The sequence below is a fragment of the Solanum dulcamara genome, chromosome 2, assembly GCF_947179165.1.
Source record: "Solanum dulcamara chromosome 2, daSolDulc1.2, whole genome shotgun sequence".
In the NCBI taxonomy this organism is placed as follows: domain Eukaryota; kingdom Viridiplantae; phylum Streptophyta; class Magnoliopsida; order Solanales; family Solanaceae; genus Solanum; species Solanum dulcamara.
Window position 1 is genome coordinate 791,387 of NC_077238.1, and position 128,417 is coordinate 919,803.

Here is a 128,417-nt window from a genome sequence, read left to right on the forward strand (position 1 = left end):
TTGGCGACGCAATAGGAATTAGGCAATTTATCCAGTTTTTCGTGTGTTAGCCTACAGATATTTTAGGTGGCGGGGTTCCGGGTCAAATTTTCTTGGAATATTTCATAGTAACGTCTGTAACAACCTGGGGAACGACATTAGTAGCCCCGGAGGCGCTTTAGAGAGGTTTAGGAGCATTTTATTGGCAATAAAATAGGAATTAGGCAATTTTGCCAGTTTTTTGTGTGTGTTAGCCAACAGATTTTTTAGGTGCTGGGGTCCGGGTCGAATTTTCTTGGATTCTTCAATAGTAGCATCCATAACGACCTAGGGAATGACTCCAGTAGCCCCGACGGTGCTTTAGAGGGTCTAGAAGCATTTTATTAGCAATGAAATAGAAATTAAGAAATTTATCCAGTTTTTTGTGTGTTAGCCCACAGATATTTTAGGTGGCGGGGGTCCGGGTCAAATTTTCTTGGAATCTTCCATAGTAACGTCTGTAATGACCTAAGGAACGACATTAGTAGCCCTTGCGGCGCTTTAGAGGGATTTAGGAATATTTTATTTGCAACATAATCGGAATTAGGCAATTTTACCTATTTTTGTGTGTTAGCCCATAGATTTTTTTGATGCCGGGGGTCCGGGTCGAATTTTCTTGGATTCTTCCATAGTAGCATCCGTAACGACCTAGGTATAGACTGTAGTAGCCCTGACGGCGCTTTAGAATGGTATAGGAGCATTTTATTAGCGACGCAATAAGAATTAGGTGATTTTGCTAGTTTTTCGTGTGTGTTAGCGCACAGAATTTTTAGCTGCCGGAGGTTCGGGCCAAATTTTCCTGGATTCTTCCATAGTAGCATCCGTAATGATCTAGGGAACGACTATAGTAGCCCCGGCGGTGCTTTAGAATGGATTAGGAGCATTTTATTGGCGACGCAATAGAAATTAGGCAATTTTTCAAGTTTTTCATGTGTGTTAACCCACAGATTTTTTATGTGTCGGAGGTCCTAGTCAAAATTTTCTTGGATTCTTCCATAGTAGCATTTGAAACGGCTTAGGTAACTACTTCAGTAGCCTCGGCGGCGCTTTAGAGGGGTTTAAGAGCATTTTATTGGCGACGCAATAGGAATTAGGCAATTTTGCCAGTTTTTCGTGTGTGTTAGCCCACGAATTTTTTAGGTGCCGGGGGTCCGGGTCGAATTTTCTTGAATTCTTCCATTGTAGCATCCGTAACGACCTAGGAAATAACTCAAGTAGACCCGGCGGTGCGTTAGAGCAGTTTAGAAGCATTTTATTGGCAATACAATAGGAATTAGGCGATTTTGCTAGTTTTTCGTGTGTGTTAGCCCACGGATTTTTTAGGTGCCGGGGGTACGGGTTAATTTTTTTTGGATTCCTCCATAGTAACGTCTGTAACTACTTAGGGAATGACTTCAGTAGCCCCAGCGATGCTTTATAGGGATTTAGAAGTATTTTATTGTCGACGCAATAGGAATTAGGCAATTTTGCCAATTTTTCGTGTGTGTTAGCCAACGAAATTTTTGTGTGTCGGGGATCCGAGTTGAATTTTCTTGGATTCTTCCATTGTAGCATCTGTACCGATTTAGGGAAAGATTCCAGTAGCCCTGGCGGTGCTTTAGAGCGGTTTAGGAGCATTTTATTAGCGATGCAATAGGAATTAGGCGATGTTGCCAGTTTTTCGTGTGTGTTAACCCATAAATTTTTTAGGTGCCGCTGGTCTGAGTAAACTTTTCTTGGATTCCTCCATAGTAGTGTCCGTAACGACCTAAGGAATGACTTTAATATTTCCGGTGGCGCTTTAGAGGGGTTTAAGAGCATTTTATTGGCGACGCAATAGAAATTAGGCAATTTTTCCAATTTTTCGTGTGTGTTAGCCCAAAGATTTTTTAGGTGCTCGAGGTCTGGGTCAAAATTTTCTTGGATTCTTTAATAGTTGTGTCCTTAACAACCTGGGAAACGACTCTAGTAGCCCCGAAGGAGCTTTAAAGGGATTTAGGAGCATATTATTGGCAATGAAATAGGAATTAGGCAATTTTGCCAGTTTTTTGTATATGTTAGCCCACAGATTTTTTAGGTCTCGGGGGTCCGGGTCGAATTTTCTTGGAATCTTCAATAGTAGCATCCGTAACGACCTAGGGAACGACTCCAGTAGCCCCGGCGGCGCTTTTGAGGGTTTAGGAACATTTTATTGGCAACACAATAAGAATTAGGCAATTTTGCCAGTTTTTCGTGTGTGTTAACCCACGGATTTTTTAGGTGTCGGCGGTCTTGATCGAATTTTCTTGTATTCTTCTATAGTAGCGTCCGTAACAACCTAGGAAATGACTCCAGCATCCTCGGCGGTGCTTTAGGTAGGTTTAGGAGCATTTTATTAGCGACGCAATAGGAATTAGGCGATTTTGCCAGTTTTTCGTGCGTGTTAGCCCACAGATATTTTAGGTGCCAGGGGTCCGGGTTGATTTTTCTTGGATTCTTCCATAGTAGAGTCCGTAACGACCTGGGGAATAACTCTAGTAGCCCCAGAGGCGCTTTAGAGGGGTTTAGGAGCATTTTATTGACAAAGCAATAGGAATTAGGAGATTTTGCTAGTTTTTCGTGTGTGTTAACCCACAGATTTTTTAGTTGCCGGGGGTCCGGGTTGAATTTTCTTGGATTCTTCGATAGTAACGTCCGCAATGACCTAGGGATTGACTCTTGTAGCCCCGGTGACACTTTAAAGGGGTTTAGGAATATTTTATTGGCGACCCAATAGGAATTAGGCAATTTTTGCCAGTTTTTCGTGTGTGTTAGCAATGGATTTTTTAGGTGACGGGGGTTCAAATCAAATTTTCTTGGATTCTTCCAAAGGAGAATCCGTAACGACCTGGAGAACGACTTCAGTAGCCCCGACGGCGCTTTAGAAGGGATTAGGAGCATTTTATTGGCGATGCAATAGAAATTAAGAATTTTTTTCCAGTTTTTCATGTGTATTAGCCCACAGATTTTTGAGGTGTCGGGGGTCCAGGTCGAATTTTCTTGGATTCTTCTATAATAAAGTCTGTAACGACCTAGGGAACGACTTATGTAGCCCCTGCGGTGCTTTAAAGGGGTTTATAAGCATTTTATTAGCGACGCAATAGGAATTAGGAAATTTTGCTAGTTTTTCATGTATGTTAGCCCATAGATTTTTATTATGCCGGGGTTCCGAGTCGAAATTTTCTTGGATTCTTCCATAGTTATATCCGTAATGACCTAGGGAACGACTTCAGTAGCCCCGGTGGTGCTTTAGAGAGGTTTAAGAGAATTTTATTGGCGACGTAATAGAAATTAGGCAATCTTTCCAGTTTTTCGTGTGTTTTTAGCCCACAGATTTTTTAGGTGCCGGAGGTCCGGGTCGAATTTTCTTAGATTCTTCCATAGTAACGTCCGTAACGACTTAGGGAATGGCTACAGTAGCTCCGTAGGTGCTTTAGAAGGGATTAGGAGCATTTTATTGGCGATGCAATAGGAATTAGGTGATTTTGCCAGTTTTTCGTGTGTGTTAACCCACAAATTTTTTAGGTGCCGGGGGTCCGGGTCAAATTTTCTTGGATTCTTCCATAGTTGCATCCATAACGACCTAGGGAACAACTCCAGTAGCCCCGGTGGTGCTTTAGCGGGGTTAAGAGCATTTTATTGGCGATGCAATAGGAATTAGGTAATTTTGTCATTTTTCGTGTGTGTTAGCCCACGGACTTTGTAGGTGCCGGGGGTACGGGTCGAATTTTCTTTGATTCTTACATAGTAGCATCCGTAAGGATCTAGGGAACGACCTCAGTAGCCCCGGTGGCACTTTAGAAGGGTTTAGGAGCATTTTATTGGAAATGTAATAGGGATTAGGCGATTTTGCTAATTTTTCGTGTGTGTTAGCCTACAGATTTTTTAGGTGTCGGGGGTTTGGGTCAAAATTTCTTGGATTCTTCCATAGTAGCATCAGTAACGACCTGGGATTGACTCTAACAGCCCCGGAGGTGATTTAGAGGGGTCTAGGAGCATTTTATTGGCAATGAAATAGGAATTAGGCGATTTTGCCAGTTTTTCATGTGTGCTAGCCTACGGATTTTTTAGGTGTCGGGGGTCCGGGTTGAATTTTCTTGGATTCTTCCATAGTTGCATCAGTAACGACCTAGGGATTGACTCCAGTAGACCTGACGGTGCTTTACAATGGTTTAGGAGCATTTTATTAGCAACGCAATTAGAATTAGGCGATTTTGCTAATTTTTTGCATTTGTTAGCCCACCGATTTTTTAGGTGCCGGGGTCCGAGTTAAATTTTCTTGGATTCTTCAATAATAATGTCCGTAATGATCTGGGAATGACTCTATTAGCCACGGAGGCGCTTTAGAGCGTCTAGGAGCATTTTATTGGCAATAAAATAAGAATTAGGCAATTTTGTCAGTTTTTCGTGTGTGCTAGCCCACAGATTTTTTAGGTGCCGAGGGTCTGGGTCAAATTTTCTTGGATTCTTCAATAGTAGCATCCGTAACGACTTAGGAATTGACTCCAGTAGACCCGACAACGCTTTAGAATGGTTTAGGAGTATTTTATTAGCGACGCAATAAAAATTAAACAATTTTGCCAGTTTTTTGTGTGTGTTAGACACAGATTTTTTAGGTGCCGGAGGTCCGAGTTAAATTTTCTTGGATTCTTCCCTAGTAGCATCCGTAATGATCTAGGGAATGACTCCAGTAGCCCCGACGGTGCTTTAGAGAGGTTTAGGAGCATTTTATTGGTGACACAATAGAAATTATGTGATTTTGCCAGTTTTTCGTGTGTGTTAACCCACAGATGTTTTCGGTGCTGGGTGTCCGGGTCGAAAATTTCTTGAATTCTTCCATAGTAGCGTCCGTAACGACCTAGGGAATGCCTTCAGTATCCCGATGGCACTTTAGAGGGGTTTAAGAGCATTTTATTGGCGACGTAATAGGAATTAGGCAATTTTTCTAGTTTTTCGTGTGTGTTAGCCCACAGATTTTTTAGTTGCCGGTGGTCCGGGTCGAATTTTTTTGGATTCTTCCATAGTAACGTCCGTAACGACCTAGGGAACGACTCCAGTAGCCCCGGCGGTGCTTTAGAAGGGATTAGGAGCATTTTATTGGCGATGTAATAGGAATTAAGAAATTTTTCCAGTTTTTCATGTGTGTTAGCCCACATATTTTTTAGGTGGCGGGGGTCCGGATTGAATTTTCTTGGATTCTTCCATAGTAACGTCCGTACCGATCTAGGGAATGACTTCAGTAGCTCCGCGGCGCTTTAGAGGGGTTTAGGAGAATTTTATTGGCGACGTAATAGGAATTAGGCAATTTTGCCAGTTTTTCATTCGTGTTAGCCCACAGATTTTTTAGGTGCCGAGGGTCTGGGTCGAATTTTCTTGGATTTTTCCATAGTAACATCTATAACAACCTAGGGAACAAGTACAGTAGCCCCAGCAGCGCTTTAGAAGGGATTAGGAGCATTTTATTGGCGACGCAATAGAAATTAGGCGATTTTACCAGTTTTTCGTGTGTTAGCCCACAGATTTTTTAGGTGCCGGGGGTATTGGTTTAATTTTCTTGGATTATTCAATAGTAGCGTCCGTAACGACTTGGGGAATGACTCTAGTAGCCCCGGAGGCACTTTAGATGGGATTAGGAGCATTTTATTGGCAATGAAATAGAAATTAGGCAATTTTGCTAGTTTTTCGTGTGTGTTAGCCCACAGATTTTTTAGATGCCGGGGTACTTGGTTGAATTTTCTTGGATTATTTCATAGTAGCGTCCGTAACAACCTAGGGAACGACTTCAGTAGCCCCGGCGATACTTTTTTTTTATTTATGGGAACAGACCCTACACAAGGCTCCCACCTCTCGTGCACAGTTAGGGGTTGAGCATCACCCCCAAGCCTTAACATAAATAAATAAAGTAAAAATACAAGGAGGGGGACATAAACCTTACCTCCGATCCTATGGTGGTTCATAAGTCGGCTAACCTATTAAGGTCGGCTAACTCATCCCCGATTTTTTTTTTATTTTATTTAAAAATTTGGACCATTTCTCGATTTATGCGTGTCATCCTTGCGCAGGGGCCACGCTAATCTTCTCTGTATCGTTCCAATTTTATCGGATGTCCCCGAAGGGACCCGGCGATACTTTAGAAGGGTTTAGGAGTATTTTATTGGCGACGCAATAGGAATTATGCGATTTTGCCAGTTTTTCCTGTGTGTTAGCCCATAGATTTTTTAGGTGCCGGGGGTCCGGGTTGACTTTTTTTTATTCTTTCATAATAACGTCCGTAACGACCTAGTGAACGACTTCAGTAGCCCCTGCGGTGCTTTAGAGGGGTTTATAAGCATTTTATTGGCGACGCAATAGCAATTAGGCGATTTTGCCAGTTTTTCATGTGTGTTAACCCATTGAATTTTTAGGTGCCGGGGGTCTGGGTCAAAGTTTCTTGGATTCTTACATAGTAGCGTCCGTAACGACCTAGGGAACGACTTCAGTAGCCCCGGCGGTGCTTTAGAGGGGTTTAAGAGCATTTTATTGGCAACGCAATAGGATTTAGGCAATTTTGCCATTTTTCGTGTGTGTTAGCCCACGGAATTTTTAGGTGCCGGGGGTCCGGGTCAAATTTTCTTGGCTTCTTCCATAGTAGCATCCGTAAGGAGGTAGAGAATGACCTCAGTAGCCCCGGCGACGCTTTAGAAGGGTTTAGGAGCATTTTATTGGCAATGCAATAGGGATTAGGCGATTTTGCCAATTTTTCGTGTGTGTTAGCCTACAGATTTTTTAGGTGCTGGGGGTTCGGGTCGAATTTTCTTGGATTCTTCCATAATAGCGTCCGTAAAGACCTGGGAATGACTCTAGTAGCCCCGGAGGCTCTTTAGAGGGGTCTAAGAGCATTTTATTGTCAATGAAATAGGAATTAGGCAATTTTGTCAGTTTTTCGTCTGTGCTAACCCACAGATTTTTTAGGTGCCGAGGGTCCGGGCTGATATTTTTTGGATTCTTCCATAATTGCGTCCGTAACGATCTAGGGATTGACTCCAGTAACCCTGACGGGCCTTTACAATGGTTTAGTAGCATTTTATTAGAGACGCAATAAGAATTAGGCGATTTTGCCAGTTTTTCGTGTGTGTTAGCCCTCGGATTTTTTAGGTGCTGGAGGTTCGGATCGAATTTTCTTGGATTCTTACGTAGTAGCATCCATAACAACCTACGAAATGACTTCAGTAGCCCCAGCGGCGCTTTAGAAGGGTTTAGGAGCATTTTATTGGCGACGCAATAGAAATTAGGCAATTTTGTCAATTTTTCGTGTTTGTTAGCCCATAGATTTTTTAGGTGTCGGGGGTCCGGGTTGAATTTTCTTGGATTCTTCCATAATAGCATCCGTAACGGCTTAGAGAATGACTCCAGTAGCCTCGGCGGCGCTTTAGAGGGGTTTAGGATCATTATATTGGAAACGCAATAGAAATTCGATGATTTTGCCAGTTTTTCATGTGTGTTAACCAATGGATTTTTTAGGTTTCGAGGGTTTGGGTTGAATTTTCTTGGATTGTTTCATAGTAACATCCGTAATGACCTGGAATAACTCTAGTAGCCCCGGAGGCGCTTTAGAGGAGTCTAGGACCATTTTATTGGCAATGAAATATGAATTAGGCGATTTTGCCAATTTTTCATGTGTGCTAGCCCATAGAATTTTTAGGTGCCGGGGGTTCGGGTCGAATTTTATTGGATACTTCCATAGTAGCGTCCGTAACGACCTAGGGATTGACTCTAGTAGACTCGACAGGGCTTTAGAATGGTTTAGAAGTATTTTATTAGCGACACAATAAAAATTAGACGATTTTGATAGTTTTTCGTGTGTGTTAGCCTAAAGATTTTTTAGGTGCCGGAGGTCCGAGTTGAATTTTCTTGGATTCTTCCCTAGTAGCATCCGTAATGACCTAGGGAACGACTCCAGTAGCCCCGGCAGTGCTTTAGAGGGGCTTATAAGCATTTTATTGGTGACGCAATAGAAATTATGCGATTTTGCCAGTTTTTCGTGTATGTTAACCCACAGATTTTTAATGTGTCGGGGGTCCGGGTCGAAATTTTCTTAGATTATTCCATAGTAGCGTCTGTAACGACCTAGGGAACGACTTCAGTATCCCCGGTGGCAGTTTAGATGGGTCTAGTTTTTCGTGTTTGTTAGCCCACAGTTTTTTAGGTGCCGGGGGTCCAGGTCGAATTTTCTTGGATTCTTCAATAGTAACATCCGTAACGACCTAGGAAATGACTTTAGTAGCCTCGGAGGCGCTTTAAAAGGGTTTTAGGAGCATTTTATTGGCGACGCAATAGGAATTAGGCAATTTTGTCAGTTTTTCGTATGTTTTAGCCTACGGATTTTTTAGATGCCGGGGGTCCAAATTGAATTTTCTTGGATTCTTCCATAGTAGCATATGTTACGACCTAGGGAACAACCTCAGTAGCCCCGGTGGTGCTTTAGAGGGGTTTAAGAGCATTTTATTGGCGACGCAATAGAAATTAGGCAATTTTGCTAGTTTTTCGTGTGTGTTAGCCCATAGATTTGTTAGGTGCCGGGGTCCGAGTTAAATTTTCTTGGATTCTTCCATAGTAGCATCCGTAACGACCTAGGGAACGACTCCAATCGACCCGGCAGCGCCTTAGAAGGGTTTAGGAACATTTTATTGGCGATGCAATAGTAATTAGGCAATTTTGCTCGTTTTTCATGTGTGTTAGCCCACAGATTTTTAGGTGCCGAGGGTCCGGGCCGAATTTTTTGGATTCTTCCATAGTAGCGTCCGTAACAACCTCGAAAAAGAATCCAGTAGCCCGTGAGGCTCTTTAGAGGGGTTTAGGAGCATTTTATTGGCAATAAAATAGGAATTAGGCAATTTTGTCAGTTTTTCATGTGTGTTAACCCACAGATTTTTTATGTGCTGGAGGTTCGGGTCGAATTTTCTTGGATTCTTCCATAGTAGCGTCCGTAACGACCTAGGAAACGACTCTAGTAGCCCTGACGGCTTTTAGAAGGGTTTAGGAGCATTTTATTGGCGATTCAATAGGAATTAGGCAATTTTGTTAGTTTTTCGTGTGTTAGCGCACAGAATTTTTAGGTTCCGGGGGTTCGGATCGAATTTTCTTGGACTCTTCCATAGTAGCATCTGTAACGACCTAGGAAACGACTCCAGTAGCCCCGGCGGCACTTTAGAGGGGTATAGGAGCATTTTATTGGCAACGCAATAGGAATTAGGCGATTTTGCCAGTTTTTCATGTGTGTTAGCCCACGAATTTTTTAGGAGCCGGGGGTCCGGGTCAAATTTTCTTGGATTCTTCAATAGTATCATCCGTAACGATCTAGGGAACGACTTCAGTAGCCCCAACAACGCTTTAGAGGGGTTTAGGAACATTTTATTGGCGACGCAATAGGAATTAGGCAATTTTGCCAATTTTTCGTATGTGTTTGCCCACAGATTTTTTAGGTGCTGGAGGTTTGGGTCGAATTTTCTTGGATTCTTCCATATTAGTATACGTAATGACCTAGGGAATGACTTTCGTAGCCCCGGTGGCGCTTTAGAGGGATTTAGGAGCATTTTATTGGCGACGCAATAGAAATTAGGCAATTTTGCCAGTTTTTCGTGTGTTAGCCTACATATTTTTTAGGTGACGGGGATCCGGGTCAAATTTTCTTAGAATCTTCAATAGTAGCATCGTAACAACCTAGGGAATGACTCCAGTGCCCCGAAAATGCTTTAGAAGGGCTTAGGAATATTTTATTGGCAACGCAATAGGAATTAGGCGATTTTGTCAGTTTTTCGTGTGCGTTAGCATACAGATTTTTTAGGTGCCGGGGGTCCAGGTTGAATTGTCTTAGATTCTTCCATTGTAGCATCCGTAAAGACTTAGGAAACGACTCCAGTAGCCCCGGTGGCGCTTTAGATCGGTTTAGGAGCATTTTATTGGCGACACAATAGGAATTAGGCAATTTTGCTAGTTTTTCGTGTATGTTAACCCACAGATTTTTTAAGGTGTCGGGGGTCCAGGTCGAATTTTCTTGGATTCTTTCATAGTAGCATCCGTAATGACCTAGGAAATGATTTCAGTAGACCCGGTGGAGCTTTAGATGGGTTTAGGAGCATTTTATTGGCGACGCAATAACAATTAGGATATTTTGCCAGTTTTTCGTGTGTGTTAGCCCTCAGATTTTTTTGGTGTTGGAGGTCCGGGTCGATTTTCTTGGATTCTCTCATAGTAGCATCCGTAACGACCTTGGAAACGACTTTAGTAGCCCCAGTGGCGCTTTAGAAGGGTTTAGGAGCATTTTATTGGCGATGTAATAGGAATTAGGAAATTTTGCCAGTTTTTCGTGTGTGTTAGCCCAAAGATTTTTTAGGTGCCGGGGTCCAGGTCGAATTTTCTAGCAATCTTCCATAGTAGCATCCGTAACGACCTAGGGAACGACTCTAGTAGCCCCGACAGCGCTTTAAAAGTGTTTAGGAACATTTTATTGGTGATGCAATAGGATTTATGCGATTTTGCAAATATTTTGTGTCTTTTAGCCCACAGATTTTTTAGGTACCGGGGTCCGGGTCGAATTTTCTTGGATTCTTCCATAGTAGCATCCGTAATGACCTAGAGAATGAATCTAGTAGCCCTAGAAGCGCTTTTGAAGGGTTTAGGAGCATTTTATTGGCAATAAAATAGGAATTAGGCAATTTTGCCAGTTTTTCATGTGTTAGCCCACAGAATTTTTAGGTGTCGGGGGTCCGGCATGAATTTTCTTGGATTCGTCCATAGTAGCGTCTGTAACGACCTAGGAAACAACTTCAATAGCCTCGTCAACTCTTTAGAAGGGTTAAGGAGCATTCTATTAGAGACGCAATAGGAATTAGGCGATTTTTGCCAATTTTTCGTGTGTTAACCCACGGATTTTTTAGGTGCCGGGGGTCTGGGTCAAATTTTGTTCGATTCTTCCATAGTAATGTCCGTACTGACCTAGAAAATGACTTCAGTAGTCCCGGCGGTGCTTTAGAGGGGTTTAGGATAATTTTATTAGCGACGCAGTAGAAATTAGGCAATTTTGCCAATTTTTCGTGTGTGTTAGCCCACAGATTTTTTAGGTGCCTGGGGTCTGGATCGAATTTTCTTAAATTTTTCCATAGAAGCATCCGTAACAACCTAGGGAACGACTACAGTAGCCCCAGCAACGCTTTAGAATGGATTAGGAGCATTTTATTGGAGACATAATAGGAATTAGGTGATTTTAGCTAATTTTTCGTGTGTTAGCCCACATATTTTTTAGGTGGCGGGGGTCTGGGTCGAATTTTCTTGGATTCTTCTATAGTAGAATCCGTAACGACCTAGGGAATGATTTCAATAGCCCCGATGGCGCTTTAGAGGGGTTTAAGAGCATTTTATTGGTGACGCAATAAGAATTAGGCAATTTTTCCAGTTTTTCGTGTGTTAGCCCACAGATTTTTTTTCTAGGGCGTTACGGACTCTACTATGGAAGAATCCAAAAAAATTCGACCCGGACCCCCGGCACCTAAAAATATGTGGGCTTACACACACAAAAAACTGGCAAAATCGTCTAATTCCTATTTCATTGCCAATAAAATGCTCATAGACCCCTCTAAAGTGCCTCCGGGACTACTGGAGTCGTTCCCAGGTCGTTACAGACGCTACTATGGAAGAATCCAAGAAATTTCGACCCGGACCCCTGGCACCTAAAAAATCCATTGACTAACACACGAAAAACTAGAAAAGTTGCCTAATTCCTATTGCGTTGCCAAAAAAATGCTCTTAAACCCCTCGAAAGCGTCGCTGGAGCTACTAGAGTCGTTCGCCAGATCGTTACGGATGCTACTATGGAAGAATCGAAAGAAAATTCGTGGGCTAACACATGAAAAACTGAAAAAATTGTCTAATTCCTATTGCGTCGCCAATAAAATGTTCTTACACCTCTCTAAAGCAATAGTAAACCTTTGCTAGGATAAATAAATTCATACATAGTCTGCTCTGTAGATTTTACATTGGCCTCTACTTCAAACTGGAAAACTCCATGTTAAAACAAGAATGCCTAAACTTACCTTAAAAAAGATAAAAAAAAATGTAAACAGCGAGAAAAGAAAACTTGATCTGAAGAATTACAACACTTGCTTCTTCAATTTCTATAAGCAATTCCCTCAGGGACAGTGATAATAAATGCAAATGCAAGGAGAGGGCAAGAAAGAACAGTCCAGTGGACATTACTGATCATGCTGCTGCCTTCTTCCTAACGAAACGTTCTAAAGATTTTGGAAGCTGAGTTTCCTCGGTCAGTTTCCTCTTATTCGTGTGATGCTCCAAGAAAGGTTTCTTAGCTTTTTCAACAGCTTCTTGCTTCTTCTTTGCAATCTTACTCGGCTTGCTTCTACCTTTTGTTTTCTTTTTCATAGGAATATTTTTAGCTTCCTCGATAGCAGCTTCCATTTCTGCTTCTCTATCCTCCTTTGTTGGCTTTTCCTTCTTCCTTTCTGGTCTCACTGAACCAATCTTTGTCGGATCCAACATGATAGTCTCTGGAGGGAGCTTATCAAGAAGAGAGCGGATTTCCTTCTCTCTTCTTTGTTTAGATGTTTCAAACGGATTTGCCACCCAAGAATCGAAGTTGGGTTCTCCGGATCCTGGAATTAAGATAGAAGACCAACCCATCGAGTTTCCTATGCCTAGAACATCTTCGTATGGTCTGAATGCCACCTTCTTTACTTGGTATCCTTTCGCAACAGTATGGGTCATATAACGGCTATAATTCTGAGATCCAGAAAGATCTCCATAAACTTGTACAAAAGATCCGGTTGCAGTAGCTAGTAAACCTTTTTGACTAAAATCCAAGGCCTTGCAATGACCTGGTAATGTTTGTAGAACCTCAAACTTTCTCAAATCCCAAATCTTTATTTTCCTCTCCATACCAGCAGTTGCCATTAGATGTCCATTAGGATGGAATGCCAGAGCCGTGACTGGTCCAGGATGACAGAGCATCTTCACTAGGGGAGCAGCACTTGTAGGCTTCCACATACTGACCGTACCACCAGAATGCCCCACAGCAACCACACCGTTGAAGGGATTTACTTGCATGACATCAGTACGACCCAAGCCAGTTCGAACATTAGCTACCATCTGGCCAGTGGTAACATCCTGATAATGCAGCTGACCAAATTTGTTTATAGAAGCCAAAAGGAAGTGATTCCTTAAATATTGAAGCTTTAGCACAGCACCATGTTCCTGGAATTTAAGAAAGATCATACGTTAAAAACCTAAGCAATAGGGAAATGTAAACGACAAGCATGCATTTGTTTTCGACAACAGCATCCTGAAATAACAATAGACCACATGGAGTCCATACAAATTTTTCCAAGGCAGTAAACTATAAAAGGTAAATTTTTTTGTTAAAAAGGTAGCATTACTATAAAGAACAATTCCCTTATCTTTGAAGCAAAAAGACAGCAAGAAAAGCAAGGTTTCTAGCAACTCCCCAAAGGAACAGAAGACACGAACTGTGAAGAGTTTTATTTTTAAGAAGAAGAAGAAGAGTTTAGAAGAACAAGAAACGAGTACTAAGTAAACACAAAGTAGCTGACACTTGGCCCTTCCAACCATTACCATAGTAAAAAAAATATGTAAAATAATCCACCAGCTAAAATACTCATGGAAAATTGGAGGTATTAGAAGGGCACACATACTATAGAACACAAGTTGTAACAATGAAACATGTAATGATCAAACTGCCCAGACAACAGAATGCACACGGCATTAACAGGTCAAACTAACCTTCAGGCAGTGGAGCTCCGTGCCTTCTCTATTGTATATATACGGGTACCTGTAACATGCCAGATATTTAGGTTCACCAAACAAAATCTGCCAAATTTGTGATGGACATTAATTAAAAGATGAATTCTATGGAATGAATAGAATGTTGGAACATGGAATATATGCACAAAATTGCTGACGAAATTATTGAGCTTTGCAGAGTATCCAGCAGGTAAAATTCATGTGGACACAGAGAGAGAAATGCTAGAACAAGTTCATTTGAAAGTCATTTTTTTCATATAGCAGATTCAAACCCACTCTGAGATCCATGTGAACATTTAAGAAGAGTGTAGGAACTTATACAATCTCTACACCCTGTGAAACATAACCAAAGGAATAGAGTGCCTTTGAAACCCATCTTATAACACATTACAATCAAGAAATTTGGACATAAAATGAGTCTTACTTCTTCTGAGCAGCAGCGAAAAACAGTTCATTATGTAAGAATACTACATCACGCACTGTTTCCCTGACCTGCAATAGAAACATAAGTTGTAAGCAAACCTGAGCCTCAGAAACTGGTGAGGAACCACATAATGCAAATGAACAAGACTTCATTTTAACGATGTTGTGTTATAGGATACAATGATGCTGACACTTCTTCATTCGATAAAGTAAGTTTGGTATGTGATTATGAAATTAATGATACTAAATTGTCTGACTGCAAGCTAAGAATACCCCATGTTAAACGATTATTATGTGTGACAGACATCCTTGAAACCTCTCAAAGTAAGATCCTTGACCCCTTTATAAAGTATAACAATAAAATCGATATGCTTGTTTTATATAATCTTTTTTGAGAATAAATCAAACAACAATAAGTACCTGCAGTTCTTTAATGGCTTTCATGTTTTTCATATCTACAATAGCAATGTGACCCTTGCGTCCAGCTGCAGCCATGTAGCGACCGCTAGGGGTGAATTCAAGAGTGTAAGGACCAAAATCTGCAAAATACAAGTGAGCAACTGATGTGAAACAGTGAAACTACATTAAACCATAGTCTATGGAAGCATAAAAAGGAAATGACAGACAGGAAACGCAGAAAGAACTTTACTTGAAAGATGGAAATTTTTAAAATCTCCCGCAGCATGTTATGAATCTCACCCCCACACAGTTCCCATTGCCAAAGACTATTAAGGACTGTTTATCAACAACCTGTACATAAGTCCATGCATATTGCCCCCACAAGCAAAGCAAGGTTTGATGACAAAACCTAGGCATCATATTCAACCATCTAAGTGAAGTTTGTATTGAGAAGACAAATGCATCACTTTATCATAAAAAGTTAATAAGATGGATGATGCAGACACATCATCGAATATCCGTACTGGTTAAATATCAAGCACAAAGAAAAATGAGGGTAAGATTCAAAGCTAGGGAAAGCTGAGTATAAAATGAAGTATATAGCATGAATACTTCAGACCAAACATTTCACAACTATTTCAAAATTCTTTGATAAAGCAAAATAACTAAGGTTTTCATCTTCATCGGCTTCCATTAGTGGCTTTCACTAAGATTCAATAATTGTCTGAGAAAATCTCAGATATAATGATGAGATGAGTAATGACTAAAAGCTGTTACAGTTGCTAGGTGAAGCATAGAACGTTTCACTATTCCCCTTGCAAGTTTAAAGGGATAAACATGCAGGACATGACAAAACTCTAGGATCATCAAAATGAAAATGAAATAAAGGCCAGCAACTTTGCATCTTTTTCAGTAGTTAAATATAAGCAAAATCTTCCAAAATCTTAACCTGGTAAGACAATATCAAATTGTTTCCTAGAGCTCAAAATGTCAACTTCACTGGCAATTGCATCCTGCTTTATTCTCCATGTCTTCTCAATACCATCACCCTCTAGATAACCACCCTCACTTGGCATAAGCCACTGACAAAAGCAGAAGAGTTAGAGATTCAAACAAATCTCAATGACAGGCATAAAATTTGCGCACAATTGATAAAATCAACTTCAAGTGGTTAACAGAGGCAACTTAATATATGCAATTTGACCTAGCTTTTCTGCAATGGAATTTAATGAAAACTACGACCAACAGAAAGAGAACAATCTGGTGTTGTGTGTGTGGGTAGGTGGGGGGGGGGATCCATTGGGCTGGAAGGAGGAAGCAGTTAGTACATTAGAATACATCTATTAGTTACAACTTGAGAAACAAAAACAGTGATATGCTTAACCAATATTCTGTAGATGCCTAGAAAATTAAGCTACACTATCAGAACACAGTCCAGACACCTTCTCAGCCTTGGCAGCAGCAGCTGCAGATTTTCCATACAACTCTTCTTGCACAGCAAGCTGACCCTTTAATTTTTTATCTTTCAATTCCTGCAAATTATTAGAAGTAGCTCTTTAGCATATGATCATCAAGGAAAAGAAGAACTAACCAGAATCAAAGAGTAAGTTAAAAGCCAGTTCAGAAATCTTAACAAACTTCAGTACCTTCAAATTCGCTCCTTCGCCTCTAAGATATTTCTTTTTATTCATATCCATCTCTTCAGAAATGACCTGCCGATCAATATATCGAAAAGAATCACAAGGCAGTTGACTAAGAATAAGAAAGCAAATGGTCAAGTTCTATAGCTATATAACATATGATGCTTGGTACTTCTAAACAAGAAATACTGGATCTAATAATCAATTGTAATCCTTTTGGTCCTACAACTATTTCGTTTCAAAAACACCATGTTAAGGGAAAAAAAAACATTCCCCTTTTTTCGGAACAGAATAACACCAAACCCCCACCTTATGTTTTCACTAGGAAATAGCATATGTAACATAAGCGCAAACTTTCCGACCTTGAATAACTGAACATAGGTAAAATCACCACATGCTATCCACGTGTTAGCATGGTGGACAGAGCAAACTTGTAGGGATAAATCATTAAGTTTCAACATGTCATAGCTCAAGTTTCTAACACTAAGGTCCAACAAAGTCCAGAAAATACTAAACACGCAACAAATTTCCACTTCTAAAAATAAGCTTAAAACGAACAATTCAACTATGTGTTGATAATGATCATGACTGACCACCATATGTAACCAATAGTTTAACCCAACTCAACCAAATCTAAAGAGCAAATAATAGTTTAACCAATTTTAACTACTATTACCAGTCATTCAAAATTTAATCAGCTTCCTTCAAATAATACAAATTACACACCAAACCCCTTATTGTATTAGCTGATTTATCAGCCTCGTTTATTCAATAAGAACATAATTCATGCAATGCAACTATTAATAGAACAAAAGATGCAGAAATTCTAATTGTAAGTGGGCAAGAACAATTTTTTCTCAATACTTGATTCAAAAAAAGCAACTTTCTCAACTACCCTTTACGCCATTTTGTCTGTAAATTTGAAAAGTAACATTAAAACTCACCTCATCTGTAGCAGGAATACTTTCCATTGGAGTTATTTTCTCCATCTTCGCGGTTGAAAATTTCTTCCGAAGCTTTGTGAAGAACCAATATCTGGGAAGTTTACGGTGGAGTTCCGCCGTCGAAGGAGCACCGGAAATTGACGACGGCAAGGGTTTAGGTAGGGTTTTAGGTTTTGGGGAGTAATGGGGGAGGAAACGTACTAGTAATAAAACAGGAAATAAAATAATATAAACCAAACAAGCCCTTAACTTTCTTCACATAACACGTTTGCCCTTAAACTTCTAAACTATAGCTCTTAACCATCCTTTTCTTCTTTGTTTTTTTTTACCAAGTTCTATCGGACTATACTGTATAATTTTTATTCACGAACAATGCTTTTTATACTGTTGATGTGGCAAATTTTCGAAACTACGCTCCTGTGAGTCCTAGGATTCACAGGAGCTTGAGCAAATAGAATATACCATGTAATCTCGTCTTGTATATTGATTGATATAGATTCTTGAGGTAATTAGTGTATGATTATGAAAAATAATTATTACTAATGTGTGTTAACACCTTTATAAATAACATTTTGGACTTGACCACTGTAAACTATTGGGTATTTGACCTTTAAAATAGTACTAGTATAATTACACTATCATGTTAACTTCTACAAAAATACAACCCACCCATTATGATGGCCCATAGATGAATAGGTTGGTCCATTACATATTTGATTAACAGTTAGTGCATCACCTGGGCTGATCTTGCAAATTTTGCTTTCAATAATTGAGTTACATTCAATTCAATGTCAATTTGTATAAACCAGTAAAACATTAGTAGAAACTATATTAGATTATAATAAATATCATCTAATAATCGGTTTGGTTAAGTAGATAAATTTAATGAAATAAAGTAGTCTTTGGATTCATTGGAAGAAGAGGCATTATTGTGGTGCCTGGAGCATTTCGTCGATTTTTCTCATCTCTAAATGCCTTGCTATTAGGTTGTCATAAAAATTCAGTTGCACGTAATAACAAAAATGTCGACATGCAACTAAAAGATCACAAATTCAATCGTAAAACAACTTCTTATAAAAATACAAGATAAAGTTACATATAAACTCAATATGATCTGTCATTTTTCTGAATAACGCACAAAATAATAGCTTAGTATATTAAACTATCCTTTTTACTTGACCATATAAATATCATTTATACATAATATATAAAACTTAAAACACGTGACAAAATTGAGTGCATATTTTTATTTATTAGAAAAATAAAAGGAACTCCAAGCTAAGATTATTCTTATGACTTATCCAATAATTAAGCTGCTACAAATAATCTATCTTTTTCTCTAGTAAAACTTTTTCTAATAGTCAAAAACTCAAATAGCGACCTACCCATTGTATCAAAGATCTATGCAATTGAAATTCCTTTTTTGGGCTGTTTTGTTTCTTATAAATGTTTTTTTTTTCATGGGACCAGTATTTCCATCTAAACGATTGAGAAATACACCAACTAATGAAAAAGAAATATATTTCCAAAATAGGCAAATAAGTGTAGGAAAATGAAATGACATTTAGCTAAATTGGATTCCCATTTTTGAAAAGTCAAAATCATGAAACAAAATTGTAGACCACCACTTTACTTAATATATAATTTAAAGAAATGATATTAATTCTTTTAATATATTCATCTTACTCTATTTTATCTGTGTCGCTTTCGTTATTTGCTTTCTCATATCGCTTTGAACTTCTTAGCCTTATCTGACCTCTTTTTATGCTTCTTTTGAGCAGAGGGTCTCTCGAAAACAGTCGTTCTACCTTGATAGAAGTAAGATCTGCGTACACTTTATCCTTCTCAAACCCCATATTGTGGGATTTCACTGGATCGTTGTTATTGTTTTATTCATTTTACTCATTATTATCTATATAGTGAAAAGAATTCCCTTCTACTCTTTTCCAATTAAATTAAGGATAAGGTTCTCACACAATTAATTTCTTGGACGGAATCATTAGATTTAGAGGATAAAATTCATCCTTCTATAAAGTTCTAAAGAGCACTCCAAAGAAATCCACTATAACTTTATATTTGTTATAAAGCATTTAGTCAACAAGTCAAATGATTGCCACAAATTGGACAACTTTTACTTTTGTCTAAGAATGTTTAAACTCAATTTGGATTTTATTTTATATTCTTACAAAAAATTAAATAAATAGGAATTAGCCATAAACGATTTAGTACAAAGGAAAATACTGGTAAATAATATTTTAAAATAAAATAAAAATACTTCTCTAATAAAAATAAAAACAAATTTCATAATAAACTAAATCGTTATCTCCTCCCTATCCACCTAACACACCCAACCCGTAACCCTTGACCGTCCATCCCCACCACCATGAACTCCTACTCCCTACCCCATAATGTTTTGCAACATATAAATTTTAATAATATATTATTATTCATTTATTAAACATTAGATAATAAGTAAGGAAATATTTTTCTAGGAAACCATCCCATCGCAGCAAAGACACCCCAATCCCCATATGTTGTTGAATATTTATTGTTATGTCACTTATATATTAGTATTTATTTCTAAAATTTTTTTGCCTTTCTCTTATATATATTTATTCTTCCTTTAAATAAATGTACTTTAAATATTGGCTCTAATAACTGTAGGTGGGTCTAAAAAGTCATTTGATTTGCAAATCTTAGATACACCTAAAAAGAGTTATTGAAATGAGAAATTATAAATACCCTAATTATAATACACCCACATGGGAATTATATTTGACCAAACAAGATAACTAGCCCATGCTTAACAAAATAAAAGTAACTTTATGTATAGGTAGAGAAAATGGAAAAAGGTTGAAAAGTAAAGAAAAAGAAATAAATGTTGAAAATATATATATTCAAAAGGACTAGTATTAATTAGGATGAATTGGTTATATTAAATAAATAAGTTCACAGAATCAATTTCTATATATTATTAAATTAATGTGATTAGGTAGAATGCATATATTTATGGGTTGTGGAGGGCGTGTGACTATGGTAAAGGCTATTTGAGGACATTAAAAAGAATAAATGTACTTTAATAGGACCCATTTGTAAACCTAAATTGACAAAACATACTCCATCTATTCTCTTTTACTTGTCAAGAATTTTTTAATTTGATTTTCTTTTTTACTTATCAAATTTGACAAATCAAGAAAGTATAATTTTTATTTATTTATTATATCTTCAATTTATTGAGAGAGTTAATATCTTTGGTATCAAAATATTTTGAAATTTGGATTATGACTTTAGTGATTAATAAGGGTGAAATAGTAAACTCATCATATCAATAATTAATTTTTTAATAGGTGTGTCAAGTCAAAAATTGACAAGTAAAAGAAAACGGAGGAAGTATCATATTAACTTGTAGAAAAAAAAAGGGGGGTCATGGACTCCCCTCAAAGTTACACAAAATATCAATATCCTCCACATGGTGATGAGTGATGAAATGATCATGAAGATAGAGAATTTATTTTTGCACTAATTTAGTGTTCAAAGAATGTGGAGTTTCATGGGGCAGCGGGGAATCTACTCTTATCCTTTTTAAAAAAAAAATATTTGTTGTCGTATTAAAGATTAGTTTTAGTTTGTATTTATTTTAATTAATTTTAAAAAGAAATTTATAATAATTGTGTTGAATTTTACTTGCATGTACTTTAATTATTCTAGTGAATACCTATTAAGTATTATCTTTTAGTATAGTCTCAGTCAGCGTGTATGAACCTCAACTGTATACTACCAAATATTTCTATCTATCAAGAATATTTGTTATCTCTTAACAAATATATATATTAGTAACTTAACGATTTTTTAAATCAACTTCTATACGGTTTGATTATTCTATCAGTTATCTATTTCTCACCAATAAATATATTGAATATGAGATGTCATAAAAAATCATCTAATATTTTATGTATATTAGAATTTGAACCCCAACTTCTAAAGATTTACCCTCACTTTATTGACCAAAGACCACTTTGCCAAAAATCTACTCTTATCCTTCTGTTTCCTTAGTTGTAAATGACATGAAATGTTGAAGAAATGATGTGTAACCTTTTTGGGTTTGTATAATAGAACTTTTGGTGGGGTGCTCCCCTTAGCTTACACCTAACCTCCTAGAATCCTAAGCAATATATTTGATTTTATACTTCCCAACTCAAATCCCAACAAAAAGTAGGGAACAAATTGACAACTTCCAAGTTATTTTGTGAAAGAAAAAAAAGAAGAGAGAAAAAAATTGCAGAAAGGGGATGGAATCCCACAAGTTATGTCACTCAAACAAATATTGTAAAAATAAGTGAATCGAGAATTATGATATTTCAATTTTAAGTTAGTTATAGCGGATACAAAAAAAATATTTTACTCAAATTTTGATTAATAGATAGAGTTATCTGATATTTATATTGATGATGGGTTATAAATACACGATAGTTAAGGTACACTCAAACTGATTCGAACACACGATTACACAAAAATAAAGTTGTGAAATTAAGGAATTTAAAGTTGTGAAATTAAGGAATTTTTATGAATTATTAATCAAGAAACTTCCAAGAGGAAAAAGGAGTAGAATAAAAGGTGCAAGAAATTAATAGAAGAATTTATTTTTTTAGGAAAAGGACAGACACATACATAAAAAGAAATTTGGAAGTGAGCACACATAACTTGACAGTTGACACAGAAATGTCTTCTCACCAAACCGAAAGCCTAAGTTAAAAGCTAATCCTAAAAGACATCAAAACTTTCTTATGTTCCACCCTACCTCCCCCTAACCCCCACCCTCTTGGTTTAAATGGACCATATAAATATATCTCAACATATATGATTTGATTTAGTAAATTGTAAGATATAATAAATCATGACCGATCGATATGATTTTTATGTTTGTACATAATGTGAATGTCATAATCGAATACATAAATCATACTGATGGATTGTCACGATTTTGAAGTCACAAATGAACAAGAGGAAAACAAATATATGTCAGAATGATGAGATGTAAGTCGTGACAAATCGATCGTTGAAACGTTATATTATATTCAAGGGAAAAAACTCAAATATGTCATCGAACTTTGAGAAAAGGCTCATATATGCCATCTGTTAAAAGTTTGGCTCATTTATGCCATTTTCATTTGAAAAAAGGCTCATCCATGCCATTATTTGTTAACTGAGATGGCATAGATGAGCAAAACTTTTAACGGATGACATAAATGAATTTTTTCTCAAAGTTCAATGGTATATTTGAACCTTTTCTATTTGAAATAATATTTTAGTTAATAACGTGGTCGAATCATAATTGACCACATGTACAAAATAGTCTTGCAAAACAGAAAATATTTGTAGTTTACAAATAATGATATGGATGAGCTTTTTTTCAGACGAAAATGACATAAACGAGCTAAATTTTTAACGAATGACATAGATAATTTTTTTCTCAAAGTTCAATCACATATTTCAGCATTTTCTTTCCCCTCTATATTCAATGAATTAAATCGGTAAAACTTCATTAGTTGTCTTTCTTAGAAAACCACAAATGGAGTACCAACCTCGTCATTTTAATTTTTTTTTTTAAAAAACATCAGTTTAAATTTAATTAATTTTCTTTGCCTTTTATATATTTGTCAACCAATACCAATATATCATACATGTTATATATTCCACATTCATATGTAATAAAATAAAATAAGAAAAGTGCCCCAAATAAATCTCAAAAGGTGGATAAATATATAAATTACGAACTAACCTTGCATGGATAATATACATATAGGTTATCAAACATTATGGTAAGATAGATGGACAAAAACAAATATTTTTCTTCAAAAAATAATTGCATGGATTATATATAAAAATATAAGTGAGGTACATTTTTTTAAAAAAAAGTCCTTTCCTGAACATGTTTTTTATATAAATAAATAAGAATTATACGTAATGTTTTTGTTGCACTCACTGAAACATGAGAGTTGATGAGATGGACAACAAAATTTTGGATCTAGGTACAAGTTAATTTGTTACTGTATTATTGGACATTAGGTAGACAAGAAAAATATTTTTTTTTCCAAAAATAATTAACTCAAAAGATAAGATATATCTGATTTTAATTAATTAATATAAATACGTACACCCACTCTATATTTTAAATAGGTTCGTTTAGAAAAATGTCAACTTGGACATGAACCGTCATCCACATAAAGAGATTAATGAAAAAGTATAGTAAGTAATATATAATTCTGGATATTTATGAAGATAAAGTATATATCTTTTAGTAGTAAATAAAATTTCTTAACATAATGGAGATATTTCCAAACACGTCCCAACTTATTTTTTAAAATTTTACTTTTATTCTATCAATTTGTACGTAGACCATTGTCCATTTATATGTAGGAAGACAATGAATAAGTGTTAGTAATACATGGAGTATATAAAAGAATAATATTGAAAACAAATTTCTACGTTCGTTAACTTGTAATCCACAATACTCTATTTTTCTTGTTATTATTTTCATTTTCGTATAATATTTCAAATTGCTTTGAGATGTGTTTTCTGGAGTCAAGGGTTTATTAGAAACAATATTTCAATCTATTTTTACAAGTTAGATCTATAGGAGAAAGGTTTACATACACTTTATCCTCTTCAGACTCAACTTGTAAAATTACAATAAATATATTATTGTTGTTGATGACTTGAAATCCACCGAGAATATATTAAAATAAGAAAAAAAATATGAAAATCACATATCATGTTAATCATATATATATTTCCTTTCACTTTCCATATGATTGTCTGATCATCCACACCTAACTATTGTTCAAGAAATGGTGAGGAATATGCTATAATTTGAACAATTTTGTAAGAAATAAAGTCTTATGGAATAGGATAATGAACCCAATTCTTATATATTAAACAATATCAACTTTTTTTTTTGGGTCCAATATTTAATTTTTAATCAACGTTTAATATATAGTAGAAAATCAATCAAGCCTTAGAGTCCGTTTGGATTGGTTTAAAAGTTGGTCAAATCTACTTTAAGTTAGTTTTTTATTTTTGAAAATGTTTGATAAATATAAATAACTTAAAATAAGTTAAAAATGATTTAAAATAAGTTAAAAATCAAAAGTAGGCCTTCCCTAGTTTTTATTTTTTGACTTAAAAATGACCTTTTATTTTTGACTTAAAAACTACTTTTTAAAAACTAATCGGACTCTTAGTTACAAAGATCTTTTTAACTTGATCTTCTATATTTATGGAGACATTGATTAATCTTCTTCAAATTATAATTTTTTTTTTATTTGATTCATCTCTACGTCATTATCTCGTAAGATAAAATTAATTTAAATAAAGTGGATTTTATACTTTTTTTCTCGTGAAGCAAGACCCTAAAAATAAGAAAAAAATCAGCATCTATTTCTTTCATATAATAGATATGAATTCAACTCTTATTCTTTTTTCTTCGCGATCAACTTCTTGATCTCACTCTATAAAATATTTTTATTTATAATAAGAGTAGTTGCACATTGAAAATTACTACAACTTGCTATAATAGAAAATAGACTAAGATAACTAGACAAAGCACATATAATAAATAAATAAAATACAAATCTTTCACTGTCTTAATACTTTCTCTGACTCTGCTGCCAAAATACTTCATTCCATGCGCTGTTGCTGACCAATAGTAGCTCAAGAACTTGAATACTCTTCAAAGAAAAGATTCAAAAGGAAAAATATAAATAATAATTCAACCTTTCCACTTATTTTATTGCTGAGAATTTGATCATACCTCTTTCATTTCTCCTTTTCCGACCCCCTAAAAAATGACTATTACCTCATAACTATGAACCAAACAAGTAAATTTCTCGATACAAATATAACCTTTTGGCTAGAATTATTAATCCCTAGATAGAACTGTTACTCCATCGGATCAAAATAAGAATTAAATATATATAAAAAAAATGTGAAAATTAAAAGCTTTCCTGTTCATAAGATAAAGTGCATAGTGATATAGAAAAGTAAAGTTAGAGAGAGAAAAAGGAAAAAGAAAAATGGATAAATACATGAACTAATGTTGTAAGTAGGAAAAACAAATTGTTTTAAGAAGAAGAAGAGAAAGGGGTTCTGTGTAAAATGAATCTTCAATTTATATGTATGTAAAGATGATTTTTTTAATGTTAAGTTGAGAAAATGAAAGCAGCAAAAGCAATGCCGGAAAAAATGGAAAGGAGAGAGAAATTAATGTTTTTGGTGAAGAAACAGATGAATGTTATGTTCGTGGAGATACGAGCTATTACCATTTTTTCTTCTTCTTCTACATCATCAGTACTCTTCCTTTTCCTCCTTTTCATTCTTATTCTCTTTGTTCTTTAATTCATCAGCTCACATAAATATTTCACTCTGTTAAGAAAATATTCAATTTTTCATCACCTAAAGTCTTTATACTTGTGTTTCTTGATCTGGGGGTCTCTTATTTTACACTGAAGTTCAAAAAGTTTCAATTTTCACTACCTTAAGGCTTTATACTTGTGTTTCTTGATCTGGGGTTCTCTTATTTTAAGTCAAAAAAGATTCAATTTTCATTACCTAAAGTCTTTATACTTGTGTTTCTTGATCTGGGGTTCTCTTATTTAACACTGAAGTTCAAAAAGTTTCTTGCTTTTTTAGGTGGGTTGTTTATTTATCTCTAGATATTGCTAATCTGGGGTTTTGACAGGTTTAGCTGTTTTGATTTAAGAGGAGTTAGTTTCAGAATCTGACAAGTAACAAGAGTGTTTTTCAGTTGTTGTTTGGTTCTAAGCTCTGGATCTGATCTTGATTGTTATGAAAAATTTGATCTTGGGATCAAATCTTGATGATTCTGGGATTGGTTGAGTTGGGTTTCTTAGGTTTTTGAGTCAACAGATTGGTCAAAAAGTTTCAGTCTTTCTGTTGTCACAGATTTCAAGCTATTTTTTGGTTGTATATATATCAAATTCAGCTTGAAGTAAATTGTTGTAATCTGTTCTCCCCTTCTAGATATTTAGTGATTTCTGAGGGGAAGTCTTACTGTTTTTTGTTTCTCTTGTTCTTTATGAGGAACCTTACTCATTTTTAAAGAAAAAAAACATTAAATATAACTTTGAATCCACCATTTTTATTGTGGGTTATAGTTTTGATAGAGTTTCTTCTTTTTAACACCAAGGAATCAGATTATACAAACTTTAGATTAGGAGAAGAATTAAGAGTTGTTGACTTATATAGTCGAGGCAAAACTTGGTGGTTTGACTGCTGGTCTATGGGAGTACCAGATAGTTCTCTACTGGATTTGATAGAGAAAGTTAGGGCTTGGATAACCTGGGGTAAAAGTGATCAAACTCTATTGGCTGGTGGACGCGATATGGATGTTGAAAGTTGCAAAATCTGTTATGAATGCAAGATGAAGTTCACTGATTCTTGCCTCAAGTTCCACTGCTTAAGTTGTAGTCGAGTGTTCTGCAGGGATTGTGTTGTGCACATTTTTGGATCTTCGGATGTTGTTGCATCCGGATCTGGAGAATCCGAAAACATGGTGAGGTCCGTGGTTGATATCAAGAGTTGCAAATTTTGTTCTGATCTAAGCAATTGTCATAAAAGCACAAGGAAGTTTTGTGACAAAGTTTATCCTTCTGAATCTCCAAGGGAAAGCCCAGAACCGCCGTCACCAAATTTCAGTAGTGACATGTTTGATGGTTTTTCTACTCATGATGCAAGTAAGAGTAGTTTTACAGCCTTTTCAAGTCATCCATCTCCGGTGTCTCTGCGTCACTCGCCTAGCAGGTAACGAACTGATATAATTTTGTAGAATTTCTTTCTTTGTAATTATTCCAGTTTGAAGTCTTGTGTTTTCCATATATGTTAATATATTAAACAGAAACATCTAATATGACAGGATCATTATGTTAACTAATTATTAGTTTAGTTGTTTTAATTTCAGGAATGGTTTTACTTTGTTTTCTTATTTTTAAGTCAAAAGATCACCTCGTTATACCAAGGTGGTGCGGAAAACTTCAAATTTGTGTTGTCTCATTAAAATTCTAACAAAACTGTATTGCTTTTTAAACACAATTGCTCTTTTTCTCCTTTAAACCAAAGGTACAAGTGAAACACTAAAGAGCTCCTAATTCTGGACATGGGCTTCTAGACTCCTCGGGAAAAATGTTCTATGCTGTTTCCACATCATCCCGAATGTAGCAATGGTGTGACTGTGATATTCCACATATCCCTTCTTCCATTCCATTTTTCTGTTGGTTTTAACTACCTGATGTTAAACAGAAGCCACACTGGTTTTATTAGATTGCAAAGTTATATGAACATGTGTTTTTAAAGCTGTTTTCGGAACTAAGAAATCTTGCCTTTCTTTTTATAATTTTAGGAGTGATGAAGATGAAGGAGGGGACTTCACAAATCAATCTGTCAGCCCATCAAGTGATTATTTTCATGATACTTCTGATTTTGAATCAAGTAGTTTTAGTGCTAGACATAAATTTTACCATCTCAGATCATTTGGATGTAGTCCATCAAACAGCCCCTCTAGGATTCATTTTACTTCCAATAGAGTTGGGCATTCTGTTCAGGACCAACAAGAGACTCCAAGGTCTCAGAATGATGGTCCTTTTGATCAAGAAACCTTGGTTGTTTTAGGAAGGCTTGAGAAAGGGAATGAGGAACCAGAGACTGCTGATGACTCTGACAATTTGTCTGTTTACCGAGACCAGTTAGAGATGCAGCAAAAGCCATTGGATTTTGAAAACAATGGTCATATATGGTTTCCTCCTCCACCTGATGATGAAGATGATGAGGCACAAAATAATTTCTTCACATATGATGATGAAGATGATGAAATTGGAGAGACAGGTGCAATATTCTCTCCAAGTGGAAGCCTTTCCAGCATTTTCCCTGCAAAGGATAAACAACAATCGGATCATAAGGAACCATTAAGAGCTGTTGTACATGGTCATTTCAGGGCTCTTGTCTTGCAGCTATTGCAAGGTGAAAATATACATTCTGGGAAAGAAAGCGCTGCTGATGACTGGATTGACATAGTTACATCACTAGCATGGCAAGCCGCAAATTATGTGAAGCCTGATACTAGTAAAGGAGGCAGTATGGATCCAGTTGATTATATAAAGTTTAAGTGCATAGCTTCAGGAACCCGAAGTGAAAGGTAAAAAAATTCTCTTTACCACATGAACATTGAGATTTTACTTTTTTTTATCACGTGAAAACATGGGGGTTTAGGCTTGTTTAGTTAGAATCATGATTCAATTTTGGTTCAATGCAGCACCCTAGTTAAAGGAGTAGTTTGCACTAAGAATATCAAACACAAGCGCATGACTTCACAGTACAAAAATGCCCGATTACTTATCCTAGGAGGAGCACTTGAGTACCAAAGAGCTGCCAATCAGTTGGCATCTTTTGACACCTTATTGCAACAGGTTTTTAGTTGATATTTTAATCTGTTAGTGATGATATAAGAGCAAATAGAAACACCTTTACAATGTTCTATTATCCTAACAGGAAAAGGAGCACCTCAAGATGATCGTTTCAAGAATAGAGGCCCATCATCCTAATGTTCTACTTGTGGAGAAAAGTGTGTCTTCATATGCTCAGGAGCTTCTATTGGCAAAAGAGATCTCTTTGGTGTTAAATGTTAAGGCGCCACTGCTAGAGCGAATAGCCAGGTGCACTGGTGCTCTTATAACCCCATCCATTGATAACATAGCCACAACAAGATTGGGACATTGTGAACTCTTCCACTTAGAAAAGGTCTTTGAAGAGCATGAACATGCCAGCCAGTTGAATAAGAAGCCATCAAAAACTCTGATGTTTTTTGATGGTTGTCCCAGGCGTTTAGGTTGCACGGTAATTTCCCCTACTCTTAGAATCCATCATTTGTTTATTGCAACTCTAATCTTTTGATGTTCTAAGTATGATTTATTTCATTCATACTGGTTGGTCTACTTGTATTCTACTTCCTTCAGTGTGCAATGTTCCTTTAAAGTACTGCTTTTACGATGCATTCCATTTAACTTGACCGCGCTGCTCTAGATACAATGTATAATCAGTGGATTTTTCCCATATAGATATGTTTATACTATGACATTTATGATAATTTCTTTTGTATCATTTGTACTATTGCTTTTTAGTTACTAATTTTGAAGTAGATATTTGAATTGTCATCTTTACATCTGATTAATTTTGAAGTAGATATTTGAATTGTCATCTTTACATCTGATTAAGTTATTTAAATTGGTTTATGAACTTCATTAAAAGGGGTTTCACTTTATATATTTGACTTAATTGCCCTTCTTTATTCAATTTCTATGTCCATGCAAAATTTGTGTGCGCTTATAGTTATAATTTCTTGCATTACATACGCAAAAACCACGTACTTTAGTTACACTTTGAGCTTTAAACTCAGGAAACAATTGATGATTTTATAGGCATTTCACTTTTGATAACATTGCGAACATTGGTTGAAATGTAATGTGAAACTTCAATGGGGTTCCCTCATCACTCAGTGTGTTCTTTTCATGGTTTTTTATTTTTGCTTATAAGGGTTGTGAGTTTTCACTAGGGCTATAATGCAAATTGACAAGGAACTGCTCTTTTACCTTGATCAAGAGGCTGAAGTTGGAATTAGGGGGTTACTTATCCTCCTTTCATTTGACAATTTGCAGGTCTTGCTGAGGGGCTCATGTCGTGAAGAGCTCAAGAAGCTGAAGAAGGTAGTTCAGTATGCTGTATTTGCTGCATATCATCTTTCTCTTGAGACATCGTTCCTTGCTGATGAGGGTGCTAGTCTACCTAAAGAGTCTGCAGCAACCCCAATTGCTATACCAGAGAGGACATCTGCTGATAATGCTATCTCAGTGATTTCTCATTCTGCTGTGCCTGTAAGAGCGCAGACAGTTGCTAATGACCCAAATGTTCAGATAGGATCCAACTTCAATGTGGAGGCAGTTTTACCAGATTCATTGTCGGAGCATCATTACCCTCAATGTGGTGACCAATCTAACCTAGATGACTCTGGAGCAGGAGATGTTCTCACCATTGCAGATCATGAAAATCTAGCACTGTTTTTGGATCATGATACAAGACGTGTTGGCTCTGTTGAAATTGAAGATCAAACAAATGAACTATCGCTAGTAACTTCAGGTCAAGAAAGGAGTCAACCCAGAGAACTAGGCGAGCTATCAAAGCTTGAAACATCAGATGAAATTAAAGTCTCCGATGAATTCTATTCAGCTGCTGACAGTCGTCAAAGCATATTAGTGTCCTTCTCTAGTCGATGTGTTCTAAATGGAACAGTATGCGTACGTTCTCGGCTCCTTCGCATCAAGTTTTATGGCTCCTTTGATAAGCCACTTGGGCGATATATTCAGGATGATCTTTTTGGTCAGGTAGCAATCATCCTTTATCTCTTACTTTAACAATACATTACATTTCATTATCACAAATAATTTCATGCTACTTTTGTATTGTTCTTCATGATGATCAGATGTCTTCCTGTCAATCGTGCAAGGAGCCAGCCGAGGCTCATGTCATCTGCTATACACACCAGCAGGCGAATCTTACCATAAACGTTAGACGCCTTCCCTTGGTGAATTCTCTTCCTGGTGAACGGGACAAAAAGATTTGGATGTGGCATCGATGCCTTAAGTGCGCACAAATAGAGGGAGTTCCACCAGCGACTCGCAGAGTAATAATGTCAGATGCTGCTTGGGGACTCTCGTTTGGGAAGTTCTTGGAACTTAGTTTTTCAAATCATGCAACTGCTAACCGTGTTGCTAGCTGTGGTCATTCTCTGCAAAGAGACTGCCTCCGATACTATGGGTGCGTACTGCATGGTATTCCTTAAGAATTGGGTTGGCATCTGCCAGAGTTCGAAATCACTGTGATAATTCAGTCATTGCTTCACCATCACTATTTAGTAACAGACTTTGCTTTTTCAGGTGTGGAAGTATGGTTGCATTCTTCCGCTATTCTCCTATTGATATTCTGTCAGTTCGTCTGCCCCCATTAACTCTTGAATTTAATGGCTACACAGAACAGGAGTGGTTAAGGAAAGAAGCAGCTAAGGTGACAGAAATATTAATACTTTTCCTGTTATCTTGTAATGATTCTAAGTATTTGCGATGTCTTTGATACTTTTTTATGCTTATATTAGCTCGATGTGATATATCTTGCAGTTACTGTGTAAAGCCAAGGCTTTGTATGCAGAAATATCAAGTTCGTTCCGCAGGATTGAAGAGAAAAGTTACTCTTTAAAATGTGAACCATCATCAGATACAACTCAATTGCATGACTGCATTGTGGAGTTAAAGGACCTGCTTATGAAGGAAAAGAACGATTACCATGTAAGAAACTACGGGACATCAATCTTTAATACCTGTACAGTTTCCTCTCATGACATTAATAATGTAAATTGGTTGCAGACTTTGTAGTTTAGCATGTATGACAAGTGCTGCATTTCTCCTTACTTCTTGGGTTTCTGTTTGCTTGTGCAATAGGACTTGCTTCAGCTGGATGATGATGAAACTTTCGACCCAAGACAAGGAGCAATAGACATTCTTGAGCTAAATCGCTTGAGGCATTCCCTCGTGATTGCTTCACATGTTTGGGATCGCCGGCTTTTGTCCATGAAGTCCTTCCTCCAAAAGAGTTCTGGTTCAGTGGGTTCAGAGGATTGTGGATCTTGTAATGAGCTGATAGATTGGAGAAGGGACATGTTTCTAAAGAATGACTCTCTTGAACATGTTTATGAAGAGTCTGTGCCCGAGTTCTCAGACTCAGAGGAATATCCCGAGAAAGCTTTGCAGTCCGAACAGGAGGGAACTGGTGTATCACCTTATGGTTCTAGTGAGCTAGAAAGCTCCATGTTAACCTCATCTGAATGTGAGAGGATGCAGGAAATTCAGATGGAAGGAGAGAATGCATTTAATAAGACATCCTTGGAACGAGCTCCTTCAGCTGCATCAGTCCTTTCTGATCAGATAGACTTTGCTTGGTCTGGCACAGATCATTCTCCCAAAAAAACACAGTTGCTACAAGGAGATGGAACTGAAGCTGCTCCTCTCAGACAACCAAGTCAACTTGATTTACCTCCTTTTAGGAGGATACGGTTACCTGCAAGAGTTCACTCGTTTGACTCTGCTATGAGACTTCAAGACAGAATTAGGAAGGGGCTGCCACCTTCTTCATTACATCTATCATCAATTAGATCTTTTCATGCTTCTGGAGACTATAAGAATATGATCCGAGATCCTGTTTCCAGTGTTCAGAGAACTTATTCTCAGATGTCACCCAGTGAGGCTCATAAGTTTAATCTCCTAATGGGTTCTTCGCCTTCGTTTATTTCTTATGCATCTCTTATACCTGATGGAGCTAGGTTGATGGTTCCACTCAATGGTTCGAGAGATGTTGTCCTAGCTGTCTATGACAATGAACCTACTAGCATTATATCTTATGCACTTTGTACGAAAGTGTATAATGACTGGGTCACTGATAAGCCCCGTGTGTCTGAACGGGGTTGGAACACGAGTGACATCAGCAAGGAGGCTGGAGTGGCTTCTAGCCTTTCAGCATGGCAGTCTTTTGGCTCTCTAGACATGGATTATATCCATTATGGGAGCCATGGTTCTGAAGATGCTTCCAGTACAATTTCTTCCCTCTTTACAGATTCAAAAACGTCTCCTCACCTAAGGATCTCTTTCGATGACGAATCTTCAAGTAGTGGAGGAAAGGTGAAATTTTCAGTTACTTGTTACTTTGCAAAGCAATTTGATGCTCTTAGGAGGAAGTGCTGTCCTGATGAACTGAATTTTGTACGTTCTTTAAGCCGTTGTAAAAGATGGAGTGCTCAAGGGGGAAAGAGCAATGTTTACTTTGCCAAGTCATTGGATGAAAGATTCATAATAAAACAAGTTCAGAAAACTGAGTTGGACTCTTTCGAAGAATTTGCGCCAGAGTACTTCAAATATTTAACAAATTCTATTAACTCACGGAGTCCAACTTGCCTTGCAAAAGTTCTTGGAATATTCCAGGTGAAAAATGATGTGCCTTTAATTTTCAAACAAGTTTTTAGTTGTTGCAGTAGTCTTATTCCTATTCGTGTCCAATGTTTTAGGTTTCAGTCAAGCATTTGAAGGGAGGCAGGGAAACAAAAATGGACTTAATTGTGATGGAGAATCTCTTTTTCGAAAGAAAGATCTCTAGGGTCTATGATCTCAAGGGTTCTCTACGATCCCGCTACAATGCAGATACAACTGGAGCAAATAAAGTGTTGCTGGATATGAATCTTTTAGAAACATTGCATACCAAACCTATATTTCTTGGAAGCAAGGCAAAAAGAAGCCTCGAGCGAGCTGTTTGGAATGATACATCCTTTTTGGCTGTAAGCTACTTTGTCTTCCTATCATTCTCTGGTTTGTGATACAGATCCTTAAGTTGGAAATGAAATTTTGCTACTCCCTCCGTTTCACTTTATTTGTCTTACTTTCATTTTTAGTCCGTTTAAAAAAGAATGCCTCTTTCCTTTATTGGAAACTCTTTAATTCTAACTTTCCGCATGACATGTTTAAGACTACAAGGTGAAAGAGCATTTTTGTACATTATACATATCTTTAGTTTAAGATCATGAGTCAAAACTGGACAAACAAATTGAAACGGAGGGAGTATTTGATGGGGAGAAATATCTGGTATATCTAGTTTTAATCTGTTGCATTCTTATATCCTGTTATAAGATGTCCACTGAGTCAATCTGCTATTAGAGAGAAGTAGCAAAGGAGAAATTATCTCTGATCAAAATAAGGGATCAAGTAGAAATTAGTCACTCTACTGAATTCACCTATAAACTGTCGGGTGGTAGGAGAAATTTGCGCTAAATTCCTAAATGCTTGGAACAATGTTAAAGTTGAGTGGTAGGAGAATTTTGCACTTAATTCCTAAATGCTTGGAACAATGTTAAAGTTGATTACATAATTGTATATGTCCGTTTATTAGTGCTGATCAAGTAATGAACAACTTGAAGGAGCATCCTCTTTCTTTAGCGTCTACATTTCAACGTTGACCAATAAACGTTCTGTTTTGACAGTCTGTTGATGTGATGGACTACTCTTTGCTGGTCGGGGTGGATGAAGAGCGAAAAGAACTTGTCTTGGGAATCATAGACTTCATGAGGCAATATACTTGGGACAAGCACTTAGAGACATGGGTGAAGGCATCAGGCATACTTGGAGGACCAAGGAATGCGTCCCCAACTATTGTTTCTCCGAAACAATACAAGAAAAGATTCAGAAAAGCGATGACAACATATTTTCTCACGGTACCAGATCAGTGGTCATCTTGAATTTAATTATTCATTCTTAGAGCCTTCTGCCAATAAGCAAACCTTCCTAATTGCACAAAATTGCAGATGAAGGAAAGGTTAGAAATCTGGCAAAGTGTACATTTTGACCATCTGTACATTTATACAAAAAGTTTCATTTGAGTATATGAAATCAAATGTGTCTTATTGCAAACCAGTTTGCATTAGATTTTCCCATCCCTATCTGCATAATTAATTCCTCATAAGTTTTTTATGTATCTTTTCTATCGCGACAGCTCTTATTCCCTACCATTTAGCGTCGTAGGGCTCTACTATCGCCACAACCCCGTCCAGTGGTTGCTTCTATAATATGATGGGGACATTGGGTCAAAATTGGAGGTCTAAGACTGCTTTTGTGCCATTTTAAAGGATTTAAGTTACATATATCGACAAGGTAATTCTTTTACATTGCATTGTTCATACAACATGTGGGACTTGACAGGGTATTTTGTTGTACGACATGTGATAGCAGGTTAATTACCTTCTTTACCACATGTTAACAGTTATATCACAGAGATTCGTGTGTAGATTACCTTAAAATGACCTGATTGTGTATACGTCTTTTATATTGTCGGTGCATATCCATGGATGTGGCCTATTGTGGTCAATGAAATGAGAGAACCATGAGGTATCAGGTTTGGAGGTCGTCTAAACATTAGGTGATTTCTTTTTATTTGTTTAAACCTTGGTGGATAAATAAAAAAATAGTAGGTAGCTCATGAAATTAGTTGAGGTCGCAAGCTAACTCGAACATGGGGATTATTGAAAAAAAAATGATTGTGTTCTTAAAAGAGCTGGCCATTTTCTTCCCATTCCTTTTGGATCTTTGGAAAGTAAAGTAGGACATGTTCCACTTTTGTTAACATCAAGCAAATCTTGGAAGAAACTTTCTTATCTTTGAAGAAAGAGTTGGACACTACTTTATTCCTATCACTTCTCTTCATGTATGGAGAAAAGTGAAATTCTTTAAGGAAAAAAAAAAGATAAATGGACCCTTATGGAAACATAATATATTGACTTTATGACTTTTATGATACCATATTTTTATGGAGCTTTTGTCTGCCATGTGAAAAAGATTAAGAACAACCCTCCAACATTGTTATACACAATATTATATGATATGTTTCACATTCTCTTGTATGGTACATGTGATTCATGATTCATCCAAATACAAAGTTAACAATAAGCAAACCAAATAATCTTGAAATTTGATTTATTTTTTTAATTGTCTGAGCATGTTTCAAATTAATTAACAAGTATTCTTGCCCTCTGAATTGCCCACTTCCCTATCCTTTGGTACAAATATATGTAAAACAAGTTGGATGTAATTATTATTCGACATAGTAATTTGTCAAGGGAGGATAGTTTACTATGTTTAATTCTATGTATTCCTCTATCCGGAGAATACATTAATGGTTCGTAAATGGCCATAAAAGAGTTTCTCTTATTTGTATTAACAACTATTCAAGGGGGATATTTTTTTATGTGATGCTAACTATTTAATAACTATTATTACCTTTGCTATTAAAAAGAAGAAGTCGAATTTCATCTTTGACCGTTAGCGTCGTTCCAATTTGAGGGTAATTTCACATATTCACGTTGAATCTCCGTTAATAACAGGAGCAAATACCAGATGCATTTGCTAACATTACTAATTTGAAAAAATGAACCAAAAATTTAATAGAGAAGTTGTGCAATTTCGAATAATAATACACTGACAATTTTGAATATAAATCTACTTTGAAATAGCATTAGAGTCTTGTTTCTTCACTGACACAAATAAAAATAAATCAAGGGAAGGAAAAAGAAACAATAAAAAGTGGAAAGTTGGATACAAATGTAATATATCATAAGCAGTTTCTCACATAATTCACCTCTAATTTTCAGCTTCTTAATTTTTACTATACAGAAAATGACTAAAACCTGATTTTAAAAAAGAAGAGGAGGATAGCCGATGTACAAAACACCTCGCATTAATAGCAGAGTCCGAAAAAAATCGCACTTCAAAAGGTATGATGTAGACAATCTAACTACCTTAACGTCAGCATTAGTGATTGCTCGGACCTGTGACCTATATAGTACTAATTATAAATAGCTGAAAAATTATGCGAGTCAATTCGGAGAGGACTTGTACATACACTACACAAAACTATATAATATAATAAAATGGATTTATTTATTTTTTCTCTCTTTGTTATGAAGCTGTCATAGCTAATTGAATCTCCCCTTCTGTAATTGGCAAGAACCCTACACGTTTCTGCAATCAATTGAACAAAAAGAATTAAAACTTTAACAAATGTAGAATATTATAGTGCATAATTAAAAATTGTATAATTACTCGAATGGACATAAGAAAACATTATTATTTTTTTGGATATGTTAGTGGTGTGCAACCAAACTTGACATCATAGTTAGTTATCATGAATTAATCAATATAATTATAATAATGTGAAGAGGTGTGCAATTTTTTTGATTTTCTTTTTTTAAAACAACATTTGGGAATCTATTACGTTTGTAATAGTGAAGGCAGACTAAATTAAAACCACACACATGTTTTAGTGTTAGTACATGTTTGGTTTAGTTTGGTGTAAAACGATTATGTTTGTTACAAAAAATTAAAATAAAATGGTCTAGTGTTAAAAAATAAAATAAATAAATCTGTTTGTTACCCTCCCCATGCTACTACAAGGTCCATTAAAAGTGAAAAACGTTCCCTGTCAATATTTTTTTATATTCAGATTTGATAGGATAATATTTATCTCATCGCAACTTTTAATAGTACCTCTTAGTGATATTCTCTTTTGAAAATTTAAAGGTTAAAGTTAAAAATTTAATCAACTACTAGAAACATTCGATAAAAACCATCAAAATTGTACTTGTGAAAACAAATTTCAAAGATTTTTCAATAAGAAATTTCAGATTATTGATGATGTTTCGATGAAAATGTCTATAAAAAATTCACATGATTTTAATAATGATCGAATCTTTTAGTATGACCTATTCTCGATAACATCCCTAACACCTTCAAAATCTTATAGATAGTTGACAAGAAAATAAATGAATTTTTAAAAACTATTTTTGGTAGCCGTTAGGTAACAAATTAGTTGATAAGGCACTATTTCACACTTCAACTTCAATCTCTTTCATTTAATTTCTTTTAATTTGGTGTTAAGAATATAATTTTTTTTCTATCATTACATGCACGTATACTTTATTTTATAACGTACTACGGAAATAAAACTTTCCTTTTCCATAACCAGTTTCTTATTTTTTTTTATAGGTAGATACCTAAACTTTATATTTAATCTCTATATGCATAAAAAAAAAACTAATCTAAAGAAGAAAACGTTGAAGTCATCAAAGTTTGACTTTGGAAAGCTTCAATTGAGTTAAATTGTTAAAACAATTTAAATAATATTGTTAGAATCAGTCGATAGTTGAAGTAGAATTAGAATTTAAAGAATATTGAAGCAGTCATTCTTGAAATTAAATTCCATTAAGGGAAAGTTTTCACACTTGAGTAGGAGGATTACATTTTTCTAGAAAACATTTCTCTTTCATACATGTCGGTCCTTAATATAAAAAAAGGCATTTCAATGTTACAGCTTTTACTATATATGATATTTGAGAAATGATCGGATCATAAGAATTTATTGTTTGTAATTTTATTTTATATATTTTTTTAAAAAAATAATTTTACTATTTTCTGATCACATGACAATAAATTTACATACACACCTTAATGTAGTTTGACAAAAAATTATATTGACCATGCAGCTTTTGACTTCTTAGATATTTCTATTGTCCTTGTACATTTCTAAAAATTGTAAAATATATTATTCCAAAAAAGTTTCAAGTATTATTATTATTTTTACTAAATTATATGATGAAAGAATAAAAGAATAATTTTACAATAAACTTACCCTAACGAAGTGGATGCTCCAAATTAATCATGCTAAATATGTCATATTTAAGAATTTGTGTGTATATATATTAACTATAATTAAATGATAAGTAAAATTTATGCAAAAGAGGCAAGCAATTTACTTATTTGTTTGATATGTTCTTCCATTATCAGATCGATCACATTTTACTTGTTCTATCTTATAAAATTTACTTTATTTTCTAAATTATAGATCTCATAAAAAGTATTATCTATAAATAATTAAATATCTTTTGGATATGTAACTTGATAACTTAAAATTTTTGTACTTATCGCATATATACGACTTGATCATATCAAGATGAAAGAGCGCTAATCTATAGGATAATGTAATATTATACTATATATATGATACCCATTGAGGTAATCTTTTAGCTTAAAAATGTAAATTATATTAACTCAAAATACTTTTTACTTTACACTAATTATGCATTTTATTTTTATACTTTTTTGTTTAGAATCATGGCACGAACATGAATTAAAATAATAAACTTTAAATAAGCAATGTAACATGAAAAGTGGATCTATGTCCATAATGAAGAGAACATTACCTCTCGAGATCGGATTCCCTTCTTAACCAATATTCCTCCATTATTATTTTTCTTCCATTGACTTTCTTCTTCCATCAACGGTCCACTTTTACTCTGAAACAAGTCGGTTCCAATACCACAGTTATCATTGTTCATGCAAAGTCTCATAATTTTCTCACCAACATCACTCCCATCTTTGCTGTGCATAATTAATTTCTCCACCTCTGATTTCGGTAACCTCAGCTTCAGCCTCATGGGTTGTTGGGCCTGAGGCCCAACCCCGTTTAATGAGCCTGAAGCATTATGATAAGACGAGTAGTCTTCGGTCATAATACTTGAAGGCTTCATTATTGACAAGTCAGACGCGGATCTCCTTGCTAGCATTAGTGTCTCGAGCCGATCCTTGGCGCTCATTTGGATCCCCGAACGGACCCTCCTCGGGTTTTTATTCTTCTCTTCGGAGTATTTGGGTAATTCAACTAGAAAATAAAGCCTTTTAGGCTTTAACTCTTGTTGAGGCTCCAACGGCTTTGCTCGAACCCCGAAATGCTTTACTTCTTCCGATTCTAATAATACCATTGATGGATAATTTTTCAGAACCTCGTTTGCATAAACTGGGGTTCTGAATTTCATCATTTCTCCATCGATTTTCATAACTTTTGCTGTTTTTTTCCTTCCTAGACTATTTCCCATATCAACTTTTTTGTTGTTTTGTTCTCTTTCTTGTTTGATTTTATGTTGAAGGGTTGTGATTTGTTTCTTCGTCTTATATATATAATGAAGAGTATATAATATTATAACAACTAAAATAAAGAAACAATATTTTTGCGGTTTATATTTTTTAAAATTATGGATATGTGTTTTCTTGGTATCCTCTTGAAATATATTGGCACGAGTTCATGAGCACAAATGGGTGTAAAATAAACACATTTAAAAGGATTATTTTAAGGAGCAATATATATGTATATATATAGTTGTTTGTTTATTTGTGTGTATGGGTCAAAGAAAGAGTACGGCAAGTTTTGACAATCAAGTTATATATATCATCGGTCTAATATTTTTATATTATATTATTTTTATCTGTTATAACGAGTTATCTTTTTTTTTATTTCAAGATTATAACTTTAATTTTTTTTATTTATCTAGATATATTTCGAATGATCCGATCCAATTATAGTAACATTGCTTTCAAGAGTGTGAACAACTTAGCTAATAATAATATATGACTAACGAGATTTGTCACTTTCCGTTTGGTTATCTAATGGATGACGTTACTTATTTTGGTAGCCAGCGAAGCTACCATGTTCCCCACATTTAACGGATTTTGCACCTCTCAGCTTTCTACATTTTGTTGCCGTCTTAATAAATAAATTTGAGTTTAACTAATTAATATCCATAGTCTATATGCCATTGTTATATGTATCCATCTTATTAAAATGTGAGTATCACGTTAAATTGGACATTCACCTTGGATAGAGCTAACAAGCTGGAGAAGTATATATATTTGAGTCATTATTTGACTAACATCATAAGTATTTTGGTACCAAAAGTATAATAGAGGTAAAACAAATATCATTTGCATAGTAGAAAATTAAATTTGACTTGACCATTTTCCTACAAAATTATGTTGAAGTTACTAATTCTAACATAAAATCTTTTAGAAGCTTCAATCATTCAAAAGGTAGGTATTCTTCTTCTTCTAGTCCGTGAATAATGGGGAAAGCTAATTAGTAGTGTGACTTAGCTTCTTTGGATTGGTTTAAAAGTTGATAAAATCTATTTTTAAGTCAGTTTTTAATTTCTAGAAGTCATGTTTGACAAATATAAAATAATTTAAAATAAGTTAAAAATGACTTAAAATAAGTTAAAAATCAAAAGTCCCTCTACATTTTATTTTTTGATTTAAAAGTCATTTAAATTTGACTTTTTATTTTTGACTTAAGAGCTACTTTTTTTTAAAGCCAATCCAAACAGACTCTTAATTTGTTGATAATTAAGTCTATGATTTAAATATTAATCTAATCTCACTAGTTAAATATAAATTAATTATAATTAAACATCATGGTGTGGATCCGTGAATTGCTGACAAAGATCCCATTTTTTTCATCATCTCATGTGCCTTTTTGACTCTCTTTATATTTCATGTTGAAATTATCAAAACTTCACCAAACATGGACTTGTTCTAATTTCAATCAATTCTTGTCCCCCATGCAAAAAGTCTGCAAATTTGTTATGGTAATCTATAAAATAATAATCTTTAGAATATATACACGTAGATATAGAGTTATCGTTATTATATAATCATACCAAGTAAAAGGTAAGTAGTGGACAGATAATTTTTGTTTCCGTTATACGACTTCAATTACTACCTAAGGTCTAATTTGATGTTCTTGAATTTGTATAAATTTCTAGATCTCCAAGAATTAGTATGTTGAATAGTAATAAATCAAATATCACTCTTAACTAGTTTCAATCACTCATTCTATCGGTTGAATTTAGTGGCAAAGCTAGGAATTTGAAGAATGGTATGTGAATTTTCTTTTGAGTTGGTTTAAGAATGTGTGAAATTCAATATACACTGACCATAATAGCTAATGTTTAATCTTTGCATACTACATTATTTTTCGATGAAGAGTGCACCAAACCACCCTCATCCTAAGATGGCTCTACCCATGAATTGATGATAAAAATGTTAAACTACTTGAGCAAACTTCACTTGACGATGGTGATTGTGGGGCGTATGGAGGAGGGGTGGTGTTGGAGGTGGCTAGTAGTCGAGGTGGAGGTGGTTGATGGCGGTGTTGTTGTGGTTGAGACTAGCGATGGAGGTGGTGGTATATCTACGCTATTGAGTCTAGTTAGATGGTTGATGGTGGTACTATTGCCGGCGAGACTAGTTGTTGAGACTAGCGATGATGGTATATTAGTACAACGTAAATCTTTAAATGAACGTCTTAATGAATTTAAGAATGATGATTATGAAAAAAAATCTTAATGAACTAATACAAGTTGAATAATTCAGCTTCAAACCTCTACTAAATGAGAAAAATAGAGCGAATTTGTAATATAATTATAAAATAGCCTCCATAAAAAGTAATAGTGGTATTAATACAAATAAAAATTTGTTTTGACTAATAAGATGACTACCGGTAGACAAATCCAAGTTTGGTAGTTGAAAACAGAAATCAACATGTTTGACTAATTAAATCCAAAAGTCAGCCTTGTTTGAAGAATTAGTTAGTGATATTGATTTTAAAAAAATATATAATTTGTACCTTTTATAGAAACACAAGGTCCTGAAAACTTTGGCTTAAATAACCGTGATTGGTGAAAAATGAATTAAATCAAATATGTTTGGCTCATATTTCTTCATGCCAACTAAAATGACTTTCATAGTTTTTTCTTTTATTTTCTACTGAAAATCAATATTATTCTAATATCCAATTACACCTAATTGTTTGAAATTTCAATGGATAGTACGTCAAATTTTCAACCTTGATTTCATGTGCTACATGGAGTCCATCCTTTAATTTCAGCAAAATCCTTTATTTTTGTTTTAGTATTTGATTCCTTTGAATTTCATTTGAAGTCGTGATCAAATCTTTTTATTAGAAAAATCTATTATATATGTTGTCTCATGTACTTGTAGTTATAGGTACGATAGATATCTATCAGATTTTCAATCAATTTATATTTTCAAGTTTGCCTTTCATGTTCACATTATTAGATTGACCTTAATGTTTTTCGAGATAAAACTATATGAGCACCCCGAAAAAAAATTCTCCTTGATCATTACTCCTTAGTTTCAAAATTGAGAATTGGTAATTTAAGTCCACTTAATATATAGGAAAATGAATATCATATATAGTGACAATTAATCTAGTGTGAACTCTTTGCCATTTGAATTATTCTTTGATCTCATTTCAAATTAATATTATATGTGTAAAGGACATTTAGTTTGAATTTCCATAACCAAGACGACAGATTTAAAGATAATTACCTAACATTTCTTCTTGGATATAGACATATTTTGTCATTACACAAAAGGAAAATAAACGACTAGTTTTGGAAATGAATTTTTATTTATTTATTTGTGAGAGATGTTCAACCTACTTTCCAAAATACCACATAAAGTCAATTTGGTACTATAACCATCACTAGAATTATATGTAGGGAAAGTATTGTGAAAGGTCTATCAAATACTAACAATTTGGAAATTGGATAGACCTAACTTTCCAATGCTATTGTAATCCTTTTGAAATGACGTTTCAAAATTTCTGTTGATCTCTTACTTCAATGGGAGTAGTATTCACTTTTCACTATTAAAATCCTACCTAAAAGATAGTGAAAGGTTATTCTTAAATCAGTCACAAAGATATAATAAAACATATTCTGTCTCCATATTAGATCATATTATATTATACTTAAAAATTGTGACATTTAATCAAAGATATCACTTTTTCGACTTAATATTGATCAGGGATGACGAAGACAAACATGATATATATGTTTTTCTAAGACAATATTGTTTTTTCGTGATATAAAAAATACGATTTGAAAAGAAAATGACCTTTTTATTGGCCAAATTAAGGCTACGCTTGAATATGTCTCACGATAAGAAAAATAGAAATTTGAGATGGAATAATTTTGATAATTTTATGATGAAATTTATCAATACGAAAGAAAATTATGACAAATTAATTAAACATGGTGATTTGTCACAACTCAGCTACAAATTTATAATGAATATGACGATCTTATTAGAATTTTTGTCTCAAAATTATACAAAAATAAAAATCCGTCCATAAATTTATAACAAATATATTCACTACATTTTATTTTTTTTGGAATTAGCAATGAACTTGGTTGCTAATCTATCACTAAATTGCTTGTACCTAATAATACTTTTTGATAATACATCACTAAATTATTCATAACTAACATAATTTTTTGATAATGGGTCGCTAATTCCTTTTTCTTAGTAGTGATTGATCAGGGGTGGAGCTAGTCCTCGAAATACGGGTTCAACCAATCAACCTAGTAAGTTTAGTTCAAACTCGATATTTGTTCTTAATATTTTATTTAATTTAATAATTAAAATTCCAAATTTATAAATTTTAAATCCTTGATCCGTTTCTGATCATGATTATTAACGACAACACTTCGATGGCTTACATTTAATACTATTGCAATCGAATTTACATGACATTACAAGAAACGTCTTATCCAAAACCCTTTTCCACCTATCTATCTTTATTATATCCAACTTTAACAGAAAGTATGGAGAAAGTTTGGGGCATGCATGCAGCTTTCAATTATTAGTCCATGGACGGCGGCTTCAACAATTTTTGGGCACGTTGCTTCATTATGCCTACAACTTGTTACTAACGACACTTCCTAGAAACACAAATGGCTGGCAATATGATATCTTTGTCCGTTCAAATTTATTTATTAATTTTATAATGATTCAAATTCACGACACATATTATCTGTTTTGGATTAGGTTCACATGGATTTGTCTTTCGAGTTTATTTATTAGCTTTGTCACGATCCAAATTAATAGCATGTATTGTTCGCTTTGCGCTAGGACCGCATGGATTTGTATTTTAGGGTTTATTTATCAGTTTCGCCACGACGATTCACATTCATTCACGTATTGTCCGTTTTGGACTAGGTCCGCACGGATATTTTGTCATTTTTATTAAATTAGGTCTTAGGTCTAACTCACACTCCAAAAACTAGCTCAAAAGGAGAAGGATTGCCTAAGCCTTATAATGAGTCCACTCATATCATTACCCACGAATATGAGACTTTTTGTCCTTCTTCAACAATTTCGGACTACGTCATATAAACCACCAAAAGAGCACGTACCGTATGAATATAAGTTATGTCTTATAAAACTATTCACTTTTCGCAACTATTTACCTAAGATATCTTGTGCAACTTATCTTAAAAATTTTGCTAGTCTAAAAGACTATCGGGTCCTACTTGATCCGCCCGGCCGCCCTCATTAGTGTATGGGGCATCACAAGCTTAGCCCATTTTGACCCGAAATGAACTAATCACCGGAAAATGAGAATATGTTTCTCTCTTTTTGTTGCTTTAATTAATTTTTATTTTTTAAGTGATCCAATCCGTGATAATGTAAAATTACGTATCAAGTACATATGTAGAACTTGTACTGTGTATCTAATTGGTTGATTATTAATCACTAAGTAATAATTAGGATTACGTACGTTAATCACGTACGGTGTGGATGAGTGGATCCATTAATCATCACGTACTTTTTGGACTGAATGATCAAAACTTACACCAACATTGACCTCCTCTAGAAGGTTTATATGCAAATTGGCTATGATCATTATATAAAATATTAATCTTTTTTTAAACACGTGAATAATTATTCGTGCACGTAAAAGAGTTGCTAGTATATAATTAATAATCTATATTATATTAAAAGCATGAAGATTCTTAAAATATTGATTGAATTTTTTGTCCTTCATTAAAGAACTCTATTTTAGACAAAATCATTTTTTTACATTTTTCTTCAATTATTATACTATTATTTTAATGATATTAAATATTGATTATAATAAACATAATAAAAATTGAATGGAGGAGATTGTCTTATATGGTTAAAGTTCTACACGAAGAATTTTTTTCCAAATAAAATAGACTTGGTAAAAGAAATAGTTAAAAAAAACTTCCAAAAAAATAGGCAAAAATATAATCAAAAAATATCCAAAAAAAAATAGGCAAAAACGATTTTTTAAAAATGTCCTAAAATGTATAGCCAAAAAAGCTCCAATCAATTAGGCAAAATTTTCTAAACAAAATTCAAAAAAATAAGCATTTTTTTGTTAGTAACACTTGAATAAAAATATTAGTCCGACTAGAATCAATGTTATATTTCAAAAAGTTTTAAAAAGAACTGTCGTATCATACTTTTTTCCAATGTTGAGATGTTATTTAATGTACTAATTAATATTATATTTATTATTTAGGTTATTACTATTTATTTATTTATAGTTATAATTGGTTTAGGAGTCCTTAATATTTCCAATTATTATTTATAAGATTAGTTTCTATGATTTCGGTGTTCTTATTTATTAATTAAAATTACTTTTGTTTTTTTTAAAAGCTTTTAATCTATTTTTATTATATTAAAAGAATATTCATAAATTATTAAATTAGTAAATGATAATATTTTGCGATACATACGTGCAACGCACGTCCGCTAAACCAGTCGTTTTAAAAGTGGATAGAGAATATTGGAACAATTTTGTTTATTGTCTTTTAAAACCAAGAAAAACATACAAAATTAAGAGGCAAAGAGAGATGCAAATATTAGAGAAAGTAGAAACACATTTTTTTTTGTTGGGGAGAATCAAAATTAATATAAATATGTAAATTGGTGTAGTTTATACTTTATAGAAAGCATATCTATTGATTAACTAAAAGTAATTAAGATTATGAATCGTATTCAAAAATTATGATCGAGAAAAGATATATAGTCAAAACATTTTAACAAATTATTCATAACACAATATATAAATAAGTTGATTTCAGAAGCTTAATCAAACAGACTATCATGTTCATCAACTTAATTATGATTTTGACCTGAATTATATATATAGTAAGTAAAACTTTGACATAAAATTTTAAAAAACTTCATGAAAAGATATTTGTGTATTGTGCTTTAAAATCAAGGTGAAAATCAATTGAATGACTCGATGAGATTTAGGTCCCTCTTCTTTTTATAAATCATTGAATTTACACCTAAACTAATTGTATTAGTTGACTTTTACTAACTTAAATAATTGTCCAGCAAAGTCAAGTGTTCATACCTTTTTTACTTTTTCGGATCTTTAGATGATCACAATTCACACCAATATTACAAAGTAGGCTGAATTTCTGTCTCTCTTAAGAAAAAAAAACTTTTCATTTTCAAGAACTATTTTTTTTTAAAATTCTATAGACAAGAAATTGTAGAGTAATGACAAAATTGCATGTCTATTCGAATTCTAAATTAAATAAATGTTTTCTCAACATGTTTCATTTAATATAAGCTAATATATGTGATGAAGAAAAGTTCACACATTAGATTAATTAAAATCACCATGATATTTATTTTTCCAAATTTGTGGATCTGTTCTCAATTTTGAAGACTGATTATAATTAATTTTCAGTGCTCCTACTGTTAATTAGTTCTTGAAAATAAAATTCACACGTTTTGTATTATCTAAAAAGTGAATAAACCAATATATATTTTTTACATTTGAATATTTTCTACGCCTCCTATTTTCAACTGATAATATTTTTTTATGTGTTAATTTCTCGCATTTTCTGAAAAGTATTTGGGTTCATATTTTTTTAATTTACAAAGCTGCATGTCTTTTAAAAAAACTTTTTTTTTTCAAAAGTGTAAGCAAATAAATTCCATTAGAGCTTAATTTTTTCTCTCTAAAAAGATGGACATTTATAGAACATGGAACACCTACACATCGAGGTTGATAGTTTGACATAATTGCCATTGATGTTTCAAAAAAAAACAAAACAATTTAGTAGAAATTATATTACATATTGACTAGAACTAGAATTACGGGGCATTTTACAAGTACAACATAAGAAAATTTACTTGAAATATTAGAGATAACATATTATTGACTAGAACTAGAATTTTGGGGCATTTTACTAGTACTATGTAAGAAAAATTATGCGTCATTAGAACTAAGGGCGGATTATAACCCTTTTTGTTGAAAAATTATATTATATAAATGAAATAAAAATTAACAAAATTATTTTTGACTTCAAATATAAAGAAAATATGATAAAGATGATCAGACACTATAAAATGTATATTAATCATCAAAGTTATTATTTTTTGATTTGTTTTTTTTTGTCGAATGTCTATATAATTGATTGTTTTCTGACTTTCTTTATTTGACATGATTAAAAACCAACAAAGTCAAATCTAACACTAGAAGACTATTGTTGAGAAATTATAACAATTGATGAAAATCATGCATTTTGTTGGAACAATTACTATTTAAGTTACTTTTTGACCTCTATTGTTACTAATTATAATTCAACTCTATTTTTTTTTTACTAAAATATCTTTCGTTTTTTTGTCAAAGGTGTAATATTTCACCGAAAACTCCCCTATGTTAAGATAGAATGAAACGTGTTATATGAGTTATTTTGTGTGTTGGTTGATTTTATAATTAAGTTCATTGTAGAAACACTGTAAAAAAAATTATAGGCCGAGCGATTAATAGAATTAAATTAGTTTAGGATTCGTAATTAAATATTGACATAATTAATTATGATTAGTTATATTATTAAGATTGAGAATGAAGAGTCTAATTCTAATCTAAATAGAAAAGAGATGGCTGTTAATGAAGTGATTGTCTTGCGTATGGGTAAGAAAAGAAACATAAAGAGTTGTATTTTTATACTCAATATTATTTTTATAATTGTCTCCAAAAAATATTAGTAGATGATTTCTTTGTATTTATCTAAATTTTAGCGAATAAAGTGATCGATAGATACTGTATCATTAAAAGATAGCAAATATTTCATAAAATTAATTAAAAAATAAGCTAATTCGAACACTATGATTAATCCCCTAAAAAAGAAAATAAGAAAGAAGACACACGGTCAAAAAAGGCCATGATGATAACGGAAGGGGAACTCTTTTACTAATTCACGGATCCACACCGTGAATTACGCACGTCTTTTTCATTAATTAAGCAATCTTAGTTCTTAATTATTTAATTAACCAATGAGTTTACGTTCATTTATTAAAATAATGTAGCCTTGCCAAATTACGTTATTAACCATATAAACGCTCCCCATAATTCACGGGGCTTGTTTTTTTTATTATTTTATTTTATATTTGTGATAGAATATGAATGAGAAGGTGAGTACAAAAAGAAGATTTGAATTATTGGTATATTTTGTGTATAAGATATATTAAAATAACTTACAAGTGATATAGATTAAACAATAATGACAATAGTTACATGTACTCCGCGTGGTGTGATACTTAAATATTGTTCTAGATATTAGGAGTATTTCTTCATTTTTAGATATCCAATTCGAGAAGCGTTGTTACATTTTACTAATTCCTATTTATTTTGGTTCTAATAGTCCAAATTAATCTGGCATAAAATTCATCAAAGGAAAAATACTTCTTGTTACTGAATTTGTTCATATACGAGGCTTCGAGAATCCTAATTGCAGTGTCATATCTAGGTCCTAATTTGAATCATAACAAACTTGATATTAGAGCGCACGGTTCAAGCGTATGAATTCGATTTGTTATTAGTTATTACACTTGCAAATATAATGTAGAAATTGAAGGGTTATAAAATCCGATTTTTGGCATTAAATATGGGACATGGTTGTTTTGTTGGCATGCAAATGAGCAACATTATCGAATAAATTAATTACAAAAACGAATATGACAAACTAAGGTATTCTTGTTATAGACTAAAAATAAATAAAAAAAGACCACAACTAACTAGGTGGCAAAGAATGAAACAAAATAGTAAAAACTTTTTTTATTATATATATTTTTCAGAATTTTGCACTCTTTGTCCCTCAAATACTAGCAAATACTAATATTACGACCCTTGAGATAATAAACTAATTAAAGTTAACCTTCATATAATTAAATACACACTTTTAGTCCTTTTGCTTATGATTTTTTAATAATATGGCAAATTATATATTAACATCATCATCTAAATGTACATGTGTTGCATTTAAATTGTAATATTACACTACATTTGAGAGTACGTAACAAAGTTCGAAGATAAAATAGTCTAAACGAAAAATTAAACATAGTTAGTTAGTATATACGATCAAACCTCTTTATAATAATAACGTTTGTCTGAATATTCTTTAACCACTATAACAAGTCACATAGAGGTCTGATTTGTATTACAAAAAGTCAAAATTTAAATTTGTTAATATCTTACGCATCAAAAAATGCTACTCCACCTTTTCTAATCTTTTTCTAGATTGTTAAAAGTCAAGATTAAGTTATACACTATGTAAATAATATATTTTACACCATTATATTATCTCTCGAAAGATATTTATTTGTAACCTTTCATAAAATATTCGATTTATAATCTTGAAAATAAGATTGAATACTTAATAAACGGGACCTAATGTTGTAAAAATACGTAGTTTACTTAACTTTATCAAAACGTTAAAATAATGTGTCCATATTTTTCAAATCTGCACTCTTTCTTTGACCCATGAACAAACAACTACTGTTTACCCCCTTGTCCTTATCTTACACCAACTTTTGCCATTTTGTTCTCTTTATTTTGCTAGCATTCTATAAAAGCCCAAAACAACTACTTTTTCATCATAAATTCTTCTATCTTATTTTTGGTTTTAAATTCAAATAAAATAAAAAAATAAAAAAATGGGGAACAGTCTGGGAGGAAAAAAAACAACAAAAGTGATGAAAATCGATGGACAAACGATGAAATTCAAAACACCAATTTATGCAAACGAGGTTCTGAAAAATTATCCATCGATGGTATTATTAGAATCGGAAGAAGTAAAGCATTTCGGGGTTCGAGCAAAGCCATTAGAGCCTCAACAAGAGTTAAAGTCCAAAAGGCTTTATTTTCTCGTTGAATTGCCTAAATTCCCCGAAGAGAATAACAGAAGCACGAGGAGGGTCCGATCCGCCATCCAAATGAGCGCCAAGGATCGGCTCGAGACGCTAATGCTAGCAAGGAGATCCGCGTCTGACTTGTCAATCATGAAGCCTGCTAGTATTGTAACTGAAGAGTGCTCGTCTTATCATAATAATAACAACAACAATAATAATAACTCCACGCTCAATAGTGGTGGGCCGTCCCAGGCCCACCCTACGAGGCTGAAGTTGAGGTTGTCGAAAGCAGAGGTGGAGAAATTGATGATGGAGAGCAAAGATGAGAATGAAGTTGCTGAGAAAATTATGAAACTTTGCATGAATAACAACAATGGTGGAAGTGGTCCTTTGATGGAACAACAAAATCATAATAATGGAGGAGTAGTAAAGAAAGGACTCAAATCTAGAGAGGTATTGTTTTCATATCATGATTTTAAAGTTACTAATTAAATTAAATACTACAGTAAATAGTTAATCGTAATTCGTAAATTAGTTTAGATATGCATAAACTAATTCAGACATCATGATTCATGAGTATAAAGCTATTGATTTACATAAATTATCACCTTTGGTTGACTAGAAAAATTAAATAAATTATAAAATTATATAGTCACATAAATATTTATAGCTTGTTCTCAAATTTAAACTACAAGTTTTAAGATTATTGCTTTTGTTTTAAATTCTCCATCAGTCAAGCACGATCATATATATAAATTGTGAGGAAGAGAGATTCCAAATTGAACTTTGCTTTTAATTTCCTCATTTGATATTAGTCAAAGGTGGCGCATAAGGAAATTACGATAGAGTTGAAAGTTTACAACATGTTTTCCCACAAACTAGAAACACGTTTAATAAACTGCATGAAGCACGTATTAATTTTCCTTTTCTCGAATTTCTATTTTCAAAAATATAATATAATGATGGTTATGTATTCTATTATCTGTTGAGATATCGTGATGAAATAGTTGAGATATATGTAAGTTGACTTGAAAATCATTATTATATAAAAAAAGTGACCTATAAGTAAAACTTTAATAACTTCAACTATATAAATATTCTTTATGTTTAATATTTATGCGTAATATCATGAAAATTATTGGTTAACTACCAGTCAGAAGGTAAACACTTTTGGTAGTGTAACAACCAGAGTTGTTTATAATTTAGAAAAATAAAATTTGTTGAAACAGATTATTCAGCCTATGATAACGTACGTAACTCATCACTATGAGGTCAACTTTGATTGTTGCAAATTATATGTTACAAAATTATTCTTGAATAAATATATTAATTGATTTTAATTTGTATAATATTCTTCTTTGGGTTAACCTTTTTTTTTCCTTCTTTTTTTATATAATGCAGAAACGAGTAGGATTCTTGCCAATAACAGAAGGGGAGATTCAATTAGCAGTGGCAGCTTCTTAAACAAAAAATAGAATTTAGAAAAGAAAAAAAAACATTTTATAGAAAATAATATAGATTGTCTGTGTAAATAACTTTTTATATAATATTCTGCTTTGTATTCTGTATGATGTAAGATTCGTGTAAGGTACTGTCATTTGTGTTCCTTATTCTGACTAACTTAATAGCCTATGTTTACAATATTTTTGTTTGTCCCCTTAGTCATGTGCGTCATGTCAAACTCTTTCATACTAAATATAGTAGCTTAGTTGCAAAACTTTTGACTGTAAATACATTATTCACAATGAATCACCAAGAAACTTGCTCAAGTATAACAAACCTAATAATTTGTATTTATTTTGAAAGAGAAACTCATCTATGCTTAAAAAGATTAACTATAGAAACAAAGAACAAGATATAAGAGCTTGTAACCAAAAAAAAACAAAAGACTTCTTGAAATTTGTGATATAAAATAAATCAAAATTTTTAGTAGTTTAATTGATTGACTATCTAAATTCTCACCTCATTGACGATGGTTTGATTCCTCGCCTTGTATTCCCTTCCCAATAGGATTTTTTAGTAATCATGGATAAAACGAAAGTTTACAATATATAGAATGTTACTACTTTCAATCTATTTTACTTGCCATATTTTCATTTTACATATCCTTTACGAAAACATGAACTAAAAATGTAATTAGACAATTCATTCTTTGATTTCAATTTATTACTACTTTATTTTTTTATCATATTAATCTCTTTCCATTTTAATTAGGTAAGATAAATATGAAAAATAATTATTAATTATTTAAATGAGAAGTAATTTTTTGAATCAGTTACTTTTACCTAAAATAAATGAGAGAAAAGACACTAAATGATATTTATCAACCGACATATATCGACCGAAATTTATTGTTCGACATAATTGGGATTGAAATTTCAAACATATTAGGTGCAATAGTACATGGTAATAAATACACATAAAAAAGCATACAAATATAGACAATTTGATTGGATTGATTTTATAAAATTCGGATGGTTTGGAATGAATATAAAAATTTTGATAAATTTTTCCAAACCATCCGAACATCCAAATCAATTTACACTACTTCCCTCCGTACCAATTTACGAGGTGGTATTTGACTGGATTAAAATGATTGTCTTAATAAACCATATATAATATTTATGTAATGATAAATTATAAAAGCATATCAAATTAGAACGGTGATAGTACTCCTTATCATCTTCCCCCCAACCCTCCTTTTTCCCTTTTTATTTTAAACTTTTAATTTTCTTATATAGAAATTTGTGATACACACTATACAAATTTAAAGGTATGCATGCATGTGAAAACTCATTTGTTAAGACGACCAAATGTGGTGTTGAAGTTTAGCCAAGGGCTATGCATGTGCATTTATTAATGTGGTAACATGGTTTGATAACTTAGATTGACTAGCATTCTAATCGATCGAGAAAAATGACATATCGTGGATATATAACTCAATTTTAAAAACTAACTTGTGAATGAATTGTTTTTAACTAAAAACACTTTTGTTTTTTCTTCCAAAAGTTGTCAAAGTAGGCCTACATTTTCGAGAACTCTTTACTTTTCTTTGACCCCTCCTCCTCAACGTCCTTGTATATCTTGCCACCCACTTACATTTAATTTGTGCTCATCTCTTACTTTGTAATTATAAATGTTACTCTTATTTTGTTGGTTGTTAGATTTGAATATATAATAGGACAAAGAAAAACAAAGGAAATTAAATATGGGGAATATTATTCTTGGAAGAAAAAAGAGTACAAAGGTAATGAAAATCGATGGAGAAACGATGAAATTCAGAACCCCAATATATGCAAACGAGGTTCTGAAAAATTATCCATCGCTGGTATTATTAGAATCAGAAGAAGTGAAGCATTTTGGGATTCGAGCAAAGCCATTAGAACCCCAACAAGAGTTAAAGCCCAAAAGGCTTTATTTTCTTGTCGAATTACCCAAATTCCCCGAAGATAACAAAAAAAGCCCGAAGAGGGCCCGTTCGGCGATCCAAATGAGTGCAAAGGAGCGGCTCGAGACGTTAATGCTAGCAAGGAGATCCGTGTCTGACTTGTCAATAATGAAGCCTACTAGTATTATGAGTACTGAGGAGCGTGCTTCAGGCACGCTCAATAGGGGTGGGCCGTCCCAGGCCCATCCTACTACTAGAGTGAAGTTGAGGTTGTCAAAAGCGGAGGTGGAAAAATTGATGATGGAGAGCAAAGATGAGAGTGAGGTTGCTGAGAAAATTATGAGACTTTGCATGAATAACAACAATGGTGGAAGTGGTCCTTTGATGGAACAACAAAGTCATAATAATGGAGGAATAGTTACGAAAGGACTCAAATCACGAGAGGTACTGTTTTCATTTTATTATGGAATGATTATATAAATTTCATAATATTAAGAGTTAATTATATCTTATTTTTAATGTTTTTAAAATTTGATAGAATCCGAATACATTCCAGAACAGACCGATACATTGCGTACAGAGTCGGTTGAAGGGGAACCCACTGAACTATTCCTCCATTATTATGACTTGAAGGCCCCAAAATATTATTTTATATGTTCTAAAAGTAATAATAAAAGACATTAGATTTTATATTGCTTTCTTAAAATTTGATAAATGTTACTATAATACTAATTCAAATTTTATGTTCTTTTCATAATTTGTATAATTTATTTCACATTACAAGTTTTTAAAAAATTGTTTTTTTAAATTTTTTTTGTATCAAATCAAATATCTTTACATGAATTAGAGAACAATAAATATTATGCCATATAAAAAAAAATGAAACCTCTTCTTCTTCTTTTTTTTTTTCTTGGGGAAGGAAGAACAGAAAGGGAATTACAAAGTGAAAATCGAATTCTCACCAAAAAGGTAAAAGTTTAGATAATCAACTAATTGAATTAATTAATATTTTTCAATGAGGTCCCTTCTACAGTTGATTATACCATTTTTTATTTCAAAATACAAAAACAACAACATATCTAGTGAAATTCCACAAAGTAGGGTCCATAGAGGGTAGAGTATATGCATCTTTAGTAACCGTCAATATATATTTCGTATACAAATATTTATTTCAATTTGAGATGATAGAGTGGATAATCAAGACAGGTACAAAATGACCGCATACCCATTTTTACAAAAAAAAAATTGGGAATTTGGTTTTAGGCCACCGATTCCTTTGAGGCGCTCCTGATCGCGTAAAGTGATGTATCCGAAAATAGGAGAAAGTAGAAATTTTTATGTTTTTTTCAAATGATAGAGAATTTTAAAAAATACGGTAAAATTCGTTGAAACAGAGTATGGTAAAATTTGTTTAAAGAATGTAACTAGTTTTGATTTTGTATAATCTTCTTTTGGTTAATATTTTTTTTTTCTAATGTAATGCAGAAACGTGTAGGGTTCTTGCCAATAACAGAAGGGGAGATTCAATTAGCAGTGGGAGCTTCTTAATTAACAAGAATGGTAATTAGAAGAAAAAAAACATATCATTATATATCTTTTGTATAGAATACCAAAATTTTCAGCTACTTATTAGTACTACCATGTATTGTTGGCAAAATTTTCAGCTATACTTATTAGTACTAATCATGTATCTTGTAAACTACTCATGCTCATTTGTCTCTTTCATTCTCATCTGAATATTAGTTATCATGTTGAGAATTAAATTATGTGAATTTTGACTAATATGTTATTCCAAAAAATACAAGTCAAGGATGTAATTTCAAAGATGCTCGATCAGACCCAAGAACCAAATAAAAGACACTCCATACTGTGATATCTCATATAAGTTCTAACTATTGACCTGAAAGAAGTCACTAACTTCTTGTTATAAAGTGTGCCTTAGCCACAATCTTGTCTCGACACAATTTTACCAAACGTAACCACCCCTAGCTAGTTCAGTAGGAAACTACACTCCTTCACTTAGTTGAGTGATCTTTATACAAATAGACTCTTGGATTCACTTTATTTTCTAGTATTGAATAATACATATATTATATATCTAGCGATTAATAGATATTAGAGCATATTATAGTTATCTCCAGACGCCATACATGCTCTTTAGTCCATTTGGTCTTTTTTTATTAGAAGCATTAGTTCCTTTAGAATAAAAAAAAAGTGTTAATTATTATTGTTATTCTTTAATTATCCTTTATGCTAATTGGGGGCCAGAAAAAGTTAATTCCAAGGACCTGTTTTGACAAGAAAAGTTTGTTTGAACTTTCTCGAAAGACAACACATAAATTCACCAAGTTTAAAGCAAAAGATTAAACAAATAATTATCTTTGTTATAGTGAAAAAAGTGGGTATATTTTTCTCTAGTAGAAAGCAAAACCATCATTGAATTCCTTCCCTCTTTTCCCCGATATCAAAAATGGATTCTAATATTAACTTTATACATTTTTTTTTTAAGAATTTGAACATAAATTATTAAATTCACAAATATCGTGAATCTGCCCGCACACTTATCCAACTTCAGCAAAAAGTTAACAAAATGTTGGCTGCATGCAGCGTTGATTAGTCAAATTAATTTTGTTTGTACATCCATGCACAAGTTTTGCAACTTGTTACTCAAATTGGTACTTGAAAAGAAAGAAGTTCATAAATTTATTCAAAGGCAATTTTGATAGGGCTTCTACTTTGGAGAAAATTCAACTAAACAAATTGTCACTAGGCATTGATTTTTATTGATTGGCAATTAATCAAGTTGCTTGAATGTACCCAAAGGAACAAAAAACAAGTTGTTTGACTCAACCTTAGCTCAATCAAAGTTTGTCGGGACTTTAATTTTATTTATCTCAATTAATATAATGAGAACCTCTATATAACATATTAATCGTAATTCTCTAAAACATCATTTTACTATTTATAAGTGATTTTCATTATATGTTATATTATATATTCTCTTTAACGACATCTCACTATGATATTCAAAAATATCTTGACAAACAACATCGTTACAAAATGTTTGACAATACGAAAACAACTCACCAGTGACATTAATGTGTACGTACAACACTAAATATTTACGTAGCCAATGGTAGTTATAGGGGATAGGGACATTTGACAATAGATCATACGATCTTATCTTGTAGATGGCACCACAATTAACTACTGGGGTCCATATCTGAGAGACTTAGCCAAATGAGTAGAAGCAATGTATTGCGTGCTTTCATGCACTAGTCAGAAGCCCCATTGGACCAGGTCAAGGCTGCTGTAAGCAGTTCTGATCTCAAGCATCTATCACTGTTTTTGAGTAGCTCTGATCCATCGAGGAATTCAATATCTATTATATATAGAGAGAATGAGGGGTCAAAAGCACACATGGAGTTCCCTTTTTTTAAGTTTTCTATCTGAACTAGGGGTGTACATGGACCGGGTTGGTTCGGATTTTTTACAAGCCAAACCAAACCATTTGTGTCGGATTATTAAATCTATAAACCAAACCAAATCAATAAAAGTCGGGTTTTTCGATATCAATTTTTCTCGGGTTTTTCGGATTTTTTCGGGTTTTTTGAGTTTTTTCGGGTTTCTCATAGTATCAAATAAAAAGCACAGAGCAGTGCTTCTTAAAAAGAGTTCTAGTACAAAATATCAATATATAAGATGGAGGCACAACACTGTTTGAAGTTTTAACTTTATAATATAACTTTATAAGATAAGTTTTTTTTGTATATTATTTAGATGGGCTACTCAAGTCCAAATCTAAATGTAAGAAAGAAAACAAAAATTATGAAAAAAATTAAAAAAATATTTATAAATTACATTTTAATAAATATTTTTATGTATAACATAATTTAAAAGTAGTATATCTATAATCGGGTCGGTTTGGGTTCGGTTTGACTTTTTTTAGTTAAAACCAAACCAACCCTATAATGGTCGGATTTTTTTTCAAACACCAAACCAAGTCAAACCAAACCACTAGTCGGTTTTTTTTTTCCGGTTTGGTTCGGTTTGTCGGTTTGGTGCGGTTTATCGGTTTGTCCTGTACAACCCTAATCTGAACTATCACCAAATGTTTAACGAAACATACCTCAACTATCAGTTGTTTCCTTTTACTACTTAAATAATGGTGATATTTCAAGTAGAAAGTGAATAACTAATAGTTAAGGTGTGTTTCAATAAACATTTAGTAATAGTTCAGTTAAGAAACTCCCACACCTGATAGTTTAGGTAGAAAATTCAAAAAAATTGAAATATTTTAGATGTGTTATTGACCCTTTTTAACTCTAAATATTTATACAATGTAATTTTTCTGTTAAGGGAGTTCAGCTTTGCGCCCCTCTAGATCTGCCCCTAGTGCTAGGCATGCTTAATAAATAATGTCAATTGCTTTCCTTGGCAACAAACTTCTGGTTCAACTTGCTTCCATTACCATAGTATAACATTCTATGCCATTACTATGGAAAAAAGAAGCTGATTTAGTCATTTGTCTCATTGACATGTTTGAAAAGAAGGGAAAATCAAGATATTTATAACCAAACTTTTTTGTTAATCAATGAAGATGCCACAAACACAGAAAGGCTATTAACAAGCAACATAAAAGTACAATTCACCATATATATATATATATCAAAATGCCCTGTTTCGTACATTAGTTTATACATCTTCATCGCCACAAATGTAATGAGCTGGTAGTTGAGTAGTTTGTTTTTTTTAAAAAAAACAGAAACCATTATACAGCACACTCGAAAACTGAGTAAATTAGATATATATAAAGCAATGAGAATGGCCGTGTTCTCATGCTTGTTTACGTCGATCACACTGTAAAAGATATCGTGTAATATTCGTGGTAAAATATGAATGAAAGGGACAAATAATGAGAAGTACCTAACTGGGCGTGCTATGTTGCTGAGACTTTCTAAGGTGCTCCAACAATGAAGTCGCCTTCCTCTTGGCCCTCTCCGTCCCACTCTTTGCGATCTCTGTAAGAGGTATAACTGCACCGAGCCTATAAAGGCAAGCAAGATTCTCGGAATCTCTCTTGCACAAGGAGAGTAAGATGGAAGCCGCGTTCTCTTTACTACGAGATAGACCCGTCCTTAGAAGATCTATCAATACTGGGATTGTGCTAGTTCTTGCTATGGCCTCCTTAGCCTCTTGGTGGTTAGCTAGGACCGAAAGAATGGTCAAAGGTTCATCAACCATGCAGTTGCTTGAATCCGTCAGCATTTTCAGCAGTGCTGGTATAATCCCTGCACGAACAGCTCGACCCTTGTTTCCTTGATATATGCACAAATTAAACAACGCTGATGTAGCGTCTTTTCTTCCTCTGGTCTTTCCTGTCAGAAGCAAATCTATGAGAGCTGGTATGGCTCCCGATGCGCCTATTAATATTTTATTCTCGTCTCCAAGCGACAAACTAAAAATGGTTGCTGCTGCATTTTCTTTTGCCTCCATGCTACCCGCTCTGAGAACTTGAACGATAGAAGGAATGGCATCAGCTAGCATTATAAGCCTTTTGTTGTCATCGAATATAGAAAGGTTAAGAACGGCGGTGACAGCATTTTCTTGGATTTGCCTGTCTTCAGATGTCAACAACTTAACTAGGACCGGAATTGCTCCGGCTTCAGCAATCAAAATTCTGTTGTCTGTGCTTCTTTTGGAAAGTGAACGGATCTCGGCTACTGCAGCCCTGCAATCCTCCACGGACCTGCTTGAAAGCTTTCGGACAATTACCTCAATAGCTCCTATTTCCCCACTAACATAGCGATATGATCCATCACTTTTCTTTATTTTCCCACTTGCAAATACGGTTGGCTTCTCTATATTGTTCTTTGCACACCAATCGCTAATTAGATTTCGCAGAGCATAATTTGGGGTAAGCGTGAGATTGTGGAGTTGTTGCTGAGTTTTTGGGCATGTTGTGTGGCCACCATCTATCCATTGTTGGATGTACGATCTCTCATAAGTCTGTAAGATTAAGAAACGAGTACATTTGATGTGTTTAGATAAATAGTTGGTGATAGTTCAGGTATGAAACTCAAAAAAAGGGAATATTTTAGGTTTGTTTTTGACACTTCACTCTAAAGTAAATGGAGTTACAAGCATATTACCTGTCCTGTGGCAGCCACAATAACGGGATCCCTCATGAGTTCAAGGGATATAGGGCAAAGAAACTCTGTAGGAGTTACAGGACAGTTGGACTTTTTACTCTCCTCATGACTCTTAAACAGAGAGTCATCTTCCTCGGAAATCCGCCGATCACCAACCTCAGACAATTTGGATGAATTTCCTATTCTTTCTGACTCCTGAACTATCTGACTGCAAGAACTTCTGTTTCGAACACTACCTCGAGGAACACGTCCAACTTTTGGCCTAACTTCATGATCAATGTAGCCAATATTTTCTATATGTAAAGTTCCAATTCCACTATTCCCTGAATGGAGTAGATCAATCTCCTTGTCCAGTGGTTGTGACGATGCTCGAGATAATAAGTTTGAATTTACAGGGCCACCATACTTTTCTGTGGCTCGTCTCAACTGTGCTCTGACCAATTCAACCTGACAAAAGTAAGAAATATCAGAGAGGGAAATACCAAGGAGACAAGCACAAACCGGAAAAACTAAAAGCCAAAGCTCCACGCAAACCTGCTCTTGTACTTCTTCTGATATATCAAAATGATCATATGGGAAGTTACCAAGGGCTTTCTCCAATTTCCATGTAACACATTGAAACAGAAAATTTATTTTCTTCACCGCGACATCCTTGAGTCAAGAAATAACACATAGTAAGAGAGGCAGACGACACTACTTTGAAGAGTAGAGCTTACACTATCACTTTGCTCATTAAATAATATAAAGACCTCAATAGGGAAATATGTTTCTTTTTCTCAAATGTCATTGTGATTAACACAAGCTATCTGTTCTATTTCTACATTTTGGAGGCACACGTTGGAAATATAACATTATAGTGAACCCAAGGGTATGGCCTAGCAACCAACGAAGCTGGAATGGATCATGGGAAACCAGCGCTCAAATCCAAATAGAAGCAAAAACAGGAGGTACGTACAAGCTGGCACGAACACCACCATTTTTTTAAAAAAAGTTTAGTAGAATCATTTCTTAGCTGCCATCAGAGAAGCTTTGGCGTAACTGGTAAAGTTGTTGTCATGTGACCAGGAGGTCATGAATTCGAGCTGTGGAAACAGTCTCTTGTAGAAATACAAGGTAAGGTTGCATACAATACACCCTTGTGGTCCAACCTTCTCCCGAACCCCGCGTATAGCTAGACTTAGTGCACCGGGCTGCCCTTTTTTTCATTTCTTAGCTACCAATGAAATTGTACAAAATTGACCTGGAGCCCGTTTGAATGGGCTTAAAAAAATAACTTTTATGTATGAAGTGCTTTTAGAACTTTAAAGTGTTGAAAGTTATTTTTATAAATAAGCAGTTGAGTGTTTGGATAAAAGTGCTTAAATGAGGAAAATGATGTGAATTTCAGGGTTAAAAGAATAAAAAGGGTAGTTTGGGAATTTAGTTAAAATATAAGGGATATAAAAGTAATTTCTATGGTCAAAGAAAATGACTTTAAGCACTTAGAAAAAAAAAGTTAGGAATCCTAACTTTTCATTTTTGACTGACTTTAAAAACTTTATGGCTTAAAGTTGGCATTAGGCAAACACGTCCAAAAGCTAAAAAGGGGCTTTAAGTTGGTTTTGATTTTGACCAACTTAAAGCCCATCCAAACGGGATCGTGAAGTCTTGACTACTGGACCAAATTGAACAGCTTCCTCATTTTCTATGGACAGACCATCCAAATTTAAAAGCTCTCATTTAGACCGCTTAAGGATTACTCTTGGATTTTGTCCAACTGACAAGCAGTGAGCAGTAAGAGCTAATGCCTCACAAGACAACTGGACTTATCAAAAGAAGAAAGAATTGAATTGAATAAGATGAATGGGAGCCTAATTTGACGGCTTAGCTGATATACAAAGTTGGTTGAATAGAACTAGAAACATTGTTGGTCCATCTCAGGAATTTCACTAGCAAAGCTTAAGTTCATGGTTGCAAAGTCAAATTATCAGTAAAACTTTTGTTACTGATAAAGGATCAGTCCCTTAAGTGCCAATGCCCACTAGTATTGCACATTTTATGCCAAATAAATCTAAAATTCCTATTTGAATCAGATGATTTCTATCCACATTACTCCAAAATATCTTTCTTGGCAGTTCAACCGTATAAATTTGTTGATCTTGATTCTTCGCATCAACGTATGCATCTTCACAACAAAGAGTAAAAATTGAAAGGACAGATCATATTTACAACAAGCACATTTCTTAAAATTTAGGAAACCAGAAAGTAATTTAACCAAAGAAAAGGAAAACCCATTTTTAGCATTAACCTCCCAAATGAAAACAATCAAATGCAAAGTAAAGTTTCAATACACACATTACATAAACCAGGGGCTGAGCTAGACTATAGCTAAAGGGTTCAGTCAAATCTAGTACCTTTAGCTCAAACTGAGTTTGTAATACGTAAAAATTATTAATTTAGAATCCAGTAACTTAAACAAACTAAAATTCCAAACCATAAGCTTCAAATCCCAGTTCCGCCTAACATAATGGGAATTAACATATAGATAAAGATAGAAACTTTACTATACCAAATGCAAAATGAATTGTCAACAAACATATGATATGATGGGAATTAACATATAGGTAAAGATTGAAACTTTACTACACCAAATGCAAAATGAATTGTCAACAAACATATGACATGATGGGAATTAACATATAGATAAAAAGATTATAACTTTACTACAACCAAATGCAAACTATGACAAGATGGAAATTAACATATAGATAAAAAGATTGAAACTTTACTACAACAAATGCAAAATATGACAAGATGGGAATTAACATATAGATAAAAAGATTAAAACTTTACTAAACTAGACACTTACAGAGGAGATCTTGGGATCAAGTTCATTAGCTGCTAAAAGTAGTTGCTTTGCAGCTTGAAGAGCAATTGAGAGATCAGAAAAGCAAGAATTGAATGAAGAAGATGAAGAATCCAAAAGGGTATTTGAGTCTTTTAACTCATCAAGCAAATGAGCCAAAAGTGCAACTCTTCTTGCTAAATCTGTACAATCTTTCTTGAATTTACCACAAAATCCAGCAATTGAGATCTGTGACACCTCATGGAGTAGCCGGAGTGGGGTGTTAATATGGTGGTCTCCGGCAGCGGCCGTGGCTTCTCCGCTGGCCATGGTGGTTGTTTTTTGGTGGGGAAGTTTCAGTACAATCACTAATGGGGACTTATGAAGCTTGAGTTAAAAAGAGTTGGAGGCTTTTTGAAATTATTTAAATATTAAAAAGGAAGGAAAAAAGTTATTAAATTATGGAGTAATTTACTCAATTTTTGTGCGTAATTGTTACTCGTCAGTCAATTTATTTGTTTTGATTTTTGTGTAAAAAAAAAAGGAAAATTATATATTATTTTTTAAATGAATTAAAAAAAAATTAAAACGGAGGTAATACTATTTATTTGAGAAAATTCCTATATCAACATTGATTTTGTCAACTATATATGAATATTTAAGAATATCACCAAAGAAAAAGCTAGCTCTATCAGCTGTCAGTTTATACTAATTCTTGATGTTTTGTTCCTTAATAAAGAACATTTTAATTAGATCATACTAGTAGAATTGATATTTGTGATTGATTATTATCTGTTATTTTTTACTATATTAGAGTTAATTTGATTAATTTTTTAAGTTAAATTTAATTAAATATTAATATTTTTAAATTAAAAATTAGATATTCAAAAATTATATTAAAAAATTATAAAGTGATTTTTTTATGTCAATGTGATAAAAAAATAATAATAAAATTATCTATCGAATTTTTTTTGTGTTACTTAATGCATGTGTGTTATGATCTACTCCCTCCCTTCCTTTTAGTTGTCATGTTTCGCTTTTTGCGAGTCAATTTGATATTTTAAAATAAAATTTTAGATATTAAAAACTATACGAAATGTATTATAAATTATAATTTTTTCATATTGAATATGATGAAAAATACATCTTAAAATATTAGTCAAAGTTTATTTTATTTGTCTCTCAAAAAAATTGGGATAACTAAAAAGGAACTTAGGAAGCATCGTTTACCGAAAGCTAAAACAAGGGGGGCATTGGGTTATATAAGGCGCTATGAAAAACGGCTTCTTTCAACATGGCATTATCCTCGAGATTTAAAAAAAATTAGAACTCACTTTGGACACAACTTTTGCAAAACAAGTATGGAAACAAAAAAAGAATAATCAAACGCCTACAAGCCACTTAAGAGGATCCCATATATGGAAAAATATTATTAGAGGCTCGAAACTCTGTAACGAGGGCATTAAGTGGGAAATTGGGAATGGAAAACAAATAAACACATAGCAAGATAATTGGGTAAATCAAGAAAAACCTCTAAGAATTATGATTTATGGCCCTCTAATGAAGCATGAATATGATTTAACTATAGCCGACATCCTTAATAATGGTTACATCAAAACTGATTTTTTTTCCTTCTAGCTCCCAACAGAAATTAAAGAAACAAATTCATAGCACATACATCAAGCAAATTAATATAGGAGAGGATAGCTATAGATGGAATACTGTAGGACACAATGTCTTCTCGACAAAGGCGGCTTACGATCTAATCTCAAAAGAAAGCAATTATAAATTCAAGAAGGAGGATTTTACTTGATTTTGAAAGATCAACACTTTAAATAAGATAAAATACTTCTTGTGGTTAGTTTGCCTTAACAGAATTTCCACAACTCACATGTTACATAAAAGAAAAATCCTCCCCAGTGATATCTACAACATTTGTCGGAATGAAAAAGAAGACATAGAGCATATGTTCTTTAGATGCACTCACTCAAGAATATTATGGGATCAAGTGAATCCAAGTCACAACTATCCTCACTACACGAATAGCCTAAAAACCATGAAATTATGGTTGAAAGAACAAATTAAGTCAAAAAAATGACTAAATGACTTTATAAATAGCCTGATTTTATACCGTTTCTCCTATGGCAAATCTGGAACAATCGAAACGGCATCATATTTCAAAAAAGTACAAAACCTCTCCTGATTAGCCAAGTTTACAATAAAGCAATGGAATACAAGATTATGACCAGTAAAAATGTCCCAAATAGAATAAAAAGTACCATCTACATCAAATGGGAACCTCCATATAAGAACGTCTTTAAGCTCAATATAGACGGAGCTTGCAAATGTAATCCGGACAAGGGAGGAATTGGAGGTGTATTTAGAGATCATAATAAGAAATGTGTCTTGGGCTTCAATATGGGAATACACTATGCCTCTAATATCTACATGGAAGCATTACCTCTACTTCACGGCTTAAAAATTGCTATACAAAACAAATTGACCTTCTTAGTAATTGAAACAGGTTGCTATGAAATTATCGGCAAGTTATCTAACAAAGATTGTTCCTATCAAAATTTAATTGATGATTGCAGGTACCTATTGCATGAAGCGGTACGTGCATCTATAAAGCATATATATAGAGAAGTTGATTGTGTAGCGGACCAATTAGCAAAACAAGGATGCGAGCTTGATACTTTTGGAAGCTTAATGTTGTACCCCAATCCCTCGCTTTTGTTATTTCTATTTTTGAAAGTGATGGAATAGGCACTATATTGCCTAGGCTAGTCTCCTTATGTAATGACTCTTAAGTTCAATTATTAATGAATAAAAATCCTTTATTACCAAAAAAAAAAAGTAATCATATTACTTTTTTCCTTGAATGAAATCAAAATCTTTTAGGACGATAAACAATACTTATATTACTAGTAACAAATTTAACCGATTTCGTAAAATAAAAGTTTTGGCAAAAGAATTGGCCAACCAAGTTGCACAAAAATAAATTTCCAACTCTTTCCCACCTCAAAGAGAATAAATAAATTTTGTTTTTCTCAATTTAATTATCTGATAGTAGTAGTTTATTGATCTGTTAATTCAAATTCGTATTAAATAACTCTTTAATCTTTATCAAGATATTTTCAATTTCAGGTGGCTCAAATTGAGATATCTAATTAATGTGGAGGAATCTCAATTATTATATAACTTGAGTCTCGAGCGATGTAAATAAATAATAATATCACAAATTCTACTAGACGCGTAGTTGAGTTGTAAAGCAAATTGATGAGATTCATGGAATCAGGGTAAATAAAATTGAAAAAATTAATTGTAGGAAAGAATGGAAACAAAAAAATACAGTGGGAAGAAGAATATTTTATCCTTTTTTTTTTAGCTCATGTGAAGCTGTAAAGATATGGAGCCCGTTTGGATAAAACCAATTTAAAGTCCTTTTTAGTTTTTGGATGTGTTTGTCTGATGCTAACTTTAAGCCATAAAATTTTTAAAGTCAGTCAAAAATGAAAAGTTAGGATTCCTAACTTTTTTTTCCAAGTGTTTAAAGTCATTTTCTTTGAACATGAAAATTACTTTTATATCTCTTATATTTTAACTAAATTCCCAAACTATCTTTTTTATTCTTTTAACCCTAAAATTCATATCATTTTCCTCATTTAAGCACTTTTATCAAAACACTCATCTGCTTATTTATAAAAATAACTTTCAGCACTTTAAAATTCTAAAAGCACTTCATACATAAAAAATATTTTTTTTAAGTCCGTCCAGACGGGCTCATGGCAGCTAATTAAATTTTACTTTTATATGTCCTTTCCAATTATTGGTGCAGTTTTAAAGATATTTTAAAATTGGGAAATGAATTATGTGGTGCAACGTTTTCATTACCAGAATGAAATGACACCGTAGTACTCCTCCTAGTCCTTTCATTTTTATTTCAAGTCATGCTCGATAGTTATATCAGATTAATTTAATTATTTTATAGTGATTAATCATAATTCGATGATAAAAATAATGTGAAAGACAAAATTTAAAAAAAAACGATAAATAAGATGGTATATATTATTGTGCAAAAAAGCTTTTAACATCAAAAATTATGTAGATGATATATTGTTATGTAGAGGAACTTTCAGCATCAGAAACATCTGCATTGAATTCTTTATTTTTTGACGAATAAAATTCGAGGTTTTTCTTATGAACATACTCATGTATACGATAATTCATTGGATCGATTCCCATTTTTGTAAGTTTTACTTTCAAATGGGAGTTCCAATAATTCTTCACTTCATTATCACTATGCTCTGACAATCTTTCTGCTATAAGTGACCATCTGAAATAGATAGAAAAAAAAAATTATTGTTACGCAATAGATAAAAAGAAATAATATATATGCATGAAAACGGTATATCTATACTAAATATGATGTATTAAGTGTATTTATTAATCGATCATGTCACATAAGTTCGAGTTGGCTTCATAAACCTGTCACCAAGGAGGGCATGAAACCTGATGATGAGATCTTCTTCTTCCTCAGAAAAATAGATAATCTCATCTTCTGTATGATAAATATTAAGAACATTACATACGAATATTAAAACAAGAAAATAATATATATAATTTGTAAATTAAACTATAAATGTACTCACCATCATCTTTAGACCAAGCTTCTTGTGTTTTATCCTTGTTATAATCACAACAAGGCTTGCTCATTTTTTCATTGATGTCTTATCTTTGGTGGATATTTTGAAAGAAATAGTGTCTCTCCATTCCATTTTATATGAGTTGTTTGATTGATTGAGTACGGAATTCAAAAAATTTTAAACGTTATTATTATATGTGTCAGATATATGTAATGTGTCAAAATTATCTTTTTAAATAAGTGGTTGCAAGAATTTCACTTGAGTTTCATTTTCTCATTCACAAAAAAAAAATCTATACTTCTTTTAGCAAGTAAGTTTCAACAAAATAAGTCATATCATTAAGAATAAAACAAAAATATTGTTAAGATTATACAATTTTCAAAAAGAGAAATGTAATATTTTCTTTAAGAAAGAGTCAAAAGAAATTTGCATCAAATATATATATTGGGTGTGTGAATAAAGTTCACATTAATAGTACAATAATGAAAAGATTGGAAAGCTACATATAATGTGTAGAAATATTCTTAATGATGTGAACTCGTCTTTTAAAAAAATCATGCGAGTTTGATCAAAATGAATAATATCACACCATATTAAAAATGCCATTAAAATTGTTAACCCCAATAATCGATATCATAACTGATTTGACGAGACAAGTGTAAAAGTAATAAGAGTGATAATATGAGAATCAGTTTACTACAATTACCATAGTAAAAGTAGTTTGGAGATGCATCCACACAAAAATGTAAGCTTAGTCGTTACTCAAGATTTAGGTGTTGCCATAAATCCTCGATAATGTGAATGACAACAACGAATCTCAAAAATTTATCCATAAAACATTTAATAGATTACATAAAATTTAATTCGAAAGAAAGATTGTAGAGGTTTACTAATATAATCTCACATTAATAGTTGAAAGATCGAAAAAATACATATAAAATTTAAAAATACATATTAATCTCTTTGAAAAATCATAGTTATATATGTGATAGAAAAGAAGATAATATCATATATTCATACCATCAAGAGATTTTTCTGGTCTATCCCAATAAAGTAAAATGGGACAAAGAGTGTAAATTTGGAGCTAACAAGAAAGGCATGTAATTGTGGCGTGGGGTGGGGTAGGTGGCATTATTTAATACTCTAGAATGTATGGTGGAATATTTTCTAATTTCTTATATTATATTAATCATGTATATTATATTTATCTATATTCGATTTTTATATCAAATCAAGTTAAATAAATATGTTTCTTAAACACCTTTATTATTTAATTATAATTATATAAAATTTATTCTAAATAAAAATTTAATTGTTAAATTTAAATTAATAATTTGGTTTGGGTAGTAAAGTTTTTACCCCCAATGATACTTCTATCGTAGACATTTTGGTGAAAAATACAATCTTGAAGCTAGTGTTGTACTCCTGTAGAGACATGATAGGGATCATGTTATTTTTTTATTCTTAATCAAAAAATTTAAAATTACGTATTGGAAAATGAAAATCTTGTTAAAACATCACCTTCAAAAATGGCCAAGCAATATGTGATTCGAATAGATCAGTTGGCATGTGGTTGTTTCTTAATTTTTTCGAAAAGAAAAAGAAAAATAATACGTATTTGGTGTGATGGAATTGAGAAGCAGAATTTTCTTCCCCATTTGATGAGTTATGTTCGCATGTATTTTTTTTGTCCTATTTAATTAATATATCCACGTGACGTGGGCCACGTAACCTCTTGTTGTACATAAGATATATGATAATTGAACAAATATTAATTCGAAGAAGGGAAAAAGCAAACAGAGAAAATTAATTATTATAATGAATTAAAAGGTGATTGAAAATCATGAATTACTAGAAAACTAATTGTAATTAGTAAAATTATATATTGCTTCATATTGCTTAACGAAGTTTCTTTTCTTGATCATTTGATTACCACCTTACGTGATAGTTATGCATGACTCCTACGTCGTATATTGATTAATCAAAAAACAAGATGCACATACAAAGGTATATGAAACCTAACCAAGTAAATAAATTCTAAGAGGATGGAAAATGCTTTTAAAAAAAAGTATGGATCATGGTGAGCCTATACTTATTATTTTTTGGATCATTACAGATAGCCTTATAAAGATTTTGGCAAAAAAATATTCAAAAGCTATATCATAAAAAAAAATTCATATACTAACATACACGAAAAATTAAGAAAATCACTTAGTTCTTATTAGTGGCCCCTAAATGTTAAAAATGGTGATGTGGATCATGGAGAGGTTATAATTATTGTTTCCTAGGTCAACACGAATGGTTTTTATAAAGGCCTTGGCAAAAAATTATCCGAAAGTCATATCACTAAAAAAATTGGAGACTAACACATACGAAAAATTGAGAAAATTGCCTAATTCTTGTTAAGTGACCCCTAAATGCTAAAAAAACTAGTGTGGATCATGGTTAGAGTATATGTATTGTTTGTCACGCTCCGGAAGGGTACCCTAGATGTGACCGGCACTCGAAAGCCATTTCTGACCTTTAAGCGAACCACCTGATTCAGTCACACTATCATTCACTCACATTCACTCAAATGAGGGTTCAATCATAACATACTATTCACAATATGGGGGCTGAAGGCCAAACACTATCAACTCAACAAAACAAATATAATAAGACTCCTCAAAATAACAGTCCAACCTCCCCACACTCTAGTCTATGAAGCCTCTATCAAAGTCTAAGAGGTGCCAATGACAAGCCCATGACTACCAACAATCAAATTAAAGGAAATGACGACAAAACTATACAAGAAAGCTCAACATCCTTCGGAAACTAGGAGGACTCACCAACTGGCTGGGAGTGTATGTAGATCTTCAATGGAGCGCCGGTTGATGATCTCTAGTACCTGTCGCTGTATCATGAAACAATGCAGGCCAAATGACATCAGTATATGGAATGTACGAGTATGTAAAATAGCCGAATGAAACAACATCAGAAGAAACCAAATCAACTCGGAATCTCAACTCAAGAGAAATAACAACTTAATCAAGTGTCCTAAGTCTAAACAAGAATATGGTTTAGACAGGACCAACCATATACCATTCAACTCAATCTGACTTAGAGTACTATTAAGACTTATATGAGAGTTTCTCTTATCCGACAACCATCACTTATGAGCCAGTGAAAGTACAACAAACCGACGTTGTTGCCGCGTTCGTTCATACTTTGCTAGGGTATGAACGAATCAACCAATCATGGATCCAATCCAACCAAGTCCTATAATGTCAGGACAATAAATTCGGGGAAGCATCCGACTTTAACGGCTCAATCCCCTCCTACATTTGGCGACGTAGTTATTGGGTTCGAGCATGGACTATACTCTTGCCCAATTCGGTGCTCGATACTCCTCCCAAGACTCAATGCTCATAAAACTCCATCCAATCAACTCAATCAAAATATATCGACAAGTCTCATTACAACATTGTCAACTCATCAACTCTATCACAATCAAACCTCTCCCAATCATACAATCCGATAAATCTCAATCATATTTTTCAAAGTAAATTTAAATGCACATTTATAGCAACATGCAAACATAACCAAACATTTCCCCTATCCATTTAATCAATCTTTGATACTCAACACAATTTTAAGGCTTTAAATCAACAATTTAAGATAAGCGATGTTATCAGGAAAATAACATTTCTTTATCAAAATCAACTTAGTTTGGAAATTAACAATATATGCTCGACACCTCATATCGGTCAACTCATAACAACATGTACCATATCACTTTCTTGACTCCACAACATCATCATAAAGGGAATTAGGATAATACATGAAAAAGGACCTATTTGGACATACATCTACTAATAAACTTCATTCTTATGGACAATAAATCAAAAGAAGATGTAGGGCACATGGGTGGACTCAACCCATATTTTGGTTAGCCTTACATACCTTAGAATAAATTCTTGAAGAGACCTTGTTGTTGGGTCTTCAATGGCAACTTGAATCTTGAAGCTCTTGGAACAACTCTTTGTTAGAAATGGAGAAAAAGAAGAGAGAGAGAGAGAGAGACTTTTAGGGCTTTTAGAGAGAGAGAGAGAGGGGTTGAAAGTTATGTTCCCAAATGCTCAAGGATGATACATATATAATTTGGGGCAAATTCACAAATTGCCCCTTCTCAAAAGTTCTGAAAAATGGGCTAAAATTCTCCTGGCGCGGTAGTGGTGCGTCGTGCCACTGCAGCGGGAAGTCGATTAGGCGTAAAAACCCTGCAACCCAATAGTGGCGCGTCGCGCCAGAGACCAAACTACTGAGGCTGTTTTGTGGCGCGATAGTGGTGCGTCGCGCCTTTACAGCGCCCAGCCAATTTTTTGGATTTTAGGAAAAATTGGCCTGAAAACCCTGCACACCTCGTAGTGGAGCGCCGCGCCAGGGACCAAACTACTGAGGCTGTCTTGTGGCGCGATAGTGGCGCATCGCGCCACTGCGGCGCCAAGCCCAGATTCCCAGTAGTTGCGATCCAAGCCTAAAATACATGTCGTGCTAGTTTGTCTTAGGATCGCCATATCTTTTGACTTCGAACTTCAAAATTTACATTCTTGGTGGCGTTGGAAAGAAGACTCAATGACCTTTAATTTAATAGGTCGTGGGCCACCCAAATTTTCGTCCTTCAAAAGATAGGGTCGTTAGAAGTCAACCCCTTATACGAACTCCTCCTCAAACTTAGCCACGACGAATCTTTTGGATTTGATTTGGTCCTAGGGGTCCTTCATGACCCACATCACCTCTAACGCTGCTCAATTTCTCAAAGACTCGTCTTAACTCATGCAAATGCTCCACAATACTCGAGTTCGACCCTACCCGAATACAAGAAGGGTCCGAATCTTAGGAAAATTTTTTGAGGGGTGTTACATTGTTCCCCAGGTCATTACATATGGTATTGTAAAGTTTTGGCAAAAAAAGGTCTGGAAGCCATATCATCAAAAAGATTATAGATCAACATATACGAAAAACTGAGAAAATTGTCTAATTACTGTTGAATGGCCCCTAAATGTTAAAAAGAGTGGCATCGTTCATGGTGAGGCTATAGACATTGTTTCCCAGGATATTACAGATGATCCTGTAAAGATTTTGGCAAAAAAAAAGAAGTCAAATAGCTATATTACAAAAAAAATCATGGATAAGAGACACGAAAAACTGAAAAAATAACCTAATTCTTGTAGAGTGGTCCATTAATGCTGAAAAAATGGTGTGCATCATGGTAAGACTATAAGTATGGTTACCAGGTCATTGAGGATGGTCCATAAAGGAATTTAGGGGGAAAATTCCCCAAAGTCGAATCACCAAAAAATTTATGGATTAACACTAATGAAAAAAATGAAAAACTGTCTAATTCCTATTTATTGGCCCCTAATTGCTAAAAAAAGTGGTGTGGATCATTGTAACGTTATAAGTACGACTTTTCAGGTCATTATGAATGGTCCTATAAAGGTTTTGGCAAAAAATGTTACGAAGCTAGTTCACTAAAATTCATTGACTAACACACACGAAAGTTATATGGGACCCTCCGTAAGTATCCGGGGGATCAGTACGTTTTGCCTCGACATAATCCACGGCGTATTCATAGTATTTAGGGACTGTACAAGCGGAATTAGGCGATTTTCTCATTTTTCGTGTGTGTTAGCCCATAAAAATTTTAGTGAACTGGCTTTTGGTCAAAATTTTTCTAAAACTTATATGGGACCCATCGTAAGTACCCGAGGATCAATATGTGTAGCCTCGACATGATCTACAACGCACTCATAGCATTTAGGGGTCGCATAAGCAGAATAAGTTGATTTTCTCAGTTTTTGTGTGTTAGCTCATAAATATTTTGGTGAACTGGCTTCCAGTCAATTGTTTTTCAGAAACATAAATGGCACCGTCCATAAGTACCTGGGGAATCAATATGTGTAGCCTCGACATGATCCACGGAGCATTTATAGCATTTTGGGGTCGCACAAGCGAAATTAGGTGATTTTCTCATTTTTCGTGTATGTTAGCCCATGAATATTTTGGTCAACTGGCTTCCGGTTAATTTTTTTAAAAAACGTATATGGGACCTTCAGTAAGTACCTAAGGGATTAGTATGTGCAGCCTCGGCACGATCCGCGACGCATTCATAGCATTTAGGGCCCGCATAAGCGGAATTAAACGATTTTCTTATTTTTCGTATGTGTTAGCCTATGGATATTTTGATGATATGAATTTCAATTAATTTTTTTGTAAAACCTTTATAGGACCATCTGTAATGATCCGGGAAAACAATACGTCTAATCTCGATATAATCCACGACATATTTCTAATATTTTGGGGTCACTCAAACGAAAATAAATTATACAAATTTCTCAGTTTTTTGTTACTTTGGATCTGCACGCATGTAGTGTACTATATGTATGAACTAATATATTGACCAATTGCTCTCACCAAGAGGCAAACTATCATTTGGCCACATATATTAAGAGAATATATCCCATCCTCTCTTAATTTTATATAAGGAAAATGCTAAACAACAAGAAAAAGTTTGTCCAAATGGGGCTGACAATAAATACCAAGACCCCATTTGGCCATAGATATTATTGCTAGCATTCTTTGGGGAAAGTATTTGGCAAAATTTGTTTTTCCATACAATTTGTCATGTTTTGGAAAAAATACATGAGATTAATAATATTGTTTCGTCTTCTCGATTATCTCATCTGAAAATATATACTCGTTGTGAAGAAATTATTCGTAGAATATGAGAAGATTATATTAAAAAATTGCTAGATTACTATCGTTGTTATTATTTATTTATTTTTACATTGATAAATCTTCGCAAGTAACTGTAATTTGATGAATTGCAACAGCATGTAATTGTGTTATTAACAGCTTTTATTAAAATATCATGTTATAATTTTGGATAATGTATTATATATCTACTTCATTATACAAATAATAATTTTGTGTCGAACATTTCATTTTCATTTCAAGCAATGTTCCCTTAAAAACATAAGTTATAGCTCTCCGAGGAGGATCTAGATAGAATATTATGAGTTCCTGCATCCAAACTCAGTATAGCGTTAGCTTAAATTCTCTTTCTCTATATATATTTATATGAATTTAAAGATTTACTAAATAATTAATGCAAATAACAGATTTTGAATCCAATAAATATTTCACTTATAACAACATTCCAAATTTGAGACCAAAATAATGTTCAGATCATGAATTCGACTCTAGGAACAATATAAAAAGATAAGGGCTATACTTAAAATTGATAAGTAAATGTGACAATAACAAAAGTATAGACCAAAACATACATGTACTTTTCTCTAAAAAGTTTATAAAAATTTAATATTGAGTTCATATTCTCAACCATGGTGAACATTAATTTATTTTATTTTTCATAATGGTGATGTCCAAATCAATCATAGTACACATTATTAGTCAGCTAATTAACTCCCGGAGGAGATAATCAAGAACGTGGTCGATATAATCTATGGAAGTGAATTGAGATCTGGTAATGAACTTGTAATTTGTTGATCATTATTAGCACAAGAACTTGCAGCATCAGATATTACTCCATAATTTTCTGATCTTGTGCTATTTTCTTGGAGAAATTCAAGTCTTTTTATATGAAGATATTGAGAAATCGTATTATTTTTTGGATCAATTCCCATTTTTATAAGTTTTCTTCTCAAATGGGAATTCCAATAGTTCTTCACTTCATTATCAGTTCTTTCCTGCAATCTTCCTGATATTAAGGACCACCTGAAAATAAATGTCAAAATATTTTAAAATAACAATACTAGCTGAAACTTTCTTGATTTGGATATATTTCACCCAAATTAACTAATTTTATTATTAATCATAGTATATATGTATATATATTATTTAACGTAACCACCTTGCGCACACAAACAAAAACTCCCCAAATTTCATTTTATATGACATTCTTTCATCGTCTTTTAGAAATATTTAACTTAAACTTCACATTTTATAGGCATAAAAATATTATCATGCATGACTTTTTTAAGATATCACAAATTCCAAAGACTTTTTTTGGGGGGGAAAGTTACCTGTTGCCAAGGAGAGCATGAAGCTTGATGATGAGATCATCTTCTTCCTCAGAAAAATTTCCTCTTTTTAGATTTGGATTAAGATAATTCATCCATCTTAGTCTGCAACTTTTGCCACAACGAAGCAGACCTATAGTCAAAGGTGAATTCAAAATTTAGAGTTAATATATAAATTCAGAACGAGTATGATCTTAATATATATATCAATTTTTTTCAAATGGAAATTAATAGGTTCAGTTGAACTTATAAAATCAACTTTTTAAAAAAAGAAAGAAAAAAATCACGCTTTCTCTCCCTCAAAACAATGCTTTGATCCTCACCAATGGGGTATAACACAATAATGAGTAAGATGCCAGTCGAGATGGAGCTGGAAGCAACCCTAGATTTTCCTGGGACTTGCCTTACCTCGATATCTAAATAAATAAATAAAGGGCCGGCATGTACTTACCAGCAGCTTTAGGTAAATTTCTCCAACAACCTTCACCATGTTTAGTGATATAATCAATGAGTTTTTGGTCTTCTTGTTTAGACCAAGCTCCTTTATGCATTTCCTCTTTGTTATCACAAGGCTTTCTCATAATTCTATATATTTGGTATTATATTCTATAGTTTAATGTTTTTTTTTTTTTTTGGATGGAGACTATGTGAAGATCAAGATATATACTAGAAAGATTTGAATGTGGAGAAAGAAAAAGAGATGGGATTGTTGTATTTTGGGAAGTGGATAGAGTGTGTTTTTATTATAAAAAAAATAAATGAAGATAGAAAATGTTGACTTGGAACATGGAAAGTTGGACTGGTGGTTTGGTCTGTGCATGCATGCAAGTTGTGATGATTCCCAACTTTCCCAATTCCAGTTAATTACTTGGAAAATACTACTAGGTTAGTGTCCATGACTTGTTAGTAGCAATGTTAGGGTTGGGTTCACTTTCTTTATTTTTAGTGATGGAGGTGTTCAAGATCAGTTTGCACGCACTTCAGCTATTTTATTAAATCTGCTACGTACCTTTTAATAGCACAGGTATGAATGGCGCAAACCACCAACTTGTGGGCATCTGTTACTTTCTACTAGCAAAGATACTAGGTGATTCAGCCTATCAATTTGTACACACTTTAATTATTTTATTGAATAACACTTCTATATATCTCTCACTAGCATGGGTACAAGTAATACGGCTCACCAAAATTTAGATAAATAAAACAAATATCTTGTATATATTTTTTTGTGACCTCATAATTCTCCCCGCATGTGTGACCACCAATATTATTCAACAAGAATTTATTTTATCATATTTTTATATGTATATGATAAAAGTTGAATAACATACCCTTAATGTTTTGTATATCTATTTCTTATTATTTTAAAATTTTCCATAATGAATATTCTAACTTCACCATAATGAGTATCATTTTTTATACCATATTGACTTTTAACTTTATCTTGATTCATGTAAATTTCAGCCTTCAGCTGGCCGAAATTATTTAACTGTCGAGAATTAAAATATGACCATTTAATATAAGACATATGGAGTAATTATACTATTGAAATAATTAATCATTAATATATAATCAGGTCTCAAATCATCTTGAAAGACCTTAATGGAATCATTGTATTCCACTTTTAACTGTCGCATTGTTAGTTGATTTCTGGTACTAATTACTATGAACGTGATATTTTATAGTATTAAATAAAATACTAAGTACTAATCATAGCATTATTTTAATTAACTTTTATAGTATATAGTATTCATAATTAATAAGCTCAATCAATATCAGAATAAGAGAGGACAAAAGATACTAAAGTGTCTTGTTTGTTTTAAATGTGGAACAAACGTTAAAAAGCCCCTTCACGTGAAGTGGCCCCTCATTGTACGAAAACTCCATATCATTCCGATTAATAGCTCGTTTTATTTTATTTATCTTAGTTTTATTTCAATATAAAATATAATAAAAAAAATTTACTAGTTCAATTATTGATTATCTGAAATTTTAATTTATTAATGAGAGTTTGATTATCATCTTGTAATTTCCTCTCCAATTATTTATTTTTTTTTAAAAAAATTATTGTCTTTTAAACTAAAAATATTATATATGTTAAACGTATTAAATACAAGTCTCTGAATTTCATAATATTTAATATGTCATGTCATTTGCCTCTATTTGATTGGACAAAAAATTCTTGTAATTCAATTTAAGGATGTTGTCACGTGCATGCCAATGAAATTTCACGTGGGATACAAGTACTCGTTAGTCGTTATGATGGGGACAACAAAGAGAAAATAATTTCTTATATAGCTATAATTTAATTTATTTTTTGTTTTATAAAATTCACGCTATACAATATTTTTATCTAATTTTATCAAAGTGAAATATATTGTATTTACATACATAATAATAATAAAATATATTATATTCACACACTCAATAAGTATACTCATGCTATACAATATCTTTGTCTAATTTTACCAATACAAATAATAAATATATATAGATATATCTACTATAAAATTTCAAATTATCACCCTATCATATTTTTTTTATATAAATATCGCTATTTTGAATAAATTTAGGACATTGACGTCACGTAATGTTTCCTAATATTAACGCATACAAAATATAAGTTGTCTAGTCGTTTTTTTTTTTTTGGTTTTAAAGCCCCTTTCACGTGAAGTGGCCCCTTATTCAGTATGAATTATCCGAATCCATCCAATTTGCTAATATATTTATCAATCTTTTCATTTTATTTGTCTTAATTTTATTGGATATAAAATTAATCAATAATTTTAATTTAAACATTGTATTTTTAAAAATAATTTCTATTTCTGAAAAATGTTAAACAAAAAGAATTATGATTTATTAAAACTCATGCATAAATTTAAAATTTTAAATCCATCTTTGATTATCTATCGTGTGTCCTTCTCGATGTTGGAGCATTTTTGGTTCTCTATATGTCGTACCTTAAATTAACCAGACCTAACATCGTACAAAAATTACTACTGGACATTTATTAAATACTTGTTTCATCTTCAAAAGCAAAATAAAGGAAGGAAAAAATGTAAATTTTAACTTCCATTAATGATTTATACATGCAATTTTTTCATGATGAATGTTGGGATATATCTGCACTCACAATCTTTTTCTTCGGTTAACTTACATTATATTATCGGTCTCAAGTTTAAATTTTTAAAAAAGAATTATAATTGGTTGTCAGCCAAAATTATGTTTCATAATATATGTATCGTTAAAATGTGAGATTAATTTTATTAAAGAAGGTGTAATATAGGAAGGTTGGGATCAATGTGTAAATAATAGAACCTAGAGACTTAGATAGCAAAAGTTCATGAGATGGTTAGAACTAATTCTGTTTATATATACATGTACTGCACATTAAAGTTAATTAATAGAGTATTTTTTTTCTAATTCATCTCCTCTCATTCATTCTAGATTCGTGATAGTGTTCAACAAGATATCTCCATTGATGATATCTAATAAATTTAAATAAGAGAGACATAATTGATGAGGATTAATATAACCATAGTAGTACCAACGTATGCAAATAATATAGTACTCCCTCTCCCTCAGTTCCTTTTTAATTGTCATGTTGCATTTTTCAAAAATCAATTTAATTAATTTTCAAAGCTAAATTAGATTACATTAGTTCAATATTTTAAAATAAAAGTTCAGATATTCAAAAACTATACGACAAGTACTATGATAACTAAAAAGGAACGCAGAAAGTAATTCTTTAAAGATATCGACATGTATGTGTATGATCCTCTCAAACAGTAGTTTTGAAGGATCTAATAAGAATGCAATAACATTTTTAGAAAGCTCGATCAACATATGGATCTCTAATATGGGGGTGGGGGGGGGGGGGAGAAAGGGTTGGTTCCATATTTGAAATATTTACCTTTTGTTTTTTTTTCTTACTTCCCTCCACCCATCTTTCATCATTTTTGAACAGTAGAAAGCGTGAAACACATTGCCCACCAATTAGTCTACCCATTTTATTAGTACAACAACAACAACCCAGTGAAATCCCACAACATGGAGTCTGGTCTGACCCATTTTATTAGTATGAAAAAAAATAAAAATATATTATATCTTTTAAGCAATGAAAAATAGGAGGAGAATGGGTAAAATTTAATTTCAATTTAATGATACAATTTTTATTATATATCTAGAAATAGAAGCAGTTCATGCTCTCCATGGTCAGAAATCAGAATTCACTATATTAACACCAATTACAATCAAATCTCTTTATAACAACATCGCCCGATCCAGATATCAACGAAATACTGTTATAGAACATATAATAAACCATAACATGAAAAACTGATTCCAGAAAAAGCTTAGTAACTAGTGTGATAAACCTCATTACTTATGAAACACAACTTGAAACATGTTATACCTGTGAAACTTACATCTGCAGAAAATTACAATACAAAAGAATTGTAATTATTTAAAACAAAAGGAACTTTACTACTTTTTTTATCTAGGAAAAAAAAAAGCATTAGGCCAAAAAAAACTCTATTTCTGAACTTGTACTAACATTATGTTTTTTCCCCCTAGGCATAGACCTATTTAGGCAATTGTAGACTAACAACTTCATGTGAAATTGATTTAATCAAACAGAACATAGAAAAACATCTTCCATTCCATCCAGCAGCACCAAATACTAACTCGATTAAAAGAAACGTTTTTTCTTCGTCTCTGCTAAAATAATGAACTTACAAGGACCTTGGCGCGAATGACCATGTTTGATATGCAAAGAACTTTGTCATTTGTACCAAGAACAGAGCTTTCTATGCTGTTTCAGCGTTGCGTAGATGCCTATCCTGTCCATTTGTATCCCAGAAACCAGAATATGTAGTTCTTCTCTTAGACTTGTAACCTTTACCTCTCTTTTTCAATCCCTTACGCCCTCTAAGCATGACGGACATGACACCTAAGAAGCCGAAGATTGAAACCGCCCACAAAACCATGATCCAAAATCTCATAGAAGTGAATGTTCCGTTTGGCGTTTCAACTTGGGAGGATTTCTTAGAATTATTTTTGGGCATTTCGTCGTGCTTCAAGGCCTGAACGTCATCAACGTTTCCAAACTTCCTTGAAGTTGTAATTTCAACAGCCATTCTAGCTTCAGCATTGGTTCTAGCTTCAGCATCGGTTCTAGCTTCAACATCGGTTCTAGTTTCAGCATCAGTTCTAGTTTCAGCATCAGTTCTAGTTTCAGCATCGGTTTTAGTTTCAGCATCGGTTCTACTTTCAGCACGGGTTCTTGTTTCAGAATTGGTTCTAGTTTCATTGACTCTGTCCTGATTTACTCTTTCACGTTTGGGCGTGGAAATAGTGTTAGGATCTGGACATTTTCTCCTCTCGTGGTGTAAACGAAGCGCTTCATTCAACGTCGTTGCACATTCTATGCTAAGCAAGTCGCGCTGTAAGGAATTGTTGTCAGTTTGATCAAGTGATGATGGATCAGGAGGATCAGGAAACTTAGCCCAACATTTGTTAACCAAGTCGGCGTGTCTCCAGTTTGCTTTGTCAAAACTCCACTTACCAACCCTATATTCCAAGCCATAGTGGAAGACTCTATAATTAACACCAGGTGTAGGAACATATCCTGGGTATATCAGAATCTTGTCGCTTATGATGTGCCGTAGATTCAACTACACAACATCAAAATTCAGATTAGACAGAATGCAGATTAGAGTACAGCACTCAGTAGCTACAGTCACACCTCGGTATAACAACATTTCATTATAAACTGATTAAGAGAACTAACTTTTGATAATAAGCCTAGAAAATTACCTCTGCAGCACCAAATGAGTAACCATACATCTCACTAATCCACCCAGCTTCATACACATCTCCTGTTATGTTCTTGGACCAATGAGATCTATCAAGTCGGACCTCCTCAGTTTTGTGCAGCCACTGCAGTGCAAATTTCCGTAGATCATCTACATGCATAACGATTACGCCCCCAACCTTGTCACAAGCTTCAGGATGGTGAGTGTGGAGCTTTGCCAGTATGTTGTCACAGCCGATAAGGTAGCTGATTCAGAATAGGAACAAAAGAAGTAGACTGGTAAAAATCTGTGCAATGTGAATTTCATGCAAGAATATAAGGCAAGAAAACTGATTCGCTGAAAAAGTTGAATATTTGTAATAAACCATGCAATCCTCCACCAGAACAAAAATGAAAATCATAAACCTGTAACTCTTACTCATAAGGAGTTGAAACAGGTCGACTGCGACCAGCATTGAATTCCCATGGTGTTATTGGTCCTCTCATGATCATGTCAGCATCAAGAATTACAATGTATTCAGCATCCGTCTTCACATGATTCATCCAATGAAGAACTGCAGCCGGTTTGTTGATTGCTGGATACCTGAAATAAGCAAAAACTAGATCCGGCTTGATGTCAAAAATTTCCACATTGACCTTAGGGCTTAGTTTTTCTTATTTAATTAAAAGGGGGAGAGATAGTTGAGGTGAGTGACAAATGTTTCATCTAATATTTATATGCACCGTCCAGTGTTATGACTGTTCTGTTTCATTTCCTTTTAAAAGATTGCCGAATGTGAAAGATGACTTTAATCAAAAGGCCATATGTATTGACAAGAAAGAAAAACTAGGAAACAATAGATTACCAATCTCCGGTTAATGGATGTCGGCTCATGGATGGTACATAGTGGGTGGGAGCTAGATCATGGCCTTTGTATTGCTTTAAATCTTCATCTGTACAGCTTAAAAGCCTTGTGATGTTCCCTGGCTGACCGCTCTTGTAAAAACTGTGGACAAGCCCCACTGTTTGCCAATCAAAGTAAGATGAGCATTCTGTAGAGAAAATGGTGTGGATTTTTGGGTGTGGCTTTTCAGGCTCATTATCAACTTCTTTATGAATTTCAACCTCCATCATCTGTCGACTTTGGGCAGTCAAACGTTTTGGCCGACTTAGTTCTGCGAACGTTTTACTCTTTAAGAAGCTTAGATACTTTGACCACTTTGGCTTAGGACATTTAAAGGCAGCATGCTGTAATAAAAGGCCCTCATTCATGGTATTAATGCACTCAATATTCAGAAACAGTGCCCTCCTTTTGTTATGATCAGGTTCCATCTGTGTTATCTGCAAGAAGAAAATAATCATAGAAATTCTAATGAACGTTACAAGAAAATAGAATGCACGTTATCTTGTAGAATGAATGATCAAAATAACTCTTAGTGACTAAATGCGGAAGGGATCATTACCAGGTATGGATGACCGCACAATGAAGTAAACTCATTAACATCACATTCTAAAGCTATTAAACTTAGATCACTAAATTTATATTTCAGAATCCCCAACACGGAAGCTTTTCAGCTGGTTAAGTGTTTCGAACTCCAACTTTTAAAACTTGTACTATTATGTCTACTCCAACTTTTAAAACTCGTACTCTTATGTCTATGATCAAGTGGTCATAGTTCACCACATTAGTGGGCCAGCATAGCATTACTGTTACTTATTGAGTTTCTAGATGGACACGTATTTGATAGAAAGAACTGATTTAAAATGCACTGCTCTAATCGTATCAGAAATCAGCAAATTTGACACACGGAAGTTTGTTCATTTTGACGAGTACAAATCAAATGAGAGAGACAAAAAAATAGGTTCAATCTGCAACAGAAATTTAGGGTATTAAACTACTGATGAATTGTTACGCCATTGCCTATTATAATACATGTTACTTTAAGACAGATTTTAAAGACAAAAGACTGATAAGAAATTTAAGACGGTAAGTATCTCAGTTTAAGAAAGATTTAACAGATAACATAGCTTATATCAGAGCTCAAGTCAGGCTAATTTACTTCATCAATCTTACTTTTTAGACATGTTGGACTAAACATAGGTGACGTGGTGGTAGAAGCATCACCCATAGAAGGCATCAAGATTAAACATACTCTATCGCTTACCCCAACCACCTGCACTTACTATACATATGAATTTCTCATTTAACAAGTTTTAGTATCAATTGACATTGAATTGTTTCCTTCAGAGCATATTCAGCTGAGTCATTCACAAAATGGAAGCCATGCTGGTAAGAAACAAAAATAAATTTATAATATGCATAGACTAAGATGATCTATTTTAATAGTGCAAGCCAAATTTTACCTCGCGGGGATAAGGAGGTTCAGGGAAGAGCCGGTTGCAATCATAGACAATGTCGTCTTCATGATGGTCTAGTTTACTGAATGACCAGTTTCCAACATTAAAAGGTAAGCCATAATGCATAAGAATAGGTTCAATACCCTCTCGTGGAGTATAGCCAGGGTATATCATCAAGTTATCATTGATCTTATGCCGGAGTCCTACCTGACAAATCAAACATCAAGGATATATAGATCATCTTAATAAAAAAATTAGAAAAGCAGCAACAGATATCTGTAAAATAAAAGATGAACCATTGAAACAACTTGCCTCGGCAGCACCAAATGAATATCCATACATCTCACTGATCCACCCTGTTCCGTAGATATCACCAGTATAGTTGGTTGGCCAGTGAGCTTTGTCTTCCCGTACTTCTTCAGTCTTTGAAAGCCATAGGGGTGCCAAAGCTCGAAGATCATCTATATGCATGGCTAATAGCCCACCAACCTTGTCACAAAGTTCAGGATGCTTTGTATGCAGCTTTGCAAGAATATTATCGCAACCAATTAAATACCTAATTATAAAATAAACTCTTTGGAATCAACAAGTCCTCAATTACGGCAAACAATCAAGCTGACAAGAAGGTTTATGTAATTAAGGATCGTGAAATTTTGATAAGGGATGCTACAGGTTGTCAAGAAAACACCAAAAATAGTCGTCATACAAACATCTTCTACGTGTGTTTTTAATTCTTTGATGTTTATGGCTTTTCTTGATTCAGGAATCTGGTTTTACGCGCCAAGTGCAATAAGAGTTGATGAGCTGATACTAATCTATAGAGGATGTGCAAGGGATTATTCCTTTTCTAGTTCACTTTGGTTATGTAGATCTTTACAGTCAATGGACAAAAATCTAAGATGTTTTCTAGACATATTTTGAGTAATATAGATGTTTTCCTGGACATATATTGTTCAAGTAGCCGTTAAGTTACATATTTGGAAGACACGATTGTAAATTATCTTTGTTTCCGTTGAGAAATTCTTTTGCTTTCACATCAAGATCTTACTAAAATAGTGAAACTAAAAATGGGTAAAATGAGAATTTTGTTTTACCCATAATACGCAGAAACAGGCTTCCCTTTCTCTGCCCCAATCTCCCATGGTACGATTGGACCTCGAATGATCATGTCTGCATCCAGTATGACAACCCAATCAACATTATCTGCCTCTTTGCTGTATTTAAGCCAGTGAACAACTCCAGCCGGTTTGTTAATTGCAGGATACCTGCAGACCAAATAAAACAGCATTATCTTCTTTGATCGGCATAACAAGCTTTTACTGTCGCCTTTAACCAATATATGTGCTTCCAAATCAGATAAGAGGAAGATTATGACAAAACAAAAAGAAACAAAGAGAATTGACAAAATATCAAGAAAAACCATAAATTTTGCATTTCTTCTATAGGAAGTTACTGGAAAAATGATTTGTGATGCCAAAGAGAACCCACCGATCATTCTTGGTGCACATAGAAGACCGATCCTATAGTTTAAGTTCAAATCAATTAATGAATTAACATTTTTATTTAGAAGAAAATGCGAGTATGGCGAGAACTCTTCAAAAGTAGAGTAGAGGAGAAGAATTGACCCGTGAAATCACTAAAGCTAGAGGAGAACAATCAAAGCAGTTAGCAAGCTGATAAAAAGAACTGAAGCAGTTACCAAGACGATAAAAAAGGACTGACACATTGAGCAAACAAAGACCAGGAGATGAAATACAAGAGCAAATTATCTCACAAAACCAAATGGAAATGCAGTTATTAAGTATTCTTCCATTCTCTTCAAAGTAAACTAAAGGAAAATTGACCAAATTTGATCTTCATCATTAATCAACACTGGAGCAGTTAACACAAAAACTTAAGGATATCAAATCAAAATTCAGAATCGGAAGGAAATCCAATCTTTCTATTATCAGAGATATCTCAATCGCCTTTGAACTTTTTATATCATTAATTTTTTGATATTTCAAAACCATCAGTGACAAATATCAACAATAATTTCGATGTACAAATGCATATCTAAAAGTAAAACGAAAACAAAGAAGGATCAATCACACGACATTTCATAAAGCTGGCACCTTTGTCGAAAATAGCATATCTTTATCTCTTCACATCTTGTCTGAAGGCATCAAAGTCACAAGAACAGAAAAACAGTTCAAATTGAATTATACACATTAACTTAATTAATAAAGGTAGCAATCACACAAACAAGTATTAAAGTCAAAACTGAAAATTGAAGGCAAAAAACAAAAAAAGGTGGCAACCACACAACACTGGGCAAAGTTGACACCTTTCTTGGGGAAAAAAGACATGACTGCATTTCTTCATACTCTTAATTGTTCAAAGCTATCAAAGTCACAAGAATCAAAAATTATGTTCAGCATTGAACCAACACATAAAATCGAAGGGCAAAACCAAATCAAGCTGACAATCATACAACAATAGACAAAGCTGATCTCATTGGAAAAACAAATTCAGCATTGAATCCATACATAGAATTGAAGATACGAACCAAATAATATTGGCAATCAAACAACAATCGACAAAGTTGATCCCCTCATTGGAAAACAACATAATTCACATGCTCGTTTACTAGATTATTAATTGCCACAAAATCCACAAGAATCAGAAAATTCAAATCAGCATGGAATCCATGCATAGAATTGAAGCAAAAACCAAATAATGGTGGCATCACACAACATTAGGCAAGGCTGACCCGCGTTGGAAAAGAAAGGCAAAAATATCATTTCCTCATCTTCTTAATTGCTCAAAGCCATCAAAGTTTCAAGAATCAAAACCAACTAAAACATTTTTATCACCACCAACACTAGGCAAAGCTGACCCCCTTAGGAAAAACAAAACAAAATATCTGCTTTCTTTTCATCTTAGTTGTTCAGGGCAATCAAAGCCACAAGAACATAAACCCAATTCAGCATTGAATTCATACATAAAAATGAATGCAAACAACAAATAATGGTGGCAATCACACAACACTTGGCAAAGCTAACCAAAATATCATTTGTTCATCTTCTCAATTGTTCAAAAACATCAAAGTTTCAAGAATCAAAAACCCAATTCAGCATTTTATCATCAACAACACATGCATCCACAAAAACTGAAAATTGTTCATCTTCTTAATTACTCAGTGTCATCAAAGTCACAAGAATCCAAAACCTAATTCAGCATTTCATCACCAACAACTCATGCATCCACAAAAAAACTAAAAAGTATCAATTTTTCATCTTCTTAATAGCTCAAAGCCATCAAAATCACAAGATTCAAAAAACCCAATTCAGCATTTTATCATCAACAACACATGCATCCACAAAAAACTGAAAACCCCCACAAGAAATAAAGATCAAGAACTCACCAATCACCAGTTTTAGGATGTTTACTCATAGAAGGAATCTCAAAAGTAGGAGCCAACTCCATCCCTCTATAACCCTTCCTCTCTTCTTCCGTACAACTCAACAATCTTGTAATAGGTCCAGGTTGCTGAGCCTTCCTGTAGCTATGCATAAGTCCAACCGTTTGCCAATCGAAGTAATTCTGACATTCTACAGAAAACAAAGTGTGGATCCTCCATGGTGCCTTTTTGGTATCAATCTTTTCTGGTTCTTCACCACTGATTAGACTCAATGTCAACAACAACAGCACCAATATTGCTTTTTTCTCCATCATAAACACCAAAACTCAAATGGGTATCTCTCTATTGATCTCAATTTCATGATTTTGTTAGAAAGTCAAAGGTTTCTTGGTTTTTTTAAAATTGTTTTCTGAATCTATTTATTTATTAAAATTAAAAATTTCGTCTTGATGCTGTATGATCTAAAAGATCGTGGAAGATTAAGGAGTATATTAATTTAAAACATAGACAAGTGTGATCTGTAATCTTTGTGAACTGAAAATGGAAATGGAAATGGAAAATAGAAAAAAAATAAAAATTAAGCTGTCTTTCATGTGTTCTTCTTGAAAGAATAGTCAGATAGAAGGTGCTATTTTGAGCCTCTATGGCTATTTTAGCCCACGTTTTTTTTAATTATAAAAATCTAATACCTAACTTTTAAAAAGGACATGAAAATTATATAAATTTGTGATTATATAAAAAATTCATCAAAAATAATTTTTAGTTTTATAAATAAGATCATTATGTTTTTTGACAATAATAATAATAGCATAGGCATTAGCCAATGTAATCTCATATGTAGAATCTAGAGAAGGCAACATAAATCTTTTATTTTTGAAACAAAATAATAAAAAAATAGGATCCCATATGATATCACGAATAGAGCAATAGATTATAGTTTTTGTCCAAAAAGGAGAAATTACTTTGAATTGAATTTTTTATTATGTGATAAGACTTAAACCTACTCCTTCAATTAAAATAGAAATGAAAACTTTTAATTTTAATTATGTCACGTATAAATTTTTAGAAGTTTATGACCTTAACCATGCAATTTTAATTGTGTGGTTATAAAAAAAAATCATTAGGGAGAAATGACGGTGTAAACTTTTAACTATTTTTCAAATTTAGAAGTGTGTTATTTTTCTAAGCAAGCTTACAATGAAAATATGCCACGTAAATTAAATTGGAATGAGTATTTAAATACAAACTTGACAAATTAAGTATCATGCCAATACGTACAATAAAATTTTAGTGTTGACTTGTCAAGTAATTTTAAAATGACAAATAATCAAATGTCACACTAAAGAGATCCTAGATCCAAATCTTGCAACTTGCATGATGAATTAAGACTCAGTATGCAAGAAGCAACTGTTCCAACATGCATGTAGATATACTGATATTTAAAAAATAAATTAAAAAAAGGACTGTTGATACATTTGATATTTTAATTATTTTCTATTTGTATATTGTTCTAAAATAAAATTGAACAGATTATGTTATAAGACAAAAGGTAAGAATGAAAATAAAGGAAGAATATAAACCATTTCCGCTATACTACAACAACTACACCTCAATCTCCAACTAGTTGGTCGTTGAGGTCTAATTTATGAATCCTCACTGACCCTGTTTCCATTTAGCCTCACCTTTTGCACTATACAAATCAAATTAGTCCTTATAATATGATGAATGTCTATAGTTTTCTGTATTCAAACAAATGATTTGGCACTTGATATAGCATGACCATTTGAAGGAACAAAAGAAGTTGGTGTAATGTTGTTGATCCTATTCCTTCTAAGAGCATTTGGATCTATTCCTGCCTTGTGAGCTGCAATTACACCTATGGCTTCCCAGTAGTTTGATACCTTCACCTGCAAAATAAAGGACAAGTCGTACGTCAATATGATAGTGTCTAGACCAACTTGCACGCACCTCCAGGTCCTATTTCTATAAGGAATGAATTTTTTATGTTGATTACGTCTTTTTTCTTCTTGTTTTGGGGAAGAGGGCTTAGTATTCATATTCCCCTTTTAGTGTCTCTTAGTCAATAACAACAACTACTACGCCTCAGTCTCAAACAAATTAGGATCGAATCGCCACTTTTTTATTTAAGTTCATTTCATATCATCAAGATTATTGAAAGTTGCAGGGTAAATAATCTCTGAGCAGTGTACATGCGACAAGCTAAAGCTCTCTACTGAATATGAAACATGCATCGACACTTGTTTTTTCCAAAGTTTCCCTCCCAATATATTATCAAATGAAAATGTATATGGCTACAAGTATTGGCAGTTCATGTTAAGTTTTTTGCTAATAGAAACTACTTACAAGATGAGAAAATAAACAAGGGATTGCAAGTAACATTTGAACTTACAGCTTCAATACCGAGTGAATCTGCTGTATCATTCAGAACTGTTTGATTCTCTTCAACAGCAATTATAAGAGGCTGCAAAATCTGAGCAAACAGGAATAATGGGACTACTGTCAAGAAAGCAGAGATGTTTGACTGGCAGTCGAAAATAGGCTCCCTCCCAAATGACTAATTTGGGCAGCACGACTAGGATTGTAGTTGCAAGCCATATTCTACTGATAGACACTTCAATTCACATGCCACGAAGAACGACGCTAGTAAACAGTTCATTTGATACTTCAACTTTCCAAATCAAACTAGCCAAAAGTGAAGAGTGATAATTAGACCAAATATGACCACATAGTTATTTGTCTCACTTATTCTTCCTCCCTGCACATAGTTCCTACATCATCTGCTAAATTTTACCCCTTCGTAGTTCCTTCATAAGCTGCTACATGGGGTCTAGGAGGGTGGTGTGTACGCAGACCTTACTCCTACCTTGGAAAGGTGAAGAGACTGCTCTCAAAAGACCCTCAGCTCAAATAAAGCAAATAATGGAAAAAACGAAAAACAAAACAGTAGCAATAGCAAATAATACAACATCAGCTGCTAAATTTTCTCTTTTATTTTCCCTTTGCATGCCTCAATCCCGACGAGTGCCTAAATCACAGGCAAAGTCATTCCTTCTAGCTTACTATATCTCCAATGAAACAAGAAAAGGAAAAAGAATACTACTTCCCTATCAAAAACGATAAAAGTATAGAACACAACTAAACCAAGAATGTCAGCAGACAATTCGTTTCCTATCTAACAATAGTAGTGTTAGAATCAGTTTCAAAAACAAATAGTAAAATTAGAAGAGGCGCTTTCTTCTTTTTTTTCCAACTGTTGGAAGGGATAGGGGAGTGGGGTGATTCCGATTTAATCAACTAGTCAGCTGTAGCAAGGGAAAGGCCTAACTCGAAGCCTGAACACTGGACTCACCCAGTTGATGTCAATAGATAAAGAGCCAATTACCTTGTTTCTTTTACGATTGGCAAAAGCAAGAGCACCATCTCCGCGACAAGCATCGATCGGTAGAATCACACTGTCAACATCACCAGCTACAATGCAATCGTCTGAAAGTTTATTGCCCTTGACCACATACTGTGGTGCAGTGCTAAGCCCAGCAAGGACACACGGCAAGAATGTAAATCCAATCTGTCAGAAGACAGATTGAGGTAGAGAAAAGGACAAAAACACAAAACAAAGAAGATGTCATGAGAATGCAAATGACGCTAAAAAGGCTGCAGTATTAGCAGTTTATACATCTTCATTGTTTTCTGAACCAAGTCATATCACCCTCTTACTCATTGTAAATGCAGAAGAAAGCATTTCAACATCATGCTTTAAAAATCTTATAAAACTATTTAAGCTCCTCTTGAGAGTGAATATCTCATGCAAGAGAACTTTTACATGGCTAAAATTATCATGTTTCCATTTTACGATGACTACATTAAAAGATCATCTATGAAGAAACTATTAAAAAGAAAAACTCTCCTGCACTATCCTCGTATAGCAAACGAAGTCGTAGAGGAGTTATGTCCTGGCTATTCCACATAAGTACCCAGTCTTTAATGAAAAACAAACTTATTCATGATTACACAGCACACATGGTGTGATCTTAACTATTGTTAGATTGACGGGACAACACTTACCTCTTCAGCAGCTGATTTCGGACATACTGAAATGTTTAATTGAGGAGGCAATACAGCAGGAGCATGTGCGCAAGGAATCTGAAAATTTTTCACCACGAGGTGACTTATAACAGCCTCCACACCTGCCAAAAGATCTATCCCCTATAGCATTAAGGGGTACAAAATATAATTGAGATCAGGAAACTACGTATTAAACAATACAATGAATTTCCTCTCTTACAAACAGTTTCAAATTGAAACAGCACAACCAGCAAGCAATCAACGGAATAAGGTAATTAAACCCGATATTTATACAAAACTTAAATATTACACATTTTATTTAGATGATTTCACACACATACGTTATGGCAAAATTATAGAGACTCAAAACTTTCTGAATAGTGGAAATAGAACGTTGTATACAATGAGCTCATGAATTGTGAACATTTGTATCTAAAATTTTCCAAGAGATACTATTGAGGACTACATATGCAATGAAATAAGAAGCTAGGCATAGAAAATATTAATACCACTCCTTGTCGATAATCATCCAAGTCTTCAGTATCATCATCTGGAAAGCGTGCCACCACTGCAACAGCATTTACATTAGACCCATTTTGCAAGTTCTCCACAGCTCTCAGTAGTGAATCTGGACGCTGTATCCTCCCTGTTGATTGGCCACTTGTTGGGTCAACCCATTTCTCCACCTTTACATACACCACGTGTTAGCTACTTGCAATCCATTAGAAATTAATTTGAAGTTAATAGTAAATAGATGTGATGATGAAACTGTCATCAAAGCCAACGAGAAAATCAGAATATTTCTGATCTACCATGAGATATGACTTTCTTTTTTATAAGTTAAAGGGAAATACTATGAGATATAACTAAATGAATTCATCAACCTTAATGTCCCCAAACTGGGAGAAACAATCTCTGTTTTAGCAACAGAGCTTTTACTTGCATGCGTATGATGATGATATTACCCATACAGTAGCAGAAAACATAGGTTTAACGTAAAATAAAACATAAGTACTTTCTACGGAGAAGGCCTCAACCGTTGATTTATCCTCTTTCTTATTCCTCTTTTCTACCCGCAATGTACTACTTTTAAAATGTCTCAGTAGCTCTTTCACTGGAGCATCTTCTTACATCTTTTACTCTGTGTCTAACTGTTGCTATGTCCCCAACCTCTTCCGAATAACTTCCAGAAACTCCCATAAATTTCCTTATTATTCCCAAAAGATTCCACACTAAGATTGAGAAACCATTTCAGCAATGAGCACTAGTAGCAATGCGAAAAAACTTGCTTCACTCAGGAAAGTTCTCAAAAAACTACAAAATACTTCCCTTCTCATATTAAATATCTCGGGACATGTTTTCACTGTGCATTACATCAAGCCTAAAGAAGTTCAACTTAGAAGATAAAAAGGCATACCAGTAGAGGTGTATCAGTTACAGTGTATCCCACTATTGGCAATCCAAGAGAAGCTCTTGTTGCATCAACTACTTGTAGATGGCGAATAAGAAGCTCTTCCTCTATCCCAGCATCAAAAACCAATCCTACCTGCTCCAAGTTACAAGTTCACAATGTGATTGAAAGCTGAACGGAGGATAAAAGCTTGGAAGCATCAGGAATGAAGCAACAACTGGAATACAGCTCAGATTTCACAGGATAAATGAGCAAAATATTTTACAGCATACCCTATTTTGATGAACTGGTTGCAGTGCCCAGAGACCTTCAGCAAATCGATCAAGTGCATAGCCTTCAACATAGAGTGCATTTGGCATGGGCCAGTACAGCATTGCTGCATTAAGAACCTGTATGACTTACAAATTTACAGAGAGCTAGGATAATGCATGTGAATCCAAACCGCAGATCGTGCTTCCTACTCTAGATTGACAGCCTAAGTTACTTCATCCACACAATTATGGCCACAAATTTTCAATCATTTTTCTTCTCCTGACCCAATGTTTAAATGTTGATTCCTTTTTTTCTTTTGATAGCCATGGTATCCGGGCCAGATAGCATGCACCTTGACTAATTCCACCGTGTATCTGCTACTTCCACCAGCGCAAGCACCGGATGACTCTGTTCACCAAAGCTTGGACAAATAGGAAAAAATCACCTAGTATTTTCGTCTCCGTTGGAATTAGAACCTGAGACTTCATGGTTCTCAAATCATCTCATTGACCAGACCACACCCTTGGGTGCAATGTTGATACCTTATTTTATTGACAATTTAAAGAACCAACTAGAACTGACGCTATTTTGGTCCTAAAGTACATGAAATATTTTTCAGTTTTTATTGTTGTGGATCTAATCCATAAAATTTCTCAATTCCTTGACTTGTCTCTCCATATTGTATTTTTCGTTCCAAGAATTTTTGTGATATTCCAAGAGTTTAAGTTCCAGTTAGTGACTCAGCTAGGAAATGCAATACTACAGAATGTAAATCCAATGTTGCAGAGACTATTAAACTAATTGAGGAAAGCATGGCTAAAAGTATTATGGATCTAAAAAATTATACCATCCATTAGAATGATCAGGAACTACTAAGTACTAACTAGGAAGTACGGAGAACTCAACTTTCAAGCTTATTATACAATTTTTACCAATTTCTTATTTTCCAATGTCCACTTCCTTTAAAATAGATTACGAACAAATTTCATTTTTGTTTGCAGTAGTCAAACATCTTGGCAGTAGTGTATGAAATTCGAATAGGATTCATTGCTTCCACAATATCCTTTGAAGCAGAGCAGAAGCGAACTCTTGAAGCTACTTTGAGTTGAGGTACACTAACTTATCCAAGCTATTTTTAATTACATATATTTTTCTATCCAGTTTCAAAAAGGCTGGACGCACAAGGTATTAGAGCTTTAGCCTTTTAGTATATTGGAAATGCATCTGCCAATATGATACTTATAGCTAGATTATGAGGCTGTACTTGACTAGAAGTTCAATTCACCACTACACTAAGTACCAAACCAATTCCTCATTCTCTTAATTGTTGTGGTTAAGAGAAATGGCTGAGAGACAAAGTCTTCTTACATGTTCCAACCAAACAAGACATCTTTCACACTCAATACACCGGTGCGACATTTGACAAGTAATGACGTATCATAAGAAGTAAAATTATAGGTACAGCGATCCTGCATCATTTTGGACAACCTACATTGAAGCCTAAGAATTTTTCTGAAAAGAATAGCTACCACCTGCATTTCAAAGTCGCAAACCAACTGTCAATAAATTTTCAGTTCAAGTTGAAGTTTCCCTAAATTAAATTCTTAATATATCTCAACTGCCGTTAACGATTCAATGTATAATGTGTAAGTGTAGACGGATAGATTAGCTCCGTGATCAGACTCTATCATAAAAATCCTTATTCAAATACTATAATAAATGGTCAGCCAATAGTTCTAAAAACATCAAGGGTGAGCACATTGTTTGGCAAATAGAGGCCTAATAATGTTTTTTTAATAATGGTGGTATCCAGTTCAGCTTGGGCGCACCTCGATTATTCTAGAGACTATCAACTACCTATTAACAACACAGGTATTGGATAACTCTGTCCACCTAGGCTTACACATATTGGAGGAAATCACCTAGTGTTTTTTCATCAAACTAGTCAGACCTAGTGGTTCTTCGCTATAGAGGCCTAAATGATTAGCAAGCGTGAGCACGTAGTTTGGCAGATTAAGGCAACATAAGGGTATACACAAAGTAAAATTCCATCAAGACAAATCCAAGGAAACAAAAACAAAACAAAAAAAAACAGATAAATGCTGCCTGATAATAAAACAAGATGAGAAAAAATCATACATTAGGATGAGAAATAAGGCAGTCAACAACAGAAGAAAGAGCTCGAGCTACAGGCAAAGCATCACCAGCATAGCCACCAATAGCTGCTCCAACACCAGTAGGCACTATCATCACACTTGTATACTCCCTCCTAAACTACTCAAATAACCATCAAAACACACACAAACAACAATTCACTCAATTGGGTACTCAGTAAATCTATTTTCTTGAAATCCCAACCCAAAAAATCAAGTCTTGGTGAATAAAAATTGTACCTTGTTATTTTGCAAGAACGAGCTGGAACATGAAATTCTGAAATTGGAAGGTGAATAGTAGGATTTCTGAAAAAGACATCGATGACCCATTGAAGGAGAATAAATATTGAGGCCTAATGTTGCCATTGTTGCTGCTAATTTTACTACTACTAAATTTCTCTGTTTGGCTTACTGTGGCATTTTTCTCAAGTAAAGAATGGAATTTGGAAAGAAGAGGATAATGGTGATATGAGGTTTATGAAAAAGGATATTTGTCAATTTCACCCCTTGTAACACTACAACATGTCATTTTACTGCTTATAATTTGAGCTATTTGCAAAACAAACCTGCATTTTTCTTCTGCTTTCAGTCAGATTTTTTCTTCTTTCTTTTTACTTCTTTAGTTGATCTTTTTTTGCTTCCTTTTACCAAATTTTAGCTCAAGAAAAATGTCTATCAATTGATCTCAACCTACTCCTAACAAGTTGTTAAATCAAAATAGTACATTATATATCTGTTCGTTGGTAGATCTATTTCTATGTTTCGATCTTTGATCTATATTTTGGGTAAAGTCTCTTATATATATTTGAAATGAATTAGCATTACCCAATGAACTCCAAAAATGCATAAGAATAAGCAAATCAGCCATGAAAAGCTACGATGAAGTAGTGAATAACGTTGTTTTCTATGTTATGACTCAAATATCTGGTTTTCTTTTCTTTTCGTGAATATTGAGTTAAAGTATCTATTGGCAATTACACTATAGCATCAACTTTTAGTAGCACCATTCTCATGAAAGCAAGTAATTGTACAATATCTTCTTTTGATCCCATGTTTTAATGTTGATTCCTTATTTTGTTGACAATCTAAAGATAAGCTCCTTCCATTATTTATTTCCTACCACACAAGATTGTCAACATATAGTTTAAAAGTTATCAAGCATAGCATATTATTTTGGAAGATTGACCACGGATATAAGTTCTTTTCATAACAGTAATGTCTGAACCAACTTGTTTGTACCTTGACTAGTTTTACGGGGTATTTTCTATCTCTCACCACACAAGTACCTGTAACTCCATCCACCGAGGTTTGGACAAGCGAGAAGAAGCCACCAAGTATTATTTTTTTTTCCAATTGAATCAAGACTTCATGATTTTCAACCCAATTCATTAACAACTAGGACACACCCCATAGGGTGCTATTATACATTATTTCCAACATAAGGGTAAACATTCCAACAAAACTAATCAAAGGAAAATTATTCACGTTGGGATGTGTAAACCAGGCCCGTAGCCATATTTTCGAGAGAATACTCATTCGGGGTGCTTCTCTAAAACTAAGATTAGAGAGTATTTTGTGAATCACGCATATTGATAATATATCGTATGAATACAAATATAAGTGCTAGAAAAATACATATATAGTTTTTCAAATACAATTAATATAAATATAAAACTCTCACTTATATTTGATTGAATATATAGATTGAATTTGTGGGGTTTGTTATGGTAAGACACGAAAAATGATCGAGTGGTATTGTCAGTGTTATCTTTACTTGCAAGAAAGAGTCAAAGAATTGCGATTATAGATCGTAGATAAAGAATTGCGAGTCGTTCAGAATTGCGAGTCGTTCTAATGGATGAAAAAGAAGAGAAAGAGTTTTTATATTAACAATTAATATTTAATGTCGTCATGAACCTTGATTCTTCAATCAAATTTCCATCTACTAGATGAATTCCACATCATTTAATAATAACAAAAATGAATTGAACTAAACTAAACCAAAAGAAGAACAAGCAAGTTAAACTGCTACTTTGTAGACAGGTGGTCAAGGGGAAAAGGGGAAGCTAGTAAATCATTTGTTTTAAGCTCTCAAATATTAAGGTCCCAAAAATAATTTTATCATTTTATTTTTATTTAAAATAATATTGAAGATTGTAAAAAAATCAAGAACAATACCTTTGAACTTGGCGCAAATTATTAATTTCTTCTCGAAATATTGACAGTCTTAAAAACACTCATCTATTTGACTAACTAAACTTAGATACACCCCCGATCTGCCACATGACATATCAAGTGGTCTTAAACTCTTGTAAGAACATGGGACTCTTAAAAAAAATCGAGAGAAGTGTTGAAAATACTCTAAATTTGGCGAGAATTTAGGAGTGTATTCCACTCATGTTGCGAGATTGGGGGTGTATTTAAGTTCAGTTAGTCAAGTAAAGGGGTGTTTTTTTTTAAAGCTGTCAATAGTTCAAGGATGAAACTAATAATTCACGCCAAATTTAGGAGTTCCAATACTTCTCTCAGAAATCAATATATATATAAACTATCTATATTTTACCTAAAATATTTTAAAGCTTTGAATTGAATAACTCATATATTTATTAATAAATAAAGCTTTTACAATAACATCCAAGTTAGTATATTAAAACACATGACTAACATCTTATTATTAACTTGAATTAATTCTTAATTTATATCACTGCGAAGTGCGAAGTTAACTAGACTCTTCATGTCATTTCAGAATCAGAAGCAAATCCAATCTTTCTATTATCAAAGATATTTGATTTTTAATATCATCAAATTCTTGATATTTCAAAACCACTAATGACAAATATCAATGCTAATTTCGATATACAAATGCATATTCAAAAGTAAAATTTACCAAATAATATTTTGATATACAAATATCATTCTTGAGTAGCTCATGAATTTACCAGTCACCAATTTTAGGATGTCTACTCATAGAAGCTCAAAATTAATTTCTTACCCTATGACAAGAAATTCGCTAACCAAAAGTTGCAAAATTAGATAATTGATAATAGCCTGAAGAAAAAGTTAAGTTTTATACATGTAACGTACAAGGCTATATCGAAAATTATAGCATTCTTTATGCATCTGAGGATTTGATCGACACCTTGTATCGGATTACATCTAACATGTCTAGTTCAACTATCCTTGTTGTGCAGATAAATGTTAATAATGAATTCGTGCAAAGTAGATAGCCACGTGATTTTCCTAATTTTCAATAAGAAGAACGAAGACGTTAAACTACTATTGAATCAAAAAACAATTAGGGGTAATGTTTTTTTAATGGATTTGTAATAAATCCAAGGATCTGAATTTTGAATGACATTCCCGCACGAATAACTCCATAGATGTTGTGATTAGCAGTTAAAAGAAGAAGAAAAAAGAAGAGAAGAAAAGGAGTTGAGAAACAAGTGGGAGAAAGGAGAGAAGAGAGATGAGTGTGAATTGTGGTTTAGCGAATCGTAACTGAATTCGCTCGACTTATATTTATTATATATAGATTAGGCCAACTGAATCTGTGCGCAACTAACAACTAAGCTGTCTAGAAAATAGGGAGATGATTGTTCACTAATTCGTTCCATTCAAATTTGATCGGAATTCAATAAATGTAGAGACGAAATTTTACAAAAAAAAATATTGAAAATTATTTCCAATAACTTTTCGTTATAGTGTCCAAATAAATATTCTTATTTTCTCTCAAACCATCATACAATTATTTGATTAGATCATCGAACCATTTATTTCTCCTTAAAAAAAATCAAAATTCAATTCTAAAGATGTCTTTTTTCATAACATACAGATCAGAAAATTGAATATTATACCCCTTGATAAATAAGGAAAGGACTAATCAATAAGAGTGGGTTCAATTCTCATTGCTTGAAATTCTATGAATTACATTACATATATGCACCATTAATATATTTGATAAAGGGTAGCCCGGTGCACTAAAGCTCCCGTTATGCGCAGAATCCGGGGAAAGGCCTGACCACAATCACTAATATATTTGATAATCATCAAAATTAAAATAAAAAAAAGGGCAATTAGTTTCCCCTTTCTCTCTTTCATCATTCTAGCCATTTTCCTATCAATTGACAAACTTTAGAGGCCTAATCATGACATTATCTTCATGATCAAGAATCTGCATTTAAGAAGAAAAAAAAAGACAAGACATGGAATCATTATATAATCAATATTTGTTGCTGAAAAGTGGATATGAACATAACACCACTACCCTCAAAGGTGATAGTAAGATGAATAAGAACGGTTCACTCTTAATTAGAGATCTCGGATTCGAGCTATCAATATGGAAAAAGTTCTAGTAGAAAACGTTTTCCCCTTTAATAGGTCTTATGCAGCGTAAATTCAAATTAATTTAATAGGTAATCCAATATGAGCACCAAAGATAGAAATGAAAATTTAGTGTGTGAAAGGTATAAAGTTGAGGAATAAGAAAAACTTACATGGCAATGATAAACATAGCCAGGCTCAGCTGTTGCATCAAAGGGATATGATTCATTTGAATGAATGAAAGAAAACTTCACAAATATTTTTGTAACATATCCAGGCAGCATTTTGTACACATTTTTCCACCCTTTCTCATGTAGAAGCACCTCAGTCCTTTTCCCATGTGAATAGTTGTTAATTTTGCACTTAATTGCATCATTCAATTTCATCATACAAGCTTTAAACTCTTCAATATTCACCAATTCACTTTGTTCCAAGACAACAAATAGACCTAAATGTATGTGCAATGGATGATTGTCCTGAGTTAGATTGATGATATTCCAAATCTCACTAGTCCCTACTCTTGGCGTCTCCGTCACGGGCGCCTCGAATGAGTTTCCGTTTATGTATAGATGCGTAGGCTCACCGATATCACTAGCATACTCGTAAAATGCAATGTACCTTGTATTCGAAGCCTTTGATATGTCCGGAGACATGTATTTTATCAATTTCTGCGGAATGTGCCCCGTTAGAACCTCGTGATGTGGGTCGATAATGAACTTCATGACCTTACTATTTTCTTCGTTGACCGGATCGCCAGACGGATAAGGATAGGCAGCATCATTGGCTAAAATCGCCGAGTTTGACTTTGACTTTGAAAAGTCAACAATCACATTAGCTATTTCGGACGGAGCTAATAGTACGTCATGGAGCTCCACGGGTCTTTCATGATAAGCTGAATCAGATGCCACGTGTATAAACGTCATGTTATTGGTGAAGAAAAATTTGAAAAACCTTGCATTACTTGCATTGATGATCCTAAATCGATATTTTCTCCGTTTCACCTTCATGTAAGGCCACGCCTTGCCATTGACTATGATTGCATCACCAAAATATTCAGGTTGCCACTGAGGATGTATAGAAGGATTGTTTCCAGTAGAATTCATGTAAATCGAACCATCTGATCTGAAACCACGATCAAAAACGAGTAATGGACGATCGTACTCTTCACCATATACTAGTCCCAACGGCCCCTCAACGCTCGATTGTTGTATAACATAGGCACCCATAAGACCAGCTAAAATGTTGACCCTAGTCAACCCCATCGCGTGATCATGGTACCACATAGTACCAGGATGTTGGAAATTGTGATAATGATACTTTTTTAATGTCCATTTTGGTCCATGATGTTGGAATCCATTAGTGAACCATGCCTCTGCATGTCCATCACTTTGTGGTTCATCAATTCCACCATGAAGGTGCACTACAGTAGGAATTCCTTTCTTTGAAGAAGGTGTAGCAGTTGGAATTGTTGGATCCCATGGAAGTATGTGCTTTGAAGGGAGGTGATTTTGCCACGTAATATAAGAGTCAACTCCATGAACGGCCTCGATTGTAGGACCAGGGACTGTTGCTGTATCCCACGATGTACCATATGCAAACACTTGACTTGCTGGAAGGTCCCTATGGAATTTCTACAAAAGAAAAAAAAATAAAAATTGAAGAGTTTAATTTCTATGCAACAAACAATATCAAATATACACGATCATCTAATTACTTATAAACGGATCTTGAAAGAGAATCGTATTCCATGAATATGATATCTATCTAGTGTGACATATATGGAATATATGATAAAAGTGAATCTAATGATCGATCATGTCATATAGACCCAAATTAGACATCTAATTATTTCGATTTAAATTATTCAGAAAATACAATATTTGATATATATCAAAAAGATGGACAATGGAACTTATTTCTTGATTCACACAAAGTGATGAATAGGGAATTGTAGCTCTAAAATGATAGCGTAACATTATTTTGTTTTTAAAAGACAGAGAATAACTTATACTATCCCACCCACAATCTATAAGAATAGATTATGAGTGATTTACTATAACAAATTAAATCCAATAAAGTTGAATTAAACAACAAAGAAAGAATGAAACTTTGTGGAGGAAAAACTTTTTTATACCGTAAAAGAATCTGATTCAATTAGTATATATCTAGTACTTCTATAGTACTAACTATATGTTATAAAATAAATACTTTTCTCCATTCTCAAGTACATAACATTCTATTCCAAAGTAATGATTAAGATAAGTGATGTAAGTGGACATATGATCTGAACTTTGGACATCCAAAATAACAAAGAAATTAATTCTTGTAGCATTTATTAAAAAATGCTAATTAAGGTTGAGGGCAACTTTAATTTTTCACACTATTGGTGGGAAAAAAACATTGGTACAAATTTAATATTAGCAAAATTTTCTTAATGGAATGTTGACAATAAGAATTTCTAGATGGAACGCTTGGGTATTTACTACTTTTCAATGTTTCATATATGCTAGATGTCTAGTTGGAGGCCACTTAACTACAATTCAAAGTTATTTTAGTCTTGAGACTTTGATATATATATCTTCTTCTTTTTCCGTTCGGTGTTCACCTTTGATATCCATTTTGGGATCAAATAATTTAAATTCATATAAGAAAGTTTCACTGTGGCGTAAAATGTGCTATCAAAGATGAATTTATTCTCAAAATTCGAACAGACATCTAATTCAATAATATATAAATTCCTATTTTTACGCTAAGAAGACTTTGGAGTCAATATATATTAATCTTGTGAGTGAGGTAGAATATATGCTTATTTTAGTTTATTTTTGTGCTAAAAAATTATTTTCGATATATCTTTCAACTCATAATTTAACAATAAATAAAAATAATACTTAAATATTTCCTCAATCATTTTCATGTTTATAGGAATTATCGTTGTTTCTCAATCACAAACTATGAACCGCGTGAACCACTAGAGTTTTGTGTCTTTGTGAGTGAAAAAAGTTAAAAAGTGCGTCACATTGGAAAGATGACAAAAACAGTGAGGATGAAAAAGGCCAAAAAAAGAAGAAGAAAAGACATACACCCTCATGACACATACAAAGGAGCAAAATTAATGGAGCGTTAAATATTCCATCATTTTTAGCCAGAAATTTAGAATTTGAATTTTAAAATAAATATATTTTTTATGGAGAACGATTTACGCTCATAATCCTCTAGATTGAGATTTTTCAACACGATATCTAAATTAGTTAAAATTTAAAGTAGATATCAAATATCAGAATAAACAAAAGTACGAAATGAAAATTACTCCAATCATTTCATTTTATACGTTAGTGTTTAACCAAACTCGACATTTTTATTTTTTTTGTAAAAAGGACTTGACACATAGTAAAAACACTCTCGTGACTTATAATTCTAAAAAAAATATAGAAATTAGTGACAGATGAATTTTGCATATGAATAACAAAAACAATCTCTAATTCTATTTAACAATAAATTATATATAAAAAAAATATATTATTAGCTACTAATAATTTAACAACGAAATACGTAATTAATTAATTGCTTACCCATTTTTTGTGGTACATGCCAATTTTGAAAGATTTGGGAACATGAACACCATTGATAACATCATAACCTTTGATTCTTGGCATGTCTGGAAGTTCATCAACAAACATTTTTAATTTTGAAAGGCTCATAAGTTGATCATTATCTTTTGCTATTGTTGAAGCCATGAAAATTCCCAAGAAATTAATTAAATACACCAAAAATAACATTTTTTCCATCTTTTTTTAAATATATTTGAGGACCAAAGTCACCAAAAACACCCCTTTTCTTCTTCTTGAAGTTTTAGAAGAAGGAGAAGGTGGGGGGGATTGGGGGGGGGGGGCGGAGATAGATAAGAAAGAAAGAGGATTTGTGTGTAGACTATATAGAGGACAAAAGTTATGGTTTTGAGTTCACAAGAAGAAAAGAAGAAGAACCATGAAAAGTATAATTTATAGTATTGAAAACTGAGAACCTTTGTGTTTTGGTTTAATGTGATAATAAGTTAATAACAAACAAAAGATCCACCATTTTATGTGTGTTCAAATATAGGATTTTTAGTCCTTTAAGCTTTGTGAATATTGGGTAATTTTAGGTTAATTAAATATTTAACAAACTCTGTCGGTTAGATTTAAAGAAAATTGTAAAAAAAAAAATATAGGAAAAACTTATATTGAAGGTGCAATTTTTATAGGTTGTGTTATATTTGATATATTTCTATATTTTAGTACAATTTATATTATTTTTTATTTATATTTGTGTGTAGGGTAATAATTGATTTCTATTTTGTATTAGTTTCTAAAATTTGATATGATATTTTTAGTATTCCGAATTAATCTTTTATTGTTGATTTTTTTTTTTCAAATCTAATCAACTTAATTCATTAAAATTTGATGAAAATTGTAAAAAAGTACTTGCTACTAATAAATTTAAAGGATCAAAAAAGTGTTTTTTTTTTTTTGCTTGATAGGATCAAAATTTTATATTTTAAAGGACTAATTTAATTTCCCCCAAAATTTAAAGGATCATTTTTCGTCACTTTCTTGAGGGAAATAGGGTGGGCTTCGATGTCTCCGAAAAGCTGAGGTTATAAAAATAGTTTTGGAATTTTTTTTTGTTCTTCTTTTTTTAGTATATGAAAATAAAATATCTATTAAAAAATAATTTCTTTTATTTTTTTGTTTTATTTGAAAGACTTTTGTTTATTGGAGGAGAAGAAAAAACCTGAGATTTAATAAGATTTTTAACTATTTTATATTTTTAAAAAAATTAATTTAAAATAATTAAAAGGATAATAATAGAAAGTAATCTTTAATTTATGTTTTAAAATATTTTTTTAAGGGTGCACCATATGTTTTGTGGACCATGATTAACCCTTACGTTTAGTGTGAACTAATTAAATTCATTGGATGATCCATTTTTCATTTGATTTTATATTACAAAGTCATATCACATGAAATTTCTTTGTTAATCAATACTTTTTCATTCATTTTTATTTGTTACAGAATTAATTTATTTAATTTCTCAAATTAAATTAAACTAGATTAATTTATTATTTTAAATTTTAAATTTAAAGATTTGAAAATTATACGAAAAATACTATAAGTTGTAATTTTTTTCAAATTGATACAATAAAAAAATACATTTTAAAATGTAGATCAAAATTCATGTAATCTAACTTTCGAAAAGTAAAATGTGATAAGTAAAAACAAATAGAGAGAATATGTGATTGTATCGAATGATAGAAAAATGTTCTTTTGGCATGTATTTTGAAGCATTAGAGGCCTTTAGAAGTTTTATTTGCAATTTTTTTTTGGAATGATACTTGAAATATGCTCTTTTTTTATAATTAATTTTATGATTTCATCACATACTATTGTTAAATCTCAAAGGATGAAGAAAAATTTAAATTCCTTATATGAATTTGGGCAAACTCTAGCTTATCATGAGTTAGCTTTGGATTGAGTTAAGATTAAGATCGATTTCTTCATATTACAAATCAGATAATTCACAAGTATAAGCTTCATGTGCTCTTACATATATTTTACTCTTATTTTTAAACGTGAACTTCGTAAACTAAAAGAAAAGCTCGTTTTTAAAACTAAACATGAACTTCATTGTACATAAAGGGGAAATGAAATTTGATAGTAGAATCATAATCCAACTCTAAAATGGAAAAATAATGGAGCCTAATAAAAATTTGACAAAAATCTCAAAATAAATTTCTTACTAAACGTCTCACCAAAGATTTTGGCTAAAGTATCAAAATCATTTTTAAAGAATTTCCTGTTTAAAAAGTCAACAATTTTTTTTATGTAATGGACAGAAAGGATTTTTATACATTCCACGTAAGTTGAACAAAAAAAATTACTTGTTCAAATGAAAGATAATAAAAAAATAAAAAATAAAAAAATCCTTTTCAACTACTTTGGATGATTTCAGATTAACTTTGTACTTGATTGTATTTTTGTTTTCGGTATAAGAGTTATATAAATTAGAATACATGAATTATAAATTTATTTTAATATTTTATGTGAAGTAGCAATCTCGTAATAGCTAATCCTAGAACAAAATAACCAAATGACTCTTTTCTAAAAGACCTTAGATATAAAATTTTATTCAAATTTATCTATTATAAAATCATATACAAATTATACTATACGCTATATATATATATATATATATATATATATATATTTCAGATTTAATTTTTAAAAATTGATGAATTTGCTTTGCTTTTAATTTGAAATACATAATAATCGAATCAAACTAAGGACATATGGAATCTGAGTGTATGGCTATTATTGGATCGAAGTTACGTTATATTAATGGCATTGGAAAGTTATACACGAATTTCTTGCAACTAGTAATGAGAACATAATTTATTCCATGGATTACAACATTTTAGTTGACTCAAACAATTATATATAACCCTCGTCTCAAATTATCAATCGTATTTCTCTTTTACATACTTCTAAAGAAACATTAATAAAAAAGACAGATTTTTTATTATTTTGTCCTTATTTATATTTTAAGATATAATTTCTCTTTGTTATATATTTACTATATCGAGGCGTCTAACGTCGTGTTCAAGCACAATTACTACTAAGGATAAAAATTGTGGGACGGAGGAAATTAAAATGAATTTTGTCTTGAACTTTTAAAATAACAAATGATTTGAAAAAAATTATTTTTAAAAATCATGACAGATAATTTGAAACGACTGAAGTATATCTATTCTCTTTTGCTTCTATATAAAATTTAATTCTCGGCCATCTAAATATAGAATAGTATTACATTCTTGAAAGTGAATTAAGGACAAATATGATAAAAGGATCATCAAAATCATAATTATTCGATCAGAAATTAATTATTTCTTAGTTACTATAAGGTTTCAACTTTCAAAAAAACAAAAAATTATCTTTATGTGCTGGCCATAAACAAAAGTTACAATTGGAGCTATATAACTATATAAGTGTATGAATCTTTTCTTTTTTAATGATAATAGCAATTTGCCAATCAATTTATACCCAACTCGTGGTAGATTAGTGAACCACCAATTGTTGGTCGTCAAGTTTCAAAATTTGATATTTTATTTATATAATATTGTTTGCACATATATATATATATATATATATATATATATATATATATATATATATATATATATATATATATATATATATATATATAACGGAACGATATCAGCTTCTTCTCCTAAAGTGGCTTTGCCCCGCAAATTCAACTCAACCTAACATTTTTTGACACAACATGTATGTACAAATATTTTTTAAATAAAAACCAAATCAAAACTATTGTACAATCATATATATTATTTTGTCATGAGGTGATTATTTCACCTTTTATGATAATTAGATGAGTCATGTGGGCTCTTTTAGTTCCACATACATATAGTTTTAGCCGAAGGGGAGTCTTGGAGTAACTGGTAAATTTGTTGTTATGTGATCAGGAGGTCACGAGTTTAAGCCTTGAAAACAGCCTCTAAGACTGCGTACAATTGATCCTTGTGGTCAGGCCCTTCTTTGGATCCTGCGCATAGCGAGAGTCTTAGTGAACCGAGCTGCCCTTTTATACATATAGTTTTAGCCAATTGAATGAGACCATTCTTTTGATTGGGACTTTTTTGATGCCTTTTGAGTTTCTTTTTCTAAGTATATATCCTCTTCCCACTCCAAACCAAAACCTAAAGACAAAAAAAGTTGTCAAATCATTCAAGAAAAAAAGGACCTCTCTTCTAGACCATTGTTGGAAATTCTAGCCCTTGTAACAGTTGTAAGAAAAGGATATGTAGTAATGGAATAAGGCGTAGTCAGGTAAAAGCAGGAGGTTTAGAAAATTATACTGTATATTTAAAATAGGATCATTGTTGGATGACCCTTTTTTTAAAGACCCAACCTCCTTGACTTTTCTATATTTGTTATATTTTAAGTTTCGTTAGTGAAAGTTCTGACTTTGCTATTAAATTTGGTGATTTTTCAAAAAGAAAAAGTTGTACACATAAAGTTAAATTGAAAAATAGTATTTGAAAATGAAAATTGTGTTCGGACGTCTGCATTTCATTTGAGAAAAAATGTAAAAGTTTCGTGAAGATTTTTTCTTTTTTACTTGAAGTGGTTATTATTTTAAAAACCCAACCTCAATTTGGAGTAAAAAAATCGAACAATATAAATCAAACAATTTTTTGATTATTTGATTATTTTTTGATGGATACCAAAATTTTAAATCTAATCTCATCATAATATTTTTACTCACTTCACTGCTCACTAAGCGAAACTCAGAAGAACCATCTAGCAACTACTTGGTGTTTAATTTGTTTACTTGATACATGGACGTTTTCTTGAGGCGGGACCTCCTATCTTGACTCAATAGATTTGGATTATGTATGTACACATGGATGAGTCAAATTGTTGGGCAATTAAGTCAGTGCTAGATATTTTTAATACTATTGATGGATATGAACATCATGAATTATCTCGTAATAAAAAATGTCTTTTCAAGATTTTTTCTTTCATAATCAGAATTGGAGAAGAATGTTACGATCCGAATCCGAGTGTGATGGCACTCATCTCAATCCATCGAGATAAGTCAGCCTAATATCCAACGAAAAGTAGATGCAGAAGAAAAAGAAAAGAATCAAAATTTAACTTAAGCGAAAACACGTAAAAGAAACTCAACATCCCCCAAGATTGGTTGTCACGTGTACAAGCTACTAATTTATTATCGAAGTACGAAAAGAAATACAGCCACAATGTATTTGTCTCTAGAATATGACTAAAAACATAAGAAAAGAGCAAAAGGTGTCCGCTAGATGAATGTAACAGCTACCTTAACACTCGGAATGAGAGCCTCGGATGTAGTAGAAAATGCTACAAGATCAAGCAGGTCCGGGCTCACAACCTACACAAGTGTGGAAGCAAGGGGTGAGTACCAAACAATACGGTACTCAGCAAGTGGATAGCTAAAACTAAGCAAAGCTTAATAGATACAAGTACTCCTGTCCTCCCAACCCAACCTCCTTAACTACAACCTACATAAAATCAGTCCAACTCTACACTTGTACAATAACAACAGTAATACAGTCCACAAATACTCATCAATAGTCTCGTCAATGAATAATACCAAGTCAAGTTCAGCACACACAGAGCAATATGGGGATAAACACAAATTCACAAATATCAACAAAATGCGATGCAATGCAATGAAATGATGCATGTCTGTCCTATCGGTACACATCCGCTGAATCACAGTCCGGAACCCATAGGGGACATTTCTGTCCATGTAACCTGCCACGGAACGTGTGGCCCATCCCCTCAACATATATATCTTGCCACGGAGCGTGTGGCCCGACCTCTTTTATTTCATAATACTTGCCACGGAGCGTGTGGCCCGACCCTTTTATTTCATATCATTTTCAGTCTCAACACAATATGTCAGAACCAATGCAATCAACTCATGTTCATATAATTCACGATAATAACATGACAATAACAATATTTTTTTCCTATCTCACATCAACATAGTCATTTCACATGTCCAAAATAAATCCACAATCACAATATATCAATTCCACCAATACATGTCATTAGATCACCATTTTATACCCCTCATCTTCATTTTTTAAGGCCAATCATATAGTCAATAATCCAGTCTAATTCTCATTACTCCCTAGTACACATAACACGGAAATACAAGCATCTACAAGCTTAAAACTAAGGTTTAAAAATTCACTTGCCTTAATTAATCAAGCAATTACTCCGGTACTTGAGCCTTCCCTTTTCGTTGGGCCTCCAAATAAGTATAATCTAATCAAACAAATAACCACAATAAGATTTCAAAACTAACAACATTCATATTATTATATGTCTCGCCTAGACCCAAAACCTACCCAAATCTATAATCAAGTTCCTAATATTGATGTCAAATAACATGTCAACTCTCATATTTTCAAATTTTAAGCCTAGGGTTAGGTTCTAATTTCCCCAATATCATAAATTTAATGGAATTCATAAAATATAATATACCTAATATTTAATTATCTATCTCAATATATCAAAATTCGAGAACTAACTCATTCTATGTCATTGAAGTCAAATCTGAAATTTTCTTTCCGATTATGTTCACTCATGATAAAATAAACTCACATGTCAAATTTCAGCTAAAACAGATCGTTATTCGACCCCCAAATCAAGATTTTATATGAAGAACTCTAGGCTCATATTTTCTTATTTCAACATTGTTTCTCCACCAATATACCCTAAAAATATGTTCATAATCACATGAAAATTTAATGAAAAGGATGGGAATAATTACCTTGACGCTTTGAAATGAAAATCCCTATTTTTCTCTTTTCCTTTATTTTTCTTTTTCCCCTTTCTTTTCTTTCATCCTCCGTATTTTTTTTTCTCTCCCAGTTTTTGTAACGTGCGTCGCTGTTCTCTCTTTTTGTGTTCGTTATATAATGCCATCAGATAATATATATATATATATATATATATATATAAAATCTTTTCTTTTATTATTTTTTTTTCTCTTCCAAACTAATTATGTATTAAAATTTAGAAACCCTACTAACCTATTTTAATAAATATAAGAAAAGTGGTATAGAATATTAAATAAATTAACACTTTAGCCCATTAATTAAATTAATTCTCTAAAATTATCCCTCAACTAATTAACCAAAATTACCGAATAGTCCAAATAACCCATTAAAATTTTACGGAAAGGGTCTCGTATGAAAGGAGGAGGACTCGTTCTCAAAATGACCTAATGGGTCATTACAACGAGATAATTAAGAAGACCTATTGAGAATGTGGTGTAATGCTACTTATATCGAACCTAACCTGCATGATTCAAGTCTACTATGATATCATTTGGATCGATTTAGCAAAATTCAAGATATAGCAATTTCACAATGTTGTTTGACTCAAACAACATCGATCTAACTATTGATGAAATCAAATTAAAGTGCCACCAAAAAAACACCTCCAACAAAATAATACCCTCTTTTTAAACTAATAATATTATTCATCATTGCATTTCATTGACAATAATTCATGAATGTATACTAAGCCCACTGCTTTTAGTTTATTCAATCAGAAATCATGACCCATTTTTCTATAGATACAACCTGAAGTTTTGAGTAATGATGAATTTGTTTAGAAGAAAATCATTGCATTTTCTGGTCTGGAAATACATATACATTAATACATTGTGGATTTCCAATGTGTTAAGCACTTGGCCTATATGAATTCTTCACCAACGTCATGTCTCTTGTGGACTTGTAGTCATTTTTGCACTTGCCAACAAAAAAAAATCATTTCTTTTACAGAAAATATTATTCCCATTTTATTGTTAGGTTGATCACAAAGGGTCGAAAGCTTTGTAGTAACGATAAAGTTATTTTCGTGTGACTTATAACTCATGAATCTGAGTCGTGGAAAAAATCACTAATATTTGCATTAGGATAGGTTGTCTACATCACACCCCGTGAGGTCCATCTCTTTTACGGACCATGTTTAAATGTAAAATACTTTTGCACAAGCCGCCTTTTTTTTTTTGGTTAGGTATACATACTTTATGTTTATGTTAAATACACTCATGATATCAAAAATGTTAGCACTATCAGATAACTTATAAGATAATTATAGATAATTTTTTATGGTAATCATTCACTAATAACATAATAAAACAGTAAATAGACTGATATATATAACATGATAAACTACAATAACATTATAAAAAGATTTTATACTGTTAATATATATAATTTAAAATTCAGATGGGTGATGAATCTAGGGACACATTGAACAGACCAATTCCTATTAGTTAGTCTTGGGCTCTCAGATCCCAACATGGATCAAACTCTCTGGGCCCAAAGAGGATATTGTAGGAGAAGAATTGGGCAGATAATGGGCTGCAAGTTCTTTTCTACCATTGAGTGGGCTTGAGCTAGAGAATCTAATTTGACTTTCTACAATTATTAAAAGTTGGAGGAAATATTTAGCATTTACCATTTAACGGCACGATTTTCTCTTTAAATCGATTAGTCTTTAATTTTTTTAATTTAAAAAATTAAACTTATATATAGTGAGGCATAATTTCTTTAAGGATACAATATAAAAATATAAATTTATACTCTGTAAACATTATTTTCTCTGAGGGGCAAAAATAAAGATCAGCATAAAATAGAGGTAAAACTGCAAATGGCCCTTTGTTTAAAGCATACATAAAGGAGTAAGACCCAATTTATCTCCATTTAATTGAAGTTTGAATCTTACTAATTCATACATTAAGTGTACTACAACCACTTATTAACTCTTAATAAATCTTAATTATTCAAATTTATAATCTTATAATCATTGAAACATTCACTTAAACGTGAGGCAAATGTAACATTTATCACTATTTTATTTTACAATCATCAAGCACTCCATCTATACAACCTACGGTTACTATCAACAATATTAAAACATTTTCATGAGCCAGGATATTCCATGGGATTAGCAATAAAAATGGATCAAAAATCTAGTTATGTCAAATGAGTGTAATCAAATGATGAACCCACTTGGCTTGTTGGAAAGTGTACCTGCACAGTATGTCCTACTCTCAACTACTAGTAAAATAAACTTTATTACAACATACAAATATATACCCACTCCCAACCATTTCTTTTAACTTTTGGTGGTCCATGACATAACTTCACAGCAACCACGTGACTTGTGCGTGCCCATCCACCTAACAAACCATTCCCCATATTTATATTTTTGCGGTACACAAAAGGTGTCCAAACACAAACCAAATTCTTACATTGCCCAATGTCACACCTTGTCTCTTCAAAATCCCACTTTGCTTAGTTTTCGACTGCGATATCTGATACGTATTGAGGTCTAACCACACTGTAAAATTTCATATGAGAGGCAAAACATGACGTAATAAAGCCGTGCTACTCCATCATAACCTACTACTTCACCATAATCTTTGTCATATCCAGAATTTGAAATCAAGCCTGTCAAACTCCCACTTTAATACTTAAAAAACTCAGAAAATATGTCTTAGTTGACTATATATTCCTCAAAACTACAAAGCATACCTTGTTAATAAAAACATAATCTTCGACTATCATAATAATAATACTAAAATAAGGAGAATTATACAACAATGTAAATTGTAGCATTAGCAAGAAAATACATATTAAACATCATATATCTTCTGATGTTAAATAGAACAAGATTGAGGACCTAAAATACTCCTCATCCTCAGACCATTACTTCAATTCCCACATTACAAAATACACACTAAAACCGCACTCACATAATGGAACAACTACTAGGATTCTCATCACTAAACATATGAGTATTAGTGGCAGATTGATCAGCAGCAGCAGCAGCAGCAGATGTGTAATAATAAGGATCAGCATAGGAAGTGTATGGGACTTGACCATAATTACTATTGTTATAGTAATAACCAGTAGCTGGAGGAATGAACGGAGACCGATTGTACATCACTTCAGGTTGTTGTTGTTGTTGTTGTTGATGTTGCATAGCATGCCTGTTAGGAAAATTCATTAGCATTTGTGATGGATTGTACTGATGTTGTTGACCTCCACTGTTCATGTTCATTAGCATTGAGGCAGTTGATGGATGATGATGACCACCGGTGGCTAAAGATCCCGGTATAGCATTGTTTGGGTGAACTTGAAATCCTCCTCCACCGTTCAACATTGCAGCAATGTTGGCGTTATTATTAGTAGTAGTAGTACCATTGTTGTTATTTCCATGAAAACCAGCAAGATTCATCATTGCATTTATGTCATTTCCTCCCACCATTCCCATTTTCGCAGCCTCACCAAGATTGGCATTTGCACCTAAGTGAGCAGCAGCAGAAGCAGCATTGTTTATGTTCATGTTCAGTTTCATTGCAGCCAATGTTCTTTGGTCAATGCCACCACTTCCAGGATTTGCCTTCATTGTCATATTCTGAATAGGACCTGTTTTCTTGCCATTGGAAGCAACATTGTTGTTGTTTACTTTACCATTGACCATAGCAGCTGCCATAGCTTTCTTTGCATTGTTGTTTGCTTCTGCTTGTTGTCTAAGAAGAGCCATTTGTCTTGTTCCATCTCTCACAAACCTCATCTCTTCCTCAGGATAACCATCATCATCCTCATCATCATCATCCTCATCGAGATAATCGATTTCCTCTGGCACAAGATTGAACTTTTGCTGGTTCTTGATTATACCTTGTTGCTTTTGATTTTTGTTCTTGTTGTTGTTATCTTTGATGCAGTTGGGGTTTTGTTGTTTCTGACTTTGATTAGTATAATTCTGAGACCAAAGCTCAGCATGCTTACCAGCCTTAACTAATTTTTTAATCAAAGTTCCAGAATCAACACTACCAGAAACAGTCACTTTTTGCTGCTCAGAGTCAATGTTTATTTGGTAAACACCTATGCCATAAAGAGGGCAAAATCAAACAAGAAATGTTTTAAAATTGATTAAACCATAAAAGGCACTTAATGTAAATGCATCAAACAACATAAAGTTCTAGACTTTTCATGACAAGAATCATTCATGAAACAATAATCTATCAATTAATTATTATTTCATCCAAAAAGGCAAGGAAAAGCAGTATGTGAACACCATAAAGAAACAGAACACATTTAAATTAAAGCAAACATGTACAAATTTAAAGAATGAAACTGAGAAAAAGCAAACATGTACAAATTTAAATTAAACCCCAAAAGGCTGAGGAAAGTGACAAATCACAAAACCTCAAGTTCTAGTCTTTTAAGGAAAGAAAAATCAAAATGCAAGAATAAGCAGTTAGTGAACACCAGAAAAAAACAAAAACTGAGCAAAGCTACAATCTTTACAACTATCTTAAAATAGTTAAAATTAATTAAACCCCAAAAGGCTAAGGTAAGTAAAAAATTCATCAAACAACTTCAAGTTCTAGTCTTTTCATGACATGAATACTTAAAAAGAAACATAAGCCACTCAAATTAATAACTATTTCATCTCAAAAGACAAGGAAAAGAAATTAGTGAACTTTCAAGAATGAAACTAAGAAAAAGCTAAAATCTTAACAACAATCTCAAAAATAGTGAAAAAGTAAAGAACCTTCAATTCTCTGAAGGAGCTTCTTCACTTTCTGCTTGCAACCATCACAATGTATGTTTACTCTGAGCACACAAGTCTAAACAAAAACAAGAAAATGGTAAACTACTAAAGGGCAAAAAGCAAAACAAACAAGCAGATAACTTTACAAGAAAACAGAAACAAAAAAACCAACTTTTTACAAAGGGGAAAACACTACCTGAATCTTGAGTAGCTTAAAGTCTTCATCTTTAGTCATTTCTTCAAATCTCTACAAAGAGAAACAGTATAATATAAACACAAAACTACATATACTTAAAAACAGACAAATGTAGGAGGGTTAAACAGACTATATGAGTTTCAAGATTCTATCTTTTTTCACTCTTTTCTTCAGAAAAAAAAAACAAAGAAGAGCAAATGGGGAAGAGACATTTTTACAAACAAAACAAATGCAAAACACACAAAACAATTTTTTTAAAAAAGAAAATGTTCAAGACTGTACTTACAGAGAAAAAGGAGAAGTGTAGAGTGTCGACTGAAGCAAAGTTGTATAGTGAATTAGCTTTAACTCTGAATTGTGAAATGATGTGATTTAACGTTAAATACTGTGAAAAACAAAAGGAAAAAAATATTTTTAAAAAAATTTTAAAATGAAGAACAGTGACTTGACAAGCTGACTTCTATCCCTGTCCTCTTTGTTACATGCTATATCTATCACCCCTGTTAGACTTAGAGTTTTGTTTCATATTTATTTCCTCTAATTTTGAACGTGCAAAAATAAATAATTTAATTTATATAAAATTAAATAATTAAATACACATATTTTTTAGGTCAATTCGCATCCTACATGACATCCTATGTATATCATATCACATAATATTTGTATATTTATTGGATCAACTTTATATAAATTTAGTTGTGTACTTATTCATACCCACAATTGAAGGACCTAGATATCGCTTAAATCAAATTAAATGACTATTCATATATTATGATTATATAATACTCTCTCTTCTCTCCGAATAACTATTGTTTTAGTTCATTTCATGTCTATTTAGTAAAATAATAAACGTAAGATATTGTTAGATGCTTCCCAACATATCATTATTAAGAAGAATTTTTTTTTAATATCTCTTTGTTTAAATTTGTTTTGTCGGATCTATTTTCTGATTGTGAATGGATCAAGAGGATTTGCACTGAAATGAACCAATGGACTGGAGTTCATATAGAGAGGAGGGAATCAAGAGAAAGCAGTGGAAGTGATTGCAGCGTTATGGGAAGCTGTTATCTATCATGTGTGGAGGAATAGAAACTGAATTTTTTTTAGAGGTTCTAATGTTAACACTGATATAGTTATTACTCGGATAAAGCAGGATTTTGTAATTAAACTAGACTACGTTAGGAAATCAAAAAAGGCTCAAAGGAGTAAATCTGGTTACAGAGATTCTTTGTGTAAATTAGAGCTCAACTAGAGGCCTCATCTTCCTTGCATGTGGCAAGGGGTTAGGTGCTCTTTAGGTGTATTGTTTTGATGTTAATGGTAATCTTTACATAGTTATCAAAAAAAAAAGTTAAAGATATGTTAAATGTAGCAAAATACTATTTATATTATAATCTAAAATTAAACTGTCATGTGAAAAATTAGATTTAAAAGAAGTAAGACAAATAAATTGAAATTGAGGGAGAAATACACATTTACCCAATACCTATAGTTTTCTTGAATTTGTTTTTTTAAATCAGTTTATGTGTATTTGAGTTTGAATATCTCTGTGCACAACGGCTCTTTGCATTTGAGTGTGTCATGTGTGAGTGTTGCAAAATTTGCAAAACTCCAAATTTCAAAGGGATTTGTTTCATTAAGGTACTTTGAATTCTACTCCCTCTGTCCCATATTAATTATCATGTATATTATAAATATATATTTTAAAATAATTATTAATTTAAATAATTAAAAAATTAATTATTTCTTTTTAATTTTGCTCTTAGCATTAATTATTATAAAATTAAAAAATATGTAAATAAATTAAAGATTAAAAAATTAATAAAAAATATATTAGTCAAATAATGCTCCTAACTTTTAATGCACAATGAATTCAATTTATGTGATATGTCCGCTATAGAGATAAAATGACCCCTACCAGAGATGTCTGTATTTCTAATATTTGAATCGAATATAAAAATATTTATTACTTTATCACAATTTTTAATAATAAAAGGTATGTTGATTCAATAATCAATAGACTCCAAGCAAAGCAAATCGTTTTCATTTTAATTATAAAATGACCCCTACCAGAGATGTCTCTATTTCTAATATTTGAATCAAATATAAAAATATTTATTACTTCATTACAATTTTTAATAATAAAAGGTATGTTGATTCAATAATCAATAGACTACTAGCAAAGCGAATCGTTTTCATTTTAATTTCGCTGAAAGCCTAATTATATAATAAATATATAATATATAATATATAATTTACACATTACAACTTATTTGATTCAATAGGATAACTTTAGGTTTTTATTTACAAAATTAATAATATATCGCCGTAGTTAAATTAATCAATTCAGTTCGATTTGATTTGACGGATTTTCAAAGTTCCATTTGTAAAGGTTACAAGATACTCTTCTATGAGTACACTTTATTAATTTTAAAACTAAAAAGTAAAATGATATGATGATTTAATCAGAGATATGCTCAGTAAAAGTAAAGAGAAAAATCTTGACAGAAAAATGTTGCATCACAAAATTCTTCAGGCAGTAAAGACACTGAAATGATGGATCATCTTTTTTTTTTTGGTTAATTCAGAGTTATATATTATATTCTTTTCCTTTTTTACAACTTTTACTAAATTTAAAATACTTTATTCTGCTTTACAAATGGAAATAAAAGATATTCCTTTTGCTTATTGTTGTTTCACGTTTTAAAAAAAAACGATTCATTTTTTAATTGCTTTGGTAATATGATCCATTTCACGTGAGAACGCTAATAATAATGAAAGATATAATATTGATCGAATGTGTAATTAACACACTTTTTTCCTCTCTATCTCTAAAATTGTATCTAAATTCATTTGACATACTCTTTCATTATAAATACGTGACACTTAAGAGTGTGCATCAATCGAGTTTGATTTGATTTTCATGTATTATCGATTTAATTTTTTATTTTGAAATATGCTAAATTATTAATAAATCAATAAAATATTCTTTATCAACTTTTGATTTATCGGTTATGATTCTTAACGGTTCGATTTTCAGTCTAACCAATAAGAAAATGCTCATAAAATAATTGTATGACTTCTCCAACAATTTGACCCTACAAGATAATAATATAACTTTACGGAATGCTCATAAAATAGAAACAATGCATGAAAAGAACTCTATAAGTGCAACACAAATAAAAGAGCTATGACAAAAATGTGAATTGAAGGTTAAAGGACAAAGGTAGTAACCAATAAAGTATTGATACTAATATTTAATATTTATTTAGGGGTAAAGTAGTAAACTATTATTATCTTAACGGGTTATCGGTTTACCCAATATTAAAAATCAATATTGAACCAATAACCCAGTATTTTTTTTTATAAAACCATAAAAAATTCATTAATTCAATAACCCAATAACAATAACTCAATAACATTTATTTTAATTCGATTTTTGCACATCTCTAACGACACTACGTGTTTTACATAGAAAAGAGACTGTGAAACTCTCTCATATTTTTGTGTAATACCACCAAGGGTACAATAAGATGGTTGAAATCTAATTACTTTTTTGAGTTTTAATCATATATAGTGTTTGAGAGTTCTCGAAATAAAAATTTTCTTACTATTTCCATAGAAGTTCCTATGTACACCAAAAATACTATATTGGATTTATGGCGTAAATCGCAAGTTCACAAGTACGATAGTGATAAATTCATCGAACTACAAACAATTATTAAAGAGCTCCCAAATTTTATTTTATTATTTTATTAAAGAAAATTGAGTAAAGAAGAGAGATAAAAAGTGATATCCACATAAGGCATAAATCGCACGAAATTATAATTATATTTTTCTTCTATATATTTTATTTTTATTTTTATTTTAAAAGGATGTTCCTATATAATGAAAGAGATTATATTGGTCGAACGCGTAATCCAAACTCTCTCTCCCACCGCAAATTTGATCCTAAATTTATCTGACACAATCTTTCAGCTTAACTCGTGACATTTATGTGTTTTACATACGAAAGAGATGTGTAAATCTCTTTTATATCATTGCGTGTAATACCATAAAAATGCAATAAGATGATGGGTTATCAGTCCAGACCAGTCCCACGCAGGCCGCAGAGAAAGAGACAAGGAGAAACCTATTCACTCTTTGAATTTTAATCATATATATTATATAAGAGTTCTCGAAATAAAAATATTCTTAGTATTTTCATTTCAGTTCCAATGTATCGCAAATTTTGCTTTATTTTTTAAAGAAAATTGAGTAAAGAATAGAGAGAGAGAGAAAAATCATTCTGTCACGATCCAAAATGGGCCATGAGTGGCACCCACCCTTAACCTCCTAGGTGGGAGAACCAACGATGTAAACCCCAACTTATAATGTATAACAACAACGCGGTAGCTCAAACTTATAAAGTAAGAATTAACAATCCACAAGAGTTTACTACATAACGTTCCCCAAAATCTGAAAGTCATCACATCAAGGACATCTAAAATCTAAAACTAAGTCTCGAAACAACAAGCACCAAAATGAACGAATAACAAAATGTGTCCGAAAACTAAAGACACTATGCCATAACCGAGAGAATCCATCACGAGCTAGAAGGATAGCTCACCCTGAAATCCGATGATTTTGAGACTGACTAGAGCTGAGGTCGAGTCGAAGTCTGTGGAACACTCGCTGCACTCCACAAAATTAAACAAGAAAAAATACAAGTAGGGGTCAGTACACGACAACATGTACTGAGTAGGTATCATCGGCCGACTCAAAATAGAAATTAATATACATAAAATAATAGTGAAAAATCAACAATAACACTTAATAGGAGGCAACCAATGAACAATTATATAACCAGTCAACAATATCAAGATCACACATGAGGACTCAAGCCTCCACATCAGACTCTTTTGGAAAATGAGTTATGGAGATTGGGAGTACTAAATCATTTTAATTTATTTTTCTTTAATATTACTGTGTCGGAACGTGACACCCGATCCAAATATACCATGTCGGAACGTGACACCCGATCCAAATATATCATGTCGGAACGTGACACACGATCCAAATATATCATGTCGGAACGTGACACCCGATCCAAATATAATTAATTTATCATTCTTCATGATTACATTACACTTCATTAACAATATTTCATCAAGCCTTCTTTATTCAAGGCACCATTTTTTTGATAGGGCAAGTTCAAGATTATGGATTTCATGACCTCGGGATTTCAAACCAATCACAACAACATGTCAACCATCCAAACCACAACAATTAAATGCGTAGTAAACTTCACACATATTACTCAATGAATATCAATCACTATTAAGAGTCTATCTATGATATAGAATAAAAAAACCATAACCTACCTCAATTGAAGAACCGAATCCAAGCAAGCTAATTCACGAATGTCTTTTCTTCCTTCAAAGCCCCAAACCGTTTCCAATCTATCAAATATATAATATTTATAAATAAACTAGTCCGTAGACACCAATATTATTTATACGTTTAACCTAGACCCCACAACAAACCCAATTCTATAATCAATTCTCTAAAATCCTAAGCCTAGGGTTAAGTCTTAATTCCTCCAAATATCATAAATTTAATGATATTCATATAATACAATACACCTATTATTTAATTACCTATCTGAATATACCAAAACTTGAAACCTAATATGATAACTAAACAAAGGCATAATAAAAATAAAAGAACAAAAATTAAGCCAACTAGTGGCGGCAAAAAAAAAATAAATAAATAATAAAAAAAACAAAAAAAAACAAAAAAAAACATCCTGCCCTAAATTACCCAATTCCTTTTTCCTACTAATATCATACAATACTAATGAATATCTTAATTGAAGTCAAAATATAGAAAGGAGTAACAAACCCGCATAACTTACCTGAAAGTTATGTTCTCCGCCGACGCAGCTTTCGCCTGATTCTCCTTTTTTTTTTCTTCTTCTAAATAATTCAGTATTAAAAGTGACAAGCTCCTCTGCTTATTTTAATAAATAAGGAGTATAAGGTATTAATTAAATTATAAATTTAGCCCACCAATTAAATTAAATATCTAAAGTTACCCCTCAATTAAATAACCTTAGTTATCAATTAGTCCAAAGTACCCATTAAAAATTTACGGAGTGAGTCTTTTATGAAATAAAAAGTCATAGTATACAAAATGACCTAAAGGGTCGTTACACATTCCCATAAGGCATAAAACGGGTTCGTTACATGCGATATACATAGCACATTATAAATATGTTTTTTTTTCCTTTGAAATGTAAGTTCCTATATAATGAAAAAGATTATATTGGTCGAGTGCGTAACTAAAACTTTCTCTATTTCCGCAAATTTGATCCTAAGTTTATTTGACACAATCTTTCAGCTTAACTTTACCGCATTTATGTGTGTTTACATACGAAAGAGATGTGTGAATCATATATATTGGAATGGCGAATTCTCGAAATAAAAAAAATCTTAGTATTTCAATGAAAGTTCCTATATATCCCAATTTTTATTTAATTTTTTTAAAGAAAATTGAGTAGAAAAGAGAGGAAAAATTACATCCACACGTAAGGCATAAAACGCATTTGTTACATACGATTTACATAGCGCATTGTAAATATGTTTATCTTTTATATTTTATATTTTATATTTTAATTTTAATTTGAAAAGGAAGTTCCTATATAATGAAAGATATTATATTGGTCGAACGCGTAACTAACACTCAGTAATTCAATCTTTGCCCGCAAATTTAATCCTAAATTTATTTGACACAATTTTTCAGCTTAGTTATGTGGCATTTATATGTTCTACATACAGAAAGGACATGTGAATCTCTCTCGTATCATTGCTTATAATACCATCAAAGGTGCAATATGATGGTTGAAACCTATTCACTCTTTGAGTTTTAATCACATATATCGTATGCAAATTTTCAAAAAAAAAACAGATTCTTAGTATTTCCACGAAAGTTCCTATATATCCCAAATTTATTTATTGTTTTTCAAAAAAAAAATTAAGAGTAAAAAGAGAGAAAAAAAATTACATCTTTATAAGGCATAAAACGCATTCAAGAAATACGATTTACATGTATTAATCCAGTTACGATGAAAAAATTATAGCTTATTATAAATGTGTTTTTTCTTTTACATTATTATTATTATTATTAAAAGGAATTTCCTATATATCGACCTGTACTAACTCAGCTACAATGAAATGTGAGTTTTTTATTTTAAATTATCAGTACATATAATCTAGATATTTGAATACCTAAGCATATAATAAAGGGTTTATATTAAACACTTTGGATTAAATTTTTAAAAAATATTTGTGCATTCTCAGATAATCATTACGTCGTTAGTTAACCACTTAAATATGTCATCTCTATTAATATACATATTTGCCTCAGTAAATCGTTAAACCTCATGTATGACCCAATCGTAAAACCTCCTTTAATATTCACATTTAACTTGACAACACTTAATTTCTTATTCAAAATTTGAATCAAAAATACATTATTACATCATAATGATCGTCCATAAGAACAAAATGTAATTCGAATATATAAATAAAATTTACATTCAAATTTAAGAAATTATATATATATATACTAGTTTCACGTCACGTGCAACATATAAAAGTAAAAAGTTTCAAATAATTCGTCAAATGATCCTTTATTATTCATGAACATAAAATTTAAATAATCTTTCAACTTGCTTGATATGGAGTGCTTTTATTTTGTAATTATATCACCCTCTCTTAATTATATAATTCTTATGGGACATTGAATTTGAGGATAAATTAGTGTTGGAATTTTAATGTTTGTTGAGATTATAATTCTAGCTAAATAATGCTTAAGTTGCTATTACATTAAAATGCAATATATCGGGTATAATCTAAAATATGTGTGTAGTTTTTCATTGTAAATCTTAAATTACAATCAAAACTTTCTTGTAATTAAATGCTAGGAACAACTGCAAGGCGACTTATATTAAAGCCTATTGTTAAATTTTCATATCCACGCACCAAATACCAAACTTGAATTCACATCCACAAATAAAAAAATTGATGGAGAAAAACAAAGAACCAATAGCCACAACGACAATAACTACTTTTCTCCAAATAATAATAATTGTTTGTACTTTAATATGTATGAAATTTTGATCTAAATTAAGGAGGAAGCAAATAAAAGTTTACATTGAAAGGTAGAAACTATGAGAAAGCCTTTGATAGTTTCTTATTGGTTAACTTTCTCCAAACAATCAGATTAAGCTCTTCATGGAATTACTTGAAGTTGAAATAATCCTTCTTAGGATTTTTAGTTCATCATTAATGAAGAAATGACCGCTCATAAACAATCGGATGAATTTTATCTATATTAAATTACTTTTTGTAACTTCTTAAAATTTATTATTATAATCGCAATCAATAACTAAGCCACCATATGGAAGATTTTTTTTCTTTCTAAAATTCAAATTTTCTTCCATTTAATACACATGAAAAGTAGTGAATAGTCCTAAACAATTACAAAATCACGGATATAGAAAACAATTTTTTTTTTTAAAAAAATTACACCCTTATGTATTTTTCAGTTATAACAATGCTAAATAAATATTTATTAGGCAATATTTTTTACCATTGATGCTGCCAACAAAAGCTCATCGTGGTCGTCCCTCAGCCTCCAGCACCCATATTCCTAAACATCCTTGGGAGGAGCACAAATAGAAATTTAGCATGGATTATTTTCAGAAGCAATTATTTAATATACAAAATGAGATTAGATTAGATTATACACTATAATGAACTAATCTATTGTGAATATTTTTTTAATATAAAGGTACCTGGACACTTCTCCAAGCACGCAAGCAAGTAGTGTGAAAAAGAATATTTTAATAATTTGGCTTTCAAATTTTGAAGTTCATGCGGTTAAGATAGTATAGATAGATAATTTGAAAACTACATGAAAAAAGAAATGTCCCTTCCAATCAATATGCACTTGATTTTTCATAATTCCAAAATGAATGAGTAATGAACAATAACCTTTTGAAAGAATGTTTTGTTCATTCCATCTTCATTCTTCAATAATTGTATCTACAATAAATTATGAATGAATTTCCAGTCAATTTCATTATCTAACTGTCACCACAATAACCTAAAGAAGCCAACATTGCATCTGTGTATTCTGTATTCACTAAAAGATACCTCCTCCATCTCAAATTATTTATCATATTTTTTTATCACATGCTCATTAAGAAAATATTAAATAAGAGAGATTCTTTACTACTTTAGTCTTGATTTATATTTTACGTAATATCTGTATTCATTAAATATTACTTTAATGAGATACTTTTAACAACAACTACAATATATCCAATATTCTCTCACAAATAATTGTATGAAAAGGGTAAAATCCATTTTATTATGAAAGCTAAAATGACAAAGAGCAATTTGAGATAATTATTTTTATAAATGACGATAAATATTTTGTGACAGTGAATATATATATATATATATTTTATAATATGTGGTGTTTAATATAACAAAGTAAGATGTTGAGGTTGTCAGTGAAACAATTGTCTTGGCTTGAGAGAAAAAGGTTGAATTCCTTCTTGACCTCTATTTTTTTCTCTTCTCGTAACTTTAAATCCATTTTGTTCTTTTCTTTCGTCAGAACAGTTTTTTGTTCAGTCCATCACGTGAAATTTATTGTGCTACAGTATCTCTAATAATATTGTTATAAATATTTGATATCTATATTGAAGCTCAACTAATTTAGATGGGTAGAGTCCATGCGTGAGGTCAGAGGTGGATACAGTAAGAGGCCAGGATATTATAGTGTATATTTAGATTTAGTTATTTTTTCGAATTTCCAAAGTGAAAATTTTGAATCCGTCACAACGTGATATAACTAGAGGCGGATTCAGAATTTTGAATCTCTGGGTGCAATGCTGCTTTGAGCAGTAATCTATGGCAAAAACTTCAGTGTAAAACAAGATAATACTTAATTTTTATTAGTAAAGCAGGGCTCGAACTTGCATCCCTATGATAATAAATCTGAAATTTAATCACTGACACTTCAATACTTATTTAATTTTTAAAGAAATCGCATTTACTATTTATACTTTTCTTTATAAATATACATATATATATCGAGTTTCAATCGAGACCATGTGTTGGCATGACACCCCCCGTGCAACATAGATGCGCCTCTGGATGTAACGCTTCTTAGAAAGTTTTTTTTTAATATAAAAATTTGAAATAGAAATTTTCCTTTAGACACCCCCATCGTGTGACATTCTTCGATGGTAAGTGTTAAATAATTCTTCCTTTAGTCACACATATCCAGATTTTATTTTATTTTTTTAAAAAAACTAGTTCATTATTTTAATTTTAAAAATTGAAAAATATGTTTTTACAATTGTTTTCGAACTTGAGATTTTTATCTCAAAATTTTCACTTGGAATTTTTTTTTTCTAAGTGAAATTTATGTTTGAACATTTCCTCACTTTCAAATATTCCAATAAACAAGTTGAAAATACTTGAAAAGTTGTGTTAAATAAAAGCTCGCTTTCAAGTTTCTGCATCTTTCAACTTTATTTAATGACCAAAATTAAAAAAGTTGATCAAAACATGAGGGAATTAATTAGTACTAACATGTTACGGTTAAAATCTCACGCTAATAATTGATAAGAAAACAAAATTTTATATATTGTGTAATGATATTCGAAACTTTTTGAAGAAAATTGCGATTTCATTTTAGAATGGCGATTGTTTTTTCTTCATTATAGTAGTAATAATCAACTGTTCTTCATGTTTGATCCAAAATGAACAATATCATATCATATCAAGAATATTTTTGAGTTATTTTAACTGTAACATTCTTTTCTTATTTTTTTAATAAATAATATTTTATTCCAATTACATTGGATGTCAAAATTTGACTGAACAAGCATGAAAATTTTTACTTTATGAAACCCAACTTTTAAGACAAGTAGGAAGAGTATTATTCTCTTTTGTTGACCCTTTTTTGTTGGGGGTTGAGAAAAAAAAGAATCTTGAATAAAATAACAACTAATTCTATATTATTATATAATAACACTATGGTCAAATGAAATACTAACAGAAATGACTTTTATATGAATTTATATTTTATTTACCCATAACTAGTACTGTACTCTACATGTGTCACATTATTTAAATGCATTTATACCTTCTAAAAATAAGGAAAACATAATTCAAGTACTCAAAGTTGACTGAAAGAAGAGAGTCCCAAAAGAAGAAATAATCTTCTATTGATAATTGACTCTAAGTGGTAGTAAAAATAAAGAAACTTTAGAAAGCAAAGTTCATATTTTAACCTTTTTTGGTTCATTGTCCTAAACACACTTTTTATATAATTTTAACCATTCACATACATAACTTTTAACCTTTTAAACACATTTTTTAAAATATAATTTTAACCATTCACATAACTTTTATCCAAAGGATATTATTTTCTTATTCAGAGAGATTCGTTTCGAGTCTTAATAATAACTTATCCATCCAAATCACATACACAGCACAAATCTCTATTTATCAAACTTCATTATAGATATCGAAATAACTTATTGAGTAAATTTTTGACCTGCCTAAAAGGCATAATAAGATCTAAAAATTATTTCGGAGAGAGGCTCGGTAGGACTAAGACCTACGTACATTTTACCCTCTCCAAAATTCACGTTCTGAAATTTCACTGCATTATTGTTATTGTTGCTGCTCGATGAAACAAATATATCGACATAAATACGAATCATAAATTTTTTAAGATGCTGTGATAATACGCAAAGTTATTTATATCATGATGTATAAAACTTTAATTTTTTTTTGGCATTTGGTTTAGAGGAACTGTGCTTAGGAAGATGAGAAATATGACTGACTTGTAAATAAAGCTACATTGGCTCTCTATCCAAAGAGTTTGTTTTTGTGTCTGTGAATAGACTTTAAAACAAGACATTTTGGAGGCAGCAGCAGTGTAAGACATAAAGACATAGCCTGCACAAAATTCACAAAAAAAAAAAAAAAGGAAAAAAAGTTAGAGTGCATACTACTGTTTTTGAAACCTCGATTAATTTTAATTCGTATATATAATATAGTTTTAAAGGAAAACCATATTCTAACAGTATTTTTTATTATATTCGTGATTCAAATTTGAAATCTTTGATTAAGTATAAATAAAATCTTATTTCTGTCACTAAAATTTTGTTGTTGGTGGTCTATTACTACTACTTGGTCCCTACTTATTGCAATTTTTTTTTTTTAACTTTGCTTATGTTGGTCTATCATACTTACTATGACCCTTGTATCACCACATAAAATAGAACGGAAGGAGTATGCATATAATAATATTCAGAGCTTGAATTCAAGAAAAACACATTCTATTAAGAATTTTTTTCATACTTAGAATTTGAATTCGAGAACTCTAATCAACTTCATCATCATTTCTTCAACTTGTCATTTCAAAGACAAGAAAGCAAAATCAACAAATACATGATATAGCAAAATAATGTACTAATCAAAAATTCAAAATATGAGTGAGATGTATAGTAAAGAGACAAAGATATTGGGCTGATTGTGTTAAAATTGGATTCCTTTTTGGTACATAATTCTATAGGCCCAAGTGGCCCACTATTTACAATTTCTGATTTAGGGGCCCAAAATTGTTTTGCTTTAGATATTGTTAAAGTCTATAAAGGTGGGGGAAGGCTAAGGAAATGACTAATCAATGGTCAGTACTTCAACAAATAACTTCATATTTGAATGGAGGAATTAAGTCAATTAAAAATATTCTCTGATTCCCAAAACAAAAAGAAAAATCCAAATCATATTTTCAGTACAAAATTGATTGTTAATTCACGACACCGGTGTCTTCAGATAATTTTGAATATTTAAATTTTAAGAGTATGTTTTAGACTTAATGGAGTTTTATCACACTTCAATAATCAACCAAATTGTTATATACTTCTATGAGAAGTAAAATGTTGTAATCTTAGAGATATCAACTTTAGAGGAAACAAGTTCAATAGTAAAGTCTGAAATTTCGCTAAGTATATACTTAAATTTAAAGATATAATATAATTTGTCAACAAATAATGATATTCAACTAGAATAACAAAAAACTTTAATATCCTGTACAAGCAACTTCTATTGCAATCTTTTTCTTTTATTTCAAATGCAACATAAGGAGAAGCTGCGGTGGAGCTAGAGTTCTAGCTACATATCAAAATTCAATAACTTTAACTAAAACTTTGTATGTGTTAAAAAATCTACCAAATACACACACATAATTTATCTAAAATTCAAAACTTATAGACTTAAAATTTTGTATCCGACGCTCCGAAAGAAAGAATGAGGATATAAAAGAGTAGGTCATCTTGCTATT

At 32.6% G+C, this 128,417-nt stretch overlaps 12 protein-coding genes and 1 non-coding gene across 13 annotated transcripts; 3 read left to right on the plus strand and 10 right to left on the minus strand.

The window, feature by feature from the left end:
* Positions 1 to 6,031: 6,031 nt before the first annotated feature.
* Positions 6,032 to 6,134, minus strand: LOC129881324 (U6 spliceosomal RNA). The gene has a single exon (XR_008765551.1). It is a non-coding gene; the product is annotated as a U6 spliceosomal RNA (small nuclear RNA).
* A 5,826-nt stretch (positions 6,135 to 11,960) lies between these two features.
* Positions 11,961 to 17,564, minus strand: LOC129879866 (probable U3 small nucleolar RNA-associated protein 7). Its single transcript, XM_055953595.1, has 8 exons — positions 17,231 to 17,564; positions 16,293 to 16,358; positions 16,089 to 16,178; positions 15,596 to 15,728; positions 14,668 to 14,786; positions 14,249 to 14,316; positions 13,804 to 13,852; positions 11,961 to 13,257 (listed from the first exon to the last, which is right to left on the minus strand). The coding sequence occupies exons 1-8, from the start codon at positions 17,273 to 17,275 to the stop codon at positions 12,250 to 12,252; spliced, it is 1,578 nt and encodes a 525-aa protein (XP_055809570.1). The 5' UTR covers positions 17,276 to 17,564; the 3' UTR covers positions 11,961 to 12,249.
* A 7,711-nt stretch (positions 17,565 to 25,275) lies between these two features.
* LOC129879868 (putative 1-phosphatidylinositol-3-phosphate 5-kinase FAB1C) lies at positions 25,276 to 34,794 on the plus strand. The gene is made up of 11 exons (XM_055953596.1): positions 25,276 to 27,049; positions 27,645 to 28,436; positions 28,554 to 28,707; positions 28,790 to 29,134; positions 29,953 to 30,675; positions 30,774 to 31,108; positions 31,228 to 31,354; positions 31,465 to 31,632; positions 31,786 to 33,318; positions 33,402 to 33,668; positions 34,368 to 34,794. Exons 1-11 carry the CDS (start codon positions 26,529 to 26,531, stop codon positions 34,620 to 34,622), a joined length of 5,220 nt encoding a protein of 1,739 aa, XP_055809571.1. The 5' UTR covers positions 25,276 to 26,528; the 3' UTR covers positions 34,623 to 34,794.
* Positions 34,795 to 36,480: 1,686 nt separating this feature from the next.
* Positions 36,481 to 39,974, minus strand: LOC129873972 (uncharacterized protein At1g66480-like). Its single transcript, XM_055949177.1, has 2 exons — positions 39,135 to 39,974; positions 36,481 to 36,897 (listed from the first exon to the last, which is right to left on the minus strand). Exons 1-2 carry the CDS (start codon positions 39,804 to 39,806, stop codon positions 36,835 to 36,837), a joined length of 735 nt encoding a protein of 244 aa, XP_055805152.1. The 5' UTR covers positions 39,807 to 39,974; the 3' UTR covers positions 36,481 to 36,834.
* Positions 39,975 to 50,489: 10,515 nt separating this feature from the next.
* On the plus strand, positions 50,490 to 52,370 carry LOC129873977 (uncharacterized protein At1g66480-like). Its single transcript, XM_055949190.1, has 2 exons — positions 50,490 to 51,204; positions 52,153 to 52,370. Exons 1-2 carry the CDS (start codon positions 50,557 to 50,559, stop codon positions 52,213 to 52,215), a joined length of 711 nt encoding a protein of 236 aa, XP_055805165.1. The 5' UTR covers positions 50,490 to 50,556; the 3' UTR covers positions 52,216 to 52,370.
* Positions 52,371 to 53,841: 1,471 nt separating this feature from the next.
* On the plus strand, positions 53,842 to 55,865 carry LOC129879869 (uncharacterized protein At1g66480-like). Its single transcript, XM_055953597.1, has 2 exons — positions 53,842 to 54,583; positions 55,625 to 55,865. Exons 1-2 carry the CDS (start codon positions 53,960 to 53,962, stop codon positions 55,685 to 55,687), a joined length of 687 nt encoding a protein of 228 aa, XP_055809572.1. The 5' UTR covers positions 53,842 to 53,959; the 3' UTR covers positions 55,688 to 55,865.
* A 2,938-nt stretch (positions 55,866 to 58,803) lies between these two features.
* LOC129879870 (U-box domain-containing protein 11-like) lies at positions 58,804 to 63,550 on the minus strand. The gene is made up of 4 exons (XM_055953598.1): positions 63,140 to 63,550; positions 60,826 to 60,942; positions 60,292 to 60,738; positions 58,804 to 60,148 (listed from the first exon to the last, which is right to left on the minus strand). The coding sequence occupies exons 1-4, from the start codon at positions 63,443 to 63,445 to the stop codon at positions 59,066 to 59,068; spliced, it is 1,953 nt and encodes a 650-aa protein (XP_055809573.1). The 5' UTR covers positions 63,446 to 63,550; the 3' UTR covers positions 58,804 to 59,065.
* A 3,619-nt stretch (positions 63,551 to 67,169) lies between these two features.
* On the minus strand, positions 67,170 to 67,911 carry LOC129873989 (transcription factor MYB3-like). Its single transcript, XM_055949199.1, has 3 exons — positions 67,768 to 67,911; positions 67,604 to 67,676; positions 67,170 to 67,451 (listed from the first exon to the last, which is right to left on the minus strand). Exons 1-3 carry the CDS (start codon positions 67,829 to 67,831, stop codon positions 67,235 to 67,237), a joined length of 354 nt encoding a protein of 117 aa, XP_055805174.1. The 5' UTR covers positions 67,832 to 67,911; the 3' UTR covers positions 67,170 to 67,234.
* A 6,997-nt stretch (positions 67,912 to 74,908) lies between these two features.
* On the minus strand, positions 74,909 to 76,749 carry LOC129879872 (transcription factor MYB3-like). Its single transcript, XM_055953601.1, has 3 exons — positions 76,297 to 76,749; positions 75,849 to 75,978; positions 74,909 to 75,540 (listed from the first exon to the last, which is right to left on the minus strand). Exons 1-3 carry the CDS (start codon positions 76,424 to 76,426, stop codon positions 75,267 to 75,269), a joined length of 534 nt encoding a protein of 177 aa, XP_055809576.1. The 5' UTR covers positions 76,427 to 76,749; the 3' UTR covers positions 74,909 to 75,266.
* A 3,476-nt stretch (positions 76,750 to 80,225) lies between these two features.
* On the minus strand, positions 80,226 to 88,026 carry LOC129879871 (peptidyl serine alpha-galactosyltransferase). The gene is made up of 8 exons (XM_055953600.1): positions 87,405 to 88,026; positions 85,093 to 85,263; positions 84,311 to 84,554; positions 84,005 to 84,205; positions 82,506 to 82,981; positions 82,079 to 82,243; positions 81,663 to 81,906; positions 80,226 to 81,520 (listed from the first exon to the last, which is right to left on the minus strand). The coding sequence occupies exons 1-8, from the start codon at positions 87,713 to 87,715 to the stop codon at positions 80,654 to 80,656; spliced, it is 2,679 nt and encodes an 892-aa protein (XP_055809575.1). The 5' UTR covers positions 87,716 to 88,026; the 3' UTR covers positions 80,226 to 80,653.
* A 905-nt stretch (positions 88,027 to 88,931) lies between these two features.
* Positions 88,932 to 95,913, minus strand: LOC129879873 (uncharacterized). The gene is made up of 9 exons (XM_055953602.1): positions 95,541 to 95,913; positions 95,287 to 95,421; positions 93,168 to 93,284; positions 92,902 to 93,030; positions 91,994 to 92,170; positions 91,485 to 91,625; positions 90,805 to 90,987; positions 89,812 to 89,892; positions 88,932 to 89,308 (listed from the first exon to the last, which is right to left on the minus strand). The coding sequence occupies exons 1-9, from the start codon at positions 95,664 to 95,666 to the stop codon at positions 89,147 to 89,149; spliced, it is 1,251 nt and encodes a 416-aa protein (XP_055809577.1). The 5' UTR covers positions 95,667 to 95,913; the 3' UTR covers positions 88,932 to 89,146.
* Positions 95,914 to 99,177: 3,264 nt separating this feature from the next.
* LOC129879874 (multicopper oxidase LPR1-like) lies at positions 99,178 to 103,658 on the minus strand. Its single transcript, XM_055953603.1, has 3 exons — positions 103,190 to 103,658; positions 99,794 to 101,251; positions 99,178 to 99,471 (listed from the first exon to the last, which is right to left on the minus strand). Exons 1-3 carry the CDS (start codon positions 103,403 to 103,405, stop codon positions 99,418 to 99,420), a joined length of 1,728 nt encoding a protein of 575 aa, XP_055809578.1. The 5' UTR covers positions 103,406 to 103,658; the 3' UTR covers positions 99,178 to 99,417.
* Positions 103,659 to 112,834: 9,176 nt separating this feature from the next.
* On the minus strand, positions 112,835 to 115,381 carry LOC129873999 (heavy metal-associated isoprenylated plant protein 37). The gene is made up of 4 exons (XM_055949209.1): positions 115,288 to 115,381; positions 115,002 to 115,052; positions 114,806 to 114,881; positions 112,835 to 114,132 (listed from the first exon to the last, which is right to left on the minus strand). The coding sequence occupies exons 2-4, from the start codon at positions 115,038 to 115,040 to the stop codon at positions 112,994 to 112,996; spliced, it is 1,254 nt and encodes a 417-aa protein (XP_055805184.1). The 5' UTR covers positions 115,041 to 115,052; positions 115,288 to 115,381; the 3' UTR covers positions 112,835 to 112,993.
* Between the last annotated feature and the right edge of the window lie 13,036 nt (positions 115,382 to 128,417).

What these genes read in the sequence shown, in the direction of transcription:
- LOC129873972 (XM_055949177.1), bottom strand. Translation starts at nt 39,806, where the DNA reads ATGGGAAATAGTCTAGGAAGGAAAAAAACAGCAAAAGTTATGAAAATC. An exon ending in AGGGAATCCGATCTCGAGAG is followed by an intron (nt 36,898 to 39,134) that starts GTAATGTTCTCT and finishes AATTGATTGCAG; the next exon opens with AAACGTGTAGGGTTCTTGCC.
- LOC129873999 (XM_055949209.1), bottom strand. Translation starts at nt 115,040, where the DNA reads ATGACTAAAGATGAAGACTTTAAGCTACTCAAGATTCAG. An exon ending in TTAAGCTACTCAAGATTCAG is followed by an intron (nt 114,882 to 115,001) that starts GTAGTGTTTTCC and finishes GTTTTTGTTTAG; the next exon opens with ACTTGTGTGCTCAGAGTAAA. An exon ending in GCTCCTTCAGAGAATTGAAG is followed by an intron (nt 114,133 to 114,805) that starts GTTCTTTACTTT and finishes TTTATGGCATAG; the next exon opens with GTGTTTACCAAATAAACATT.
- LOC129879871 (XM_055953600.1), bottom strand. Translation starts at nt 87,715, where the DNA reads ATGATGGAGAAAAAAGCAATATTGGTGCTGTTGTTGTTGACATTGAGT. An exon ending in CATCCTAAAACTGGTGATTG is followed by an intron (nt 85,264 to 87,404) that starts GTGAGTTCTTGA and finishes TTTGGTCTGCAG; the next exon opens with GTATCCTGCAATTAACAAAC. An exon ending in AACCTCCTTATCCCCGCGAG is followed by an intron (nt 82,982 to 84,004) that starts GTAAAATTTGGC and finishes TTCTTCTTGCAG; the next exon opens with ATAACACAGATGGAACCTGA.
- LOC129879866 (XM_055953595.1), bottom strand. Translation starts at nt 17,275, where the DNA reads ATGGAGAAAATAACTCCAATGGAAAGTATTCCTGCTACAGATGAG. An exon ending in GCGAAGGAGCGAATTTGAAG is followed by an intron (nt 16,179 to 16,292) that starts GTACTGAAGTTT and finishes AATAATTTGCAG; the next exon opens with GAATTGAAAGATAAAAAATT. An exon ending in ATTTGATATTGTCTTACCAG is followed by an intron (nt 14,787 to 15,595) that starts GTTAAGATTTTG and finishes TGTATTTTGCAG; the next exon opens with ATTTTGGTCCTTACACTCTT.
- LOC129873989 (XM_055949199.1), bottom strand. Translation starts at nt 67,831, where the DNA reads ATGAGCAAGCCTTGTTGTGATTATAACAAGGATAAAACACAAGAAGCT. An exon ending in AGCTTGGTCTAAAGATGATG is followed by an intron (nt 67,677 to 67,767) that starts GTGAGTACATTT and finishes TTTATCATACAG; the next exon opens with AAGATGAGATTATCTATTTT. An exon ending in CATGCCCTCCTTGGTGACAG is followed by an intron (nt 67,452 to 67,603) that starts GTTTATGAAGCC and finishes TATCTATTTCAG; the next exon opens with ATGGTCACTTATAGCAGAAA.
- LOC129879874 (XM_055953603.1), bottom strand. Translation starts at nt 103,405, where the DNA reads ATGGAAAAAATGTTATTTTTGGTGTATTTAATTAATTTCTTGGGAATT. An exon ending in GCATGTACCACAAAAAATGG is followed by an intron (nt 101,252 to 103,189) that starts GTAAGCAATTAA and finishes TTTCTTTTGTAG; the next exon opens with AAATTCCATAGGGACCTTCC. An exon ending in GCTATGTTTATCATTGCCAT is followed by an intron (nt 99,472 to 99,793) that starts GTAAGTTTTTCT and finishes TCTTAAATGCAG; the next exon opens with ATTCTTGATCATGAAGATAA.
- LOC129879869 (XM_055953597.1), top strand. Translation starts at nt 53,960, where the DNA reads ATGGGGAATATTATTCTTGGAAGAAAAAAGAGTACAAAGGTAATGAAA. An exon ending in AAGGACTCAAATCACGAGAG is followed by an intron (nt 54,584 to 55,624) that starts GTACTGTTTTCA and finishes AATGTAATGCAG; the next exon opens with AAACGTGTAGGGTTCTTGCC.
- LOC129879870 (XM_055953598.1), bottom strand. Translation starts at nt 63,445, where the DNA reads ATGGCCAGCGGAGAAGCCACGGCCGCTGCCGGAGACCACCATATTAAC. An exon ending in TTGATCCCAAGATCTCCTCT is followed by an intron (nt 60,943 to 63,139) that starts GTAAGTGTCTAG and finishes TCTTGACTCAAG; the next exon opens with GATGTCGCGGTGAAGAAAAT. An exon ending in TTGTGGCTGCCACAGGACAG is followed by an intron (nt 60,149 to 60,291) that starts GTAATATGCTTG and finishes TTAATCTTACAG; the next exon opens with ACTTATGAGAGATCGTACAT.
- LOC129873977 (XM_055949190.1), top strand. Translation starts at nt 50,557, where the DNA reads ATGGGGAACAGTCTGGGAGGAAAAAAAACAACAAAAGTGATGAAAATC. An exon ending in AAGGACTCAAATCTAGAGAG is followed by an intron (nt 51,205 to 52,152) that starts GTATTGTTTTCA and finishes TATATAATGCAG; the next exon opens with AAACGAGTAGGATTCTTGCC.
- LOC129879868 (XM_055953596.1), top strand. Translation starts at nt 26,529, where the DNA reads ATGGGAGTACCAGATAGTTCTCTACTGGATTTGATAGAGAAAGTTAGG. An exon ending in AGGATGATCTTTTTGGTCAG is followed by an intron (nt 30,676 to 30,773) that starts GTAGCAATCATC and finishes CATGATGATCAG; the next exon opens with ATGTCTTCCTGTCAATCGTG. An exon ending in ATGATACATCCTTTTTGGCT is followed by an intron (nt 33,669 to 34,367) that starts GTAAGCTACTTT and finishes CTGTTTTGACAG; the next exon opens with TCTGTTGATGTGATGGACTA.
- LOC129879872 (XM_055953601.1), bottom strand. Translation starts at nt 76,426, where the DNA reads ATGAGAAAGCCTTGTGATAACAAAGAGGAAATGCATAAAGGAGCTTGG. An exon ending in AAATTTACCTAAAGCTGCTG is followed by an intron (nt 75,979 to 76,296) that starts GTAAGTACATGC and finishes CTTTGACTATAG; the next exon opens with GTCTGCTTCGTTGTGGCAAA. An exon ending in CATGCTCTCCTTGGCAACAG is followed by an intron (nt 75,541 to 75,848) that starts GTAACTTTCCCC and finishes ATTTATTTTCAG; the next exon opens with GTGGTCCTTAATATCAGGAA.
- LOC129879873 (XM_055953602.1), bottom strand. Translation starts at nt 95,666, where the DNA reads ATGGCAACATTAGGCCTCAATATTTATTCTCCTTCAATGGGTCATCGA. An exon ending in CGTTCTTGCAAAATAACAAG is followed by an intron (nt 95,422 to 95,540) that starts GTACAATTTTTA and finishes TTATTTGAGTAG; the next exon opens with TTTAGGAGGGAGTATACAAG. An exon ending in ATGATTATCGACAAGGAGTG is followed by an intron (nt 91,626 to 91,993) that starts GTATTAATATTT and finishes TTAATGCTATAG; the next exon opens with GGGATAGATCTTTTGGCAGG.